The sequence below is a fragment of the Bubalus bubalis genome, chromosome 22 (assembly GCF_019923935.1).
Source record: "Bubalus bubalis isolate 160015118507 breed Murrah chromosome 22, NDDB_SH_1, whole genome shotgun sequence".
In the NCBI taxonomy this organism is placed as follows: domain Eukaryota; kingdom Metazoa; phylum Chordata; class Mammalia; order Artiodactyla; family Bovidae; genus Bubalus; species Bubalus bubalis.
Window position 1 is genome coordinate 35,882,765 of NC_059178.1, and position 121,896 is coordinate 36,004,660.

The 121,896-nt window shown below is 39.2% G+C and overlaps 1 protein-coding gene across 2 annotated transcripts; it reads right to left on the reverse strand.

Annotated features, from left to right (window-relative positions):
- Positions 1–56,536: 56,536 nt before the first annotated feature.
- Positions 56,537–109,980, reverse strand: LOC102414570 (desmocollin-3). Of its 2 annotated transcripts, XM_025273215.3 has the most exons (17): positions 109,710–109,980; positions 101,942–102,026; positions 99,879–100,078; positions 98,382–98,501; positions 93,975–94,130; positions 92,382–92,526; positions 89,183–89,349; positions 85,564–85,698; positions 84,994–85,179; positions 79,395–79,654; positions 79,143–79,285; positions 77,266–77,490; positions 74,464–74,688; positions 68,479–68,600; positions 59,487–59,744; positions 57,547–57,589; positions 57,322–57,463 (listed from the first exon to the last, which is right to left on the reverse strand). In XM_025273215.3, exons 1-16 carry the CDS (start codon positions 109,776–109,778, stop codon positions 57,563–57,565), a joined length of 2,523 nt encoding a protein of 840 aa, XP_025129000.3. In that variant the 5' UTR covers positions 109,779–109,980; the 3' UTR covers positions 57,322–57,463; positions 57,547–57,562. The 2 variants fall into 2 exon arrangements, with proteins under 2 accessions (XP_006080282.4, XP_025129000.3); XM_006080220.4 differs by lacking the exon at positions 57,547–57,589 and having other exon boundaries at positions 56,537–57,463.
- Between the last annotated feature and the right edge of the window lie 11,916 nt (positions 109,981–121,896).

Below are 121,896 nucleotides of genomic sequence, written 5' to 3' on the forward strand. Positions count from 1 at the left end.
AATTTACAGAACAAGTCAAAACATAAGCATAATAAATGTTTTTCTTGAGTCACTGCTGTCAGAGTCCTTTCCCTCGCTGGGAGTCACAGTCCACCTCACCTCCCCAGGATGCCCTCCAACACTGTGCTCGTCTCTGGACCTGCTATGAGGGCAGCTTAGATTCCAATTTGGTCCTTTTCCTGTATGTTCTTTCCTCCAATGTCCACAACTATCAGAACTAGTGTGTTTTCTTTTGTGAGAGCTCTCAATGACCTTTTATGTATTCCATAGACACAGAGTCATCCTAGTTGATCATGTGGATTTAATCTGCAGCTTGTACAGCTGGGGGGAAGGTTTTGAGTCTTCTTCCTTAGCCACACTGCCCCTGTCCTTCAATTATGGTTTTATTTCCACCTCTGTATGTGGGTGGTCCACTGGGGTTTGCTCCTGAGGCTGCCCTGGAGGACTTGGGTTTGCCTCTGTGAGGGCCAGGTGTGGAGCTGGTGCAGCTGCTTGGGTTGCAGGGGTTCTGGCAGCACCAGGTACTCAGGGGAGTTGGCTGCCGGAGTCCAGCTCCAGCAGCCTGGGAATCAGCCTGAAGGGGTGAGGGGTGTCAATGGACAATGATGTAGCCTCTGACTCAAGGTGCGGGGCTACATGTTTATTTCAAGCTTCAGGTTTTCTTTTATACTTTGACAAAAGCATTAGGTCAAAGATTTGACATTTTTAGTTTCCCCCACCCAGATTTATTGTCTCCAGAAATCATTGTTGCCCTACAAACAGAGTTCCTGCTTCAGCAATTCTCTCAGAATCAGCTTTGCTATCTATTATCTACTTCCACTTATGTGTCCTATACTTAACTTGTGATTATATTGTAACTCATGCTACATTCCTCAGTTTATTTCTTATCTTTCTAAATCCTGTTTGCCCCTAGAATCTTAATATCACTAACTCCTAAAAAGGCTTCTAGCTATTAATATCTCTAAAATTCCTAATCTCTATAAGCTATAGTAAAATATGCTAACACTACAACATTCCTTAAACTTTTAGCTTCTAACTATTCTTAATTACTCCTAAACCCTAAACTCAGCAAACTTCTTTTGCGATAAATATTTCCCTCACAAACAGGTCTCAGATAACAATCCTTCCCATGGCCTCAAGCTATGGCCTACGTGCTCATCCTGGAACATTCTTTGTAAAGATCCTTGAACAAATGTCAATGGTTACTTTATAGATTATTTTCTGGGCACAACTGCAGAAGGCTTTGTGCTTTCTCATGCTTCTCTCAAGAACAATAAGCACCTTAACATTCTTTCCAGCCAACTCAACCGAAGAAAGGAAAGAACAAGTCAGAATCACAAGACTTAACTCCCTCATCCCAGGACCGTGCCTGAAGCATGAAGAGAGGTGGCTGGGGCCGTGCCTCCATTTTGTCAGTAATGCCTAATGCGGCTCCCGACAGTTGGCAGCTAGGGCAGCAGGAAATATAGTGTTCTAGAAGGGTACGACAACCAGTACTGGTCAATACACTCTAGTATTCTTGCCTAGGAACCGCCCCCACCTCCCTGACAGAGAAGTCTGGCAGGCCCACAGTCTCAGTTCAGTTCAGTTCAGTTCAGTCACTCAGTCATGTCCAACTCTTTGCAACCCCATGAATCGCAGCATGCCAGGCCTCCCTGTCCATCACCAACTCCCAGAGTTCACTCAAACTCACATCCATTGAGTCAGTGATGCCATCCAGCCATCTTGTCCTCTGTCGTCCCCTTCTCCTCCTGCCCCCAACCCTCCCAGCATCAGAGTCTTTTCCAATAAGTCAACTCTTCGCATGAGGTGGCCAAAGTATTGGAGTTTCAGCTTTAGCATCAGTCCTTCCAATGAACACCCAGGACTGATCTCCTTTAGAATGGACTGGTTGGATCTCCTTGCAGTCCAAGGGACTCTCAAGAGTCTTCTCCAACACCACACTTCAAAAGCATCAATTCTTTGGCACTCAGCTTTCTTCACAGTGCAACTCTCACATCCATACATAAGTGCTGGAAAAACCATAGCCTTGACTAGATGAACCTTTGTTGGCCCACAGTCTACAGAATCGCAAAGAGTCAGACGCTACCAAAGCAACCCTGCGTGCATAGAAGCAAGACTTTTTTTGCCTGTGGCAGCTCTGCTCCAGTGAGAGTTGAGTGTGAAGGTGGCACAGCTTTGTCTTGCGGGGTCCCTGGTGGCGCCAAGTGTTCAGGGACACGGACTGCCTCTGCCACAGGAGTTATGGCCCTATCAGTCTTTTTTCAAGCCTCTTGTAGCTGGCGATCAGAAGCCCTCTTTGGCCAGTCTTTATCCATATCGCCACCTATTCAGGCACTTAGAGGGCACCCTTGCCTGGGGTCCTTCTCTGTTGTTTGGTGCATCAGGCAAACAGAGGGGCCCCCCTGGCTGGGGTCCTACTCTGTAGGTAGGCACTTAAAGGGGCACCCTGGGTGCGGGGTCCCACGCTGCAGTTCAGTGCATCAGGTGTTTGATGGGCCAGCCTCTCTATTGTTCAGCTGCCGATGCTGGCGTGTGGGGAGAGAGAGGCTATGGTGATGGCTCCACCCCCTCCGCATGACTCAGCAGTATCCCCTTGCTTCCATGGCTGCCTGGCTTTCCTCCACAGGTATTTCCTGCCACAGTCTCCTCCATCACATCCCTCTGTCTCTCCTCAGTCAACAGCAGCCCTCGCCCTGGGATTTCTCCACAATCCCTAAACTCCAGCTCCCGGCCGCTGAACTTCCAGGGGAACTGTGTCCCTGTCCTGGGCATGTATGGATGCGGCAAGGACTGTCTGATTCTCATTCCGTTTAGGCTGCCACAGATCAGTTGTTTCACTCTCTCTCAGCCTTAAATGTTTTCTCCTCTGACTCAGACAATTGCCCAGATATGGGGATTGGACCCCTGCTTCAGTTTCCCCACCCGCCGAGGGCAGGTCCAGTCCTATTAATACTCCTGTTTTTCCCCCTAGTTCCTTCATCCCACCAAGTTTTGCATGCTTCTATATATTATTTTCCACTGGCCAGGTACTCCTGTCCACTCTCAGCTGGTGTTCTGCATGCACTTCTGTGTCTGAAGGTGTATTCTGATGTATCCGTGGGGAGAGATATTCTCCATGTACATTCACTCCTCCACCATCTTGTTTTCTCCCAACAAATAATCTTTGAATACTTAGTATGTGTTAACTTTCTTCTGGATAAGGTATCAACATGCTTTTCTCTTTGCCCTCAATAATATAAAATTTTAAAAGAACTTCTCCTAGGTCTGCTGATACTGACATTCTCTGTTTACACAGCAACCTGTGTCAAGTTTATTCCCTATTACTTTCTATAATTCACTCAGCCAACAATCACTTTGGTCCTTCTTTGTCTCAGGTCTTCACATTATCAAACAAAACAGTTTGTATGGGGGAAAAAATCTTATAGATGTTAACTTTAGCTTTATATCATTTCAAGTTCTGTCAATATTCATATATAAATGGTTATATTTATAAATAGTTGAAATATTTTGTATTTCCAAATTTAATCTTTTTTTAAATAGGCATTTCCTATATTGACTTTATTTTTAAAGGCTTTTCAAACAGTTTTATTGAGGTAAAATAGATATATAATAAGTTACATATATTTAAAGTGTACAATATATTTTTACTTATATAGTCAAAATTTTAAATAACGACTTTCCTGAGACACAATTCACATATCATAGGAGTCACCTTTTTAAAGCAAACAATTCAGCGATATTTAGTATATTCAGAATTCTGCAACTATCGCCATTATCTAATGTCACAATTAGATCACCGCAAGAAGAAAGCATATATCCTTAGCTAATCTTCAGCCCTATTCCTCCCAGCCCCTAGCAAACACTAATTTCCTTTCTGTCTCTATAAATTTGCCTATTCTGAGCATTTCATACAAATGAAATCATACAATATATGCCCTTTTGTGTCTGGTTTTTATCACTTAGGACAGTGTTTTCAGAGTTCATTCTCATTGTAGCAGGTATCAGCATTTCATTCATTTTCCTGCTGAATAACATTCCATTGTATGATACACCACATTTTGTTTTGCTATTCAACAGTGATGGATCTCTGTGCTGTTTCCACTTTTTGGCTGTTATGAATAGTGCTATTATGCAAAGTCATGTATGAGATATTTTACATATAGATGTATGTTTCACTTCTCTTAGACCTACCCCTAGGAGTGGAATTGCTGGATCATGTGGTAACTCAGTATTTAACATTTTCAGAAATGCAGCTGCACTATTTTACATTCCCAGCAGCAATGTATGATGGTCTCAATTTTTCCTCATCATATGTATAAGTTTTGTTTTTTCTGACAGAGTGGGTACTGGTTCAAATCTTTCCCACATTATTCCTGGACTATTGAAATAGCCTCACTATTTATTATTCTGTCCTCAGTCTTTCATCTATTTCAATTCATCCCACAATGCCATCAGTATCAGTTTCATCCTAAACAATACTAAGCAAATATCACTGTCCTACGCCACAGAAGTCTCAGCGGTTACTTACCATTTGGAGATAAACTGCTAATGGCTCATTCTGCAAATCCCTAAAGAATTATAGACCAGAAAAATTGGATCTCTGTTTCCCAACAGCTTATAACATTCTGCAACAGAAATTCCCTTGTTCAACCAAAACTATTTATGCCTAGCCTGGTTACCTCTTCTGCAGACAGGGCTGGCTTCATCAACCTGCCACTGTGTAGTCACATAGGGACATACATGTAAGACACCCTTGCACTTAGTTCTGGGTTATCTTGTCACCACCTTGAAATTTTAATAATATTTTAACAAGAGGCTTCACATTTCAATTTGCAGTAGACCCTGCAAATTTTACAACTAGTCCCTGGTGGCTCAGACAGTAAAGAATCTGCCTGCAATACAAGAGATTTGGATTGGATCCCTGGGTTGGAAAGATGCCCTGGAGAAGGGAATGGCAACCCACCCTCGTATTCTGGCCTGGAGAATTCCATGGACAGAGGAGCCTGATGGGCTACAGTCCTTGGGATCACAAAAAATCAGATATGACTGAGGACCAACACTCACTTTGCACTTTCTATCCATGAAAGTTGAGTTTTAGTGTCTAACTCCATCCAATACAGCACACACTCTTTTGCATCTCATCTGCTTTTGTTAAGATCTCAAAGCACTTGCCTTCCATTTTTCAGACTAGCTAGTTTCTTCATGTCCTTTTTATGATATTAATGCTTACCAAGTTTTCATTCTGAGTTCAGTTTCCATCTTTATTCTTCCAGAGAAGTCATGATACCCATCATTATTTTATTTTTAGTTCACAGCTCAAGATGACATATAACCTTAAATAGTTTAGCAACTTTATTTTTGACTTTGAGATACAGACGCTTTGGGCATTTGCTTTTAAAAAGTACTCTAGCTTAGAACAAAGGCTCTCACAGTAGAGGTTTTGATCAAATATATACCTTGATGATGCTAAGGCCCCTCAGGCAAAAAAAGGGAAAAAAGGGGAGGAGGGAAGCATACATTCTCTAAGTGGGAAAAATGTCTTGCCTGTAAGTTTCTTTTCTGTCCTAAAAAGCAGATAATACCTTTTAGCTTTAGCCCTCAATTTTAGCCCAGTTGTAGAGATGTACTTCACTTTCTGAGAAGTGTCACGCTCCAAAGCAAGTGTATGTGAATTGAAGTTTTATAAATTTAGATACATCCTTTCATTGCTATAAATTGAAATATCAGTGCTAAGAGGTAGAACTCCACAAGAAATTGTTTAAAAGAAGGCTTTAGACCTGCATTTTAAGGTCTAATCTATTTCATCTGACTACTACTGACAATGTTACAGCAAACAGTGGAGTAAGCCCATTTTTAAAACTAGTTACATTGTTTGCACTTGGGGAGATTGTAGGTACATGAAAATTAAAATTTTTTTTCTTTATCTAAAACAAAACAGTGTGCGTGCATGCCATGTGTGCATGCTAAGTCACTTTCGTCATGTCCAACTCTTTGCGACAAAATGGATTGTAGCCCCTGCCCAGGCTCCTCTATCTATGGGATTCTCCAGGTAAGGATGCTGGAGTCAGTTGTCATTCTCTTCTGCAGGGGATCTTCCCAGCCAGGGATTGAACCTGGATCTGTTACATCTACCTGCACTGGAAGAGGGTTCTTTACCACTAGTGCCACCTGGAAAGCCCAAAACAAGACAGTTTTTATCAAGAACTTGAAGAAACATCAGGAGTTAGCAGCATTATTTCCTATTCACAATTAGCAAAGTTTTTTAGAGTAGTTTTACATTCACAACCAATTTGAGAGAAAGGTACAGAGATTTCTCATCTACCCATTGCCCCCACACATGCATTATCCGTTATCAACATCATTCACCAGAATGATACATTTGTCACCAAAGAGGTTCAGATGATGGTTCCCTGATGGTTCAGATGGTAAAGAGTCTGCCTGCAATGTAGGAGACCTGGGATCAATCCCTGGGTCAGGAAGATCCTCTGGAGAAGGGAATAGCTACCCACTCCAGTATTTTTGCCTGGAGAATTCTATGAACAGAGCAGCCTGGAAGGCTACAGTCCATGGAGATCACAAAGAGTCAAACATGACTGAGCAATTAATACAACAAAACAATAATAATATAATTATAATATTATACAGAGTATTTCAGTCTTAAAAATCTTCTGTGCTCTACCTAGTCATCCTTTTCCTCCCCTTCCCCTGGCAATCACTGAATTTTTTTTTATTATTATTTCCATAGTTTTGCCTTTTTCAGAATGTCATATGTTTGGAATCATACCGTATACAGCCTTTTCAGATTGGCTTCTTTCAATTATTAATGTGCATTTTAAGTTTCCTTTATATCTTTTCATGGCTTGATAGCTCAATTCCTTTTAGAAGTGAATAATAATCCGTTGTCTGAATGTACCATCACTTATTTGTTCATTCACTTACTAAAGGGCATCTTGATTGCTTTTAAATTTGGGCAATAATGAATAAAGCTGTTATAACACCTGTGCTTGGGTTTTTGTGTGGACATAAGTTTTCATGAGAAATGCTGGGGACTTCCCTGGTGGTCCAGTGGTTAACAATCTACCTGCAAATGCAGGGGACACGAGTTCAATCCCTGGTCTGGGAAGATTCTGCATGCTGCAGTGCAACTAAGCCCATGTGCCACAACTACTGAGCCCAAGCGCTACTGAAGCCTGCAAGCTCAAAAGCCCATGCTCTGCAACAAGAGAAGCCACCACAATGAGAAGCCCTTGCACCACAACTAGAGAGAAGCCCCCACTCGCCATACTGGAGAAGAAGACCCCACTCACCACAGCTGGAAAAAAGCCCTCGTAAAGCAAAGACCTCGCACGAACAAAAATAAATAAATGAATAAAATTTTTTAAAAAAAGAAATGCTGGGCTGGATGAGTTAAGAGCTGGAATCAAGATAGGCAGGAGAAACATCAACAACCTCAGATATGCAGATGATACCACTCTAATGGTAGAAAGTGAAGAGGAAATAAAGAGCCTCTTGATGAGGGTAAAGAAGCGTGAAGGAGCCAGCTTAAACTAAATATTAAAAAACTAGGATCATGGCATCCGGCCCCATTACTTCATGGCAAATAGAAGGGGAATCTGCTGACAGATTTCCTCCTCTTGGGCTCTAAAAGCACTGTGGATGGTGACTGCAGCCATGAAATGAGAAGACAGTTGTTTCTTTGCAGGAAAGCTATGACAAACCTAGGTACAGGCAGGAGAAGAATTTGTGGCCATGTTTAGAATCTACCACAAATGTGTTGCTAATATTAATATTGGCAACAGTGTGTTGAAAAACAGAGACATTACTCTGCTGAAAAAGGTCTGTGTAGTCCAGGCTATGGTCTTCCCAGTGATCACGTATGGTTGTGAGAACTGGACCATAAAGAAGGCAGAACAACAAAGAATTGATACCTTAGAACTGTGGTGCTAGAGAGACTCCTGAAAGTCTCCTGGACAGCAAGGAGATCGAACCAGTCAATCTTAAGAGAAGTCAACCCTGAATGCTCATTGGAAGGACTGATGATGAAGCTGAAGCTCCCATATTTTGGTCATCTGATGCAAACAGTCCACTCATTGGAAAAGACCCTGATGCTGGCAAAGACTGAGGGCAGAAGGAGAAGAGGGCATCAGAGAATGAGATGGTTGGATGGCATCACTGTTGCAATGGACATGAACTTAGGCATACTTCAGGAGATGGTGAGGGACAGGGAAGCCTGGTGTGCTGTAGTCCATGGGTTTGCAGAGTTGGACACAACTGTGTGACTGAACAACAACATGTTTTCAACCGTTCTGTGTTAATACCAAAGAGAACAATTGTTGGATCGTATGATAAAGAGCAAGTTTAGGTTTATAGGAAACCACCAAACTGTCTCCCAATGTGGCTGTACTGTTTTGTGTTCCCACCAGCAATGAATGAGAGTTCCTGTTGCTCCACAGCCTCATCAACATTTGGTGCCCTCAGTGTTCCAGATTTTGGCCATTCTAGTGGGTATGTAGTGATAACGTCACTGTTGATTTTATTTGCATTTTCCTAATGATATATATGAATGAAAGTCACTCAGTCCAACTCTTTGCAACCCCATGGACTATACAGGCCAGAATACTGGAGTAGGTAGCCTTTGCCTTCTCCAGGTGATCTTCCCAACCCAGGAATCAAACCCAGGTCTTCCACATTGCAGGTGGATTATTTACCAGCTGAGCCACAAGGGGAGCCCAAGGATACTAGAGTGGGTAGCCTACCCCTTCTCCAGCAGATCTTCCTGACCCAGGAATCGAACCAGGGTCTCCTGCATTGCAGGCAGATTCTTTACCAACTGAGCTAATGATATGTGAGGTGTTAAATATTTTCATGTGCCTATTTGTCCTCTGTACCTCATCTTTTGTGAGGCAGAAATTTTCTTCAAGATGTGATCTTCCACTCTTCATAACAGTCACTAGCTATATTTAATCAAAATTTAATATAATCATTCTCTGTTTATTAGACAACAAATTTTGGTACAGTTTCTCTGGATCTGAAATAAGTAAGAGAAAATTGGAGTATTAAACATACATTATTATTTGTCATCAAGACTTAAGAAAAAATGGAATTCCTGGTGATTGGCTTCCAAACTGAATCTTTGAGTAGTTGTAAATTACCACCTTCTAATCTATTTGCTAAGTAACTTCTACCGGCTTATTTTAAAGTAGAGTAGACCTGTAGAAATACCACATCAAACACTCTACTAAAAATATGAAAGGAATTTCTCTGTCCAAATACTTCTCTTCAGTCAGAACAATCAAGTACAACTTTCAGGAGTCTCTTGTACCAACACAAATATAAAAAGAAAAAGGATCTGAAATTTCACCTAATAGAGCTTAAATTCTGCAGCTCTAGGTTGTTTAGATCTTGAAATCAACTGGATAGTTTGCCTTCACTAAGTATTCCACACAAGAATGATTGCTAATTAACGATTCATCATCAAAACTATCCCAAATGAGAACATGCACAGAAAATACACAGTTATATTATTACCTCAAATATAGAGACAGTACAACTCAATGGCTTTCAATATGGTAGCATATTTTAGAATCACTTGCATAGATAGCAGAGATGGAGAGGAGAACAGAGATGGAAAAAAAAAAAAATACCCTAAGAATTTCTGATTTATTTGGTTCTGATGGAGCTGAGGAATGGACTTTTAAGTACTCCGGGTATTTCTAATGTGCAGTTGTAGTGGTTAGAATTATTTTTTTTATTTATCAAAATAAAAATGGATCAAAATCAAGCCTGTTTCAAGACAGGCTCAGACTCATGGGTCATGGATTAGTTGTGGTCACAGTAAAGACACGTGAAATCTCAGTATCAGTGTTCCATGCGAAATCAGTTGTTCTGTCTCATGTTAAATGCAGGCACATTCCTTAAAGCAGAGCCCCAGACTGCGGTGGTGTAGTTTCTGTTTGCTTTATCTCACTTTGTGTTTCATCTCTGGGTAGGATAATTACAGCTGAGTCCCAACAGCATATGGTAGTGGGTTGCAGAGAAGAAGCCAAACAAGGACAAAAGCACAAATACAAAAATAAAAACGTAAGTCAAGTTGGTGCTGCTGAGCAGTTTTCTTTCATCTTTCTGTGAGGTTAATTAACTGCATGATATGTCTTTGCCATTCTGATGCATCAGAAGCTTCCCAGAAGACTCCTCCTCCACAATCTAAATTATAATGATGTCTGATGACAGTAGAATTTTCAGTTTAACTAGAGGGAAACGAGTCTGTCTGAGCAGCATAGAGGCACACCTTCACCATTGAAAGTGAAAGTGTTAGTCACTCAGTTGTGTCCAACTCTTTGGGACCCAATGGACTGTTGCCCGCCAGGCTCCTCTATCCATGGGATTCTCCTGGAAAGAATACTGGAGAGGGTAGCCATTCCTTCTCCAGGGGATCTTCCTGACCCAGGGATCAAACCCAGGACTCCTACATTGCAGACAGATTCTTTACCTTCTGAGCCACGAGGGAAGCCCTTCTTCACCATTATCCTTACGATAAACTGAATCCCCACTGCATGGTCTCACTGAAGCCAAGAGATGGCGCTGGTGGGTTTCCCCACATCAGGGTGCACTCTGGCCTCACCCTTTATCATATTGAACCTACCAGATGCCCCTATGACCCACATTAAGTTCTCTTTAAAAGTTTTTACAAAGTGTTAAAATTTTTCTTTCAAAATTGTTTGCCTTAAAAAAAAAAGTGCCTGAGGCCATCATTTATTTATAATTGACTACAATTTTGGGTGCAATTGCCGCCAATAGAGAAAAATATAACCCTCTAATTCTCCTTTTATGGACACTTACACATTATTTTATTTGTTTAGATTCTCTCTTTGTGTTTTGCACCCAACGTTTTCTTTGTAGTCCAAGATATTTTCAGTGGCTCCTGAATTCTCTAGGGCCTAAGACTTGTGCCCAAGTATCTGATGGATAAATGTGTCTTTGTTGTAAGATTCCAGTGAGGAACAATATACAAAAGGACAATGGCAGACCAAATTCTGAGCCACAACTTCTATGGCAACCAGCTCAGAACAGTGAGGACTTGGTCATTGCCAGCTTTTCTATTCCCTTTGCTATCTAATCAGAACATGCCTGAAGCCTTCGTTTATTCCTCTATAAAGCTTTCCCACTTCTCTACCTGCCTTTGAGTTTCCGCCAACCACAGGTGATGCTGGCTGATTCTCTTTCCATAGCAAGCCCTCAATAAATAGCTCTTGCATATTCTCATTCAAGTGGTCTTCACTGGTTTCCAGCCAGCAAAGAAACAGTGGGAAGGGGCTGGTGAGTGAATCTAGATCTGACTTCTCAATGGTGTCTCTCATTTCTGCTTGCATTTATGTATGCAAGAGAATTCTAGAGACTAATATATTCTCTAGATACATAGACAACAGATGAATGAGGAGGGAAGCAGTTGTTTTTATTGTATAGGCTAAAGAATTTAAGTTATGTCACAGTGGTTACTATTTTAACTGATAAAATATTAAATATATTTTAAAATAATAAGGTTCTGAGTAATAACATTTGGGAATAGATTAATCTACCCAGTGGCCCTTATACAAAGTGTCAGATATGCCCTGCCCAATGGTAAAACATCATTTAAGATCATTCAAATGCCTGGTGGCTCAACAGTAAAGAAACTGCCTGCAACACAGGAGACACGGGTTTGATCCCTGGGTCAGGAAGATGCCCTGGAGAAGGAAATGGCAACCCACTCCAGTATTTTGTCTGGAAAATCCCATGGACAGAGGAGTCTGGTGGGCTACAATCCATGGAGTTGCAAAAGAGTTGGACATGACTAAGCAGCTAAACAACAACAGCAACAAAAAAACAATAAATCCAATCAGAAGTATCAACACAACTAGGAGTGGCTATTAGTCCCCTGAATTGCATAAAAAAAAATTTGGTAATAGAAAAAAAAAATCTTTAAGGCTGCTGTTGCTGCTGCTGCTAAGTCGCTTCAGTCGTGTCCAACTCTGTGCAACCCCATAGACAGCAGCCCACAGGTTGTCATTTCCTTCTCCAATGCAGGAAAGTGAAAAGTGAAAGTGAAGTCGCTCAGTCGTGTCCCACTCTTCGCGACCCCCTGGACCACAGCCTACCAGGCTCCTCCGTCCACAGGATTTTCCAGGCAAGAGTACTGGAGTGGGGTGCCATCGCCTTCTCTGATATTCATGGACATAATTAAATGAAACAAAGTCTAATGTTAATCCATTTCTTGCCTTACCTTCATTTACTGCCTTTCTCTGTATTGTTTTCATTTTCTCACTTGCTCCAACAGCATAAGACAGAAAGTCAGCAATTTTAAATAGTCCATTCTATTATAGCTGCAAAAGCAAACCGGTGAAGAGGAAAAACATAGAACTTAGCTTCAAGTTTTGAAAACTGTCTAATTAAAACTCAAGCTTATATTCCCCACTGAGTAAGTGGTGCCCTAAATTTGGGACAGCTTTGTTTCACTGTAGCATCTTTTATTGTTCTCATTTGATGACTGATACAAACAGAAGAAATTAGCCTGTGTGTGTGTGTGTGTGTGTGTGTGTGTGTTTATCTCCCAAAGAGCCTTACTCCCCTTGTTTCTACATACCCTTGAAAATACTTATAATTCTATAAATAGATGGAAGTAAAGCACATATACTTTCATTTATTATAAAATATGCATTTTAACATTTAATCATTGATAAAACATCAAGAGAGAATAAAGTTAAAAACAATACTGAAAGAAGTACATTCTATGAAACATAATGTTCATTATCTTACCATATAATTTTCAGGTGAAGTTTCTATCAGTTATGTTCAGACATTTTGCCAGTTATGGTAGGGTAGCAAGTTTCCCAGACGACCCCTCAAGATTCCCATCTTCCAGTATTCACTTCCTTTTGCAGTCCCCTCACACACTTAACCGGAGTTGTTTGCTGTTTTTGTTCAGTCGTTAAGTCATGTCCAACTCTTTGTGACCCCACGGAATGCAGCAATCCAGGCTTCGCTGTTCTCCACTATCTCCCAGAGTCTGCTCAAACTCATGTCCATTGAATCAGTGATGCCATCCAACCATCTCATCCTCTGTCATCCCTTTCTCCTTCTGCCCCCAATCTTTTCCAGCATCAGGGGCTTTTCCATTGAGTTGGCTCTTCGTATCAGGTGGCAAAAGTATTGGAGCTTCAGCATCAGACTTTCCAGTGAGTATTTAGTCTTGATTTCCTTTAAGACTGACTGGTTTGATCTCTTTGCTGTCTGAAGAATCAATGCTTTCCAACCTGCGTTGGTACATACAACCAATAGAATATGGCAGAAACAATGATAACATCACTTCCAAGATTAAGTTGTGAAAGTCACTGTGGCTTCTGTCTTGGTCCATCTGTGTGTGTGTGTGTGTGTGTGTGTGTGTGTGTTTACCCAACTCTTTCTTTCTCTCTCATGTTACTTGCTCTAGGAAAAGCCAGCTGCCACAACATGGGCAGTACGAAGGACAAGTCGATTTATCAAGGAACGGAGGCCATGTGAGTGAGTGACCTTGAGGCAGATACCTCCAGTCCCAGCCAAGATGACTATAGCCCAGTTGACATTTAACTGCAACCTCAGGAAAGACCCTGAGCTAGAATGACAGTTAAGCCACCCCTAGGCGCTTGACCCTCAGAAATTGTGTGAGATAAAAATTTTTGTTACCTTAAGCTGCTGTTTTGTAGTAATGTTATGCAACCATGCTGCTGCTGCTAAGTCGCTTCAGTCATGTCTGACTCTGTGAGACCCCATAGACGGCAGCCCACGAGGCTCCCCCATCCCTGGGATTCTCCAGGCAAGAACACTGGAGTGGGTCGCCATTTCCTTCTCCAATGCATGAAAGTGAAAAGTGAAAGTGAAGTTGCTCAGTCGTGTCCAACTCCTAGTGACCCATGGAGCCCACCAGGCTCCTCCGTCCATGGGATTTTCCAGGCAAGAGTACTGGAGTGGGGTGCCATTGCCCTCTCCAGTTAGTATACATTAACTGAAAAGATAGCAATAAGCTGCTGTGCAAACTTACTCACTTGTAAAAAAATATATTTTTCTAGGTGTAGTTTCATTTTAAATGACTAACAAATAAATGAATACATATAAAGCATTTACAACAATGGCTGACACAAAGCAAATGCTATGTAAATAGCAAATATGATAATGATGTTGATTTAACACCAAAGGAAAAAAAAAATACTACTTAATGGAAAAATGTTTAAGGGTGTAAAATAGAAATTCTCACAACATGAGTACAAGTAAATTCGTATATTATTTTGTGGCTAGATGTTAACACTCATCCCTTCCAGTTAGAAGAGGGATTTGGAATCAGAAAGCTTCTCACTGGAGCCTAATGCTGTCCATCCTAAATGGCTAAAACAAAAATATTCACTGTTAAGGTGAGTCCTCTGAATGAATGAATAGCTTGGGAAGATCCTCTGGAGAAGGGAAAGGCTTCCCACTCCACTGTTCTGGCCTGGAGATGTTCATGGACTGTAGACTCCATGGGGTCGCAAAGAGTCGGACACGACTGAGTGACTTTCACTTTCACTTTAACCCAACAGTGGCAAGGTTGATGGTTACAAGCCTTAGGTTAACGTCATGTTAACAGGCAAATTATGCTTTTCTTATATGCCACTAAGTGTGCTTCCAGCTATAACAGCGTCCTCAGTAACTAGGGAGAAACCTAAACCTTATTTATCTTCTCATCAACTCAGAGGCTATGTATATCTCATTAGCATTTAGCAGAGGGCCAGAAATTTTTTCTGCTTTTAAAACTAGCCTTTCAATGAACTACTTCCCCTACACTTTGCTGGTGATGTTAAGTAGCTTTTCTTTTAAAATATCTTTTTTTTTTAAATTTTCAGAAAACCTAGAATTTCAGACATAAGAGCTTCAAAAATGGCCATTTCAGAAACAGGAGCTATGAAAATGGGTCGTTTCAAGCTGCAAGAGCTTCAAATGATTCGCCTTTTGAGACAGCAGGTGTTAGATTCAGCAGGGTCCTAATGCCAGGAACACATTTACATTCAAATTAAACTGAATATAATTCGAAGCTATTTCTTCAAAGTAGGAACCCCTTTGTGTAAGAAAATAATTGCACGTATGCAAAATTTGAAACAAATTTTTTATACTTAAAACACCCATCTTGGACATACTAAACAGGAACTGAAAATCGGTTCAGTATTTCCCCTTTTTGATACTAAATGGTGCTGCATGCTTATCCTTCCATTAACTGTCCCATCATTTACTTTGAATTCTAACTTGAAAAATCAAAAGTGTATGCCCATATTCAAAATAAACATGACTGAAAAGCAAATTTCCATTATAATTGCCTAAGTTATTTAAAACACTTTAAATGAAGAGACAGATTTCTATAACTAAAGCAAACCCCCTTTGCCCAACCTACCTCCCTGACATGTGCTGCTCTCAGTATCTCTACTGAAACAGGTAAACGTTCCTTCTTGTAAAGTCTGATTGTGGTTTATCTGATCTGATCCCCTTACAACAATGACACCATGACCATGCCTTAGAAAACATTTTCTCCTTCAGTGAATATCAATGATGCTACAGAAATATCAAGAGGATACCAGGAAAAAAAAGGTTTCTCAGTGACATTATGAGACTTTGAGTGAAAAAATGCACATCTCCCAAGCTCATCTGCAATGACTTCAGGAAGAAGGAAAATATACTGGCTTCTGGTTTTTATTGTGGTTACAGGTAAGCACAGGTTGAGGGATCCCACGTGTAGGTAGGAGCTTGTGTGGTTTGAATATTCCACCAAAAGGGGGAGAATCCAGGCTTTCTTAGCTTGCACAAATGTAGAGAGGAAAAGGGAGGGATGGATCTTAAAAGCTGTCATCAGCCAAGCATCAAAAACATGGAGTCAGATTATTTATTGCAAAGGGATTTGTACGATTTGAGGAAGTTTACCAATGTGTGATGCAAGGAATTTGCATAGATTGTTATAAAGACCTATATCTGAATTATTACATGCATCATATCTAGGTTTGCATTATCCACTCAACTCCCAAGAGCAGCCAGAAACACAAATAACTGTGGATTTAATGTCCCTATTTATTAGCACTAGACTTTGAATAACCTGAGGACAAGAAATATATTTTATAGGCTTGGTATTTCCAGATTCTACTATGGTATCTGGCACATAGTGAATGATCAATAAATGTTTATTGAATAAATGAATCCATTAACTCTACTATACTATAAAATTCATTTTAAAATACTTGAGCATAAATGATGCAATAGCTGGCATAATAGTTTGCCCTAGGGGCAGTTAGATAAAATGTGCAATACTTTCATCAGGATTATACCCTCCAAAGTGGTTGGTTAACATTTTAAAGACTCTTATCAGAAGTTCTCATTCTAGAGGAAGCTTCTACAAAAGCTCTAATTATCTTTATGTATCATAAACATTTATAGGGTATGAATTAGCAAAAAGGATCAGAAAGTGGTATTTAGCTGATAGAATATGTTTTGTCCATCGTATGTGGATTGACTAGAAATACATCATAGGTCCCTCAGCCCTGGAAGGAACATAATCTAAGAATCTAACAAATCTTGTAGCCTGTAATGTTTATAATTTAGGGCTCTGTTCAGCCTCCACCTCGGAAAAGTTCAGAGGAGTCTGAGCATCAGGGCTCCAGTGTATAGCCCTACATAGCAAAATGTGACTTTGATTGACCTCGTTCTTTCCCCATAGTTGTATTAGAGGCTGGTAACATCCTGATACAGAAAAGGCTGGGGACTTCCCTGGTGGTCCAGTAGTTAAGACTATGCCTTCTAATGCAGAAAACATGGGTTCGATTCCTGGTCACGAAACTAAGATGCCACATGGCGTGGGGCAACTAGAGAGACTGTGTGCCACGACTACTGAGACTATGCACTTCACAGCCTGCCCTCTGCAACAAGAGGAGCCCTTGTACCACAACTAGAGAAAGCCTGCACGCCTCAACAAAGAACCCACACAGCCAAAAATAAAACAAAGGAAAAGTCCATAGAAGAAAAGAAAGAAAAGGAAGGAGCTGCTCTAGATTATTGTTACATCTGCCTCAAGTGAACATTTTAGAGATGATGCTAAGTGGAGTGCCTAAAAAGACAGAGGGCTGGGACCGCATGGGGCTTACAAGCACAGCATGAATGATTGTTTTGTGCCTCTTGTCTAGTATCTGCTTTGAAGTATGCAGAATTTGGTTTGCAACTTGCTGTCTTTTAAAATACAGCCATGTGGCTGATTCCTATTATTGTATGGCAAAAACCACTACAATATTGTAAAGTAATTAGCCTCCAATTAAAATAAATAAATTAATTTAAAAAGAAGTATTTGAAAACTATGCACTTTTGAAATAGTTAAATAATATTTCTGGAATTTCAAATCCTGGAAATTTATTTTGCATATTTGAAGCTTCTAGTATTTTTGTTAACTATTAATTTGGGCTTGAATTATAACTAAACTAACTTTCTTTATATTAAAAATTATCCCTTGATGATAAAAAAAAAATAAGTTTAAAAAAAGAAAATACAGCCATGTAGTGAGGTTGTGTGGGAAGCCTAGAGCACTCACCTACTCCCACTAATTAAAAACAACAATACCATCAGAAGAAAATATAATAAGTGAAAGCCACCCAAGTGGCTTAGATAAGTCCACAACATCTCATCTGTAAAATAAACTACTTTAATATAATATAAAGGAACATTCCTTAAGACTTGCAGACTTTTAATTAAGAAATATTTCATGAGGAAGGTCTGAGTTATTTTCCTAGGGCTGTTGTAATAAAGTACAACAACCTGGATGGCTTAAAATAATAGAACTTTATTGTCTCATGGGTCTGGGAGCTAGAAGTCCAAAATCAAGATGTTGACTGTCTTGAACCTGTTGGGAATCCTTCCAGGCCTCTCCCTGCCTTCTAGTGGCTTGTGGGCAATCATTGACTTATAAATGCACCACTCGAGTTCTCTGTCATACCATGACTTCTCCCTGGGTGTCTTTCTCTTCATGTAGCTGTCTTCCTGGAGAAACACCAGTCATATTGAAATAAGAGCTCACCCTCATCCAACATAACCTCATCTAAACTTAGTCAATGACATCTATGATGACCTTATTTCTTTAAAAAAAAAGAAAAGTCACAACCTGAGGTACTGGGACCTAGGATTTCATGTCTTTGTTTGGGGATGGGGGGCAGAGAAGGGAGACAATTCAACCCATAACCAAGTCTATTTTTGATCTTGCCTATGTGAGAATTCCAATCCCAAAAGATGGCTGGTTTTTTTAAGCCTTTTATCGCATTTGTTACAATATTGCTTGTTTTTTATGTTTTGGTTTTTTGGCCATGAGGCATTTGTGATCTTAGCTTCTCCACAGGGATTGAACCTCCACATTGGAAGGTGAAGCCTTACCCACTGGACTGCCAGAGGAGTTCCTGATTTTTAATTTATTGATCAAGGGATAGTTTTTTGAGTTCTTTTAATGTAACAGAACTAAAATCTCAGTCCTTGCTCTCAGTGAGCTGTTAGTCTAATGATAAGGCAAACATATAAACAAGTAAATACTGTGAAGCTGCTGAGCTAAGGGAAGCATGAGCCTCATTATGGTGAAGCATAAAATTTGAGAGATGAAAATAATTATAACAGATTGTGTTACCATTTTATTGAAAATTAAAGATAAAAAAAAATCCCACACATTGCCCTGAATTCTAAAATGCTCTAAGCTCTCATTAAGAACTTTTATATCTCCTGAAGAGAAAGCAAAACTTTTTAATGTCTTATCTCAGAGAAAGTAAGACTAATAGCAGAGTAAATGATTCAGCAATTTTGAAAGTAATTTTGGAAGCAAAAAAGAAAAAGCTAACATCCGTTTTTTTCAGCTCCCACATATCTTGTGTTATAGGAAGTAATCAGTATTGTCAGCCTCACAGAAGAATATATGAGAATAGCATTCTCATTTTCACTGACAGATCAAATCATATCCCAAGCCCATCACCAAGAAAGCATTTTCCTTTGAAATATAATTTCTAATACATTTAATGCTTGTGTAACTCTTTTTTCCTCTGCACTTAACATCAGAAAGTAAGGGCAGCACATACATTTCCTATAAAGAAAAACAAGAAACAAGAGCAATAATAATAATAAAACTAAATGTTGCTCCTAAGCAGCACAGATGAGCAAGGTCCAGAAAGGTTCTCAGAAAAGCTCTTAAATTCAGGCTGGGGCCTTGGGTTTGCAATGTACAGAGCCCTCCACAGACAGGGAATCTTTCCAACTCACTCACTTGCCTTCAATTGGTGAGCTTCCCAATTCTCATCTTTTAGGGAATCCCAGACTCTCCCATATCCTCCGTGCTAAACTCTGAGGCTCTTAGATCATTTATCTCTGCTTCCCACTGCCCCCACCCCCCGGCCCCCACCTAAAGTTCCCTTCTGCTCAGCTTCCAACAGGGATTGGAAGTCAGGGGCCCCATTGCTTCTTTCCAGCAATCTTACCTTCTCTATACTGAAGACTTCAAAACCATGCACCTAGAAGCATTTATTTTTGTGCATTAAGCTAAAAATACCCATCTCTTTCTTTGTCTTAAATTGCATTAAGGTGGGAAAGCAATGGCAGGTGGAAGTCCTCTCATCCCTTGACCTGGGGAGTATCTGGTTCCAAAATTGAAATTGGCCAAGGGTGTGCTCCAGCTACAGGGGAAATTAAAAGATGCTTGCTCCTTGGAAGGGAAGTCATGATAAACCCAGAGAGTATTAAAAAGCAGAGATATCACTTTGCTGACAAAGGTCTGTACAGTCAAAGCTATGGTTTTTCCAGTAGTCATGTACGGATATGAAAGTTTGACCATGAAGAAGGCTGAGCACCAAAGAACTGATGCTTTCAAATTGTAGTGCTAGAGAAGACTCTTGAGAGTCCCTTGGACTGCAAGGAGTTTAAGCCAGTCGATCCTAAAGAAAAATCAACCCTGAATATTCATTGAAAGGGCTAACGTTGAAGCTGAAGTTCCAATACCACCTGATGTAAAGAGCCACCTCATTGGAAAAGATCCTAATGTTGGGAAAGATTGAGGTCAGGAGTAGAAGCAGGTGGCAGAGGAGGCAATGGTAAGATAACATCACCAACTCAATGGACACAAGTTTGAGCAAACTCCCAGAGATTAGTGAAAGACAGAGAAGCCTGGCACACGGCAGTCCATGGGGTCACAGGGTTGGACATGACTTAGTGACTGAACAACAACAAGGACGTGCTCCAGCTACAGAGAGAGAGGGAGAAAAAAAAATTCAGATATTTCATTTTGAGGAAAAATTGAATCTTATATAAAACTTGGACAAGAAGACATGACGTTCTAACCATGTCCTTTTATGGTATAACCATCTCTTATATGTGTCACAGGAAGAAGTACTGTGAAAGAAAGAAGGAAAGGAAGTAAAAGAGAGAAGGGGAAAGAGAGTGAGAAAGAAAGGAACAGAAAGAAAAAAAGGCAGGAGGGAGGGAGAAAAAAGTCCAGAAAAGAAGAGCTATTCTCTCAGAATGTAACAAAAGAGTGTTCCTTTTATGTGTTGATTTTGAAGGCTGAAATGAAGGACAGAAATTTCTACCATGACATTAAGGGTTGTAACTAACACAGATAATTTTTCTTCTTTGAGCCATTCATGGAAAAGTTTATATGTTTCATTTTAATGCTAATATAAGATATATTAGAATTATTTTTAGGTAAGAAAAAACCCTTAAGTTAACAATTTTTTTCAATCTCTTAATATCTTCTAATACCCTAAATGACTTCATAATATCATAAATTGTTGTTGTCGCTAAGTAATGTCCAACTCTTTGCGACCCCATGAACTGCAACACACCAGGCTTCCCTGTGCTTCACTATCTCATAAATAGTTTCTAATTATAAGAAATGCTTTTTAAAAATAGATATTGTCTAAAAAGAATACATTTGAATCAGTTCTAATGAGGTGGATGAAACTGGAGCCTATTATACAGAGTGAAGTAAGCCAGAAAGAAAAACACCAATACAGTATACTAACACATATATATGGAATTTAGAAAGATGGTAACGATAACCCTGTATGAGAGATAGCAAAAGAGACACAGATGTATAGAACAGTCTTTTGGACTCTGTTGGAGAGGGCGAGGGTGGGGTGATTTGGGAGAATGGCATTGAAACATGTATAATATCATATGTGAAAGGAATCGCCAGTCCAGGTTCGATGCATGATACAGGATGCTCAGGCCTGGTGTACTGGGATGACCCAGAGGGATGGTATGGGGATGGAGGTGGGAAGGGGGTTCAGGAGGGGAACATGTGTACACCCGTGGCAGATTCATGTTGATGTATGGCAAAACCAATACAATATTGTAAAGTAATTAGCCTCCAATTAAATAAATTTATATTAAAAAAATAAATTTAAAAAAATAAAAATAGATATTGTCTAAATTCTCTCTTACTCTGTTATCTTAAATATATTTTTTCTGATTCACTGTAATTCCATATAGAAGTAAATGATCTCTACAACAAGTATTTTGTGTAGAAATTTGTAAATAATGTGATATAATTATCACATATGATTATAAAACAAATTCTCCAAGTCAGTTAATATGAATGCTAACTCATAAAGAGTTGCCCTCTGCAGACGGTGCTTGCATTAAAGAATTTATTTCCTAGCAGAAGCCTTAAATAGTAATTTTCAACATTCCCACTGACCAAAATTTGCAACCTATAGATGCAAAATGAGTCTGGTTGATCAAGTTTATTGAATTGTATCACTCTATTAATAAGATGCTTTATGGCAATACATAGAGTTTGCAGCCATTTTCCAAGACATGTTCTAAAAAGTATTTTTTATTTCAATATGAATGTGGCAGATAAGACAATGATCTCCTGATCCTCACAACCTGTGAATATGGTACTTTACATGGTAAAAGGGATTTTGCAGGTGCAATAAAATTAATGGTCTCAAGATGGAGAGATTTACTAGATTATCCAGGAGAGTCCACTGTAACCTTGGGGTCCTTATAAGATGGAGGCAGGAGGGTTAGTTAGAGAAAGAGAAGGGACACGAAAGCAAGAAGCCTCTAGAAGCTGGAAAAGCCAAGAACTGAGCTTGCTCCTCCAGCCCCGAGCAGGAACTCAGCCTTTGATTTTAATCCTGTAGACCCATTTCAGACTTAGGACTTTCAGACCATAAAATAATGAGTTTGTATTGCTTTGATCTACTAAATTTGTAATAGCTTGCTGCTGTAGCAATAGGAGACTAATACAATGGGTTACATTATTTGGTATAAGAGAATAAATCAAGTATAATATTGAGAGCTCAGGCTCTGAATTCAGACAGATGGAGTTAGAATTTGTTTCTCTGCCTTTTGTCATGTAAAAAGAATCTTTCAACAATGCAGGAGACCAGCCTGCTTCTCTGGGTTGGGAAGATCCCCTGGAGAAGGGAATGGCTATCCACTACAATATTCTTGGGCTTCCCAAGTGGCTCAGCAGTAAAGAATCAACTGAGGAGGCTTGCAAGAGCCACAGGAGACATGGGTTCAATTCCTGCGTTGGGCAGATCCCCTGGAGAAGAGCATGGCAACCCACCCCAGTATTTTGGCTGGGAGAATCCCATGGACAGAGGAGCCTGGAGGGCTACAGTCCATAAGGTCGTGAAGAGTTGGACACAACTGAAGCAACTTAGCACACACGTGCACACACCCTGGGCTAGGCAATTAACATCGTCCAGCCTAAATGTTTCTTGTTTATAAAATGGATATTAAAGTAGGGCTTTAGTAAAGATTACAGGAGGTATTTATAAAGCACTTCAAGGAAATGGCAACCCACTCCAGTGTTCTTGCCTGGAGAATCCCAGGGACAGGGGAGCCTGGTGGGCTGCCGTCTATGGGGTCGCACAGAGTTGGACACGACTGAAGTGACTTACCTACCTACCTTTAAATAGTGTCTAAGTCTTTAGCAACGCCTTGCTTCTAACATTAGCCACTGTGATCACGTATTATAAATACATTAGCACAAAATTTTTGCCAGTCATTCAAGAGAGGTTTGTTTTTTGGGTTTTTTTACTATTTTCAGGTGAGGATTGGAACCACCTTGTCTGGGTAACTACTATTATCTCTTCATTGCTGTGAATGAAATGAGACTTCAGAAGTTGAATTGAACCAAGTTATCCTGAGCCATTCTCACAATTTTATGGTTATATATGAAACAGAAGATAGAAGAGCTGATTCTGAGAAATATGATCCATCTATAACATCACAAAATGGAGGGAAGAACAGATTAAATTGTGACTTGGATCACATTTTTTAAAAATATTCCTTTCCAGAAACAAAAGCATAATCAGGCAATTTGTAGTCAGCTTTCTATTATACATACCAAATCATAGTCTTGGAAAGCTTGAAGGTAATTGACTTTTTATTCATTTTTAAATACCTGAAGTCATAACTTTAACCTACCTTATAAAACAAATGTGGCTTTTTATTTTCACATCAGGATATTTTTAAAAGGTTAGTGTGAAGTGCCTATAAATATGCAAAGATTTCAACAGCTAAGACAAACATCTCAGTAAATAACTTAATTGAGCTGTGAATATTTAGTGATTGAAATCCGATTACTTTGTGGCTTAATTTGTGTACTGCTTGACTGCTCTGCAGTTTCAGGCAATTTAACAATGTAGACAGTATATGAAGATGGAATGTTAAATAGTGAGTGAGACATTCAAGGCAAAAATGTCTTGAGTTGTGTTCATTTTTTAAAGCATCTTGCTGAGTGAGATGCAGGCTCGATGTAAAGACTCCAAGTAGGCAGATTATATAAAAGTCATGGAAGGCACAGGTTCTTTCCCCCCACATCTCTGGATAATTAGTTTTACCCTCTTGTTGAATTTTGGTGCCTATTAGGCTCATAAAGATTAATAACATGGCGCACAAAATCACCTTCCCTCCTGTAAACTGTTTTTCTCTCTATGACTGCAAATAAGAAGAATCAGTGAGTTTTTGTGATGATCTAATGCTATCAGAAGACACATAGAGTACAGGCCCTTCTGAGAGATCCCTTGTTATCCTAAAACCCAACTAAATGGGATTCTGATATTTCATAGAGCTCTATTCCCAGAAACACTGAATTTTAAGAGATTGATAAGTTGGGTCAATAAAGAGAACAAATTTAGATACTGTGTGCCAAACACTGGAGTTTCTCTTCCATGTGTCTTTTAACAAGCACATTCCAGAACACTGCTTTTGTTATCTGCTTATTTTATTCTACCTTCAAAATAAGGCCATCAGTCTGTCGCTCTCCACCCTCTGCACTCACACCTAAACCACTTGGATTAATACAAGAATCCCAGTATTTCCTCGTGGATATCATTCCCCCGCCCCAATTCCATTCTTCTCACAGAAGTTGAATGAGCCCTTCAAAAGCTAGTTGTGTTACTGTCATCTCAAAACCTGTTGATGTCTTCTTGGGCAGTTATGGAAAAAAATGTCCTTACCCTGAGCCTCAGGGTCCTGACGTTCTGACTACTGCTCACGTCTTTATTTACATCAACATATCCACACATAATTGTTTCAATATGTAGCCAATATGACGGTAAGCTATTTCATACATCTTTGGTCATACTAAATTATCAAAATCTGAATCAGCACTTCTCCATCCACATCGGTCCCATGTCTAGCCATCAACAGGCACATGTAATGCTTATGTGGAAGTCACAGTTCTAGAAAACTTATCCATTAATATCGATAAAAGTATCAAATGATGAGAAACATAGGTCACTAAATAAATTATTTCCTTCACAAACTAGAAAATATTATTCCAGAGTCAGAAAAAAAAATCAAGTAAAATCTTTCCTCCAAACTGTTAAGTATTAATTTCTAAGTTAAGTATTTTATGTGAATATAAATTACTCCTAGCAATTTAATAAATTCTAATATCTTAGATTTAATAGTTGCTCCTTTGATGAGTATTGCCTTTTTGCTTTGTAATGATTACATAATAATGTAGCAAATTATGAAGTTTCAATACAAGTATCACATGCTGAATGTCTTTACCAAGAAGTATTTCATGAAAACCATTTTTGGCATTTATAATCAAATTAATGCAACAGTAAACTCAGCAGCAAGTTCATAATTACTGTGATAAATGTGGAATAATTGTAGGAGCTAATAACATCTATTCTTTAAATAGTGTAACTTAGCAATTGAAGGGACTTAAAATGGATTTAAACATTTTCTAATTTTTATTGTCAATAATTTGAAAAGACAGAAAGCTACAAAAATTGATTGCAATGTGAGCAAAACTACACACAATTAATTCTGCCCTAAATTATCTTGTTGTCTGGTTGATTATACCTTTTCGGCTTTTATATTACTGAGAACCAGGCCATTGTTCAGTCATGAAAGACCATTTAAATTCAGTATTTTTAAATGGTCATTTGGACTTACTAAATAAAATCCTGAATGCCAAGGTCTAAATTGCCATAATCATGTAGCAACTGACTGATGGGTCATCTATTCTCATAGCAGAAACATGTCTTCAAATTAATCAGTGGTCACAGGCACAGCCAGACATAGGAATTTAAGTATAATTCCACTTACACTATATCCCAAATGCAGAATTAACACGAATTATTATTTTCCAAAATGAGGAGCTGCTGTTGGCAAGTTACTAGAAAAGAGCCAGGTTATAAAAGTTCAGTAAACCTTGCTTTCTCATTGCTTAACATGTTTTAGCTGCAGCCTGGTTAAGCCGTGTCTTGAGTTCTTGATAAAACAAGGTTACCTTTGTCTGTAATTCAGATGTAACTTCACATTTCAAGTAGAGACTGTTTTCCTAAAAGCCACCTGACACTCCAGGCTGCTAGTGTTCTTTCCCTTCATTATAAATACACAATCTGATGAAGTTATCTTTCCCTGTGGTCTTGTCCTAGGTAAGTTTCATTGTCACTCTTCCAGGTATTTCTGGTTTGATTCTAATATCTTTTCAAGCTTCTGTTGAGCCTTTTAGATCTTCAAACGATATTTCTAGATCCTTCTCCATTTCTGTCTCCTATCTTAATTCCCACTTCCTTTCCAGGAATTATCTCAGTCCTAAATTTCTGCCTATGATCATTCTTTCTCCTTTCAATAGGTTTTTGTGACATTATAAAAATAACATTCCCAAGATCAGTATGTTCATCCAGATACACATGAATATACTTAACTTGTTAAAACAGGTATCTTGGTTTTCTTCACATTGTGAGGAAGAAATAAAAGTTCCAGTGTCTACAAAGCAGTACCTCTCAACCCCGGTTGCACAGAAGAATCACTTGGAGGGACTCGGATCAGACCTCAGAGATTCTGATTTAAATGGCCTGGGAGGAGACCCAAGCATCTGTATTTATAAAAGTAATTCTAATGTACATTCCAGCATAAAAACCCACGCTTAAGTGTCCGAGAAGCCTTGAGTAAGGAAATTACTACCAGCTTAGGCACCATGGAAAGAAGTGCTGAGAAGAGATGTTGTGAAGTGGACTTGCCTAGGAGGAAGGATCGAGAATAGCCAGGGAGTCTGGGAACCAGACAATGGGGAAGGCTGTCTATGTTACAGCTTGAAGGCCCTTTGCAAGCAATTTATACTAAGAATTTAAAAGAGAATTAGAAACATAAAGACACAAAGTGGGTATTTAGTGACAAGCTAGCAGCAGGACTTCCCTGGTGGTGCAGTGGATACGAATCTGCCTGCCAATGCAGGGGATAAGGCTTCCATCCCTGGTCCAGGAAGATTCCACATACCGAAGAGCGACCCATGGGCCACAACTATGGAGGCCTGTGCACCTACAGCCCGTGCTCTGCAACAAGGAAAGCCACCGCAATGAGAAGCCTGAGGGCCGAAACAAGGAGCAGCCCCTGCTCGCCGCAACTAGGGAAAGGCCTCACAGCAACAAAGGCCCAGCACAGCCAAAATAAATGATTGTTTTTTTAAGAAACTACCAGCAAAGTATAAATCAAAATACTGGATCAGGCCAAAATCAGTCAGAATGTACTTTTTATACGTTGAACAGAGATAATAAACCAACTCTTAACAAGACACATGGTCAAAATTAACATGCAAACAAGTTAATGTTTAAAAAGCCCTTCTCTGAATCCGAGGAAGAAGGGATATATGTATATGTATGGCTAATTCACTGTACCATGCAGCAGAAACTAGCACAGTATTGTAGAGCAATTAGTTAGTTAGTTCAGTCGCTCAGTCGTGTCCAACTCTTTGAAGCCCCATGAATCGCAGCACGCCAGGCCTCCCTGTCCATCACCAACTCCCGGAGTTTACCCAAACCCATGTCCATCAAGTCGGAGATGCCATCCAGCCATCTTATCCTCTGTCGTCCCCTTCTCCTCCTGCCCCCAATCCCTCCCAGCATCAGAGTCTTTTCCAATGACTCAGCTCTTCACATGAGGTAGCCAAAGTATTGGAGTTTCAGCTTCAGCATCATTCCTTCCAATGTACACCCAGGACTGATCTCCTTTAGGATGGACTGGTTGGATCTTCTTGCGGTCCAAGGAACTCTCAAGAGTTTTATCCAATACCACAGTTCAAAAGCATCAATTCTTCGGCACTCAGCTTTCTTCACAGTCCAACTCTCACATCCATACAATAAAAATTAATAAGTAAATAACCCCTTCTCTGAACCCTGTGACTACATCTATCTAAATAGGTAGATGTAGTCTCTTCCACTCACTGCCACTCTGAAGCCACCTTCAACCCGATCAGTAGTGACTCTTTATTGGTAAATCCCATGGGCTGCTTTCAGTGATCTTGCAGGGACTCAAGCAGGTTTTGACAGAGGTAACCTTTCTCTGAATAGTCATTGGAAGGACTGATGCTGAAGCTAAAGCTCCAATACTTTGATCACCTGATGCAAAGAGGCAATTCACTGGAAAAGACCATGAGGCTGGAAAAGATTGAAGGCAAGAGGAGAAGGGGACAACAGAGGATGAGATGGCTGGATGGCATCGCTGACTTGATGGACATGAGTTTGAGCAAGCTCCAGGACATGGTGAAGGACAGAGAAGCCTGGCATGCTGCAGTCCATGGGGTCACAAAGAGTCAGACGTGACTGAGCAACTGAACAACAACAGCAAACCATTCTCTCAAATTCCTGTCTTTCCTTGGCTTTTGTGACACTATTTTACATGGACTAGCCTCCCATATCTTAGAAAATCTTACTATTATTTTCCTTTGGTGGTTAACCTGTCCCTCACCATCCCATTCTTATAGCTCTCAGGACTCCATCTTTGGCTATAACCACAAATCACACTTTACCCAGGTATTTCTGTCAACTCATGGTTTCAGCAACTCTCAAGAGGCTGATGATGTAAACATCTTTGTCTCCTGCCCAGATATCTAGTTCAAGCTCTAAAACCTGCATGTTCTTTCATAGTTTTCCCAGGTACATTACATGCAATATGCTCAAAACTGGATTCATGATCTTTATCTCAACTTTTAAACTTTTATTACCAGATTCCTTTAGTCATTGTAGTCTGAAATAAGAACCCATCCTTCACTTTCTTCCTCTTGTGCCCTATAAAATACATCATTTTACTCCACAAAAAATGGTCTGAAGACATCTGAGAGCTTGTTAGAGGTGCAGAATTTCAGTCCTCACCCTACCCCTAGCAAATCAGAATCTGAAGTTTTTGCCAGATCCTTTGTTTATTCTTATGTAAAGTTTTAGTAGCATTGCTCTGCAATTCACACCTTAAAAACTCTCTAACCCAGCTCCCGCTCTTCACCTCTACCCCCACAATCATACTCCAGGACCTAAATAAAATTAGCTGCATATCACAACACTTTGGAAATTTCTTTTTAAGTACCCACACCAGGTTCTATCCCTGGAGATTCTGATATAATTCACTAGAGTGAAATTCAGGAATCAGTAATTTTTAAAAACTCCCCAAATTGTTTTACTGTATAGCCAACACTGACAGCTACTTATTTAAACTATCATCACCCTTCAAACAGACTTTTTAAAGTGAAAGTAGGTTAGTCGCTCAGTTTTGTCCGACTCTTTGTGACCCCATGGACTATAACCCACCAGGCTCCTCTGTCCATGGAATTCTCCAAGCTAGAATACTGGAGTGGATTGCCATTACGCTCCACAGGTTCTTCCCAACCCAGGGATCAAACCCAGGTCTTCTGCACTGCAAATAGATTCTTTACCATCTGAGCTACCAGGGAAGTCCCTTAAACAGATTATTATAACATGATAATCTCCTAAATGGTCTCTCATTCTTCTGATTTTCCAATTCTCCTTATTTACAGTAAAGTGATCTTTCTTAGAAGCTGTGTTTCAACGGTTAATGTTGACTCCAGCGCTGAGCCCATACCCTAAAGCATGACAGACACACCCTGCAGTATCTGTTCCCAACTCATTCAGCCAAAGTCATGTCTCACTATAACCTCTCCTCCCCTTGTGCTCTTCTGCATCACAGTCCGACTGAATTGTTTGCAGTTCACCAAATGGACCTTGGTATTTGTAATTGTTTCTGCTCTTTTAACAGCTATATTGAGGCATAGTTGATATGCAAAGCACTGTAAATATTTAATCTGCACAGTTTGATGAATTGGACATTTTCAAACATTCATGACAGGCTTCCCAGGTGGTGTAGCAGAAAAGAATCCGCCTGCCAATGCAAGAGACACAAGAGATATGGGTTCGATCCCTGGGTCGGGAAGATCCCCTGGAGAAAGAAGTGGCAACACACTCCAGTATTCTTGCCTGGAAAATCTCATAATTATAATGTTAATAATTCTTTACAATCAAAGGATTGAGTGGTTTGATCTCCTTGCTTTCTCATGATCCAACAAATGTTGGCAATTTGATCTCTGGTTCATCTGACTTTGCTAGACCTAGCTTGTACATCTGGAAGTTCTCAGTTCATGTACAGCTGAAGCCTAGCTTGAAGGATTTTGAACATAATCTTACTTGCATGTGAAATGAACACAATCAAATGGCAGTTTGAACATTCTTCGGCATTGCCCGTTTTGGGGATTGGAATGAAAACTGACCTTTTCCAGCCTGCGGCCACAAGCTGAGTTTTTCAAATTTGCTGACATATTGAATACAGCACTTTAACAGCATCCTCTTTTAGGATTTTCAATAGCTCAGCTGGAATTCCATCACCTCCACTAGCTTGGTTTGTAGTGATGTTTCCTAAGGCCCACTTAACTTCACACTCCAGGATGTCTGGCTCTAGGAGAGTGATCACACCATCGTGGTTATCTGGATCAGTAAGACCTTTTCTGCACAGTTCTTCTGTGTATTCTTGCCACCTCTTTAATCTCTTCTGCCTCTGTTAGGTCCTTACTGTTTCTGTCCTTTATCGTGCCCATCCTTGCATGAAATGTTCCCTTGATATCTCCAATTTTCCTGAAGAGATCTCTAGTCTTTCTCATTCTATTGTTTTACTCTATTTCTTTGCATTGTTCACTGAAAAAGGCCTTCTTCTCTGTCCTTGCTATTCTCTGAAACTCTGAGTTCAGTTGGGTATATCTTTCCATTTCTACCCTGCTTTTTGCTTCTCTCCTTTCCTCGCTATTTGTAAAACCTCCTCAGACAAGTACTTTGCCTTCTTGCATTTGTTTTTCTTCAGGCTGGTTTTGGTCACTACCTCATGTACATATGTTACAAACTCCTGTCCATAGTTCTTCAGGCACTCTGTCTACCAGATCTAATCCCTAGAATCTCTTCATCACCTCCACTGAATAATCATAAGGGATTTGATTTAAGTCATACCTGAATGGCCTAGTGGCTTTCCCTACTTTCTTCAATTTAAGCCTGAATTTTGCAGTAAGGAGCTGAGGATCTAAGCCGCAGTCAGCTCCAGGTCTTGTTTTTGTGACTGTATAAAGCTTCTCTATCTTCAGCTGCAAAGAATATAATCAATCTGATTTTGATATTGACCATTTGGTGATGTTCATGTGTAGAGTCATCTCTTGTGTTGGAAAAGGGTGTTTGCTATGACCAGTGCATTTCCTTGGCAAAATTCTGTTAGCTAGCCTATCCTAAAGGAAATCAATCCTAAATGTTCATTGGAAGGACTGATGCTAAAGCTGAAGCTCTAATACTTTAGCCACCTTATGTGAAGAGCCAACTCATTGGAAAAGCCCCTGATGCTGGGAAACACTGAAGGCAAAAGGAAAAAAGGGCAGCAGAGAATGAGATGATTAAACAGCATCACTGACTCAATGGACATGAACTTAAGCAAACTTCAGGAGACAGTGGAGGACAGGGAAGGCTGGCATGCTTCAGCCTGTGGAATCACAAAGAGTCAGACATGACTTAGTGACTAAACAGCAACAACAACAAGGGATACTGGCCAAATGGCATCTGACTGATGCTGTCCACTAGTGGTATTAATAATCTTCCATCTTTCACTCAAGCAAGAACACTAATTATTGTAAGATTAAAAATTCACTCAGTCTTTTGATGCTGAAAATTTAGATACTTGGACACATCTGGTTAATTCACAGAACTTTTACTTTTCATCCAGATGGCCTGTCATTATAAATGTTACAACGTAAACACAACAAAGCGTGAACTACTCGACCTTGCCTAAATGGACCTTGAAACACTCATCACTCCTTCAGAAGTGTAATGATGACTGATACACTACCATCTTTTCTGTGATTTCCTATAATTAAGTGAACATGGTATCATTACAAAGATACGAAACTAGGAAATAGAAAGTTGAGATGAGATATCTAAAGTTGATTGCTTTCTGAAGAATCTAGAAAATGGAGAAATACCACCGGTGTTGCAGTCCCCTCTGGGGACTGAGGAACTGATGGACAATACAAGCACCTGCATGTTTTAATGTTTTAGTGTCTTAGTGTTTCTGTTCAGATATTCCCCCTATTATACAAGGGGTTAGGGTCCAGCTTTCTCCCAGCAGTGAGACCATAGGTCACGATGTCATTATATCAGATAGTAGCCAGTAATTTTTTTTGTTTTCATAGGGACAGCTTGAAATGTAAATAAGATGAGCTTTATTGCTCTTCAGACACATTTAGTATTTATGGGCCACATCTCACATGAAAATGGAATAATAATACCTGCCCATGTCAATACTCTTAAAGAGCTACCATCAGCAGGAAAAAAAAAATCTATCCTCTTACTTCTTTGGGGTAGGAACTTTAATTTTAGCTAATAAACATTTATTTTATACTGATTAAGCTCTGAGCCACATGCATCATCATTGTGCTGTGCTTCGTCACTCAGTCATGTCTGACTCTTTGTGACCCCATGGACTGTAGCTCGCCAGGCCCCTCTGTCCAGGGGATTCTCCAGGCAAGAATACTGGCGTGGGTTGCCATACCCTCCTCCAGGGGATCTTCCCAACCCAGGATCAAACCTGCATCTCTTACATCTCCTGCATAGGCAGCCAGGTTCTTTATCACTAACGCGCCTGGGAAGCCCTCATCATTGGGATGAGATAATAGAGTTCTATGTGAAGCACCGATAGGCTCCTTTAGAAAATCAGATGGATTGCAATTAGGAATTATTGAGATATTTCACAGAACCATGGAGCCTTCTGAGTCACCTTCTGCTTGTTCTTTGGGACGAGCCATTCACATGAAGCAGCTGGAACTCCAAAAGGACATTTGACTGGTAAATTGACTTGATTGATTCAAATTTGATTACATACTGGAAACACATTTAGTTCAAGTTAAGCACATTAATATATATCAGTTAGAATAAAGACCCAAATGCTCCTTTGTTATTCATTAATGAAACTTAATTACTTCAACAAAACATTAATGAAGAAAATATATTGGCTTGCATAATTCACTTGGAAAAATTAATTAATTGTTGTATTAAGGGCAGCCTGTTCCAAAAAGTAATTACTGAGGCTTTGATGGAGAATTGTTTTATGTTATTTATTTAGCAAGCTGTTGTTTACCTTTTTCATTTTACATTGATTTGTTGCGCATATTGTTTTTTTCTCCTACAGAGGGAAATTAATTTGAATGGATGACTGTAAGTATGTACTTATAATTGATAAGGTAGCTACATTTTAATATGATGTTTACTAAATTCAACATGCAATACAAAGATAAAAGGATTATTTAGTGGTAATATCCTACACAATTAGATTTTCAGCACAGTATGTGACAGATAATATTCTTATTTAGTAGGTAACTAGAAGGCAGAAATGGGATAAAATAAACTTCAGCAAGTTAGCATCAAGGCTTTCTTTTTCACTAGGCAAAGTCATGATTTGTAATTGTTTTAACACAGAGGTGCCAGATATAAATATTTAATAAGAAAATTTAATGTTTTTAAAAATGCAGTATCAATGGCTATATGAATGAATAATTCAACATAAACCTGAATCAATAGTTTAGAATTCTCATTTTCTTTCAACTTCTGTTTTCTTCTGTGACTTTGATCTACATACTAAACCTCATCATATCTATTTATGTAAAACAGAAATATTAACAGAAAAATTCTTGATTAGAGTTTACTGGCTAATGACTTTAATTGGTTTGACAATTAATACAGTGGTAAGATGATTATTAAGATGATCCTTAGTAGAATGTTCATTAAATTATCTTTTCATTAGCTGCAACTCTGAAAGAACAAGTAATTTGTTTTAAATTTATAAACACGTGATCAAAAGCTACCCTTCTTTTAGAAGATAACTCATTATCCGCTGTGAATAAATGAAAGTGTTTCTACATTGAATTGCTTCAGACAGACTTTCATTCCATTACTGGGTAGATTATTTTGCAGGTAATGGCCAGGCCACTTGCATAATAGTACCATGTTTCATTAAGATAAAAAAAAAAAAGATAAAACCTGCAGGATTCACGTTCCAAAATAAATCAGCCCAGCTCTCAGCTGATGGGCTTCAGCTTTTTCATTACCATATGGATATGATGGATATTTTTCAAAACCTAGTTTAGACAAACTGCTCAAAAAGAAATGAGTTCTCCTGATCAAACCAAAATTAAGGTGAAAATTGATGTCCCTTTCCCCTCCCCTTCCCCGTAGAAATATTTAAGAAGAAGAGACAATTATTTCTCAGAACTGTTAAGTCCTCTCAGGATTTGTCTCCTTCATACATTATGCAGTGACTATTTCAAACTCAGCCTATCTCTGAGGGGTGAAAGATAGAGAAAATAAATGAAGGAATGCCACCAATATCATTCTTCCTGGAGACAGAAGGCACGTGCGGGCTTGCGTCTCTTATTTCTCTTATTTCTCAGAAGCAGATAGCTCAAATCATTTATTTAAACATTACACTTCTCCACTTTATTCATTTCTCAAGTACCCACCGGATGGCAGCATAGAACGATAAATCAAAATTGATTCCTAATTCAGAAGCACCCACCAGAGGTTATTAATCAGGCGTGACTTCTTTCGTGCCTTACACATGGAACTGCTAACAGATTTATTCGTAGCGAAAACGTGTGTGATATTTAGTCCCACCGCGCGTGGTTGCGGTCACACTTTACCACGTAATTTCTCAATTTAGTCCAGCAGAAACCATAGCTGAATCTTTCATACTATAGTGTTCCCGTTGGTAACATGAATTTGTAGTGAGAAATAGGAGAGCTTCACAAGAAAATGTGAAAAGTCCATAACGGCCTGAGAATTTGCTTTTTAAAAACCCATTCCAGGTTTCACTGTTTCCAGCTCCGTGTCTCTAGCTCATAAAGAGGGAAGTAAAATGTACAAAAATCCTTTTGGAGTGTATCAAGTGATTTGGGCTCGTTAACACAGGCTTTTTAATAGTCCCATTATCTTCTGCAGAACCGGATATAATTTATCTTCAGACTGGATGAACCAGCCAGCGAGTTTTAGGGACTGTTGGTTTCCCCCCACCCACCCCTACCCTGAGTCTCAGGATGCCTCAGAGGGTCCTCCACTAACTGTTTCTCTTCTGTTTGGGAGCCATTTTCCTCATTATCTTGGCTCTTCTCCCTCCATTTGGATGCTTTTGTTTATCAAAGATGCTTGGGTCAGCTCTCCCTCGGGTCTTAGCTCTGAGTGCCACGCCGCCCCACCCCCCACCCCCAGGAGTTGGACCACTTAGACGTTCTTGACTGGCCATATTTTTTCTTGCTGCCAAGCTGTTCTTTGAGAGTTTACACCTTTTTTTTTTTTTTTTAATGAATGGAGATATAACTGACATATAGCATTATAATAGCTTCAGATATACAACAAAATGATTCAAAATTTGTGTTTATAGCAAAATGCTCTCCACAGAAAGTCAACATCCATCAACACAGAGAGTTACATTTTTTTTTTCCTTGTGATGAGAACTTTTAAAGAACTCAGGTAATTCTTTAAAGCTTAAAAATTGCATTATTTTTTAAAATTAAATTTAGAATCCCCATTCTATATTTCCTTGCTTTACATGTATTTCCTATTTACTCACATGCCTACATAACAGCATTTTCATTGGAATATTGTGGAGTACTACTTCCCAAGGAAATGTTTCTCAAGAGGAAGTCTATTTGAGGCCTAATATATTTCTTTTGGAAAGAAAGAATACATATTAACACATGAAGTCTCTGAAAAGTCACACAAAAAATAATTATTTCACTGTTTATAAATCCAGCTTTTTAAACCCTGCTATTAACCTGCATTAAGAAACGCTAACTTAGAACATATGAACCAAATCATTAAGATTACATTTCAAGATCTATAATATCTTTTACATGCAAAATTGGCATTTGACCCCACAAGTACTGAGATTCCAATTCAATTAGTTATCAGTACAGAATATTTGTTAACATTGAAAATACCATCACATTCCTGAAAGAACAGTTTCGGCTTATTTTAAAAGTTTCTCGTGTATCTTAAATGATGTAAATCACTCAGCTTAAAATAAACCTTCTGTATGAAAATTGTGCCCTGTGGAACTCTGACTTGACTTGTGAAAATCATCTAATTTAGCGATATATATTGCCATCTAGTGGCCATGTGTTAAATCACAGTTTGAACTCAAAAAGAAGTGGCCATTTGGCTGGACGCTGTCATACACAATAATTATATTCAGAAATAGATTATCACTAAACTTCTCTGGTTACTCGACGGTGAAAAATCCGCCTGCAGTGAGGGAGACCTGGGTTCGATTCCTGGGTTGGGAAGATCCCCTGGAGGAGGGCATGGCAACCCACAGTCCATGGGGCTGCAAAGAGTCCAACACGACTCCAAATAGAAAAAAAAAAAAGTATATTTAAAAGCCTCAGTGTAGAAAGGAGCTTAACCTCTTAAGAATCACTAGTATCTGTATGTCATCATCCCTTTGCTGTATTTTATAACTTCTTGGACCCAAATGTTTTTAGGATATGTATTTCTTCCAGTTAATGCTGTTAACATGTTATATCTCTTTATGTTAATGAAACTCAGGCTTGGTTATATTCCAGTGATATCTGCTCCTCATTTTCCCCAGACTGAGCACACTAAACTAGCCAGTTCAACCCCAAATGTACATAAATGTAAGTCCACTCTCAGCTACATGCCCACTATACCAGGCGTGCAGGCTTGGAGACTCAGGTGTTGGGGACATTATGGAGCAGAGATTTTCATGAGACAATGATTGTGGTATGGCCTTAAGACATGGATTGGTTGTTGATCCCACTCACATTTGAATGCAGAATGCAAGTTATTTGGGGGCATTTTCATGGGAACAAAATAGTTTTCAGTTTGAGTAAGTGAGTGTTAGTCCACTCACTCATGTCTAACTCTTTGCAACCCCATGGACTGTAGCCCACCAGGCTCTTCTGTCCATGGGATTTTCCCAGGCAAGAATATTGGAGTGGGTTGCCATTTCCTTCTCCAGCGGGTCTTCCCAACACAGGGATTGAACCCCAGATCTCCCTCATTGTAGGCAGATGCTTTACCTTCTGAGCTACCAGGGAAGCCCTGTATTTTATTTTTTCAGTTGAGGGCTCTGGATATAATTGCTCAAACTACTTACAACTAGCCCCTGGGAGTCTCCCCACACAAATACCAAAGGGCTGAGCTCAGCTCTTGAGTGACAGTGGGAACACTCAAAATGATGCTGACCAAGTATGGATGACTTTATTTATTGTATACAAGAGTGTTACTCTCCCTTCAAAGATAGACTGAGTATCTTCCTTCATTGTAGCCAGAGTAGTAGGGAGTGGAGAGAGAAAGAGAAAGTAGAGTTTTTACAGCTGTTTCACTTGGAAAGAAGTTCAAAAGTACCTGGGGAAATAGACGCATCAAACATCAAATGAGAGGGGGGGAAAATGCATGTGTGCTAAGTCCCTTCAGTCGTGTCCAACTATTTGTGACCCTGTGGACTATAGCCTGCCAAGCTCCTCTGTCCATGGGATTCTCCATGCAAGATTACTGGAGTGGGTTGTCACTTCCTCCTCCAGGAAATCTTCCCAACCCAAGGATTGAATCCACATCTCTTGTGTCTCCTGCACTGCAGGCACATTCTTTACTTGCTGAGCTATTGGGGAAACCCAAATATTCTTATTAAAAGCCTTCAATTCTGATATAAGGGGACTGATAATTTGAGTGAGCAGACCTGGAAATTATAAATGAAAAGCCACTGTGAGTAGAAGTCCTTGGGGTTCACCTTGAGACCTCAGCTTTGATAGAAAGATCAAATGCAGCTTTTATCTTTTGGGACATGAAGCTGTGTGGATACGAGACAGCAAAAGAGACACTGATATATAGAACAGTCTTATGGACTCTGTGGGAGAGGGAGAGGATGGGAAGATTTGGGAGAATGGCATTGAAACATGTATAATATCATGTATGAAACGAGTCGCCAGTCCAGGTTCGATGCACGATACTGGATGCTTGGGGCTGGTGCATTGGGACGACCCAGAGGGATGGTATGGGGAGGGAGGAAGGAGGAGGGTTCAGGATGGGGAACACATGTATACCTGTGGCAGATTCATTTCGATATTCGGCAAAACCAATACAATATTGTAAAGTTTAAAAATAAAATAAAATTTAAAAAAAAAAGAACAGAAATGACATCTAACTGTGATAGTTCAGGCTGATAAAATTTGGGGATGATACGTATTTTGTTATTTGTACTTTCATGTCAATGTTTATATTTTTGAATAATGAGTTTGCATCATTTTTATTATGCAATACTTATTTTTTTAAGAAGCCAGAAACATAAAAAGTATAATGGAATAATCAAAAATATTCACAAAACACAAGCACTAGAAGGTTTATCATGATATTAGCAGTTATCATCTCGTGTGGCCTTTACTATTTTGGCATGATTTTTTCTTCATTTTTATTTTATATTGGAGTGTAGTTGATTAACAATGGTGTATTGGTTACAGGTGTATAGCAGAGGGATACTGTTATCCCCATACCAGTATCCATTCTTTTTCAAATTATTTTCTTATTTAGGTTATTGCAGAATATTAAGCCAAGTTCCCTGTGCTATACTGTAGGTCCTTGTTGACTATCTATTTTAAATATAGCTGTTGGCATGTTCTTACAGGCTGTCAAAAACTTAGAACACCTTATCTCTTTAACGTTTACTCTTTCTTCGTTAAAAGTGCTTGGTTGGTCATTCTCTCAAAATGACCCCTTTATTCTCAAAGGTCTTATTTGAACAAATTTTCAGCCGTGAAGCACTTCTTAGTTAATTGAAAAGGTAATTGAAAGTAAAAACCAACTTTGAAACCTACTTGTGAGGATATCTCATAATTACAACATTAATTGGGTTGATTAAATCAACACAATGTTGAAAATTATCTTCACAAAGACAATTCCTATGTCCACATATTACATTTTATCAGAAGAGAAAGATCATTCTTTGACAATGAAAACCATAAGAAATCTCCAAAAAAGGATTTTAAACATGAAGGCAATGATACTAGATATTTTAAATTGTACTTTAAAAAGCAGAAACCACTATTCCTTGTTTTAAACTGATAGCAAACAATTTTATGACTTGAGATCAAATGTGATACTTGAAGTATATAAAAATATAAAGATATTTACCCACTGTACAGGGAAATCAAGCATAGCACCATAAGATATTCTATATAAGCATTACCCAAGTCAGAAAAATTTTATAAATATTTTTATGTGCAAGTTCTCTCATTGAGCCTGAACTATTAGGATTTAGTATGTTACTTATAACACAATGGGGAATAAAACTCAACTTTCAGACAATAAACAATGTGTTTAATTTTTTTTCATTCCTTAGCCTGTCTGGCAAATGAAATGCCAGAAAGTGGGGAGAAACATGGGGAAAATTGGCATCATTTGGGTAGTTACAAACTCTATAGACTCTAACATCAGAGACAGACTAAGAAGATCCAAACTCTCCTTCCTACCTGAAAACATCAAGAAAACAACCAGAAGCTATCTACAACAGCTTTGTAAGAGTTCTGGAAACAATGGTTTGTAATGTGGCAAACAGCCAACCATGAAAAAGCCATCTCCAAAGTGGCAGGAAATTTTTTGGGGATTTTGGGGAGGAGGGGGGGCAGGGGGTGATCATTTTAAATTTTCCATTTTATTTCAAGTGTATTTATAATTATTCAAATAATATACACAGATGGTGTTCTAGTAAAAAAAAAAAGTCAAACCTTCTAAATAAAGTGAAAGTTCTGTCAAATCCTCATATAGTCATATTCTCATTCTCAGAAATTACCACTAATATAGCCTACTTTCTGCATGTCTTGGCTTTAGTGTATTAACTTACAAGCATACACATATCCTCTTTTTTTTAGAGCAGCTTTATAGTAACTATGGAAATCAAGCAGTGTACATCCTCCGAACTTGCTTTCCTTTTTCAAAGTTGCTTGAACTATTAAATTTTCTTTTCACTTCCACATGAATTTTAAAATCAGATATAATTTTTCAAGTGTCCATTGGGATGTGGATTATAATTACATTTAGTTTATAGATCAGTTTGGGGATAATTGACATCTAAACAATATTTAGCCTTCTGACCCATTAACACAATATATCTGTCCTTTTATTTTTCTTTAAAATTTTTGTGCAGTGTTTTTCAGTTATCAGTGTACAGGACATGTACTCTGTCAACTTTATCCTTAATTTTTTTTTTTTTTTTTTTAGTGCTATTGTCAATGACTTTGTCTGGATTTCTACCTGTAACAATTCTGGTAGGAAAGATCTATTGGTAGTGAATTCTTTCAGCTTTTGTATATCTGGGAAAATTTTTATTTTGCCTTGAATTTCAAAATGTATTTTTGCTGAGCACAGAATGAGAATTGACCTTTTTTTTTTTTTTTCCTCCCTTCATCATGGTAATCTTCTCTGTATCATTCCAATTTTTTAGTATATGTGCTGCTGAGGCAAGTAGTGGGGTGTTTTCCATCTACCCTCACCTCCTGCCTGGTGCAGTGGCAGACTTGGTCTTAAGCAGCAGCAATCCAGTTCCCACATCTTTGGACTGGAGGGAGCAGAACAAACTTTATTTGTAAGTTACTATGTACATGCTGCTCAGTCGCTCAGTCATGTCTGACTCTGCAACCCTGTGGACTGTAGCCGGCCAGGCTCCTCTGTCCATGGGATTTTCCTGGCAAGAATACTGGAGTGGACTGTCATTTCCTCCTCCATGGGATCTTCCTGACCCAAGGATCAAACCATGTCTCCTGAAGCTCCTGCATTGGCTGATGGATTCTTTACTGCTGAGCCACCTGGGAAGCCCCAAGTTATTGCATAAGTCTGTTCTAATCTGGTCAGAGGATATTTGAAGGGCAGAGTCCCTAGCCTCTGTGTCACATAACTTGGAATTCAGGCAGGGTCAAGTGCCAGACTCCTCCAAAGAGCTACAAGGGGCTTTCGCTGCTGAGCTACCAGGGAAGCCCCACAAGGGGGCTACAAATTTGCAGACACCTGGAGTTCAAAGGTTACAGATAGACATGCACTAGATCATCGAAGGCCTAGAGGAGAATCTGGAGTGAGGCTCTAGGAAGTCAGGACATCCAGAAGCAGCTGCTTATAGGGGAGATTCCAGCACATCATGTACATGCCAGATGGCAAGATGCAGGCTCAAAAGAGTCATGAGGAGACCTTACACTTTCACTTTGTGCTGATCCATGAAGGACTATCTCAACAAAAAAACTAGTCTGAAAAAAAGGAGAGATAGTTGTTGGGTTTTTTTTCATTTTTTCTTTTTGGTGTATTTTTGTTTGTCATTGAGATATGACTTTACATCTGCTGAAATGGCTACAGTCAAAAAGCCTAAGATAATAAGTATTGGCAAAGACGTAATGAAATAAGAACCTTCATACACCATTTGTGGTCATGTAAAATGGTACAGCTGCTTTGAAAAACACTTTAACCGTTCCTCAAAAATTTAGACACAGAATTACCACATGATCCGGCAATTTCACTCCTAGCTATATAACCAAACAAAATGAAAGCATATGTCCACTCGAAAATGTGTACATGAATGTTCATAGCAGCATTATTCATAATAGCTAAAACGTGAAAGCATCCCAAATGTTCATCAGTGATAAACAAAATGTGTATAGCCATACAGTGGAGTATTTTTCAGCCATAAAAGGAATGAAATAATACACATGCTACAATATTGCTAAACCTTGAAAATATTATCTTAGGTGAAAGAAACCAGTTTCACAAAAGACCACATATTATATGGTTCTATTGAAATAAAACATTCAGAACAGACAAATCTGTAGACACATAAAGTAGTGGTTAAATATGGATGAGGGTACAAGGGGATTGTAGCTAATGAGTATAGGATTTCTTTGGGGGAGTGATGAAAATTGATTGTGGTGGTGGTTGCACAACTTTGACTATAATGAAAACCATTCAATACATTTAAAGTAGACGAATTGTATGGTATGTGAATTACATCTCAATAAAACTGTTAAAATAAGTAAGCTAATTGATGAGCAGATCAATAAATAAGTAAATGCAGAAAACTGATTCAGTTCAGTTCAGTTCAGTTCAGTCACTCAGTTACGTCCAACTCTTTGCAACCACATGGACTGCAGCACGCCAGAATTCCCTGTCCATCGCTAACTCCCAGAGCTTGCCCAAACTCATGTCCATTGAGTCGATGATGCCATCCAACCGTCTCATCCTCTGTCGTCCCCTTCTCCTCCCGCCTTCAATCTTTCCAAGCATTAGGGTCTTTTCCAGTGAGTCAGTTCTTCGCATCAGCTGGCCAAAGTATTAGTTTCAGCTTCAGCATCAGTCCTTCCAATGGATATTCAGGACTGATTTCCTTTAGAATGGACTGGTTGGATCTCCTTGCAGTCCAAGGGACTCTCAAGAGTCTTCTCCAACATCACAGTTCAAAAGCATCAATTCTTCGGCCCTCAGCTTTCTTTACGGTTCAACTCTCACATCCATAGTAGAGATATAATGAAATTTTTTTAACTGAACTGATGTAAATGTAGCAAGAAAGAGGAGTAAAGTAACAAAAAACAGATGATACCAAAAGAAAACCAGGCTCCTCTGTCTAAGGGATTCTCCAGGTAAGAATGTAAGAGTGGGTTGCCATTTCCTTCTCCAGGGAATTTCTTCACCCAGGGACTGAGCCCAGGTCTTCTCCATTGCAGGCAGATCCTTCACCATCTGAGCCACCAGGGAAGCCCAGGGTATACTCTTAGCAAACTATCTAGTAAAAGAAAGCTGGTATAGCTGTAGCACTATTAAACAAATCAGAATTTAAGGCTAAAAATATTATAAGTGATACAAAGAAACACTTCATAATGATAAATCAGTTAAACAGAAAGATTAAATTTTCATAATTCCAAATATGTATAAAATTGTCAAAAAATTTAAAAGACAGGCAAATAATCATAGTTGGAAGTTTTAACATACCTCTCTCAGTACAGATGTGTGATACCATGAGCAAACCAAATTTGAGGTAAAAAAATATATATATATATTTGAAGAGCCTAATCAACCAAATTGACCTAGTTCAGTTCAGTCGCTCAGTCGTGTCCAACTCTTTGTGACCCCATGGACTGCAGCACGCCAGGCTTCCCTGTCCATCACCAACTCTCAGAGCCTGCTCAAACTCATGTCCATCAAACTGGTGATGCCATCCAACCATCTCATCCTCTGTCGTCCCCATCTCCTCCTGCCTTCAATATTTCCCAGCATCAGGGTCTTTTCCAATTTTTTTTTTCCCATTGGAAAAAGGGGAAATGATTGACCTAACCAACATATATAAAACTTTACTTTCAACAACTTCAAAAAACATATTCTTTTACATTTTGAAAAGCAGCTAAGTAGAATACTCCACTTTTTAGACCAATTTCAAAAAACAAAATGTATTGTGCATTGACTTGAGAAGTTTTCTATGTGATTTTCAGCATTATAACTACTTATGAACAAAAAAACATAGTAGAAATTGAATAAACATTCTGAAGGAAACAAATCGATGTATGAATTTAAGCATCTCCATCTCTTTGCTCCCTCATATCTCTATGGCTCTGTGCCAGTTCCTGAATTTCTGGCCTTAGGCTACTTAATCTACAAAATAAAAATAATAACATGTCAGAATAGAATTATAAACCATCCAACATGTATTCAACAATGTTGGTTTTCTTTCTTCCTTTCTTCTTCCCAATTATCTAAAACAATACAGATTCCGGTTATAATCTTAAATTCATCTAGATAGAGTAGTTACAGCAAGAAATGTGATGTGTTTGCCATACAGATGTGAGATGTTACATATGAAAAAGTACATATAGATGAAAAAAGAAAGAGATGTTGTTGTTTAGTCACTGAGTCATGTCTGACTCTTTTGCAATCCTATGGACTATAGCACACAAGGCTCCGCTGTCCATGGGATTCTCCAGGCAAGAAAACTGGAGTGAGTTGCCATTTCCTTCTTCAGGGGTCTTCCAGACCCAGGGATCAAACATGCATCTCCTGCATTGGCAGGTGGATTCTTTACCACTGAGCCACTAGGGAATCCCTGAAAGAAATGTATCCCTCAGTAAATCATTATGTAATTTCCATCACCAGACCTTCAGTATGAACATAGAGGTCTAAGTCAGTGGTTTTCTACTTTTCCTCTTGAACTTCATTAAAAATAGAGCACAATAAGCATGAATCCATGAAGCTCTATTTTGAGCGAAACCAGGAGACACCCTATAGTGTCAGACCCAAGGGTAACCCCCCATGGTTTCCCACTTGCCAGCATCTACATCTTTGTGGCATCCCTCTCTTTGAATGCAAGCTGGACTTGTGATTTGCTTCTAGCAAATGGAACATGGCAAAGGTGATGGTATGTAACTACCATGATGCAGGAGTTACAGTATAAGACTCCAGCTTAGCAGACAAACAAGCAGCTGGGTTGAAGACGCCCACATGGCAAGATACTGGGGGACTTACTTGGCCTGAAAGACCCTATAAAGACAATAGTCAGCAAAATACAGGGATCGGTTCCACAGCCGTGAGGAAATGAAGTCTGCCAACAACACAAAAGAGTGTGGAGGTGATGCTTCCTGATCAAGCCTCCAGATGAGAGCACAGCCCAGCTGACATCTTGAGTGCAACCTTGTGAGACCCCAAGCAGATAACCTCTCTAAGCTGTGCTCACACTCCTGCCCCATGCAGCTGAGATGACAGAGGTGGGTTGTTTTAAGCCTCTAAGTTTGTAGTAACTTGTTACACAACAATAGAAAATGAATCCACAGATCTAATTCTCAGGCAACAAAATATATACCACAGTTACTAAAAAGCAGCAGAAGTCAAGTAGAAACATTCCAAGGAAGAAAGAAGCACTGAACTGAAAGTGTCAGTAAGGGAAAATCTAAGAATATACCAGTTGCATGTTCCTTGAAAGTGAAAGTTCATCCTAAAGTACAAAAGCTTTCGAACTTGTTAAAAAAATTGTATAGGCTCTGACGTCAACAGTTACCTTCGAGGAACCACGTTAGTTCGCAGATGCAAGGAAGACAGGATTATAGAAAGCACAGCATGGCTGCACTGTAGGAAGAAGCTGAAGGGCATCTTCAGCTGCGAAGCTGATTGTTTTCTCCCTCCCATCCTCAGGGACCTCCTCATCTAGCTGACTTAATACATTCCCTTTTGTTTAATGCTAATGGAATTTATTCTTCTCAAAGAACAGAAACATCATTAGCTGCCTGGAAAGAGTCAGGGATATTTTAGGCTAATAAAAGGAAACTAATCATCTATCACTTTAGGGCATAAACAATACATGACATTCCTTAAAACAAAGCCTCTTCACCCAGGTGCTGTGCCACTCAAGTGATTAATCATTAAATAGTTTTTTTGTTTGTTTAGATCCTGGGACAACTAAGGATAAGACGCCAAATTGTCAGGTGGTACAGCAGTAAAGACTCTTCCTGACAATGCAGGAGATACAAGAGACATGGGTTTGACCCCTGGATCAGGAAGATCCCCCGATGTAGGAAAAGGCAACCCACTCCACTGTTCTTGTCTGAAATATTCCATGGTCCGAAGAACCTGGCAGGCTACAATCTATGGGATTGCAAAAGAGTCAGATACAACTGGGCCACTGAGCACACACACACAGTGATAAAAGTTAGGGATCCAAATGGAACGTGCTAATTGATGCCCCTTATGTATTAGTCGGAGTCCAGATACTAAGGTCACTCAACTCACTGTCAGGGCCTCTCCAGTATCGTAAGTTGAGGGATTCTAGAAAGTGATGAAGCTGGGAATTCAAACCGAAATCTCACTCTAGATGTGGTCATATTAAATAATCAGACAAATGCTGACATTCACTGAACACTCTCTCAGTGCCCGGTAAAGTTCTAAGTACTTCACAGGCACTGGCTCAGTTCAAGCTCAGAGCAGTCCAGTAAGGTAGGCACATCTCATAGATCTCCCCTGATTAAAAGCCACCAATGGGTTCTCACTTCGTTCAGAGTAAAATCTCCCACAAGAAATTTACAAGAACTGTATATCACTTCCAAAAGAATACTTTGCAAAATTCATCTGAAAAATTTCCAGGTCAAGAAATCACTCCAGCTTGCCATGTAATGTTATTGTTAAGGAATAGAAAAGAAAGCTTCCCATTAAAATTGCCTCAAATAACATAACATATTTGATATCACTAATAACTGTCCATTATTCCTGCCTCAAATGTTGTAGTGAAATACACTTTACTTGGAAAAAAATCCCCACTGTCCAAAATGCAGGGATTCTGAAACTGCCTAAATTTGAAGGGGAAGGGAAAAAGTCACCTCATCAATGAATGAGGTATGAGGTATGAAATGAATGTGGTCAATATCTACATGTTTAGAAAATCTTATTTTAGGAAGAAGGGCTTCCCCAGTGGCTCAGCAGCAAAGAGTCCACCTGCAATGCAGGAGCTGCAGAAGATATGGATTTGATCCCTGGGTCGTGAAGATCCCCTGGAGGAGGGCATGGCAACCCACTCCAGTATTCTTGCCTGGAGAATCTCGTGGACAGAGAAGCCTGGCAGGCTACAGTCCAGAGGGTCACAAAAAGTAGGACACCACTGAAGTAACTTAGCACTCATGCATGCAAATTTTAAGTAGAAAATAAAGGAACAGGGAAAAGCATCACTTATGTGGGTCTCTATTCTGAAATCTTAACCTTGTTAATTTTAAAATAGAATTTTAGAAATATAGACCAGAGCCCAAAACTGAAATTTTCACCTAATGTTGACAAGGTATGAAAAATAAATTAATTTTCTCATGGAAATCATCTCCAGTACATTTATTTGATTCATGTTTGGTATAAGCAGCAGCAGCAGCAGTAGGAAGAAAGCACTTGTAAATAGCTATCTACCACACATGAACTGCACTGAGTTTTTATGGTGTGTTATATAAAGCATTTGATTTTAAACAGAGAAGAGGAAAGGGGGAAAAAAAGAAAACAGTAAGTTAACTGCGAGTTCAGGTAGAGCTGACATAATTAAGAATAAAGTGGATTAATAATCACTCTATTATACACTAGTCACGTTGGATGCCTTTCTAAAATTATCTAAACATTATTTGGGCACATAAAATAAGCTCAAAGATAAAATTAGCTCTGTAGTAAAGCAATTGGATGAATGCCTGATGTCTTTTTATAGTGAATGTCAGTAAACACAATTAAGGTGATTTTTAATTTATAATAAAAGATAAATTGCCAAATCTAATCTCCTTGAGCTCCTGGCTTTAACCTGCCAAATCATCAAGAAGATGGTTCTGTATGTTTGTTTATCTGCTAGGCTCCTTGGATCATACATATCTACGTCCTTTACCTTTCTTACTACTGTGAAAACTTGTCTGACTGTTGTACAGACAAATCGAAAACCTACTGTGGAATATGGAGAGCCCAAATCATGACATCGGATTAGGAAGGACATGCCGGCTCTGTTTAAGAGGAATATTTTTCAAGCATTGTAGCAAAAATGGATCCACTTGGGGTGCAAACAAAACATTCAAAGATGAGGTAAGCAGGCTGGAGGGCAAACATCAAATCTGAATCAAACCAGGTCGTGTCTGTAAAGACATGTTAGAGGACAAGATTTAGATTTCCAATGTTAGAAGAGAACCAAGATGCCAAATGCTGATATTCGCAACTTCGGCTCCCCGAAACACTTGCTGGGTCACGCCTTTTTATATATTCCTTGTGATATTCCAGAGTCACTCACGTGGGAGCCTCCATGATGACATGTGAGGAGGTCATCTGGCAAAGCTAGGAGGCCACTCAAATCTAACTTGGGGAGGCTTTATAAGACAAGAAAGAGAAAGAGGAGCCAGCGGGAGAGGAGGCGGGCAGGAAGGAGAGGAAGAAAGGAGAAAGAGGGAAAAGCTGGGAAGAGAACTTTAAAAAAGACAAGAAAGTGAAGAAGGAAGAGGAAGAGGAGAAGGAAGAAAAGAGGAAGAAGAAACCCCTTTCTATGAGTCTCCATCTCACCTGCGGAGTAGGAACTGTTGTTCTAATTCACGTCTCTCCTCTTCTGAGAGCCCACCAATGGGCTCTTGCCTTATTCAAAGCAAGACCCCAAACCATCCTCATAGGTTCAGAGCCCAAAGTGACACCCCCTCTTCAACCTTCCCACCCTTCCTCTCTTGCACTCAATTTCAGCAGCACCAGCTGTATGGAGCACATCATCAAGCAAAATCCTGCCTCAGAGCATCTGTGAGTTGTCTCCTTTCCCCAGAACATTCTCTGCCCTCCCCTGCCCACTCAACAGGGCTTTCCTCATTCACTTCCTCCATGTTGTTGCTCAAATATCACCTAACATAAAGACCTTCTCAACCACTGTTTAATAAAATAAAAATCTCCCATATTTCTGTATGCCCTTTTTCTGCTTTTCTTTTTTCTTTACATCATTCATTGCTGTGTGGCATGTATTTCTACACATATTCTTTATCTATCTCCACTCTCTTCTTGGGATTTGTCATGAGAGCACAGACTGGCCGTTTTATTCACTGCTATATCTTTTAGCACCTAGAATTGTGCTTGGCATGTGGTAGTTGATAAAGAAATCATTGTAAGTGATTTAGTGACTGACAAGGAAGGAAGGGAGGGAGGGAAGTGGAGAGTGAAGGAAGGGATTTACTTTAGACAATCAACTGGAGCACAGTGAATTTAAATACTTTGGGTTACATGGCAAGTTAAATAATTTCCTGTAACGAGCCAATAAATCTTTGTAGAAATTTAGAACATGCATTGCATCAAATTTAAACCTGATGTTTTTTTTGTGTATACGTGCACAATATATATTGTGATATATATATATATAGTGAACACAATATATATATATATATATATATATATTGTGTTCCTGTTTTATTTTCTTGTGCTTCCCTTTGGCTCATCTATCAAGACAGTAATCTTATTCTGTCACTACGTCTTTGGTGTAAGTGTTGGTATATAGATTGGAGATAGAAAGTTAGTCTACTGAAAGCCAGAAAGAGGCTTCCCAGGTGGCTCAGACAATAAAGTGTCTGCCTGCAATGTGGGAGACCCTGGTTTGATCCATGGGTCAGGAAGATCCCCTTGAGAAGGGAAAGGCAACCCACTCTAGTATTCTTGCCTGCAGAATCCCATGGACAGAGGAACCAGCAGTCTATGAGATTGCAAAGAATCGGACACAACTGAGCAGCTAACACTTTCATTTTTTCACTTTCACAAATCCGGTCAGAAAACAAGCACTTACAACTTTTTCAAGGATGAGCAAAATAGCTTGAAAAACTTAGAGTGTACCCTGGATATGAAGATCTCAGGGAGAGAAACCCTTCCTTCTGATCCTTAATTGCTTGAAGTACCATAAACTCTCTGAAACTTGGACAGGATCCATGAATAGATGAGTGAAAGAGAACCTTCATTTTAGTCTGAAAAAAAAAATGTTCATTTTTATTTTATTATGGTCAACCAGCTAACTAAGCTGTGTGGGAAGTGTGAAGATAAAGACAAATTATTAATTAGTTATGAAAAAAGTTGACATATTTTCTACATCTGATTTGTGATCATGCATATTAGCTGTATCCTAGGTTTACACAGATACAACAGAATTCCTTCGAAATCATGTAGGATTTTTCTGAATCAAGGGGGTGCGGTGAATAAGGCTTCCTTTTGAAGAGTACAGTGTTTTGAGAATTGGACTGAGGAAAGTATTCAAGTTTAATTCTGAAGACATCAAGTTAAAAGTACAGAATAAAAAAAAGTGACTAAACCAATGTGCTTCTAATAAAATTCAGATCACCTTTTTTTTCTCTCTGCTTTGTTTTTTTTTCTTTCTATGCCTAATAGATTTAAGCAATTTTCCTCTATTTCCCCAAATAAACATATTATTCTCTATCTACTTTACTATGATGATTTTAAAAAAAACACAAAAATTTTAATGTATCAGGAATCTTTGTGAAATTGCACTTTTGCTTGAAACCTGTCACATCACATCAGAGAAACTCTCATAGTCTATAAGCCAGAATGCCAGGGCTGCAACCGGTAATCGATTCACCACCACAGACAATTTATTTCTATACAGGCAGTGCATCTAATAAGGTAACCCGAAAATCTGTCTTTTATTAATAATTTTAAAAATGTGTAGACACTATTTGTGGTAGACATATTCTAGACAGCTTTTTCAGATGAGGTTTTTTAAAAGCAATCTTGAAAAGGAATGCATTAACTAAATGGGCCAAAAGGTTCTTTTTCTTTGATGAGAGCTAAGTCCTTCCTCAAAAAGTTTCTTATGCTCCAGTAAATTAAATGTAGACTATTCTCATCACTCTTGCTGCTAATCAAGACATTAGCCATATAATACAGAATTATGCAGTGCCTTCATAACTAAAACTTTTATACTACACTTTTTAACAGCATTTGAGGAAGGGAAAGGGGCATTTGTCTGAATATGGATTCAAAGTTGTATATATTTCCTGTCATTCTACAAAGTGACTTTGTGAAGCAAAATTTTGCTAAATGTTAAACTTGAAAGTTTAGTATACTAGATTAAAATACTGTCCACTAACTAGTTCATAGACTTTAAAAGTAAAATACGTACAACTGTTAAAACAACATGAAGAAAATTTCATTTTTTTTCTGCTGCTGCTGCTGCTGCTAAGTCGCTTCAGTCGTGCCCGACTCTTTGTGACCCCGTAGACGGCAGCCCACCAGGCTCCCCCGTCCCTGGGATTCTCCAGGCAAGAGCACTGGAGTGGGTTGCCATTTCCTTCTCCAATGCATGAAAGTGAAAAGTGAAAGTGAAGTCGCTCAGTCGTGTCCGACTCTTAGCGACCCCATCGACTGCAGCCTACCAGGCTCCTCAGTCTGTGGGATTTTCCAGGCAAGAGTACTGGAGTGGGGTGCCATCGAGCAGTTAAAAGACAATGCTAAAATATTAAAATGAAAATAAAACAAATACTTTCCAACCAAAAAAAAAATTGTGTAGACACATTTCACACAGCTTGTATTTACTTTATGTGTTTTAAAAAGATAACAAAATCAATTTTAAAATATGTGGGAACTTAGTAACAAATATTCAGGTTTCTTCTAGAATATTACATCCATTAGCTTTCCCTTACATAAATTACTAGCTTATAATATCCCACATGTATATGTTTCCCTCCCATTATGGTTCTGCTGTGCACAGGAGAGAGACAGTTATATAAGCATAGGTTGCATGTATTTCTGCCAATGTTTATCTTGTTTCTAATGGGCTCCAAAGAGCCTTCTGCTTTTGAAGTTACATGTTAGAACAACAGTGTGCTTCTCTGGCACAGCACATGTGTTTGTGTAGCCGCAGGTGTCTTCAGGTTTTGCTCAAACACAGCAGATGTGTGAGTAACTGAAGGGTGTGTCCTCCATTTTACAGATACTTAAAAGCGGCCCCGGATTCTGGGAATCAAAGGCAAGGGCAGAACACCAAGCCTCTCCTACCTTGAAGACTCATGGAAATCACACCTGAAACCAGTTTTTCTTGAAGAGAAGTATGTCGGGTATTTTTTCCAATGTGGTGTTTTCTCAGGTTGACAGGTTGATGTACCGTCAACCTATGTTTGGGTATACGGTGTGGTATGGTTAAGTGTGAGCACAGTGTTGTACAGCAGATCTCTAGAATGTTCATCCCCCATGATGGAAACTCTACATCCATTGAACAGCAGTTGTCCCTTTCTCCCTCCATCCCCAGCCCCCAGCAAACACCATTCTACTCTCTGCTTTTGTGATTGTGGCTCCTCTCCATACATTACATACATACGATCGTGCAGTACTTGTCCTGCCGTGTCTGGCTTATTTCTCTTAGCATAATGTTTTCAAGGTTCGTCTGTGCTGTAGCACACGACATGGTTTCCTTCTTTTTTTAAGGCTGAATGGTGTAGCTGCTTTGAGAAACATATGGTCGTTTCTCAAAAATTAAAAACAGAACTACTGTATAAGCCAAAAAAAACCCTGAAATCATGATCTTGAAGAGATAACCTCAACTCTAACGTTCACCACAGCTCTATTCACAAGCGCCAAGAGGCAGAAATACCCAAAGTCCAGGGACGGATGAATGGATAAAGAAAATATGGTGTATACTTACTTCCCTGGCTTTCAACAATTACCAGTTCCTTGTTCAAATAGTACCAAAAACCTAAAAACGTCTCCAGAAATTCCAGAAAAACATCTGTTACTTTTCTATTTCCAATTTCTTTTTGAAGTCATTATTGAGTCAAGGTGGCAGAAAATAAGCCTCGGTCATTTGGGATTTGACCTTCAGCTATTTTCTGGGGTTAAGCCTCATCACTCCTGCAGAGTACTAAGCGGCACTGAGTAGGAAGAGAGTCTGGTGGTCGGCCATCAACTCACTCAAGCACTCAAGCGGTCACTAAGGAAACTCCTACTCTGATCATGGTCACCTGGGTGCCTTAGACTGGAGTCTCTAGGTGTTAATGTTCTGGCACACTTACAGAGTAGCTAATAAACACAGAAGGACTTAGTTGCTTAAATGAAATGGCAGCTGGGGAATAAAAAATACTATTAGAAAGAAAAAATTCTATAGAATTGTTTGTGTATTATGAGCACAAATTACAGATGGGAAATAAGTGTCTTTCCCCCATTCTCCTTTTCGGCTATATAACCATTAACTTTTGTATTGTATTAAATTCAACTACATAATTTTACCTCCTGTATACCTAACATTCATAAATGTTTTACTAGATACAGTGTTCTGGAGGAGGGCATGGAAACCCATTACAGTATTCTTGCCTGGAGAATCCCGTGGAGAGAAGACCTTGGTGGGCTATAGTCCATACGGTCGCAAAGAGTTGGACACGACTGAAGCGATTTAGCACACACAATGTTCTACATGCTTTAAATATATTAACTCATTTAATCATCCCCATGACTCCATAAAGTTGGTATTGCTTTTTTTTTTTTTTTTTCATTTTAGAGATAAGAAAACTAAGGCTTTGAGAGGAGATAGCTTTTCTAAAGTCACACAGCTAGCAAGTGGCAGAGCCAGGATTCAGATTCAAACAATCTACCTTCTGACTCTAGATTCCATGCTTCTCAGCCACTGTGACCCAAAATCTAACCAAACCAAGTCTGCCGAACACTTGGAATTTATCCAATATTTTGCTGTCACAAACAAAATTCAAGGAACCTTGTCAAAGTTAAATGTTTACTCACAAAAATAATGACCACAATAAAAGCTCTTAAAATTGAAATCTTAGATTAAAATTGAAAGATTTTGCTACAACCCACACATTCTTTAAATGGGCAGTCTTACATTTGTGGGGAAGCATAATGTGTGTGCACGCACACACACACACACACACACATACACACACCAGGGGAAAGATTTGCCGTGAAGTGCACATAACTATATAATCCATTTGTGGTTAAAGCTGGGAGGGCATGCATCCTATAAGTGACAGACCAAGAAAGAAATATCACCTTTTTTTTATAACTCATTTTTTCTTGACTACACTGCTCCTCCAAGCAAGAATACTGTATCACTGTATTAACTCTGGAACACTCTGCAATCACAACCTTATAATACTTCACTCAGTCAAAATCAGCTGATAGACACATAGATGGTGAGCAGACAGCTAGATATTTGGAAAGCTGTTCTCTAAATAGCAATCTCCTCCCAAATAGTATAACAATGCTAACGATTTGGTACTGATCCCTTCTCTTAAGTATTTCCCTGTAACTAAAATGAACCTATTATTGAGGATTTGTTTCCATGCTAGTCTAAAGTACAATTTTGCAACATGACCATCTTGGAATAATTTAATCTCTAAAAACAGCAAAGACAAGAAATAAAATTAACATTGCTTTATTACACACCTCATATCTGTAAATATTGCTTTACACATTAAATGTTTGCTTATTTTAACCTGCTATGCTCCTCTAAAAGCAAAGTAACTTCTTTTAAGAACAAAATTAAAGCTCTGTTAAAAAGGTTGCAAAACCTCACTGCATTTTTAGACAGATAGTTAGCTGCTTCCTTACAAAAATAAGAAAAATGATCTGTACATTGCCATAAAAATTCAAGAACATTCACTGGAAGAAAAGTGAAAGCTTCAAAATGATACATCCTTTCACACTAAAATAGCCTAATTTTCACCTTACATATAAAAGGAAAGAAGAATACTCTTTGTTAAAAATGTTTACATTAAAACTAAGGCTTTCAAAGGAAAACTTCTCTTTAGCATGTCTAAGAAGCTAGATTTCAGGAGCAAATTAGAAAACAGAAAATGGAGCATCAAATTCACAGACACCCGTTTAATGGAAGACCTGCTATCTTAGAGAGACCCACCCAGAGAGGCATAAGAAATCCCACGACTCCCATGGACGCTGTGTTTGTCCTGCACAACCAGTTCGGCCAGTCCTGAAAATGCCTTCAGACTCAGCAGGCAGTCAGCTCTCTTGTTTCCACACTCTATATAAGGTGAGGCTCAGAGAAAGGCTTGATGACGCTTCAGTGATACTTCACCAAAACCAAATGGCAGCTGCCACTGGCCTAAGGAAAAAACGGGGAAGAGAGGGCCTGGCCTAGGACAATTTAAGAAGCAAACAATGCTGCTTTTACTCCCACTTATGTCCTTTTGGTGGCCTCTCTCTTTGCCCTTGAAGGCCTGGGTTTTCATGTTCCTCTATGTGCAAATACCCACTAAGGCATGCTCTCTCCTGGAGTTCCCTGTGTTCCTAAATGACCACATGATCTTTTTCGTTCATGAATTCAAAATTCTTAATTCTTCTATTATTTTAAAAATTTTAATAAAGCAAACTCATAAAAAGTGTAATTCATACTAAAGGGTGATTGACAGCCTGAAGTATTTGCTAGGTAAGTGTTAGTGACAAGTTTGGGAGAGAGATGAAAGAAAGTGGGCCTGATGGCTGATTTCCTTGATTCATGTCTATGTCTCTTTAAAACATGGCAGTGAGGGACTTCCCTGGCAATCCAGTGGTTAAGACTTCGCCTTCCAAAGCAGGGGGTGCAGGTTCAAAGCCTGGTAGGGGAAGTAGGATCTCATATGCCTCGTGGCCAAATAAATCAAAACATAAAACTGAAGCAATATTGTAACAAATTCAATAAAGACTTTAAAAGAGGTCCACATCCAAAAAAAATTTTTAAATAAATAAAACAGGGTAGTGATTAGGAAAATGACATTTTATAGTTTCCAGATTAAAACCCACTGCAGAAGTGATAGATTTGGGATCTTAGGACAGTCACAACTCACTTATGTAAAATTTTCATGCCCTCCCCCAACCCCTAGCTCCCTTTACCTGTTAAAATCTGACTGAGAGAACATGATTATTTGGCTCTAAACTTTTCAAAGTGTTGATCGGTGGGAGACATAAAGAAAATGGTGATAGAAGATTTATTTTTACCAGAATTAGGTTAAAAGAAGTTTTTAATATTAGCACCACAAAAAAAACATTTCATCTCTGGAAACCTGCCACCAGAAGTCAAGGAGCCTTAGCTGGAGGGAAACTTAGCCAGTCACGTTTGCTCCCAGTTCGTGGATAAGAAAAGAGACCAAAAAGCAAATCTACAGTTTCACCTAATTCCCCTCTTTCCACTGAAACCAAAAAAGCTTAATTAGCTGTATATGATTTTAAACATTACACAAATGTACATAACTATCTCCTGATATGCTTAGTTATCATGCAGCACCTAAGAACCAAACATAAGTTCTATTTTTTAGACCCTGTATTCCTATCAGAGGACACACCATACCCCAGCCACACTTAAAAGTAGTATCTTCTCCTTTGCTTTTTTACTTTGTTTTAGATGTTGCATTGATTAATGGTTATACAAATATTAATCAATAAATGATATATATGTGCAGAACCGGAGAAAGCAATGGCACCCCACTCCAGTACTCTTGCCTGGAAAATCCCATGGGCGGAGGAGCCTGGTAGGCTGCAGCCCATGGGGTCACTAAAAGTCGGAGACAACTGAGCAACTTTACTTTCACTTTTCACTTTCCTGCATTGGAGAAGGAAATGGCGACCCACTCCAGCCTGGAGAATCCCAGGGACAGCAGAGCCTGGTGGGCTGCCGTCTATGGGGTTGCACAGAGTTGGACACGACTGAAGCGACTTAGCAGTTAGCAGTATGTGCAGAACAGTGCTCCTATAGAACCTTGCTACCTCCTGGGCTAACTCAACAAATCTGCCTCCAAAGTCAAATAAAGAATTTTTTCTTTTTTTTGACAAGAGTCGGGGTGGGGAGTAGGTCCCAGTTCTTCATAGTTGCAAAATATTTAAATTAATTTAACCTTAAGTATTTTCTTTCAAAATTTTTTTCAACTAGTGATACCTATTATTTGTTGTCTATTTTTTTTATCATTTGAAGTAAGTATACAATAATGTGATATTAGGTTTATCATAAGAACAGATGCTAATTATTTAAAGTTTAAACATCCTTGCCTTGGGGAATTCTACAAGGCTTTCCAGAGGTTCTAGCACATGAACGAATTTGAGAAGCACTAATTTAAGCAGCATCTTGGAAGATGTTAAATTGCACCTAAGGTTTAAGTTTCCTTCCCTATATTTGTTTGATTCTTTCTAGCACTGTGTAGTATTTACCTGCTTTAATAAGGAACAATGTATTTTATTTGAAAATAGTAGTAAATACAAATGCCTGTTAATACTCATTGCTACCATAACAACAAAGGGAGTGTTTTTTCAGATTGACTCTATGGCATAATCACAGTCCATCTAAAAATAAGATACTCTAATTGCAAATGACTACTGTCAGTAGAAAAATAAAGAGCCACATGTGCTAAACATGCAAATGAAAATATGAAAGTACGATTCTCAAGAGGAGAAAAGCAACTTTTTCTCAGTGTAATTTTCATTACTGACAAGTTACCAAGAGTAGTCCTGAATCTCAGGGAAAGGTCTGTGGAGCAAAAATGGAATTTCTAGTCCAGAAAGCTGTTCTACTATATTCAATCAAGTACAAGTTTCTATTGTTGGACTAATATTTAGCCAATGCATTTACTGAAAACATATTTGTAAATGAGAGATGGTCCTTTATAGACCTTAAATCCAATGCTATAGCATGAGATTTCCTGGTTGACTATTTACTCAGTAATAAAAGAGGGAAAATCTGTTCTAACATTTTTAACTTCCTAAAAAAATCAGTGGCAAATTGCTTGAAAGTACAAATCGGTAGATAGCATAATTTTTAAAATTTAGAAAAATTCATAAATATTCATAATATCTATATATTGCTAGATATATAGAAATAAATTGAATTTTATAATATCTCTTTTAGAAAGATGATGTCTGACAAAGATATATCTAATTGTAGCACTGTAACATTATCTCTTTGTGCATGTTTCTGCTAAGGCAGTAAATTTGGCTTCCAAATTATTTAAAAAGTCAAGGCCGTCTTCTTCCTGCTTTTCACTGCAGCAACCCACAGAACCGGCTGGAGACCCTCTTCCTTCATAGTTGTACGTAAGGACATAATCTTGTGATGGCATGTGCTCTTCATCCTGATTACACAGATGCAATTTCTGTAAAAAAAAAAAAAAAAAGGGATTGTATTATTGTTTCAAACACACTGAAACCGATAAACATAAAATTTATTTTTATTTACCTTTTATGTTTAATTTTTAACCAGTGTGTCCTCTAATGGGTTCCTACATACAAAAAATGCACATGGTTGGTCTATATCACAGCCATACCACAAAGTCAGTACATTTTACATTTCTAGTAACCCATACAAATAAAAAAAAAAATGCACATTATATTTAAGTATATTTAAATTACTAGTGTAATATTTAAAATATTAATTAATATTTCATTTAATTGTTAAGCACAATTAAATTATTATTAAATTAAGGCTTAATTTAATAAATTTTAAATCTTAAAAATATAAGATTAAATTCTTATCCCTAAATTTTATATCACCACAAAATGGTGATAATATGCATAGTTATTTGGAATTTGAGCTTGGATAGTTAAACAGTCCTGATCTGGAGTCATAAGCTTAGTTTGTCAACTAGCTATATGAATTTGAGCAAGTTACTGAACATCTTTAAGCCTCAGTTTCCTGATTTCTAAAATAAGAATACGGACAATAACTATCTCACTGGATCATAATTAAATGACAAAATAATAATGCATGAAAAACACTCTTATTAAATGTTCAATCAACATCATCTAAAATTGCTATTATATGCAGAAATAATGTGGGTAAGGATTACCACATTGTCTTCAGAATCAAGTTTCCAAGAGAGCCAAAACACAGCAGGATAGAAAGATGCACAAATTTTCAGTGAAATTTAAAGATAATCAAGATAACCTACACTGTAAAAACTGGGCCAGAATAGAGGCCAGTGATCAGCCATATTTACCCTGGCTGGCTGTCACTGGCCTGTCTGTGAACTTGTCAGACTCATGAACTCCCTCCCTTTCTCACTGGTGTACCTATCCCTTCTCAAAACCAGCACATACTTCCTTGGCTTATGTTAGCAAGTGTCTCTCTTTATGACCATTTTAGCATCACACCCCATTATAGACATATACATTGGAGAACACCCCTAAGAGTGTTTCTTAAGCTTTGCTCCTCCTCAATCAACCTGATCTCATATGGTTACTGGCTGTCTAGAAACAGAAACGAGATTAACTCAGTACCAGAAAGAATACTTAATCCAGTGGCTCTCTACTCAGGTTGCACATTTGAATCATAGAGGAGATTAAAAATAAAAAAGAAAGAAAAGCCAAACCAATTAAATCAGAATCATTCAAGGTGAAGCACAGCATTAGCACTGTTTAAAAGCTCCCCAGTGAATTCTGAGGTGCTGCCATGACTGAAAATCCCTTACTGAACTTCACATCTTTTACATCCTTGCTTTCCTCTGATTAGCAACCACTATACGTTTGCATGGTGCATAGCTCATTATGGGCTTCTCTGATAGCTCAGATGGTAAAGAATCTGCCTGTGATATAGGAGACCAGGGTTCGATCCCTGGGTTGGGAAGATACCCTGGGGAAGGGAATGGCAACCCACTCCAATATTCTTGCCTGGGGAATCCCATGGACAGAGGATCCTGGCTAATTTGCATGGTGCTTTTACATAAAAAAAAAAATAGTTCAGACAGATCATATTATTTCATTTTCATTCTAGAATTCTGTACAGATGCTTTGCTTTCACAGAGAGATGCAGAATTGACTTGGGGATTTTTGTAATTGTGAAGAAAGAGATTTCCCCCTCTATTTTTCTAAATGAAAAGAGTTTGTGAGATAAACATACATCTAAAAGTGAAATGTAACTTCAGTGAGGAAGAGTAGACTCCTCCAATTTTCATGAGATTTTAGAAATTAAGAGAAATGTGACAGATGAAATAAAATCTTTGAACTTAAGTAATGAAACAAAATCAAAGAGCAGGGGCAAAAATAGCCAGAGAGTGAGAGGAAAAGATACATTGGAGAATATGAAAAAGAAGTTTCTGAAAATAGATGTTAATCTCAATTTCCTAAAGTTCTCCACTGGGACATTTAAATTGTAGAGACAGAATGCTCAGGGAAACTCACTTCACCAAGACGGGGTTGAGTGAAATTTTGCCACTCGGAGTAAGTGTATCTGGAGTTCTCCACCTCAACAGCGCCTCCTCTGCAGGAGTCCAGGGTGTGATGATGCCCAGCCCCGCGGCACGACTCCAGCGTATGCTGTCCTCCTTTCACCATTTCAATGCTTTCCTGCCCTCCATTTTTGACTCCAGATCCCATAGTGCCACAAAAGCCCTGGTTAGCATTGTTGACTGTCTGGGTCATAAACCCATTGGCAGAACACTGAAATAAAATAAAAGAGGACAATTCATATCGGTTGGAAATGGATTCGAAGTTAAGTCAAAAGGAGGCAAAGGAGAGAGCTTGTTTACTCCTAAATTTTTTATTCATTCATTCATTCAACAGACATTCATCATTTTCAGTTGTGTGCCCAGTCTAGGATGCAATAATAGAGACGTGGTCCCTCAGTGGCCCCAACGAGCTCTTACTCCAATGAGACAGAAAAACAGACAATCACTCTAGGAATATGATTACCGTGATGTATAGGTGAACACATCAGAGGGCTTCCCTGGTGGCTCGGTTGGTAAAGAATCTTTGTGCAATCAAGAGACTGCCTACAATGCAGGGCACCCAGGTTCAATCCCTCGGCTGAGAATATTTCTTGGAGGAGGAAATGGCAACCCACTACAGTATTCCTGCCTGGGAAATCCCATGGACAGAGGAGCCTGGTGGGCTACAGTCCATGGAGTCGCAAGAGTCGGACATGATTTAGCAACTACACCACCACATACGTGAACACAGAATGCTAGAGGGACAGAGGAAGAGTATGAAAATTCAAGCTCAGAGAAACTAAGTGGGACATACTGGGGAAACTCCAAGCCGAGGGACTCCTACTTGAAATGGGAGAAGAATACATTATTTGCAAGAAGATCTAGATGCAAACACAAATAGACTTCCTCGAGGGTTCTCAATTATAGCCTGTTGAGAATGGTTACCACGGATGTTCAGAGAGACAGAGAGAAGCTGGAGAGGTCACAAAAGGCTATGCTAAAATTTTTTAGAAAATCTTGAAGACTATCAGTTCAGTTCAATCGCTCAGTCGTGTTTGACTCTTTGTGACCCCATAGACTGCAGCACACCAGGCTTCCCTGTCCATCACCAACTCCCAGAGTTTACTCAAACTCATGTCCATTGAGTCGGTGATGCCACCCAACCATCTCATCCTCTGTCATCCCCTTCTCCTCCTGCCCTCAATCTTTCCCAGCATCAGGGTCTTTTCAAATGAGTCAGCTCTTTGCATCAGGTGGCCAAAGTATTGGAGTTTCAGCTTCAACATCAGTTCTTACAATGAATATTCAGGAGTGATTTCTTTTAGGATGGACTGGTTGGCAGTCCAAGGGACACTCAAGAGTCTTCTCCAACACCACAGTTCAAAAGCATCAATTCTTTGGCGCTCAACTTTCCTTATAGTTCAACTCTCACATCCATATATGACTACTGGAAAAACCACAGCTTTGACTAGTCAGATCTTTGTTGGCAAAGTAATGTCTCTGCTTTTTAGTATGCTGTCTAGGTTGGTCATAACTTTTCTGTCAAGGAGCAAGTGTCTTTTAATTTCATGGCTGCAGTCACCATCTGCAGTGATTTTGGAGCCCAAAAAATTAGTCTGTCATTGTTTCCAATGTTTCCCCATCTATTTGCCATAAAGGGATGGAACCAGATGCCATGATCTTAGTTTTCTGAATGTTAAGTTTTAAGCCAGGTTTTTCACTCTCCTCTTTCACTTTCATCAAGAGGCTCTATAGTCCTTCTTTGCTTTCTGCCATAAGGGTGGTGTCATCTGCATATCTGAGGTTATTGATATTTCTCCAGGCAATCTTGATTCCAACTTGGGCTTGATTCAGTCCAGGATTTCTCATGATGTACTATGCATATAAGTTAAATAAGCAGGATGACAATATATAGCCTTGACGTACTCCTTTTTCTATTTGGAACCAGTCTGTTGTTCCATGTCCAGTTCTAACTGTTGCTTCCTGACCTGCATACAGATTTCTCAGGAGGCAGGTCAGGTGTCTGGTATTCCCATCTCTCTCAGAATTTTCCACAGTTTATTGTGATCCACACAGTCAAAGGCTTTGGCATAGTCAATAAAGAGAAGTAGATGTTTTTCTGGAACTCTCTTTCTTTTTCGATGATCCAATGGATGTTTGCAATTTGATTTCTGGTTCCTCTGCCTTTTTTAAATCCAGCTTAAACATCTGGAAGTTCACGGTTCATGTACTATTGAAGCCTGGCTTGGAGAATTTTAAGCATTACTTTACTCGCGTATGAAATGAGTGCAATTGTGTGGTAGTTTGAGCATTCTTTGGCATTGCCTTTCTTTGGGATTGGAATGAAAATTGACCTTTTCCAGTCCTGTGGCCACTGCTGAGTTTTCCAAATTTGCTGGCATATTGAGTGCAGCACTTTCACAGCATCATCTTTCAGGATTTGAAATAGCTCAACTGGAATTCCATCACCTCCACTAGCTTTGTTCGTAGTGATGCTTTCTAAGGCCCACTTGACTTCACAGCCCAGGATGTCTGGCTCTAGGTGAGTGATCACACCATCATGATTATCTGGGTCGTGAAGATCTTTTTTGTACAGTTCTTCTGTGTATTCTTGCCACCTCTTCTTAATATCTTCTGCTTCTGTTAGGTCCATACCATTTCTGTTCTTTATTGTGCCCATGTTTGTATAAAATGTTCCCTCGATATCTCTGATTTTCTTGAAGAGATCTCTAGTCTTTCCCATTCTATTGTTTTCCTCTATTTCTTTGCATTGATCACTAAGGAAGGCTTTCTTATCTCTCCTTCCTATTCTTTGGAACTCTGAATTCAAATGGATATATCTTTCCTTTTCTCCTTAGCCTTTTGCATCTCTTCTTTTCATAGCTGCTTGTAAATCCTCTTCAGACAACCATTTTGTCTTTTTGCATTTCTTTTTCTTGGGGATGGTCTTGATCATTGCCTCCTGTACAATGTCATGAAGCTCCATCCATTGTTCTTCAGGCAGTCTATCAGATCTAATCACTTGAATTTACTTGTTACTTCCACTGTATAGTTGTAAGGGATTTGATTTAGGTCATACCTGAATCGTCTAGTGGTTTTCCCTACTTTCTTCAATTTAAGTCTGAATTTGGCAATAAGGAGTTCATGATCTGAGCCACAGTCAGCTCCTATTCTTGTTTTTGCCGACTGTATATAGCTTCTCCATCTTTGGCTGCAAAGTATATAATCAATCTGACTTCAGTATTGACCATCTGGTGATGTCCATGTGTAGAGTTTTCTCTTGTGTTGTTGGAAGAGGGTGTTTGCTATGAACAGTGCATTCTCTTGGCAAAACTCTGTTATCCTTTGCCCTGCTTCATTCTGGACTTCAAAGCCAACTTTGCCCGTTACTCCAAGTGTTTCGGAGAAGAAAATGGCACCCCACTCCAGTACTCTTGCCTGGAGAATCCCATGGACAGAGGAGCCTGGTGGGCTGCAGTCCATGGGGCCGCTAAGAGTTGGACCCAACTGAGTGACTTCACTTTCACTCTTCACTTTCATGCATTAGAGAAGGAAATGGCAACCCACTCCAGTGTTCTTGCCTGGAGACTCCCAGGGACGGGGGAACCTGGTGGGCTGCTGTCTATAGGATCGCACAGAGTCAGACACGACTGAAGCGACTTAGCAGCAGCAGCAGCCAGGTGTTTCTTGACTTCCTACTTTTGCATTCCAGCCTCCTATAATGGAAAGGACATCTTTTGGGGATGTTAGTTCTAGAAGGTCTTGTAGGTCTTCATAGAACCATTCAGCTTCAGCTTCTTCAGCATTATTGGTCAGGGCAGAGACTTGGATTACCATGATATTGAATGGTTTGCCTTGGAAAGTAACAGAGATCATTCTGTCGTTTTTGAGATTGCATCCAAGTACTGCATTTCAGACTCTTTTGTTGACTATATGGCTACTCTGTTTCTTTTAAGGGATTCCTGCCTGCAGTAGTAGATATAATGGTCATCTGAGTTAAATTCACCCATTCCAGTCCATTTTAGTTCACTGATTCCTAAAATGTCGATGTTCACTGTTGCCATCTCCTGTTTGACCACTTCCAATTTGCCTTGATTCATGGACCTAACACTCCAGGTTCCTATACAATATTGCTCTTTACAGTATTGGACTTTACTTCCATCACCAGTCACATCCACAATTGGGTGTTGTTTTTGCTTTGGCCCTGTCTCTTCATTCTTTCTGGAGGTAGTTCTCCACTGATCTCCAGTAGCATATTGGGTATCTACCGACCTGGGGAGTTCCTCTTTCAGTATCCTATCTTTTTGCCTTTTCATACTGTTCATGGGGTTCTCAAGGCAAGAATACTGAAGTGGTTTTCCATTCCCTTCTCCAGTGGACCACATTTTGTCAGAGTTTGAAGACTGCTGCTACTTCAGTCGTGTCCGACTCTGGAGTGGGTTTCCATTTCCTCCTCCAATGCTTGAAAGTGAAAAATGAAAGTGAAGTCGCTCAGTCGTGTCCGACTCTTCACGACCCCATAGATGGCAGCCCACCAGGCTCCCCCATCCCTGGGATTCTCCAGGCAAGAGTACTGGAGTGGGGTGCCATTGCCTTCTCCGAGTTTGAGACTATGGGGACTCAAAATAGGGATTTAATAACAGGCAGGGGACTTTTTGCTTTTGTTTTTGCAGCACTAGGTCTTAGTTGCGGCAAGAGGAATCTTTGTTTTGGCATGCAGGATCTTTAATTGCAGCATGTGAACTCCTTGCAGCATGCAGGATCTAGTTACCTAACCAGGGATCCAACCTGGACTCCCTGCATTGGGAGTGTGGAGTCTTAGCCACTAGACCACTTGGAAGTCCCAAGTGACATATTTTTTCTAAATAATATTAGACAACAATGTGAAAGACAATATGAAGGAGACAAGTTTAGTGTCATGGATATCAGAGAAGTCAAGAATAATTCTAGGTGAAAAATGACAAGGATCGAAACCAAAGTAGAAACAGTGACAATTAAAAGAAGAGGATGGACTCCATAGAAAGCTTACTGGTGGTTAGATGGATGAGGCAGCACAGGGAAGGTCAGGAGTTATTCCTATGTGTCCTGCTTGTGCAGCTAGACAGACGGCATAATTCACAGAAATGAAGGATGCCCTTGTAGGTGAGAGGAGGGTGAGCAAGTCAGTTTTGGACATGGTAAACTTGAGAAACCTGTGGTTATCCGAGATGAGTATATGAGAATGTAGTCTGGAGCTCAGGTGAGAGACCTGAGCTAAAGTATAATTCTGGGAGTCACTTCCATGTAGCAGGAGCTGAAACCATGGGAGTAAGTGATCTCATCCAGAGAAAACTGCAGACTGAAAGAAAACAAGCTAAGAATAGAACGACAAGAAAAATCATGTTTTAAGGGGTGGATAAAGGAATTAGAGCTGTGACAGAATTAATCTGGAATAACCATTGAGATAATATAGAACTAAACAGGCATGACTCTGCAGCTAACAGAGGATTAGGGTAAGGTCAATGTTGCAGAAAAAATCCAAGTAGGGTAAGAACTGGTTCAAATAAAGTAAGCACCCATGAGAGTCAAGTAAAAAAGTGGCCAGTGGTGATCCTTGTCAGGAAAATTTCCAGAGTGCTCAGTGAACAGGACTATAGTCTTGGAGAAATTAAGTAAAAATCTTTCTCTCAAAAAAATCAGTTTCAAAGAAAAAGAAATATGGAGAGATCTGGGGGAGGACAGAGTCAAGACAATGTTTGAAAATGAAAAAGATTTGATTAAACATTAACTTAATGGTGGAACTGCACATCAACCCTCCAGGTCATTGGGGAGAATTTGAGTTATAGCAAATCATAACCTTGGTGTATCAGTCCACACTGTAAACCTTCACTTTCATGACAACACCCCCAGTATAAATAGGTACCATTATGTCATCTTACTAATTTATTTTTTATATTTAATAGGCTGAGTCTCTATCAAAACAAGAATTTTCAAGTTCAGATGATTTACTGAATCTGAAATATATCCATAAAAGTCATATATACTATTTCACTGCCTGAGGAAAAAAATACAAGTAAAGAGAACTGAAAAGTAGCCATTTGGTGGCACTGTTATCCTACATTTTCCGCTTAGGTTGTTGCTACAGTTAAATTCTATTACCAAAAAAAAATTATTATCAAATCCTCTTGATGGCATGATTTACTCATTATAAGTACATGTTCAGAGATCATATTTTGAAGCTAGTGAAAGGGGAATTGGAAATAAACTAAAATCAAACCTGAACCCACAGTGCCATTTCACATTCTCTCTGATCTTGGTTCCTTCCCACCCACCTCCAAGGACCTCCCTGAAGTTTGTTCTCACGGGGCATCAGCAACTCCTTCTCCATATCAAGGATTTTCAGATTTACTTTTTCAGTTTTGATATTTTACCCAACTCGTAACTCCATGTGAATGCCTTTGACTTAAACTCAGATCTAAAGTTACCACTTTTACTCATTGCATTAAAATAAGTTTACATACAAACTGTGAAATATTGTTGCATTTTGTAAAAATATGCCTAAAATTATACACTGGTATAAAATTAATAATTTCAAGTCCTTTTGAGAAGTGCTAGTAACAGAGAACAGGTAAATAGGTGTGAGTATGTTATACTGAAGCAGCTGATCAACGCCACCGACTCCAGCACCAAATGGCAAAGAAAAAACAGTGAGTGCAACACAGTCATTCCATTCCTAGACATAAAATAAGAAGTTACTATGAGTAAAATAGGGATAAGAAATATTTTAAATGTATAAATAAGATTGTTTACCACCAACCATGGTATAATGGTAAAAGAATCTGTCTGCCAATGCAGGAGATGCAGGAAACATGGGTTTGATCCCTGGGTTAGGAAGATCCCTGGAAGAGGAAATAGCAACCCACTCCAGTATTCTTGCCTGGAAAATCCCACGGACAGAAGAGCATGGCAAGCTAGAGTTGATGGGGTCACAAAGAGTCGGACATGACTGAGCACTCAAGATTGTTTACTTTTAAATAACAAAATAAAAAGTAGAGTCAATGTGACAGAAGCTATAAGCCAGGGACAGTGACTTGATATCAGGCCTTTTCTACATCTCAGGGTGAATATAGATATTTCTTATCAACTGTTTTTCTTTCACTTCCTTTCCACCGTCAGACAAAATCATAACTCATCTATGTTTGACATGCCTGCATGAGATACCCTGTAATATTTCTCCATCCATAAAATAGATTTCGTCCCTAGTCCTTGACTCATACTCTCTGGGCTTCCCTGGTAGCTCAGCTGATAAAGTATCTGCCTGCAATGCAGGAAACACCAGTTCAATTCCTGGGTTGGGAAGATCCCCTGGAGAAGAGATAGCCTACTCACTCCAGTATTCTTGGGTTTCCTTGGTGGCTCAGTTGGTAAAGAATCTGCCTGCAATGTGGGAGACCTGGGTTCAATCCCTGGGTCGGGAAGATCCCCTGGAGAAGGGAAAGGCTACCCATTCCAATATCCTGACCTGGAGAATTCCAAGGACTGTAAAGTCCATGGGGTTACAAGAGTCGGACACGACTAAACGACTGCAACCCCATCGACTCAGGCCTGCCAGGCTCCTCTGTCCATAGGATTTTCCAGGCAAGAGTACTGGAGTGGATTACTATTTCTTCTTCTAGGGATCTTCCTGACCCAGGGATCAAACCCACATCTCCTGCATCTCCTGCTTTGGCAGGCGGATTCTTTACCACTGCACCATGGTTGGTGGTCAACAATCTTATTTATACATTTAAAATATTTCTTATTCATCCATATTTCAATTTTCCCATAATCATTATTCTAGAAGAGTTATCTAGCTCATGCTGAAACTACCAAAAGATCCCAATTATTTATCCTCCCCAGTCCTATGTTTTCCCAGTCTTGTTGGTCAGCATACCAGTTCAGCATCACACTACTTACATTATGCCACTTTCATGCAGAAAAGCCATGACTAGCTCTCCCGTATCAAGAGAATATAAAAGTCTCATCTCCCACTGCTTTTTTATTACATTCTCTTCCTCCAGAACCTAATTCAAGTGTCAAATCTCTATTCCAGAACATCATTTCTTCCATTTTAAATCAATTTGTGTACTATTTGTTGAATAATCCCTAAACGTTGCCATCTCCTTTTTTCATTCATTAGGCTGTTGTTCATATCTTCACTTTCAAACCCTCCCTATTCTTTAAGTTACAGACTAATCTCTGAATCTTCCACCAGGCCTAGAAAGGCGATCTCTGGTTTGATCCAGAAATCATGAATATACTTATGCAGCACCAGTATCTTTAAACTCCACCTGTACCCTACCAAACTGGTGCTGTTTACTGTCATGCTCCTATTTAGTTTTCCCACAAGAGTAGATTCAATTTTTCATAAAGTGAAATCTTTTTGAGGGAAGAATATGCCTTATAGGAACTCTTATATATTTCCCCAAAAAGAGAAGCTTAGGCCCAAGCACTGCAGAGATATGTAAGAAAAAATAGTGGCAGTCATCTTCCAATCTAAACCTGTCCCCCACACACATACATTTTTTAAAACACATATATCTTTTTTATATTTTCTTAGTTTATCTTGAGAGTTCTCAGCAAGTTTTTCCTATTATAAATGGTCAAAGAGTGAGATAAATAATATCTGAAAATACACATTGTAGAGGGCAGTCAAAAAGATTGCTCTTATAGTAAATTCACAACATCAAAGCAGTACTAGTAAATCATAACACGAGAGGATGGAAAAAAGATAACTAAAACAATATAACTGGTGTAAGATGTTTAATAAATGCCACTACATAAGTCTTTGAATATTGGCAGATAAAATATGTATGCCTACAAAATCTGACCAAATTAAGAATATAAATTAACTCCTAAATTTTATAGTAACTTCATAAAGATGAGTTAAAGAAATTATGGAAAATACTCAGAGATAAATATCCATTTTTAAAAAAAAAATCACTTACCACCTTATCATCTCCAGGTGCTTCTGTGTTTGATATAATTAGATTTTGCTGGGCCAAATCATCTGGAAAAGCTTTTTTATTTCTGGCACTAACAATTCCACATACTAAAGTTAGCAATATAGCTGAGTTAAAAACAAAAACAAAAGTTTAACATGAGCAGAATAAAATACTCATCTTTTATTTCTTATTACCTAAGATACACAAGAAGAAAATAAGACACTGAACATGGTGTCCCACAGATGACCTTGGCCTTTCTAAAGTAATAGGCCATGATTTGGCTTACTTTTAAAATTTAAAGTAATTATATTTATATTTTGATTACAGCCCTCTTTAAGAGTTTGAATTCCACCCACCATTTAAGTATTTCAAATCATGAATTTTTAAAAAATTAATTATATTTATTTAAACAAAGACTTTAAAGAGATTTACTGACTTACAAAAGAATGGTTTGCCAATGTGAAAATATAACAAAACAGACTTCTCCCCCCACCACTGCCCACCCCAGAATAGAATTATCTCCCCAGGTATCTTAATTAAATTTACTTTGTAATTTGCATATCAGAATTCTCATTCTACCTAATAACTGTACGAAGCTGGACTATGTGATAATATAACTAATAGCAACAGCAACCACAATTCTTCACAAGGTTCAATAAGCCCTCATACCAAGGACTGGCAACCTATAGCCCTGAATCCAGCCCACCGTGCTGTGTATCACTCATGAGCTGTGGTTTTTGTATTTTTAAATGACTGAAAAAATTCAAAAGAATAATAGTTAAGATTTTCTATTTCTTCCTGATCGAGTTTTGGAAAGTTGTACTTTTCTAAGAATTTGTCCATTTCTTCCTCGTTGTCCATTTTATTGGCATATAATTGTTGATAGTAGTCTCTTATGATCCTTTGTATTTCTGTGTTGTCTGTTGTGATCTCTCCATTTTCATTTCTAATTTTATTGATTTGATTTTTCTCCCTTTGTTTCTTGATGAGTCTGGCTAATGGTTTGTCAATTTTATTTATCCTTTCAAAGAACCAGCTTTTGGTTTTGTTGATTTTTGCTATGGTCTCTTTTGTTTCTTTTGCATTTATTTCTGCTCTAATTTTTAAGATTTCTTTCCTTCTACTAACCCTGGGGTTCTTCATTTCTTCCTTTTCTAGTTGCTTTAGGTGTAGAGTTAGGTTATTTATTTGACTTTTTTCTTGTTTCTTGAGGTGTGCCTGTATTGCTATGAACTTTCCCCTTAGGACTGCTTTTACCGTGTCCCACAGGTTTTGGGTTGTTGTGTTTTCATTTTCATTCGTTTCTATGCAAATTTTGATTTCTTTTTTGATTTCTTCTGTGATTTGTTGGTTATTCAGCAGTGTGTTGTTCAGCCTCCATATGTTGGATTTTTTAATAGTTTTTCTCCTGTAATTGAGATCTAATCTTACTACCTCAACATAATCAAAGCTATATATGACAAACCCACAGCAAACATTATCCTCAATGGTGAAAAATTGAAAGCATTTCCTCTAAAGTCAGGAACAAGACAAGGGTGCCCACTTTCACCATTACTATTCAACATAGTTTTGGAAGTTTTGGCCACAGCAATCAGAGCAGAAAAAGAAATAAAAGGAATCCAAATTGGAAAAGAAGAAGTAAAGCTCTCACTGTTTGCAGATGACATGATCCTCTACATAGAAAACCCTAAAGACTCCACCAGAAAATTACTAGAACTAATCAATGACTATAGTAAAGTTGCAGGATATAAAATCAACACACAGAAATCCCTTGCATTCCTATACACTAATAATGAGAAAACAGAAAGAGAAATTAAGGAAACAATTCCATTCACCATTGCAACGGAAAGAATAAAATACTTAGGAATATATCTACCTAAAGAATCTAAAGACCTATATATAGAAAACTATAAAACACTGGTGAAAGAAATCAAAGAGGACACTAACAGATGGAGAAATATACCATGTTCATGGATTGGAAGAATCAATATAGTGAAAATGAGTATACTACCCAAAGCAATCTATAGATTCAATGCAATCCCTATCAAGCTACCAACAGCATTCTTCACAGAGCTAGAACAAATAATTTCACAATTTGTATGGAAATACAAAAAACCTCGAATAGCCAAAGCGATCTTGAGAAAGAAGAATGGAACTGGAGGAATCAACCTACCTGACTTCAGGCTCTACTACAAAGCCACAGTTATCAAGACAGTATGGTACTGGCACAAAGACAGAAATATAGATCAATGGAACAAAATAGAAAGCCCAGAGATAAATCCACGCACATATGGACACCTTATCTTCGACAAAGGAGGCAAGAATATACAATGGATTAAAGACAATCTCTTTAACAAGTGGTGCTGGGAACTCTGGTCAACCACTTGTAAAAGAATGAAACTAGAACACTTTCTAACACCATACACAAAAATAAACTCAAAATGGATTAAAGATCTAAACGTAAGACCAGAAACTATAAAACTCCTAGAGGAGAACATAGGCAAAACACTCTCTGACATACATCACAGCAGGATCCTCTATGACCCACCGCCCAGAATATTGGAAATAAAAGCAAAAATAAACAAATGGGACCTAATTAACCTTAAAAGCTTCTGCACATCAAAGGAAACTATTAACAAGGTGAAAAGACAGCCTTCAGAATGGGAGAAGATAATAGCAAATGAAGCAACTGACAAACAACTAATCTCGAGAATATACAAGCAACTCCTACAGCTCAACTCCAGAAAAATAAATGACCCAATCAAAAAATGGGCCAAAGAACTAAATAGACATTTCTCCAAAGAAGACATACAGATGGCTAACAAACACATGAAAAGATGCTCAACATCACTCATTATCAGAGAAATGCAAATCAAAACCACTATGAGGTACCATTTCACACCAGTCAGAATGGCTGCGATCCAAAAGTCTACAAGTAATAAATGCTGGAGAGGGTGTGGAGAAAAGGGAACCCTCTTACACTGTTGGTGGGAATGCAAACTAGTACAGCCACTATGGAGAACAGTGTGGAGATTCCTTAAAAAACTGGAAATAGACATGCCTTATGATCCAGCAATCCCACTGCTGGGCATACACACTGAGAAAACCAGAAGGGAAAGAGACACGAGTACCCCAATGTTCATCGCAGCACTGTTTATAATAGCCAGGACATGGAAGCAACCTAGATGTCCATCAGCAGATGAATGGATAAGCAAGCTGTGGTACATATACACAATGGAGTATTATTCAGCCATTAAAAAGAATACATTTGAATCAGTTCTAATGAGGTGGATGAAACTGGAGCCTATTATACAGAGTGAAGTAAGCCAGAAAGAAAAACACCAATACAGTATACTAACGCATATATATGGAATTTAGAAAGATGGTAACAATAACCCTGTGTACGAGACAGCAAAAGAGACACTGATGTATAGAACAGTCTTATGGACTCTGTGGGAGAGGGAGAGGGTGGGAAGATTTGGGAGAATGGCATTGAAACATGTAAAATATCATGTATGAAATGAGATGCCAGTCCAGGTTCGATGCACGATACTGGATGCTTGGGGCTGGTGCACTGGGACGACCCAGAGGGATGGAATGGGGAGGGAGGAGGGAGGAGGGTTCAGGATGGGGAACACATGTATACCTGTGGCGGATTCATTTTGATATTTGGCAAATCTAATACAGTTATGTAAAGTTTAAAAATAAAATAAAATTTAAAAAAAAAAAAAAAAAAAAAAAAAAGAATAATAGTTTATTACATGTGAACACTATATGAAATTCAAATTTTAATGTCCATAAATCGAGTTCTAATGGAACACAGTCATGCCAGTGGTTTAAATATTTTCTATGGCTGCTCTCTCGCTACAAGAGCAGATGTGATTGGTTACAACTGAAACCAGATGGCCGGGAAAGTTTAAAATATATACTGTCTGGCCCTTTACAGGGGCTTCCCCTGGTAGCTTAGATGGAAAAGAATCCACCTGCAACGTAGGAGACCCAGGTTTAATTCTTGGGGCCGGAAGATCCCCTGGAGGAGGAAATGGAAAGTGGACCAACCCGTCACATCGTGGCCCCTTGTTACTTTTCTGGCTCCATTTCTTACTCCTTTTCCCTCACCCCCTACTCTCAAGCCACTTCAAGCTCCTTGCCTTCCTTGATTTCTCCAAGCATTCCCTCAGCTTAGGGCCTCTGAACTGACTTTACCCTCTGACGCAAAAACTCTTGGCTGATTCTTTCACCTCTTTCAAAAATCATCAAGGATAACCTTCTCACTTAGGCTGGCCCAACCATCTATTGAAAATGACCATCACTAACATCCAACCTCACCCTCACCCAGACACACTCTACCCCACTATAGACCCTAATTATTTGGCTCTATTTTTCCCTCCAGGGTGTTTATTTATCACTTTACTGTCACAAGGAAGACTTTGTTTTGGTTTGTTAATTTTCATCTGCTCTGTCCATTGATGAAACCCAAGCACCTAGACACTTCCAGTATATAGTAGGTGCTCAGCATATATTGGGCTTCCCTGATAGCTCAGTTGGTAAAGAATCTGCCTCCAATGCAGGCAACCCCAGGTCAGGAAGATCCCCTGGAGAAGGGATAGGCTACCCACTCCAGTATTCTTGGGCTTCCCTTGTGGCTCAGCTAGCAAGGCAATGGGAAAGGCTATCCACTCCAGTATTCTGGCCTGGAGAATTCCATGGACTGTATATGGGGTCGCAAAGAGTCAGACACAACTGAGTGACTTTCACTTTCTCTTTTTCAACATATATTAGTATTTATTTTGTTGAGTTGACGAAAAACAATGAACACATTAAAAATGTACCATGCACTGTTTTAAGCTCTTCATGTGCATTAACTCAGTGAATCTTCAGTGTTACCCCATAAAATAGCTATTATAGGGCTTTCCTGGTGGCTCAGTGGTAAAGAATCCACCTGCCCATGCAGGAGACATGGGTTCAAACCCTGGTCCAGGAAGATCCCACATGCTGTGGGACAACTAGGCCCATGAGCCACAATTACTGAGCCCATGTTCCAGAGCCTGTGAGTGCCAACTACTGAACCCACACACCACAACTACCGAAGCCCATGCCCTAGAGCCCATGCTCCACAACAAGAGAATACACGCAATGAGAAAGCTGGGCTGTGAACTAGAGAGCAGCCCTCACTCACTGCAACTTGAGAAAAATCCCCAGGCACGCAGCAACGAATGCCCAGCACAGCCATAAATAAATAGATAAATAAAACTTTTTTAAAAATAAATAAGAAAATAAGCTACTACAGTCATCCCCTTTTCAGTGAAGGAAACTGAAGCACAGTAAAAAGTAACTTGCCCCATATAACACGGCTTAAAAATAATACAGCCAAAGTCCAAAACCAGACAGTCTGGTTCCAGAGTCTTACTCTTAACCACTAGTCCTATCACAGAATAAAGGAGCAACAGCTAAAATAGGCTGAAGGATTGGATGGACATAAAAAGACAAGAAAAAAACATGGCACCATTGGGAACTACACAACTGGTGAGAAGGAAGTTAACAGAATTTAATAAAGCTGGCAGGGTACACCTAAGAAGAAATACTGCTGTGATTTGAACATCTCCCACAAATCTGTAACTGAAACGAAATGATGTAAAATGCAAGTGGCTTTTGGTGGACTTGCATGTGGCAGAAGTTTTTAGATTGTTTGATTTGAGCCTTAAAAGGGGTAATACGAGGACCAAGAAATAAAAGCTACACCGTGACGGGTTTGGCACGATCTAAGGAATTTTCAACAGTTCTGTCCCAGTATGAAGTCTCTGATCTCCAAAAGGATCTTGCTACCTCTCACAGAAAGAGGCAATCAGAACTCAGAAAATAACACAAAAAGAATTTGTAAAGGGGACTCATGTCTGATGGATGGTTGGTCAAGATTTGTTTTTAAAGACCTTTTCTTGCACTCATACTTGTCTTTTATGTTAACACTGGGTAAGTAAAGGGACTTACAGAAAAGTAGTGCTATGCCCAGAAGTATGGCAAGGATCGCCCATTTGCCAAGTATCACGTCCGCCCTCCGTGCAGCGGCCCGGCATTGAACAGGGTTAGTACAATCACAGAGGTTCACTCTCAAGATTTTTGTTGCAGATAGCCCTGCTCTGTCTTTTACAGCAACAGGAATGAAATATTCTTGAAATTGGGCATTTTTCTGATATGCAAGACGGGCAGCTGTATCTGAAAGAAAATAAAGGAATTATATTTTTAATGAACATGAATTCCTCTTTAAAATTTGTTTTACCACCTCTATTTTTTTAAAGATACCATTCTCGGAGAACCACCTGCACGTGAAAATGGATGAAAAAAGATGACGATCTTCAACCTTTTCAAGCATTAATATCACCATATAAATGTCACCCACTGTAACTTTTTCGAAGAGAGGCTTAAAGAAATAACTTGGCATTGCAGTGACCCAGTAGCATATCAGCAACATTTAATATCCCCTTATCTCTTCCCTTATCAACAAGCTAATGATGCTAGATTGGCTCTTGACATACACTCTAAGCATTTCTCTAAAGTAGCAGCTTACGATACTCATAAAAAATTAACACCAATAGTTACACGTAACAGATGTCCTATGTTGATATTCTCTTATTTATTTACCTCCTGGTACCTGTCCACTGTCTTTAGGTATAAGACAATGTTTCAAAACACAACAGACCCTTGGTTAATAACGCCTTCCCTCTGTAAGTCATCTCAATACCAGAAAGCTAATGAACATCCCCCAGGCTAGGTAGGCTCACATCAACATGGATATAGTTATATCCTAACAACACAAATTTATACAAACTGTGATATTTCCCCCATGATCTTGTCACCTTATTTCAATGATCCATATTATCAACTGGCCAAAAGCTCCACACACTTTCAATGGCAACGACAATATTTTGGGTTTTGTAATAAATGAAATGACAAAATACCGCAATGTACATCCTGGAAGTGATTTGTAATGTTTAAGCATTTCTTAAATGCACTGTTAGAGCTAGTAAGAACTTCAAAGATTTCTGGCTGTACCTCAGACCCAAAGCTCCCCAGAGGAATGTGAATTACCACTGAGGGTTATTTGGAACTTTTGCAGGATTATATTGTGCCGTAAGTAAAACCTTTCAAATCCCTCTCGTCCCTCAAGACCACAAGCTGAGCCATATCCATGTCTCATTCATTCATATTAGTACAGCAGCCTCTGACTTTCCTTGCCATTCAACTCTGTCCTCTTCAGATTACCCTCCTAATTGTTATCCCTGTCACTTCTTTAAAGACATAAATCCAATACAGCATTGTCTTGCATGCACACTCTTAAAGGTCAGTCTGGCTGGTACAGAAGGCCCTTCACCACCAGATTCCATCCTTCCTCCTGCCAAGCTCTCGGCATTCCTACTAAAACCTTCTAAACACCAGTGCTTACTTATTGTCCTGGTATTTTCCTTCTTTTATGCATATTTGTTTATCAAACATTTTTTAAGGAGTTAGTGTCTATTAAGCACTGGACTAGGTGCTGGAAATACACAGATGGGTTAGAAAAGTTCTGAGGAAGTCATGTAATAGAGTAGAAATGTAAACAGATAATAATACAACATGAAGATTATATGTAGACAAAATAGGTCAATAGTAGGTTCTCCATAAATATTATGAATTAATACCAAGCTAGAAGTGGGCAGGCTTCCCTGATGGCTCAGTGGTAAAGAATCCACCTGCCAAAGCAGCAGATGCAGATTCAATCCTTCCTTCTCAGGAGGATCCTCTGGAGAAGGAAATGGCAACCCACACCAGTTTTCTTGCTTGGGAAATTCCATGGACAGAGGATCCTGGCGAACTGCAGTCCATGGGGTCACAAAAGAATCACATATGACTCAGCTACTAATCAACAACAACAAAGAAGTGAGAAGGAGGTATTCTAGGCAGAAGGAACAGCATATGCAACAGTTGAATTACATGAAAGAGCATAGCATAGTAACAAAACAGTAGTGATCTATGCTGTAACATAGAAAATTGCAGCCTCTAGAAACTACCATTGTATGAGGTTGCGCTGCAGGCTTCAGTGGCTGGCCTCTGTCCATAGCCTACCATGTTTCCTTCCAGAACATTACAGAGTGTTTATCCCATATACCCAGATAGCTCATTTCCAGAGTTTTTTTTCACTAAAATTTAAGGTGCCCATCTTCTGTTTTTTCTTCATCTTACTGTAGTTACTTCAAAAACACAGCAAAAGCAATTTGTTTTAATAATAAGTTGCCCCTGCTAAGCTAAGTCATTTCAGTCATGGCCAACTCTGTGCAACCCCACAGACGGCAGCCCACCAGGCTCTGCCGTCCCTGGGATTCTCCAGGCAAGAATGCTGGAATGGGTTGCCATTTCCTTCTCCAATGCATGAAAGTGAAATTGCTCAGTCATGTCCAACTCTTAGTGACCCCATGGACTGTAGCCTACCAGGCTCCTCCGTCCATGGGATTCTCCAGGCAAAAGTACTGGAGTGGGTTGCCATTGCCTTCTCCAAAGTTGCCCCATAGTTTAACAAAGATTTTTGTCTTTGTTGTAAATGCAAATATTGCCTTCATAAAAATTATGAGTTTTTTTAAATTTTATGTATTAATACAATATATAACACAGGCCCCACACAATATTTGCAAAAGTTAAAGTTAGCTTTCTAAAATCTGTTCATGAGAACCCATTTTACATTATGCTTCATGTGAATAAAGCAGTAAATCCATCCTCAGTTATTTCAGAGCATACAAATCATTATTTTTCATAAAATACCATTAACTCTGGTGATCGTCCATAGTCTGTTGATTTCTGGAGAAGTGTTTGCCAAGCTGAAGTAAAATGGAGCACCGTTGATGGAACTGTCACGATCGATAGCCGAAATGTCAACATAGTCCATGTTTGCTTTGCAAATAACTAGATAATCTTGAGATATTTCTGGTGGATTATCATTCACATCTTCAATGCTAACTGCGAGGGTTCCAGTACATGATCTACCATCTAGGAAGAAAGAAAAAAAGTTGAGCATAGTTCACAGTTTTTTAAGGAAAAAAAAAATCAGCTAGATTCTAAATATGCATGGGCTTTTTAATTTTTTTTAATTTTATTTATTTATTTATGGCTGTGCCAGGTCTTCATTGCTCGCACGTGGGCTTTCACTAGCTGTGGCAAGCCGAGGCCACCCTCTAATTGCAGTGCGTGGGCTTCTCATTGCAGTGGATTCTCTGGCTGCAGAGCACAGACTCTGGGGTACATGGGCTCAATAGCTGTGGGGCACAGACTTAGTTGTCCCACAGCATGTGGGATCTTCCCAGACCAGTCCCCTGCATTGGCAGGCAGACTTTTTTTTTTTTTTTTTAACCACTGAGCCACCAGGGAAGCTCCTGGGTTTGTTTTTTTTTAATAAATAAACTGATAATTAGAGAAAATGGCAAATAAGAAGGTAGATGGATAAATGAAACCTGTAGAGCATCTAAAATGACTACTGTGCTGTTGCTAGTATCAGATATAACTGCCCATAAACTTTAACCAGAATTTTTACCAAAAAATAAAAATAAACGTCTGAATTTCAAACTCTCTAGTTCCTTGGGTTCCTTTTGGTACAGATGTTAGAAAGAGTAAAGTGACCATGGAAAAACTTTTCTAATCCTGGTACATATTTTAACCATCTAGGCAGATTTTTTTTAAAACAATATATGATGTCCAGGCTCCCAGACCAGGGATTCTAATTCAGTTGGCCTCAGATAGTATCTATACCTTGAAATTACTTTTAAACATCACCAATTATTTTCATAGTTAGCCAGGGTTGAGAAATTCTGGGTTTCCTTAAGGAACAGAATGTAAAGAAAAAATCATTTTAACTCTATAGTCCACTGAACTATTTAATGATTTAATTTAAAAAGACATAAAGAGATCTAGAAGAGTCTGGTGAGACCATTTCATCTAGTCCTAGACTTGAGTTTCATCTTGCCCTCTGACACAGAGATCTATAAGCTTGTAAGATGTTGCCATGCTAGGGACATAAAGATAAAGAAGGTATGGTTTCATGACACCAAGCAGTTTCACCTTGTTTTATGGTTAAGATAAATAGAAACAATCTTTAAAGTAATTTCTAAGAACTCTATCTACTTGGTGGCTCTGATGGTGAAGAATCTGCCTGCAATGCAAGAGACCTGGGTTTGATACCTGGCTTGAGAAGATCCCCTGGAGAAGGGAATGGCTACCCTCTCCAGTATTCTTGCCTGGAGAATCCCATGGATGGCGGAGTCTGGCAGGCTACAGTCCATGGGGTCACAAAGAGTAGGACACGACTGAACGACTAAGACTTCACTTTCAGCACAAGAATATGGGTTTCCCAGGTGGCGCAGAAGTAAAGAACCCACCTGCCAATGCAGGAGACACAAGAGACTCGGGTTCGATCCCTGGGTCAGGAAGATCCCTGGAGAAGGAAATGGCAACCCACTCCAGTATTCTTGCCTGGAAAATCCCAAGGACAGAGGAGCCTGGCGAGTTATAGTCCATAGCGTCTCAAGAGTAGGATAAGACTGAGCACACACACACACACACACATATAGCACAAGAGTAATTCTGCCCAGAAATAACTGCAGTTTATTCTCTAACTCTTCTATCCCAGATGAAAACTCGTGTTTTACCTTGATCTATTGCCAGGACTGTAATATTATACAACTCATTTTTGGGAGTCATAACCTCCCTGTCCAAAGTTTTGGAAGTCTCTACTGAGACTGAACCTTCATTAATGGTGATCCACTCTTTAGTATCATGCAATATTTTGTACCTGTTAAAAAAAAATAAAAACGATTTTAGCACTATAAAATGTATTGATATATTAGTGTCTCAGTCATTACAAATACATTGTAAGTATGTGGTTATAGATTTCTTGGTACCTTAAACCACTGGAACTTTTAGTTTCAGGGTCATATGCCTTATAGCCACTGATCTTTGAACCCACTGCGGAGTTTTCTTTAATCCGTATATATTGGACTTGAGGGCTGCATTCAGGCCCTTCATCCTGATCCTTCACATGAACTGTGACCACAGCTCTGTTCATGGTTGTCATCCTGAGTGCAACATCTCTAGTAAATGGAGCTTCATTGGCCACTCCAATTTCCAGGACCACTTGATGGCTTTCTTCATAATTCAGTGGCTTTCAAAAAAAAAAAAAAAAAAAAGGACAAGTATATCAACATCAGTGTAAAATACATTAGGTATTTCAAATAACAAGTGAACTTTTGTCACTATGAACAGTGCTGCATAAATTCTGTGCTCCCATTTAGCCAATATTGACTTTCATCCTTCACTAAAGAGAGAGGTAATTTTTCACTATGATTTTAGCAAAAGAGGCCTGAAAATTGTGTAATCCAATTCCTAAAATATTTCTATAGCTCATTCTTACAAAGGGAAAATATTCTGAACCTGAAGATAATACAAAAACAGGACAGAATTCTGGTCTTGTTTAGAAGACGAACTTAAGGGTCATCTGACTCGTGGAGAATGTTCAACTTACTATTAATATTTTCCACTGACAAGGGCTCTTATAAAATTAGATGTTGACTTGAAACTGAGATGGTGCAGTGATTTTATCTCTGATAGAAACCACATTTCAAATGCATGTTTGAATTGTCCTGTAAGGCATGCAACTGAACAATTTTTATTTAAGCTTTTCCTTCTATCAAAATCCACACAGGTTCTCATTTCTTCTTAGAAATCTGCTTTGGCTTTTTGCCAATTCCTTCTTTGTTGAATAAAATTTTTACCCCTGCTCATCATCTACTTGCATGAAAATTTTATCTTTGACAATTCGAGAATTATACTTTGGTATCACTTGTAGTTTATCCAAAGAAACTCTCACAGTGAAAATGCAGAAGAGGTGGTGCTTGCAGTAAAGAACTCGCCTGCCAATGCAGGAGATGTAAGAGACACAGGTTCAATCTCTGTATTGGAAAGATCCCATAGAAGAGGGCATGGCAACCCACTCTAGTATTCTTGCATGGAGAATTGCATGGACAGAGGAGCGTGGCAGGCTATGTTCCATAGGGTGGCAAAGAGTCAGATGCAACTGAAGCAACTTAGCATGCACACACCCAAGAAAAATACATGTGCTAATTGGTACTATTATTATCATCATCCCCATTTTACAAAGCAGGAAAAAGAGAACAGGAGATTAATTGGTTTTCCCATGGCCAAAAGAAACCCATTTGCGCTAGAGTTTGAAGCCATGTAGTCTGGTTTGAGTCCGTATTCCTAACCACATCACTATAATTCTGCTTAATTGATTCACCAGCCTGTGAAATCTTTTGAGCCAATTCTTTACTTACAGCTGATTTTTATACAGCAAATCAAGTTAAATCTAGAAAACACTATTTTACTGTACTGAAAAACTAAAGCATTTTTCTTTTTTATTGAAGTATAGCTGATTTATATTGTTGTATTAATTTCTGCTATACAGCAAAGTGATTCAGTTACACATATACATTGTTTTTTATATTCTTTTCCATAATGGTTTATCTCAGAATGTTGAATATTATTCCCTGTTTTATACAGTAAGATCTTTTTGTTTATCCATTCTATATAATAATTTGCATCTACTAACCTCAAACTCCCAGTCCATCTTTCCTCTTCTCCTCCCCCTTGGCAATTATGTTTGTTCTCTACGTTAGAACAATTTTTCTTTGATTCTTTTTCTGCTTATTAAATAATAACTGGCTAAATATTAAACAAAATCAAAACTGAAGAGCTAAATTTTTCATTTAAACCTTTCTCCACATCTGAGTATTATCAAGTTGAAATACTAATGTGCTGTGCTTTGTTGCTTCAGTCATGTCCGACTCTTGTGACGCTATGGACCATAGCCCACCAGGCTTCTCTGTCTTTTACATCTCCTGGATTGGCAGGCGGGTTCTTTACCACTAGCACTACCTGGGAAGCATACTAATACTAGTCCAATAAGAAGTCAAAAAATTTCTGAATCTTAGAATCTGCAAAATGCATGTGAAACTCTTTTTGACTCTTTTATTAAAAGCCCAGAAAATGTATCACCAAGAGAGAAAAAGGATTGATATCTGTTTATTTGTTGCTAATGAACACTATCTCACAAATTACATGTATTGCTATGGTCATGCTGAGAGTTAGAGCATCTGCTGATGATAAGAAATGGATAGAAAACAGCTGCTGCCCTGGAGAAAGTGCAGTTTGTTTGATCTAGAGTCACTTGCTATAAGCCCTAAAATTTGTTTATGTAATTTTTAAGGCTCAAGATAGATATTGCCTTAGTGGATTAAACTCTCCAAAATTAGAAATCTGGTGAGATGAAATAATGATTATTGAAGAATTATGAATTCTCCTCAACCACAGGGTATCTTTTTGTTTCATCAATTGAAAAAAAAAGTCCAAAAATATTCCATAATATCCCTTACCTGCACTAAGATGCTAACAACTCCCTAGAAAATGTAATGTGAAGATGGAACTAAAGATGCTCTATGTTAAAATGACCAAGGGAAAAAAGTCACAAAATTGAAAGAATAACAGTGAATATTAGTATTAAATATATTATTAAAACAACTATAATTCATCTGGGAAAAAATATGACCAAGCAGTAGAAGGGGGCAACAGAGGATGAGATGGTTGGATGGCATCACTGACTCAATGGACATGAGTTTGAGTTAACTCCAGGAGACAGTGAAGGACAGGGAAGCCTGGCATGTAGTTCATGGTGTCACAAAGAGTCAGACATGACTTAGCCAATGAACAATAACAAGTTGGAGTCAAAGAAACATAGACTCAGATTTTGTCTCTACTACATCCAAGCTGTGTCACTTTGTGTAAGTTTCTTAATGTATATGAGACTAAGTTTTCTTTTCTATACAATTCTTAGAATGACATTTAACATTAGCACACACGGTAAGTGCTTTAAACTACAAGACAATTTTCTTTCTTGTTCTGGGTTAAGAACACAAAACCAAGGGTCTTTCCCTAAAGACCTTTTTCTGCCCTCATAACATGGATCCTAGAACATAATAGTGGAACCAACAATACAATATATAGAACAAAGAATATGTTTATTCAGTGCTGTTTGAGGTAATACTATATCTCATCCTCAATATCACCTTTTAAAAAGATCAACTATACCCAGGCTTATATTCAAAAGAGAAAGAGTGAGAACAATATGAGTTAATAAATTATATCATTTAACTATTGTTAAAGGAATTGGAAATATTTATCCTAGACAAGGTAAGTCTCAAAGGACATAAAAGCCTTTTCAAAGCATTACACCTGTTCTGTAAAGCATTAGATATAAAACCTGCTCCAAGACATGGGTTACAGAGAGAATAATTTAGACACAGTATAAATAAGACCTTCTGAGGATCAGAGATCTCTAGACATGGAGTAAGCTGCCAGTGGAGATGTGGAGATTCTTAATAATTGAGAATGTTTAAGCATAAGTAGGTGCCTAATAACTGATAACAAAATTATAGAAGAAAGATAGCATGAAAGCAGAACAGCTGGACTAAATAGATTAAATTCTCTTACAACTTATAAAGTGTATAATCTGAAACCATTTATTTGATTAAACCACTAATTGATTAAAACTTAACTTGCCTCTTCAATATTTGAAAATCAATGTGATATACCACATTAACAAATTGAAAGATGAAAACCATATAATTATCTCAATATATGCAGAGAAAGCTTTTGACAAAAAACTATAAAACATTGATGAAAGAAATCAGAGATGACACAAATAGATGGAAAAATATACCATGTTCATGGATTGGAAGAATCAATATAGTGAAAATGAGTATACTACCCAAAGCAATCTATAGATTCAATGCAATCCCTATCAAGCTACCAATGGGATTTTTCACAGAGCTAGAACAAATAATTTCACAATTTGTATGGAAATACAAAAAAAACCCCTCAAATAGCCAAAGCAATCTTGAGAAAGAAGAATGGAACTGGAGAAATCAACTGCCTGACTTCAGGCTCTACTACAAAATTACAGTCAACAAGACAGTATGGTACTGGCACAAAGACAGAAATATAGATCAATAGAACAAAATAGAAAGCCCAGAGATAAATCCATGTACCTATGGACACCTTATCTTTGACAAAGGAGGCAAGAATACACAATGGAAAAAAGACAATCTCTTTAACAAGTGGTGCTGGGAAAACTGGTCAACCACTTGTAAAAGAATGAAACTAGAACACTTTCTAACACCATACACAAAAATAAACTCAAAATGGATCGAAGATCTAAATGTAAGACCAGAAACTAAAACTCCTAGAGGAAAACATAGGCAAAACACTCTCTGATGTAAATCACAGCAGGATCCTCTATGACCCACCTCCCAGAGTAATGGAAATAAAAGCAAAAATAAACAAATGGGACATAATTAAAAGCTTTTGCACAATGAAGGAAACTATAAACAAGGTGAAAAGACAGCCTTCAGAATGGGAGAAAATAGCAAATGAAGCAACTGACAAAGAATTAATCTCAAAAATGTACAAGCAACTCCTGCAGCTCAATTCCAGAAAAATAAGCAACCCAATCAAAAAATGAGCCAAAGAAGAAGACATACAGATGGCTAACAAACACATGAAAAGATGCTCAACATCACTCATTATCAGAAAAATGCAAATTAAAACCACAATGAAGTACCATCTCACGCTGGTCAGAATGGCTGCTATCAAAAGTCTACAAACAATAAATGCTGGAGAGGGTGTGGAGAAAAAGGAACCCTCTTACACTGTTGGTGGGAATGCAAACTAGTACAGCCACTATGGAGAACAGTGTGGAGATTCCTTAAAACACTGAAAATAGAACTGCCATATGATCCAGCAATCCCACTGCTGGGCATACACACCAAGGAAACCAGAATTAAAAGAGACACGTGTACCCCAATGTTCATCGCAGCACTGTTTACAATAGCCAGGACATGGAAGCAACCTAGATGTCCATCGGCAGATGAATGGATAAGAATGCTGTGGTACATATACACAATGAAACATTACTCAACTATTAAAAAGAATGCATTTGAATCAGTTCTAATGAGGTGGATGGAACTGGAGCCTAATATACAGAGCAAAGTAAGTCATAAAGAAAAACACCAATACAGTATATTAATGAATATATATATGGAATTTAGAAAGATAGTAACGATGACCCTATATGTGAGACAGCAAAAGAGACACAGATGTAAAGAATAGACTTTTGGACTCTGTGGGAGAAGGCGAGGGTGGGATGATTTGAGAGAATAGCATTGAAACATGTATATTATCATATGTGAAATAGATCGCCATCTAGGTTTGATGCATAAGACAGGGCACTCAAGGGCTGGTGCAATGGGATGACCCTGAGGGATGGGATGGGGAGGGAGGTGGCAGGGGGGCTCAGGATGGGGAACACATATACACCCATGGCTGATTCATGTGAATGTATGGCAAAAACCACTTGCCAAATTGTCGATTACTCATTATTTACTGTACCTTTACAACAGACAAAACACCTTCATTAGTTGCTTTGTCTGTACTGATTTTGAAATGTCCATTTTCATTGCCCTTTAAAATAGTAAAATTGGCTCTCCAATTGGCAGTGTTAATCAAATCCTTATCTTCTACAGGTATTCTTAGAATTTCCACGTTGACCGTGTTTTCCTCGACTGATGCTTCATACTGAAACAGAGAGAACTCATTAAAACCTTATCTTATAAGGGAAACTTCTACAAAGAAAGTAAAACATGTCTTTCACTCCAAAAGTACTTGTTCTTAAAGCTTTTTCCTAGATTATTTCAAAACATGAATCATGAAAGCATTGTTTTATTAAGAGTTACTTTTACATGAACGTAGAACTTTGATACAAATGAAGACTAATATCATAGCCTTTAACAAAAGAAAGATAATATAAATACCAATATGAATAAATAAGAGATTTATATGCCATATGTTTCATTTTATTGATAAAACAAGCATAGATACTTTGAAGAATGATAAATACTTTATTAATTCCAATTAAATTAAAAACAGCAACAGAGATCAATTTTGATATTATCTACTTACAGCATTCTGTCTGAAAGTGGGCAAATTGTCATTTGAATCTTTTACTGTTATGATGCAAGTTGCTGTACTCATCAATCCAAAAAACTGGCCATCCATATCTTGTACTTTCATTATCAATGAGTATTTGTCTGCAACCTGAAAACAAAGGAAGTACGTAATTAGTTTTGAAAACCTTTGTTTAGATGTATAAAGGAAACCACAGTGGCACACACTTCTATTAATATGTATCCATGCTTTTATTTGATTTCCCTATTTGTATATACCCAAAAGCATGGTAGACAGGAAGAAAGCTGAAAGTAGGCAGAGCTTCAGTGACAAAGATCCATAGTAAGAAAGTAGATTTACATTTTAGGTTGCAGGTAATAGAAGGTTTTATGGGAGTCATATGGGGAGTACAAAATGGGAACATTTGAGTTTTAGAATGTTTTTAAAGACGGTTGAGCATAATTAGAAGTGAACTGAGCTGGGATTCAAAGGAACCTGTTGAAGCCTCCTGAAACAGTCCAAAGCTGGGGCCTTGGCAATAAGGACATAAAGCAAGGGTGATAGGAAAGTTATTTATAAGTCAAAATGCAGTTTGACTTGAGAACAGACTGTATGCATAGTTACGAAAGAAAGGGGTTGAGGATGCTGCTCTGGGGTCCTACTTAGATAGATGGGCAGACAGAGGTATTACAGGAAGACAGTGGTTCCTTGAGGAGAAAAGTACTGGCAAGGTTGGCAAGGAGGAGTGAAAAAAAATGAGTTTTTCCTGGTGTATATTGAATTCTATATTCCTGTGGGAAATCTAGTGGAAGCAGAGTGGCTTCCCACTCTGATGGCTCAGTGGTAAAGAATACACCTGTAATGCAAGAGACTCAGGATATGCAGGTTCAATCCCTGGGTCAGGAAGATCCCCTAGAGGAAATGGCAACCCACTCCAGTATTCTTGCCTGGAGAATCCCACAGACAGAGGAGGCTGGTGGGCTACAATCCAAAGGGTCACAAAGAGTCTGACATGACTGAGCACACACATATACACACACACACGGGAAGTCTAAGGAGAAATGTCCAGAAGATAGCTGAATAGATAGACCTATACTTAAGGGCAGCTCAAGGACTGAAATACCAATCTTGGGGTCAGCAGTAGCTGGACAGTGATTGAAATTATGGCAAGAATCAAATTTCCAGTGAGAGAGTGAGTGAAAGTCGCTCAGTCGTATCGGACTCATTGCAACCCCATGGGCTGTACAGTCTATGGAATTCTCCAGGCCAGAATACTGGAGTGGGTAGCCTTTCCCTTCTTCAGGGGATCTTCATAATCCAGGGATCGAACCCAGGTCTCCCAAATTGCAGGTGGATTATTTACCAGCTGAGCCACAAGGGAAGCCCAAGACTACTGAAGTGGGTAACTTATCCCTTCTTCAGAGGATCTTCCTGCCCCAGGAATCGAACCAGGGTCTCCTGCATTGCAGGTGGATTCTTTACCAACTGAGTTATCAGGGGAGAGAATAAAGGATGAGAAAAGCAGAGGATGTAAGGAACACTAGTATTTCATGTTTAGGAGAAGTAAGAAGAGTAAGCAAAGGACAGATGCTCAAAACAAAAGATCAGGAAAGCAGGAGGAGAACCAGAAATCCAAGAGAAGAGAGAGTTTTCATAATTGCCAGCAATAGAGCTTTAATAACTAACCACTGGATTAGGCAGTTAGGTGATCGCTGTGGACCTCTGAGAATGGGGTTTGCAGATAGTGTGCTGATGCTGCGATGGACTCACTGGTTTGTGACACAATCGCCTCTGTTGCCTTCTCTTCGTTTTACTCTTCTTTAGCCACTCCTTTTGTTCTTTTATTTTTCATCATTTTCAATTTCCCTCTATTCCTTCCTTGGTCTTTATTTTACTCATCCTTTTTTACAGTGGAAACTAACATTCCCATCCCAAACTGTTCCTTCCAAAGGCTCTGGAACTCTCTGAGACCCTCCTCTAAATGAAGTTTCTTCATCTCCCTTTTTCATTTCTTTACTTCCTGCATTGTCCCCTACAACACATTTCATGGTTGTTACCCACAAAATCCCATTCGATTTTTTTTGATCAAGCAAGTAAATCTGGGGTTTGATCCCAAATCTGTATCTTACAAGCTGTGTAACCCTAATTTATTTATTTACTCTAAGTCTCATTTGTTGATATTGAAAAACTAGGAAAAATCCTTGTTTTCACTTGATTACCACATCCCACAGATACAAAAATATAATCATATAATTCCCTTCAAACATTCCCATTTGTTATGACCATTGTGTGTTTTATTACATGGAATGTCACGATCTCACAAAAATAAAAATAATAATAAATAAAAGCTTTGTAATTTTTTTATTCTTTTTGCTATGTTCTCACCATCCCTCCCTTTTGCTCTGGGATCAAATACCATTGATTTCTGTTCTAATATCTCTCCCAGCCATATCGATCCTTCTGTTTACGTTATTCTAGTTTTAGTAGGTACCACTGAAGTGTTCTAATAAAGCTACTTTGTACATGTGAAACTGATTGATCTGCTTTGGTCAATAATGCAAGACTCTGGATTAAATATGGGCTGATGAAATGTATAAGAGCAACAATGAATGATCAGAGAATACAGTGCAGTAATTTGACCAGGGCAAGTCAATCTATCCTTCTGACTGTCACCTTTCTTCTCCATAGAGTGGATGTAATCCCTACCTAATCCAACAAGGAAATTATCAAGATGAATTAAAATTATGCATAAAGAATTTGAGCATCAAGTGCTATACACATAACAATATGCTATTAATATCATCCAAATAGTGCCGCAAATTTTTAACAATCCATCTACTTTATCTTAACTAATCTTTTTCTGATTAAAAGCTGTTTTTTTTTCTGTTGTTGTTTAGTCATTAAGTCGTGTCTGACTCTTTGCAACCCCATGGACTGTAGCTTGCCAGGTTACTGTGTCCAGGAAGAACATTGGAATGGGTTGCCATTTCCTTCTCCAAGTACATATCTATAATAACAGGATAGGGATCAGGGTATAATCTACACTCATGGAACAAGCAAAACTAATTGTCCTACATGAGAACTGAGCTGGAACACTGAGCTAGAACCAACTAGTCATACACAAGAACTAAAACAATATTCAATAATATCAACTTTCATAAGTAATATCTTTTTTCTCACTCCTTCTGAATACTAATTGATTTTTACTTCTATCTTTCATGGTTTCTCTTATATAAGGAAATAGAAATCATATTATAACAAGTCTTAATAATATAGCCAGGAATTCTTATTGTCTTATGCCTAAGTAAAATAAAATGAGAAACTCTTAATCCACCAGCTTCTCAGGTAGCTCAGTGGTAAAGAATCCACCTGCCAATGCAGGAGACACGGGGGATGTAGGTTCAATCCCTGAGTCAGGAAGATCCCCTGGAGTAGGAAATGGCTACCCACTCCAGTATTCTTGCCTAGAAAATCCCATGGACTGAGGAGCCTGGTGGGCTACAGTCCATGGGTCACATCAGACATGACTGAGCATGTACACATGCCTAATCCATAGGATAGCAAATTATAGTAAATTGGAGGTGGTGCATTCAACCCCCAGTAAAATAATAAACCTGTAGATTGTGAAAGTTACCTCTCTGTCCAAATAATGAGAGACTGTGGTGATCACACCCGTGCTGGGATGCACAGAAAACAGCCCAGGTGATCTTGGTGTCTGCTCCAAAATGCTGTACTTCAGGCGCGTGTGCATCGTGTCTGGTTCATCTCTGTCCGTGGCACAAACCACTCCCACTGTAGTACCTACATGTTTGTTTGTTTTAAGAAAAAAGGAGTCTTTACTTTCCAAAACTGCAAAATATGTTTAGGCGTAACTACACTTCTCAAAGTCTAACATTGATAGTGGAAACCTTATTTAAGTTGTATTTCTTACCAGCAATATTCCATCTTTACATAGTACTGGTGAAGATGACTTCAAATTTATAACATGAAATACTTTAATGCTAAGAATCAAGATTTACTTTGTCCACAGTTTAAACTATTTGAAAGTAAATTTACTAAAAAACATACAAATAGCATCCAAGAATAATTTCAACATGTATTCCCACATATTGAAATATGGAGAGATAACCATATCTCTAAAGTATATCAGATTTTTAAAAATCAAAGTTTTGGTTAATAATTAATCAAGGCTGACTTGGAATATAATTGGATAGATGATCATGTTGACCTTTCACATCTCAGTCTCTCCTTTCTATGATTTTCTTTTTGCTAATTCTTGAATTGCCTCATTCTTTCACCAGATTAGTATCCAAACCCCATTGCTGCCAGCCTTACTTAATCTTATTTCATACTATTTACTATTTAGGGAGAATTTAAGTCAACTGTTGCTTCAGTTGGAGCTACTGGTATTTTTCATCAGTATGGAAAGTAAGAATATTGCTCTGGTAAAGGATTTCAGGTATCAAAGAGGACATACATGTGGCATTTTAAAGTGTAAGAAGAGTGTTCCCATGAAATTATAATACATAGATCCACTTTGCCTAGCTGGCCTGTATGTGAGGCTGGCCTGAGGAATAATATATAGACACATACAATAATATACATATATACATATATTCATTGAAATTTTATATTTGAGGAAATAAAAGCAAATAAAAGTATCAGTGCAAGGAAGTATTGATTTTAAATAATTTTGTCATTATATTTTTAAACGTTATATATGTGTATGTATTTGTGCTTAAACATACATATGTGTGTGTGTGTGTGTGTATATATATATATATATATACATACATATATATATACGTAGCCTGCCAGGCTCCTCTGTCCATAGAATTCTCCAGGCAAGAATACTGGAATGGGTTGCCATTTCCTTCTCCAGTATGTATATAAATATAGATATAAATTTGTAGAGAATGTCCAAATACATATTTATAACAAAAAGATTTTTGCAGTGGATCAATATGAAGACATGAAGTAATAATCTTATTATAAGAAAATAAATGATCTTCTCATAAAAAACTATTTATAAGCTTTATAAGATATAAATTTTCTTTCTGCAATTTCACTTACAGGCAGACATAAACACTATTTTAATTCTCTGGATATAGAACACCTTTACTTATTACATAAAATTGTCCTAAAATCTTGACTTGGAAATTCTTTTCCACAAGTGCTATACTTCACTATTAGCTGAGCATCCTTTGCCCAAAGCATCTGTGTGTAAAATAAATTCAAGGAACACCGTTAGACTAATACAGTTTTAACTGGTCTGAACCTACTGGTGTGAGATGCTTAAAGCATCCTGGGTTAATCTGGGCATCAAAGTGTTTGTCCTCAATTTTTCTCTGTTACTATTAAAGAGAGAGAATGTTAGAGAAAGAATCTAAAACCAATCATCCCTCTTTGAAAATAGAAAAATGTAACAAAATCATAGACTTGAGAGGTTAAAAACATTTTAAATCATCTAACATAATTAAACTCATTCTATAGATCAGACAACTCAAAGGAACTTCAGTGAGTTCTCACAGTGAAATAATAACAGACCCTGAATCAAAAACTAGGCTTCCTAAACTCCAAACCAACTATTTTCATTTTTTTAATTGTACCATGTGAGTACTAAGGAGGTTAACATCTATGACACCAAATTACCAAAGCAAAACATAAAAAGAAAGAGCAGCTGTAAGAATCCAATGAAAATGTAAATAACTATACTAGAAACATTAATAAGCAAGTTAGTAAAGTCCCCTTTATGGTTCAGCTCACTTCCTTTCAACTTTATTGCAAGAGGTAATTCTCTGCTGGCTCTACAATAAGGAATCTGCCTGCAGTGCAGGAGACACAGGAGACGTGGGTTCGATCCCTGAGTCAGGAAGATCCCCAAGGAGAAAATGGCAACCCCTTCCAGTATTTTTGCCTGCGGAATCCCATGAACAGAGGAGCCTGGCGGGCTACAGTCCAAAGAATCACAGAGTTGAACACAACCAAGCAACAACAAATACGTGAACAATTTTTCACATTTCAAGTCTAGAAGACATCAAGAATGCCACATTTAAGGGCGAACTAAAGTGAAACACTATGGTTTTTCCTCATGTGAGAGCAAGCGTTTAGGATGGAGAACATGCGATGCAAGTTTCTTTAAAGTTATTTCAGTATTCATTCTAAATTGGGAGTAGTAAAACAGTACTTTAAAGAGAAAAGATAAATAAGATTTATTTATTAAATAAATTGTATACTCAGTGGATGCCATTCAACACCTTCCTACATAAAACCTAATTAAAATATCTACACTGATTTTAGTTTTATTAGAGTCTACACTGCATATCCTCCCTTGGAGCTGGGGATAATGATAAACCCACATAATAATAAAATGAAATGAAGTACAAAAGCAAAATATGGTACAAAGCTTGAATAACTGTTATCTGCCTTTATAACTCATTGGTATACTGGCAACACCACAAACTCCTATGTTGCTGTTGTTTAGTCGCTGTCATTTCCAACTCTTTTGCAATCCCGTGGCTCTCTGTCTATGAGACTTTCCTGGTAAGAATCCTGGAATGGGGTGCCATTTCCTTCTCCAGGGCATCTTCCTGACCCAGGGATCAAACTCACATCTTCTGCTTGGCAGGTGGATCCAGTACCACTGAGCAACCTAGGAAGCCTATAATATCAAACTCCTATAATACCTTGTAAACTACACATTGATTGAATCTGATGGCATTATATGTATCCAATGAGCCCAATGTCATCTGGCATTGAGTAAAAACTCAATCTCTCAAACAATGCATATAAACATTTAATACAGCATATTTTGCTCTTCAGTGTTGTCTCACCAACTCTACTGCTTTCCAGAACTTCAAAATTATAAACTGCTTCTGTGAAAATAGGATGGTTGTCATTTTCGTCCTCCACTCTGATGGGCAGTGGGAGAGGGAAGTCTGCTGAATATCCGTCTGCAGTTGACGCGTAGGCAATCAGCTGTAAAACAGTGAAAGCCAAACTGAACAGTCCATTTTGAAAGATTCCAGCAAGAAAGAATTCTATGCTTTATCTAATACCTTCTCTGCAAATCTTTTCAGTAATAAATCTTTCCAAAAATTTAATACTTCTTTAGTTATCAGAGCATTGAAGGTAGAAAGACTATAACTATTAATATTATAGTTCAAAGTATTCAGTGTTTGGTAGAAGTGGCTACACTTCAAATAAAACCTAGGTCAGAATACAGAGTGTCAGAGAATACTCAGGCCATTAGACTAAGGAATTAAATGTGAATATAGCAGGGTGGATTATAGTCTTTATTCTCCCCCTAATCATAAAATCATAAATAGGGAGAAACAAGTCATTTCACTGCAGTGGGAAAAAACCGAACTACATCATCTAAATAAAGCAAAGATTACCAAATTTTGTCACTACTAAGCCCCTTTATTATTTTACCTCATAGATCACATATTTGTAAGAGGTTTCCTCATAAAACTGCTGCATTTACTTCTGCGTTACTGGTTAACCAAAAGCAGTGTAAAGTCAAATAGAACATATTTCTCTTCAGCATGTGATTATAACACTGAGTTGAAAATTTTCCAGCCAAAAGCAAAGTGTCACGTGGTGACCATCAGTCATGTTTTACTTACCCAGCATCTCTTCCTTTTTCTTTTAGGAAGAGAAGCCCTCTTTTTTATGGAGAATCAGCTCCCCTGAACCACAGGAATAATTACATAACCCCAGAGCATTTATTATATCATGCTGAAAATTGTCTGAATTATTACACTGAAAATTAAGTGACTTATTCCCCATTGATGTAAGGAAATGGCATCCCACTCCAGTGCTCTTGCCTGGAGAATCCCAGGGACGGGGGAGCCTGGTGGGCTTCTGTCTATGGGGTCGCACACAGTCGGACAAGACTGAAGCAACTTAGCTGCAGCAGCAGCAGCATCCTTACCAGTATACTGACTTATCGTGCCTTGTTTGGGCTTGATCTCCCACTTTTGCTACATTATGTAGTTCTCAGATATCATCAGATAGTCATACATGCTGAAGAAAGACCAAGAAAGAAAGGGGGAAAAAAAAAAGGAGCAAAAGAGGGACATTGGAAGACAACTCTTCCAATCAACTGTGGCCATGTCCTAGAGAGAGGAGAAAGGACCATGACCAGAGAGAGAAGGAAAACCTCAGAAACAAAACCAACTTTTGGAAATTTGCTGGAATTTACATCCAAATGCAATTAAATTTCTTGGCTTCACTTTAGGCTTACCTAACAGAAGTTGAGATAAAGAGCAGACCAAGCATTCCAAAATATTATACAATCTATTTCCTTCGTCTTTAAGATGCCCTCAGAAAAGACAGTGCAGAAGACAGGAAAGAGTAGATGGAGTATCAGAAGAAACATAGTTTAATCACTTAAAAGTCATGTGTATTGATAAAGCTCCTACATCAAAAACGTCATATTCTTCACGATCCACAGGCTGGGTACAATACAGATTTCCAGTGTCTCTTTCTATGAAAAACAAATTTAAAGGTTCCTTGTCAACTCCACGCCCACTTATTGAATAGAAGATGGTATAGTTCTGTGCAGCATCAGATTGAACCTAAAAGGAAAAAGCACATGTAAAAAATTTTTCATTAAAATGCTGTTTTTTAAATACAACTTATATGTTTACATTGTTTATTAAAGAGATTATTTTAAGAATAATCACCTTTGTCACTTCATCAACCTGCAAAATGGTAACAAACTATGATAATTTGGCAAAAGATTTTTTAAAAGCTCCCAAATTTAATGAAGACAATGTTCAACATAAATAGTAACCAAAGAAAACCTAATTGAAAGCAAAAAGGCATAGGTTCCCATCTAGTGATTTGGCAAAGGTAGAAAAAAACAATACTACCCATTGTGGGCAGGGATGAGGCAAACAGGGACTCTCATATCCTGATGAAAGGAACGTCAATTGGAATGTTTCTTAGGGAGATGAATTAACAAAACTGAAAAGAATGACAATAAACAGAGAAGACTCTTCTTGGCAGAGGCAACAGGAAGTGCAAAGTGATCAGACCAGAGCTATGTCTGGAGTGTTCAAGGAAGGCATTGTGTTTGGAGTAGAGAGGACTAAGGGAAAAGAAAGTCGTAGATGACGATGAATGCAGTAACAGGGCAATGGCTTATAAGAGATTCCAAGGATGTTGGCTTCTTCTTGGAGTCAGACTGAGAGCCATTGGAGAATTTAAATAATAGTAATATCCAATTTCTGGAGTTCTGGTAGCTCAGTGGTAAAGAATCCCCTGCCAATGCAGGAGATGTGAGTTCCATCCCTGGGTCAGGAAGATTCCCTGGAGAAGAAAATGGCAACCCACTCCAGTATTCTTGCCTGGGAAATCTCATCTCATGGGCAGAGAAAGCTGCAAGGTGACAGTCCATGGCATCTCACAGAGTCGGACATGACTAAGCGACTAAACAACAATATCCAATTTATATTTTATTTTTTTATTTTATTTTATTTAACTTTACAATATTGTATTGGTTTTGTCACCAATTTATATTTTAATTCTTGCTGTTCTGTTAAGATTAGACTTGGGTGAGAAGTAAGGGAAGAAACAGGAAGGCCATTTAAAAGTTACTGCTTAAAAAAAAGTTACTGTAAGAATTCAGGAGAGAGAATTGTTTGTTAGACTAGCATGGCAGCAGCAGCAGTTGTGAAAAGCAGTTAGATTCTGGATCGAATTTGACGATGCAGCCAACAGGATTTGACAATGGATTGGCTGTGTGGTGTGAAGACTGAAGTCAGGGATGTCACTAAGTCAGAGGAAGCTAGTATTCCCCGATGTCTATTCTGCCCATCTTCCTTAATGTTAGAACTTACAGCTGAACATAAGATGGTCCAGAAGAAAGATTTTTCTATCTCCCTTGCAATTAGGTATGATCATGCAAAAAGGGATCAATGGGATTTAGCAAAAAAAAAAATAATATTGGGCTAGCCAAAAATGTTTGTTAGGGTTTTCCGTAACATCTCATGGAAAACCTCAAATGAACTTTTGGCCAACCCAACACAGGTGAGATTCAGACTGTGCTCTAGAAAAGTGGAGGTGTGTGTTCCGTCATTTGGACACAAGGATGAGCCATCTTGAACCTGAGAAGATGGCCAAGCTTAAAAAGGAAGAAGCCTGGGTCCCCGGCAATTTCTCAAATTAGAATCTCTGTACTGGATCACACTTTGACATGAAATGACTAAATCTCTGTCATACTTTATCCCCTATAATTTAAGATTGTAGTAAAACACAGCTAGATTCTTATCCTATAATAATAAAGGAATTACAATTTTAATTGTAAAGAATGGTTGGATATGGTAAATAGGGGCTCAACATCTATTTCATCTGGAGAAGGATATGGCAACCCACTCCAGTATTCTTGCCTGGAAAATCCCATGGACAGAGGAGCCTACCTGGCTACAGTCCATGGGTCGCACAGAGTGGGACACAACTGAAGCGACTTGGCACAAACGCAGCAAATTCCTATTGATTCCTTAAAGAGAAGTATGCTCTCCACAATAAAACCTTACCAAACAGACTCTTCTGTGGTAACAACTGAAAGGATGGAGCCGCCATTGAGATGGGAGGACATTTTTTATAAGAAAATCCAAATGTTTGATTTTTATATGCAAGGTTTGATGTGTCTACTTAACTTCCAGGTGGATATCTTAATTAGGCATTTTGGGCTAGAGATAATGAAGTTTTAAGTTTCCAGTGTATAAAAAGTACTTAAAGCAATGAAGCTGGATGAGATCACCAAGAACATGAATATAAATAAACACAAGACAAGGTTCATAGATGAGCTCTCCAAAGTTTAAGACTGAGGGGTTGGGCTGGTGGGGAATAGGGGGAAGTGGGAGTGAGGATGAACCAGCAAGATATACTAAGAAGGAGTGGCCAGCGAAGAAGGTGGAAAACTGGGTGAATGTTGTCCTGGATGAAGAAAAGGAGAGGTCGGCTAAGTCAAATGGACACACACATCAGGGAAATGAGGACTGAGAGGTGGTGACCAGTTTAACAGTACTAAGGCCGTATTTACCTCTCATCAGTACAACTTTGGTAATCAGAAATCAATTTCTTAATAGGCCTCATCAGTGCTTAAAGTACAATTACCTAAAAGAAGAAACAAAGGGACAGCACTGGGTAGAATTTCCCATAAGTGAGAAAGACACGGGAAGCATAGTTAAAATCGTAAATAAGTAGGACCCAGGGGGGCACCATTAGCATTAAACATTGACCGGAGTAATGGAAATTTAAAGGAAAAACACAAGCTCCATGCCATAGCTCGGCCTCAGTCATTATTTTCATTGCATACTTATTATTTTCATTTATGAAAAGTAAATCTGACCCTGCTTTAAAAAGACTTGTTTTTCGGAAGAAGTTAAACTACCCAGCAGAGCACAAATGGCCCATTCCATTTGGACCCTATCTGTCTTTCTGCCCTGTCTCCCTGTTCCACTCCCATCATATACAAGAAGACTAAGCTCTTGAGAGCTCCTATGAGGAACCATGCTTGGTTTCACCTCTGTCCCTCTTTCTCCTTCTGCAACAATTTACCTGCATGACACTCTCCCATCCTTCAGCACTGAGCTTAGTTGCCTCCCCCTCTAAGTCTTCTTTTTGTTTTTTACCACCTGTCATCTCAGGACATGGTACTCACCCCATGAATTCTCCAATCCATTCCCATCTCAGCGCTTATCACTTAATGTTACAATCATTTGCCTACTTCTATCTTCCTCACTAGATTAATAAACTACATGAGAGCAAGTTTTAGTCACTCAGTCATATACAACTCTTTGCGACCCCATGAACTGTAGCCCTCCAGGCTCCTCTGTCCATGGGATTCTCCACGCAAGGATACTGGAGTAGGTAGCCATTCCCTTCTCCAAGGGATCTCCCTGACCCATGGATCAAACCCACGTCTCCTACACTGCAGACTGATTCTTTACTGTCTGAGCCACCAGGGAAGGTCATGAGGGCAAAGGCCATGCCATGCTAAGTCACTTCAGTTGTGTCCAATTCTGTGTGACCCTATGGACTGTAGCCCACCAGGCTCCTCTGTCCATGGGATTCTCCAGGCAAGAATACTAGAATGGGTTGTCAAGCCCTTCTCCAAGGGATCTTCCCAACCCAAGGATCAAACCCATATCTCTTAACTCTCCTGCATTGGCAGGCAGTTTCTTTACTTCTAGCACCACCTGGGAAGCCCAAATGACTAAATGTATTTCTAGCTTAAGTACTTAGAGCAGTTCTTTCAACAGGACAGAATAGGTGCTCAATAGCCAGCTGCTAAATGAATGAATTAACTAATAAAGATCATTTAATGGAATGGCTATAGGGGAGAAGGCAATGGCACCCCACTCCAGTACTCTTGCCTGGAAAATCCCATGGACGGAGGAGCCTGGTAGGCTGCAGTCCATGGGGTCGCGAAGAGTCGGACACGACTGAGCGACTTCACTTTCCCTTTTCACTTTCCTGCATTGGAGAAGGAAATGGCAACCCACTCCAGTGTTCTTGCCTGGAGAATCCCAGGGACGGGGGAGCCTGGTGGGCTGCCGTCTATGGGGTCGCACAGAGTCGGACACGACTGAAGCGACTTAGCAGCAGCAGCAGCAATGGCTATAGAGTCTGTACTATATTATAATTATTAGTTTTTAGCAATGTTCTAGTTTTTCTCATTATTAATTTTTTAGTGATTTTACTCTTCATGAATATCTTCAAATCTGTTGATTTTTAAATGTTTAAAGAATTATTAAAACCTGAACAAAACAGACTCTTGGAACTAAAGCAATCCCAGTCAGAAGGAATGGAAAACCTACCTGTTGAAGGAACAAGGGGAAAGGTCCCAGGGAATTCTCCTGCATCGAGCAGGGAATAGGCGCCCATCTCCTTTTGGAACGCCTGAGAACAGTTTCTTTAGTGTGTCTTTTCCTCAATACCTGAATCGAGAGAAAGACAAATAACAATTTTAAACAAAAAGCATCACAGCCTACTTCATTGTAAAACAGTAGATGGACCAGTCTCCAGTATGTCAATGCTGAACCTAAAGACCAGATAATACGGTCTTCTCTGAATTAGGTTAAAAAAATGTAACCAGACTTTAAAGACTTCATGAACCAAAGAATTTCACTTTGTATACATTTCTATATTAATCCTGACCAAACTTTCAGATTAGGAAAATCATCACTGTACTTTCAGTTCTTTCTGTTCTGTCCCAAAATGAAACAAAGAATACATCCTCTTTCTAACAAGCTATAGACAGCTCTTGTTCTTTCTGCTAAAACCTCATACTCCCAGGTGAACCAGAGTGAGATCATGCATTTTCTTCATTGCCTGAACACTCTAACTCCACTGTCCAATAAGGAAGCCACAAGCCACATGTGACCATTTAAGTTAATTAGAATTAAGTAAAACATATATTCCATCCTTCAGTTACACTAGTCACATGATAATTGTCAGGAGTCATTAATTAATTAATGTTGGGTGACCATATCACACAGTGCAGATTATAGAACATTCCCATCATTGTTGAAAGTTCTATTGGAGTTTTTAGTGATTTCCATTTCATTTCATGGTATAGTAAGGAAGATGTGGTATTTCCTGAGAATTACTTAATGATACATTAAGCAATTATTAAAGTGCTAAGCAGAAATTTATTCATTTAAGTGACTTTTTCATTAATATAATACACTTCACACTGATTAGTTGTAATTCACTACGGCCTTCCTCTTGATGTAGAATCTAGAACTACAGTGAATAATCACTGGTTGATGGCTAATACGGTTCAGACACATACATACTACAGGATCTCCATCCTATTTTAACATCAGAATGACTGTGGCACTTGAAATCAGCCCCTTATTCACTGGGAACTACTGCATTTGATTTAAAATGCACCTATTGACTCTGGGTGAGGGGTAACTGAGCAGTAGTAACAGAGGTAACAAAAGGGATTGACTCATGTCCTTAAGCAACTGTGGATAGATTGTTTACACTAATAAAAAATTACCAATGCTACAACAGAGGGATTACCACACTGACACAGGCAGGCAAAAGCAAGTAGACTTTGGAGGTGGAAGAAGCCTTCACAGAGAGGTGCCATTAGATCTAATAAAGCCAGATCCAAAGTCAATGTCTAACCAATGTCGAGAGGGGAAGAGGAGGGAGAAAAGAAGACAGGGAGGAAGGAAAAGCAAACAGAAAGGGGAAAAAGAAGAGGAAAATAAATCTTATTTATCCTTTTCTTTGCAATTTTTAATGAGAGCATTTAAATGAGAAGAAAAACACGCCTGAAAGTATCAATGGACTTTGAATACCTTCTTCTGATATTCCAGGAGCACAAGAATCTCTTTCTGTGTCTGTTTCTTTGTGTCAGAGAGCCGTATGGTGAAAGATCTTTTCTCATCAGGCAACACAACAGCGTGGGCTGTGTATACTGATCCATCTTCTAGAACTCTGAAATCAGGATCACTGGACTGGATGTGGTCTACAGATCCAAGGCACTCTTTCAAATTAACTGCAAGTAAGAATTTTCAAAAGTAAGAAACACATGCAAAAAAGGGGGGAAAAATGTTCTAATAATGTATACAATCTTCTTCAAAACCCTGAAGTGGAATGAAATGAACCAATCAGTCTGCATTTAGCAAATATCTTAGCCAGCCTCTTTACATGTATTTTTTAAAAGTGATCATTCTTCTTCTATTAAAAATGATAATTCTGGATTGCAAATTTGTTTAAAAAAGGTACTTAAAACTTTTATATTCTTCTAAAAGGCTTATGAAAATGATCTTCCTATTGAAGACAGATGCATGTTGCAATCAGGACAAAGCTGAACTACACACCCACACACACACACACACCTGGATAAACAAACAGAAGAGTTTTTCTTAACAATATAGTAAGTCTTCTAAAATACACCTGTCTTCAGCCAGAAATTATACACATGAACCCAAAGAGTGACAGAGTATATGAGTTTGGCAAATAGTCAAATAAGAAAAATCTTTAAATTCTTCTTGCCCCACCCCAACCTCACTAACTCCCCTGGGGACCACAGTTCTCTTTGCGTTGCTGTTCCTTTCTTTCTGGGGCTTCCTATTGCAATTCTGAAATTCTTCTTTCGCTGGGAATCTTCCCAAGTGCAAAGTTATAAAATACAAGTCTCATACCAGTGTTTCAATATTATATCTAAAAGTGTCAAATGCATCCCATTCTTCCACTTATCTGCCTTTACAGAAACCAAACTGATAGCCTAATACCCACCTAAGTAATATCCTCTCAAAGAATTCATATGTTACCCATGTGTAGTGTTTTTACTTTAATTCAAATCTGTCACAGAGGGAAACGTTAAGTCAAAAAAAAAAAAAAAAGAAAACTAAACATCTTTAAAAGTGATGATATATTTCCCTTCTGTTCACATTTTTACCAGAGTGATAACCTCTGGTCCATTTCCCTAGAAAAACATCCCCAACCTTTCTTTACATCCTTGCTTTTCTTCCTTCCCAGGAATGGGACACTTTTTGAAAAAGTAAATTTGGTATCTCTGGGACAAGCTGTATCTCTCAACAAAATCATGATATTTTCCTCCAATATTTCCTGTACCATGGAGAAATTCCATTTGAACAGAGCTGCCTGGGTGTTGGGAAAGTTTGAGGTTCCCCAACTTCTCATTGGGCAAATGACTGATTAAACCCAATTTTGAAAGGAACAGCATACCGTGTGATATATCCCACTGCAGCCATAGCATTGATAAAAATTCTGCTCCGACTCTCTGAGCTCCTTACCTATGTCTCTCAAATGCTTGGAATCCTGGAGTAATGATAGGGCTACATTCTACATATAATTATTTACATAATTTTTACCGTTAAAACATAAATGACCACAAAAGCATGGATTAGAACATTTGCCTTAGAATCGATGACAGAATTCTATAGAGTTATAAAGAACAGAACATATATTTTAACATATCTTGAATTATATCTAATTATATATACGTTCGGAGAAGGCAATGGCACCCAACTCCAGCACTCTTGCCTGGAAAATCCCATGGATGGAGGAGCCTGGTGGGCCACAGTCCATGGGGTCACTAAGAGTCGGACATGACTGAGCGACTTCCCTTTCACTTTTCACTTTCATGCATTGGAGAAGGAAATGGCAACCCACTCCAGTGTTCTTGCCTAGAAAATCCCAGGGACAGGGGAGCCTGGTGGGCTGCAGTCTATGGGGTCGCACAGAGTCGGACACAACTGAAGCGACTTAGCAGCAGCAGCAGCAGCATATATATATTCAGGCTAATTCCAAAAGCAAGCATTGGATAATATGCTCTTTCCAGCATAAGTAAATTACATTTCTGTTTTAAAAACATTGTTTTGAAAGTGCTCACCTCTGCCAATCATTTTGCCTGCCTCTAGTTTGGAAGGTATATTAAATATCTCCTTTTTGCAGGCTTCACAAGCAAAACTGAAGACCTAAGGGAAAAAATGGTCACATTAATACAGTATAGAATAGAGAACAAAGTTTTAGATATGCAAAATAAATAAGTCCTAGAGATCCACTGTATAGCATAGTGCCTACAGTTAACAATACTGTATTGTATACTAAAAGTTTTGCTAAGAGGATAAAACCTAAGTGTTCTTACCGAAATAAAACAATAACAATAAGTGAAGAAGGCAAGAGAAAACTTGGAGGTAATGGATATGCTTATGGCATAGAGCCTGATGATCTTGCAGCTACATACTTATCACCAAGCTCATCAAGTGGTGTGCTTTGATATGCATGGCTTTTTCTGTGTCCATTTCACCTCAGTAAAGTAGGGGTTTTTTTTTTAAAGAATTAAGAACAAAGCATATGATCATCTCAATAGGTGCAAGCAATTGACAAAATCCAACACTGATTTACAATTAAAATTTTCCAACAAACTAGGAATAGAAGAGAAGTTGCTCAACATGATAAAGAGCATCTAAGAAAAACATCATGATTAACAGAGAAAGACTGAATGCTTTCCTCTGACAGAAGGAACAAGACAATGATGCCTGCTCTCACCACTTCTATTCAACCTTGTACTGGCGCTTCTAGCTTCTAGCCAGGGCAGTTACACACACACACACACACACACACACACACACACCCAATAAAAGGCATCCAGATTGGGAAAGAAGAAGCAAAATAGTTTCTATTTTCAAATAATATGATTTGTATTACACATAGAAAATCCTAAGGAATCCACTAAATGACTATCAAAAATAATAAATGGTTTCAGCAAGGTTGCAGAATACAAGGTTAACATACAAAAACTGATTGCATTCCTGTCCACTAGCAATGAAAAGAATCTGAAACCGAAAGCAAGCAAAGAATTTCATTTACAATGGAAAACCCATCTTCATAGGTCAAAACACATATTCCCAAAAGTCATCTGGCAGATTCAAGGCACTCCCTATCAAAATCCCAAATAGTTTTTTGTTTTTTTTTTTTTTTTGCAGAAATTGAAAATCAATCCTTGAGAAAATGCAGGGCACTGAAAGACCCAAATTAACTTGAAAAAGAACAAAGTTGAAAATTTTCCCAATTTCAAAACTTACTACAAAAATACAATAATCAAAGCAGAGCGGTACTAGCATAAGGATAAACATATAGATGAATGGAATAGAACTGAAATTCCATAAACAGGCCTTTATGTTGTAAAAAATACATTATTGGTCTGGTTTGCTTTTATTTATTTTAATATTTAAAATACATGATCATAAGAGAGATCAGACTTCTACTTTTTCTTCATACCATCTTAATAAAATGAGTTAGGGAGACTTCCAGTTTTTTTTCCTATTCTTTGAAGCAATTTATAAAAGGTAAAGGTTATCTGTTCCATATATTTATGGAAGAATTCACCTATCACACAGGTCTAGGCTTGATATGAGGGTGTGTGTAAGTGGAGACATTTGGCTTCTAATTCAGTGTCTTAGAAAGACACTTCAAAGTCTACTTAGAATTTGTACACCTCCTCAAATGTTGGCAATTTGTACCTTGTAGAAAATTGCCTATTTTGTCTCTTTTCAGATTAACTAGAATAATATATAAATATTATTATCTATTTTTTAAAACTTCTCTCCTCTCCATAAATGTGTCTGTTTTCATTCCTAATATTGTTTTACTATGCCTTTTCTATTTTTCTCTTGTGCAATTGTAGCAGGTTTGTCTGTACTTTCAAATAATAGTGTTTGGTTTTGTTAATCCTCTATATTGTTCATTTCATTTTTTTAAAAACTGTCCCTCTTAAGATATATTCTAACTACACTTGTATTTTAATAAAAAATAAAAGGAATGCTAGGGCACTTGCCTTAAAGTTATAGTTTACCTTAAAGTTACAAAGTCTTAGAAATAAAACATTACTATTATTTTCAAAGTTCCTATTTAACTCTCCCCAGTTGCATTTTCCTCCCTGATGGAGAGAACTCTCCAAATTCAAGTAAGCTCTAACGGATGATTTTTTTTTCTTGGTAAATCATTTACTTCCCCATTTCCACTTAATTGTATCCCATGTGTATGTACCCCTAAAGAAGACTGGTTCATTTTATCAATTTTAAGCTTTTACATATATATAGTCATATGCTAATTGTAAGCAACTTGATTTCTTTGCATGAATTATGTTGTGTAATTTATCCATGCTGAATATATAGCAGCAGGTCATTCATCTTTGTCTCTGTATAATAAACATCACTGAAATGATATACAATTAATTCAAGGTGAAAAGTATGCTATAAAGGAAAATGCTATTTTAATTCCTTTCGACGAGCCCTTTTAGCAAATGATATATTAACCACATCCAAGTACATACCATTTATAATATAGAATAGATAAAGTAGATGAGCAGACAGAAGTATCACCAACCAATACAGAAAGAGAATAGTTCCTTGAGGAGCAGAATACCGGCAAGGTTGGCAAAAATGGTGAAAAAAAATGAGTTCTGCCTGGCGTATATTAAATTTTATATTCCTGTGGGAAATCTAGTGGAAGCAGAATGGCTTCCCTGATGGCTCAGTGGTAAAGAATTCACCTTTAGTGCTGGAGACTCAGGAGATGCAGGTTCGATCCCTGGGTCAGGAAAATTCCCCCTAGAGGAAATGACAATCCACTCCAGTATTCTTGCCTAGAGAATCCCATGGACAGAGGAGCCTGGTGGGCTATAGCCCAAAGGATCACAAAGAGTCTGACATGACTGAGCACACACACACACACATGGGAAATCTAAGGAGAAAGGTCCAGAAGACAGCTGGATAGATAGACCTATACTTAAGGGCAGCTCAAGGCCAGATATACAAATTGGGGAGTCAGCAGTAGCTGGAGAGTGGTTGAAATTATGGCACAAATTGGATTTCTGGGGAGAGAGTGAGTGAAAGTTGCTCAGTCATGTCTGACTCTGCAACGCCATGGACTATACAGTCCATGGAATTCTCCAGGCCAGAATACTGGAGTGGTTAGCCTTTCCCTTCTCCAGGGTATCTTCCCAACCCAGGGATCAAACACAGGTCTCCTGCATTGCAGGCAGATTCTTTACCAACTGAGCCACAAGGGAAACCCAAGAATACTGGAGTGGGTAGCCTATCCCCTCTCCAGGGGATCTTCCCAACCCAGGAATCCAACTGGGGTTTCCTGTATTGCAGGCTGATTTTTTTTTACCATCTGAGCTATCAGGGATGCCCTAATATAAGGGATGGATATTGCAAAGGATGATATTCACATATAAATTTCAGTTATGCTAAGTTTCCTGAAATATAAAGTCCAGGTTTGATGCAGGATACAGGATGCTTAGGGCTGGTGCACTGGGATGACCCAGAGGGATGGTATGGGGAGGGAGGTGGGAGGGGGGTTCAGGATTGGGAACACGTGTACACCCGTGGCAGATTCATGTTGATATATGGCAAAACCAATATAACATTGTAAAGTAATTAGCCTCTAATTAAAATAAATAAAAATTAAAAAATAAAGAAAGAAAGAAATGTAATGCTATGTTAGTGAGACTTGGATATATTACTGAAAATAAAGTAGAAAAAAAAATAATAAAACCACCATTAGATGACAAACTTTTAAAGGTATTTTAAGAATAACTGGTGACTGCCCAATGAAAAATACAAGATACAAAAAAAAATTTGTTCATATTAATGAATTCTGGGTTGACTGAGTTATAAAAAGAATTCTTTTTAATGAGGAACCCTCTAGAACAACTTTAAATATCTAGTTGATAGAACCTGGAGTTGTAAGCAACTTTAAATTAAAATGTAACAAATTAAGTTTTTTAAAAAAAATGATAATATAAAGTATTGTCTATGCTAGTTTGGGAAAAACAAATTGCTTAGTTTCATTCCACAGTACTGTCCAAATTTAATTAATCGTATCATAGAAAGCTTATCATACAAATCATCAAATCCTCAAGGAACTGTCTAAGGCCAAGAGAGAATGAAAACTAACGGTGTACCTCCCAGTATTTCATTTTTATACTATTGCTCAATTTTAGAGTGAATGCACGAGGTACGCTTTCTAAAATGACACCATTCTCAACAGAGGAAAAAGAAGCCAAAGAATAAGAGTTTATAGAATATCTGAAAATAAAGGATATCTCCTTGAGCATAAAGATCACAGAATTTTCAATTCATTATTTCTCCTGTGGACACTGGCTGTCTCCAAGAGAGAAATCTTACCTTTCAAACTCTTACCACCTTGAATTGTTAAGATTTACCTTTATATATTCTCAATGCTTTGATGAGTCTACTAAATTTCTTTCTATCCAAACTCCATAAGATGGGACCCTAAATGGGAAGTATAATTAGCCACAGGTCACCAGAGATACCATATATGGCATAGCAACTATCACAGGGATTGCAAGAGGACCAAAAAATGTGCATGGCTTACACATATTTAGTGACTCAGAAAGTGCAGTAGAATATAGCTGTATCTCAGTATGAACACCAATAACAATAACCTTCTTTGAAGAAGGTAAATAAAGATGCACTGATATAAATAAATATAACTCTGACTTCCTAAGTACACAGTTTAGAAATAAGCTAGTTCTCCTCCTTTATTTGTCCTAAGCTTTTTTTTCCCACCAATGCAGAAGATAATAGAAAGTATTATACTCACTTTTATCTTAAAAAGGTGAATATGTCAACTGTTATCAAGAACAGCAATAACCAAAAAGTCTGGGAAAGGAGTCATATTATTCTCATTATTTAATGCTATAAATTCTGGGAAAAGACACAACACACATAGGTTGTCAACACAGGTTGCAGGTAGAATTCCACATACTTCAAGGGGGGAAGTATGTTATAAAAGAAAATGCTATTTTAATTCCTTTTGAAGAGCCCTTTTAGCAAATGATAGATTAACCATGTCCAAGTACATACCATTTATAATACAGAATAGAAAATGTAATTCCCAAAGTGGATTTGATATGGCAAACAATATTAAATACACATGTAAAAGGATCTCATTACTTATAATAGAGGACAAGACATCTGAGCAACTGAGCTAATGCAAATTAGTTTTCACCATTCCCATCAATTTGTGTTGCATTAAAAAGAAACATTTTAAGAGACACTCAGTTCTTTCAGTAGTAATAGGAAGATCTGACATGGTTCTTTTCTAAATTCTCCCTCTCCTTTCTTCCCTCCCCCCTCCCTTTCTTTGTATATGTGTAAGGAAACATGATTAGGATTTGCAGTTAATTGTAGCAGTTTAGGGCCTTCCATGGTGGCTCAGAAGGCAAAGAATCTATCTGCAATGCAGAGGACCTGGGTTCGATCCCTGGGTTGGGAAGATCCCCCGGAGAAGGGCAAGGCAACCCACTCCAGTATTCTTGCCTGGAGAATCCCCATGGACAGAGAAGCCTGGTGGGCTCCAGTTCCTGGGATCGAAGAGTCAGACACGACTGAGCCACTAAGCGCATTAAGTAGTGGTTTAGAGTACACACAAAGTATACTGAGGCTAGTAGGGTGGGACAGGGATGCAGATTCAGAAGAGAAAAGTGAAAAAGGGTAGATCCCACAAGCTATGGGGCGGTTGCATGGGAAAGTGAACACGTCAAAAGTTTCAGTTCGTGTGTTAAAGACCTGCTTTGAAGGGTTCTCACTTTAAACAAGGGATTGTCTTTGCGAGCGCCATTAAGGGTTCCATAAAATGAAAATTGCGTTTCCAAAATGCTATGCCCTTAAATATTAAACTGAAAAGTGGAAAGGTCTTAGGAGTCAAAGGAAATACAGACATAAGATGGTTAACAAGAATTCTCAGGACTTCCCTAGTGGTCCAGTGGTTAAGACTCCTCTTCCAATGCAGCCGGTGTGGGCTTCATCCCTGGTCAGGGGAGCCAAGATACCATTTAATCTAATCTTTAGGAAATTATCTTAAAAAATAATCCTAAACAAGAAAATCGTATACTAAAGCTGATGTTATCTGTATTTAGGTATACAGGCACCTTCTTGTCTTGCCACACCCCAACACCCGATCCACCACCCCCTGCCACCCAGACAGTTCCTCCAATTCCACGCCCTCCCCTCCAGCGAATACATGGGAAATCTTGGGAACTCGGCACCTCCACAGTTTCTTCTCTCTGTTTCCAAATTCCTTTCTCAGAGAAACCACAGAACACTAAATTCATGCTTTTAAACAGATTAGCTGGAAATGCTTTGAAATATATCAGAAAAGAACACACTCTGAGAGCAGTTCTCATGGGTAAAGTCATGTCATCAGCTCCTTTTTTTGGGAATAGCTGCCAGGCAGATCGACGTGCCCATTTATGCGATGCTTTGTCCATAAATATATCTTAGATCATAGCTACCAATCCTTTATTCATAACTCGATGATTCAAACAGAGGACAAAGCTTGCACCCACTCGCCCTGCTTGGGGGCAGAAGAGCACTAAGAATTCAACTAATCTGAGTCGACCGGCTCTCGAGCCAGGCTGGTCCCTCACCACCCGACCGCAAGCGCGAGGAAGGCGAGGGTCCTAGGCTCCTTTCCAGAGCACGCCTAGAACGCAGCTCAGCGAGATCACACCATCAGGGTTCCCCACTTTCTGCTTTGTGTCTCCCGAGTTCGAGAATCGTCCCAAACTTCCTCTCTGGGTGAATCTCATCTTGGGTCTCAGGTATCCCAAGCACAAAAGACCCCAGGCTGGGCTCTAGGCTTGTGCAATCCTCCTTGGACCCGGACAAAGTACCACCCAACCCCACACTCCTACTCCAACATTCCTCTCAGTCTGATTCTATATGCTCTGCCCCACCCCACCCCACTCCCCCATCACACCACCGAACCCCAACCTCCAACCCTAATTCAGCCGTCCACCCTCTGACGCCCCAGGTACACTCTGCCCCCGGCCGGGTGGCTCACGGGGGTGGACCACTCCAGTGAGCTACTGAATAGCCATCAAACGAGGCAAAACCTGGAAGCCGCTTTTCAGAGGTAACTCAATCCCGGGACCCAAGGACATCGCTCCAACCCCTTCACCCACCAATGTCCCCATCCCAAGGGACCCCGGAGTAACTCACTCCGTGTCCGATTCTTTGCAACAAACACCATGGACTGTAGCCCACAAGGCTCCTCTGTCCATGGAATTCTCCGGGCAAGAATGCTGGAGTGGGTTGCCATTGCCTTCTCCAGGGGATTTTCCCGACCCCGGGATAGATTCCCGGGTCTCCTGCATTGCAGGCAGATTCTTTATCCGTCTGAGCCACCAGTAACGCCCTGTAACTCACTCAGGGATCCTCAGAAACCTAACCAAACACTCTTCTTCCCTCTTTACCCAAACCCACCCCCACCACCATCACTAGGAGCCAAGAAAGGAGCGCGAACCCCAACCCGGGACCACTCGCGGCGGCGCAAAAGGGAGCTCAGCGAAGCCAGAGCCCAACCCCTGTTAAAACAATCGAATAAGTCCCAAATAAAAACCTCGGTCCGGGTGCGTCTCGCTAGGACGCTTTTCCTTTCCTCATCCCACCCAGCCCGAATTTGGCTCGTCAGTGCCCCGCAAGATTGAGCAGACGCGCGGACGTCCCCTTTCGGTCGTCTTCGCCCGCATCGGTCCCCCAGCAGGACCACAGCCCATCCACCATCACCCCCTGCTCCATCCCGACTCTGGGTAGGTCCCACCTCACCCGGGCTCCACTCACCACGAGGGTCAGGAGCAGCTGCCTGCAGAGGGCTCCGCGCAGGGAGCTCCGGAGCCGGGGCGCAGCCATCGGGGCGCGGGCCCGGGAGGGGAGGATGCGGACACCGGGCGGGATGCAGGAGACCAGAGGCCGCCGAGGTGTAGGGGCGCCGCGGGTGCGCTGCTCTCGGCTGCTCGTTAAGTCGCCCGGGCCTCTTTCAGGCTTGTCTTGCCAGAGAGCGTGTTCGCTCCTGAGACGAGATTGGACTCTGGAGACGCCGAGCCGCCCCTCCTTGTTATTTCTCAAGTTTTATCACCGCGAGAGCCGCCGGGGGAGCTGCCCGAGCCTGCCCCTCGGCTTCTCGGCGGCCTGGCGGGGTGCTCGCTCTCGGGAAAGCGGTCCAGGCCACCCCCTCTCTGCCTGCTCTCCCACGCCCCGCACCCCGCGGCTGCCCCGCCTTCCGCCCAGACTCCTGGGGCGTCCTCCTTGCAGACGCCGCTCGGCTCATTCCCACTGCAGAACCCCAAACCGCCTTCAGGGATCCCTGCCCCAACACGGGCGCTCCTGGGTGCCAGGAACACTGTTGTCACTGAACCGGCGAATCCTCCCTCCAGCTTCTGATCAAACGCTGAGCGAAGTCTCCTAGTTAATGCAAAATATATGTATTCTTCCCAAACTTGACTCCCTCGATAGGATAAAGGACGGAGGAGAAATTATCGCCAGTGGCACGAATAATCTGACACTGGTTACATCAGAAATTGAAAGCAAATAAAGGAAATGCTGACATCTCACCATTTTCACGCACCCCAAATGTGAGGGATTAAGCTCAGAGCTTTCATGTACTGCCGATGGTGTGGCCTTATTTGAACCTTGTAAGAAAGAATTTGTTCTTCTTATATGAAACTATTGATTTGAGGAATTACCTGGTAATTGTACTAAGATGCAGTTTGTCGATTGGTGGTCAAAGAAAAATTCACCACACAAAAGCTTCTAGTCTAAAATGAGGCTTCCAGATTCAATATCATTTAACAAACGGTTCATCAGGGCCAAGAGTTGCACAGGCACTGGAGGAAAGGCAACAACCCAGATCCCGCCCAAAGCAATGCAAAGTCTAGAAGGGATTAAAGGTAATGATCATTGCCCAGTATGCTAAACCTTTTAATAAAGAGGTAGCTTATAACATTAGAGTATGCATGCCAAGTCGCTTCAGTCATGTCCAATTCTTTGCAACCCTATGGACTGTAGTCTGCCAAACTTCTCAACCCATGGAATTCTCCAGGCAAGAATACTGGAGTGGGTAGCCATTCCCTTCTCCTTTCTTGGGGATCTTCCCAACCCAGGGGTTGAACTGAGTCTCATGTCTCCTGCATTGGCAATCAAGTTCTTTACCACTAACACCACCTGAGAAGCACCCTAACATTAGGGCACATTCCTTTATTTCTCTCTAGACTGAGTATTATGTTCTCTAAGCCTCTACCTACTAGACTCAGGATGAACTCCCTCTTGGATATGTGTTGTTGCTTCTCAAAGTCTGTACACAAATTCCAAGGTCAGGATTCTCAGGCAGTGCAGATTATTCAGAGAAGGCACTGTGACCTTCATTCACCCCATGGTCACCCCCAATAGGCTATTTGTCTAAGTCGTGGGTTTTCCTAAAGTCCTGGGCTTTCCTGAACTACTAGGCCTAAGCTCTCAGGATGCAGACACTAAGCTCAGTTTCCTAGTCCTGTCTCTGAGGCATCCAAGGCTCCCATGCACTCAACAGAGACTTTGTCTCACCTCTGGAGGCCTCTGTATGGAGGAGCTCTTCCAGTCTCAGAGAAAGTTCTCCACACTTCACTCCAACTATTTTCATCTCCCATCCTCCAGACCTTCACCCTGACCATGACCTCAAGAGCGAGCCTCTCAAAGTGTTTTCTGGCCTCAGATAGACTTTAAAACATAAGCCTGGACCATAGCTCTCATCAGAAAGGAAATCTGCTAGCCCCTTGATTTTTAACCCTCAGCCTCCAGGGCTGAATAATGCTTGAGATAAGAACCAACAGAGAAAAGGGGAAGGGTAGGAGCATGTTTGGGGTTAAGGCTGTATAAATAACCCTAGCGGAACTCTGGAGAATCTTGTGAGGGCTTCCCACATCAAGGAAACAGAAAGAAGTTTCTTCAGAACCATGGATGGAAGAACTCCTGAGCTGGGAATTAGGTTAGAAAGATAGTCTCCTAACAAACCAGGCTGAGGAGTTGAATTTCATCCTGGATGAGATGGAGAGCCAGCCACTCAGTCTGTAAAATGATCACTTTGGGTGAGTTAAATGGGCTCACTAACTTCATTAATGAACCTCTTTCTGCCATTATATGGGTTTTCCTTGTTCAGTTGCTAAGTCATGTCCAACTCTGTAACCCCATGGACCGTAGCGCCCCAGGCTTCCTTGTCCTTCACTATCTCCTGCAGTTTGCTCAAACTCATGTCCATTGAGTCAGTGATGCCACCCAACCATCTCATCCTCTTACCTACTTCTCCTCCTGCCCTCAATCTTTCCCAGCATCAGTCTTTCAGTACTTCCAGCTTTGTCCACTAGAGTCTGACCTGATTCCTACTCTCTTCTATGTGACTAAAACCACAAGATAACTATCATATACTGTATAATTAAGCCGATTGTTAAACCTACTGATTATATGACAGCTACTCTGAGCTTCCACGGCTAGCTTCTACAAAATAAATGTTCTAGGGATTTATCCTAGAAATGCTCAAAGAAAGCATATGGGTGATATTTTCTATTTGTATTATAAAATTCTAGGTGCAATATGAACACCAAATAATTTCTATATGGAGTATTAGTAACTATCTTGGAATTTCCTGTTTTGCTAAGGCATATATCTGTCCATCATGTGTATATTAGCCTAGTCCCAATAAAAAGCAATGCATTTTTATAATTTAGAAGTGAGTCTTCATGGACAGTTATGATTATAACATAACTATGACTTGAAGATAAATTGAAACTGCTTTTATTTTTCCTATGAAAATTATAATTGTAAATGAGATTATTGAAAATGTATTTAAAATATGAGCTTTGGTTTGAGTATGGTTAGAATCAGATGCCTTCTATAACAGCATTAATTTAAAATCATCATGAGACATTGCAAACCATAAAAAGTTATTCTGAAATATCTTTATTGCAATACTCTACCCCAAATTGCAAAGTCAGTTGGAAGTCACTACTAAAAGAATAATGTGCAAAAAATGGAAAAGAAATATTAGTTTTCCTTGTTATCTTCTTAATTTGAGGAGTGAGAGCAATAATTAAATAGATCAAAAATGGAAGGTGAGCTTATGCTAACGTATAAAATGTCAGAGATCTAGGTGAACTGTCAAATTTTTCAGTAGAAAGCAAATTTAAGATCATTAGGAAGAGTTCTCCATAGCTAAGAGAACTCTCTAGCCACAGAAAGGATAATGACCCTAGGAGCTGGGAGCTGACACCTGGCCCACTGAGAAGGCTGCCTTGCACAACTCCATGCCCACAGGTGCTGGTTTCTCACACCCACTCTTCTCAGTGGTTTAAATAGGCGTGACACCCCAAATGTGGATCTCCTCACATATCCCTGTAAAACACGACCAGAACAACTGTATGATAGTTGGCACAAATTTGCTGGTAAGGGAAGAAATATTTATGAAAAGCAGACAATACAACTGAGTGAAAGTTTCACACTGAATAGTTCTGCTAGTGCCACAAATGAGCTCTGCCCTGAAACATTAGCTCTGAGGCATTTGTAGAATATTGTTTAGGATAAATAGTCCCCGTGATAAACAGTATCCAAACAAATTGCTTATTGGAGCAACAATGAGGAATACTGAACAAATATGTTTTCAAATGCCAGGAGCCTTCCCAGACTTTATTTTTAGAAATTAGCTCCCCAGGATTATCTCCCCTTAATGTGAGCTTCCCACGTGGTTCAGTGGTAAAGAACCCATCTGCTAGTATAGGACACACTGGAGACGTGGGTTCGATCCCTGTGTTGGAAAGATCCTCTGGAGGAGGGCATGGCAACCCACTCCAGTATTCTTGCCTGGAGAATCCCATGGACGGAGGAGCCTGGCAGGCTATGGTCCATGGGGTTGGAAAGAGTCGGACATGACTGAGCACACAGGAATGCACCCCTTAATGTGTACACTTGCTGTTTTGGAAAAGCTCCTCCCTGGTGCTTGGGAGCTGGACAGTAGGATTCTCTCATCCTTGCTGCCCCTTTCCTCCAAGAGTAATTAACTCTGTTACTGCCATGCCAACCTCCAGGAGAGGACTCTGCTTTCCTGTTACCACATTTCCCTAAGTGTGACTGAAGTTCCTCAGCTAAATTCCCAGAGCATCACTAAGAAGAGCTTGATTTGGGCGGTCTTTTAAAAAGACTACTGGAGACAGTTGAAGTCAAGAGTAAGCTATAATATTTCACTGCTGCTCAGGACATGAGCCATCCCAGGGTCTTCGTCTGCCTCCCTCCCCTCCCGTCTTCCCCAAGGCAAGCCACCCATCCAAGCTCTCCTTTCACCCCTACGGAAATGCTCCAGGAAGCAATGAAAACCTCAAAACTAGACCACAATGAGCCCTGGCCTTCCAGGGAACAGCAGTTTACCCTTTCTCATCTTTCATGCTCGGTTCTTAATCTTGAGGATTAATCTCTACAGAGAGTGATTGACAGTAGGACTATCCATTTCTTCTCAGAGAAAACATTGCCCTCCACAGAGCTGTGGCCTTTTGCTCAAACTCTGCATCAAATATACACAGTTTGAGCATTGGTACATCTTTCAAATTCAGAAATATTCCATTTAAGCAACAACCTTGTCAGTAGTTCAATCCAGATAGGGTGTGCCAGGTTCAGAAATGCTCCCTTTCAGTCTCTCCTTACTTAAGAAATGATTCAAGCCACTGTGACAATGGTTTTACTCTTCCTCCAGGAAAATCTTCAGAGGCCTTGACCAACAGCCTGTCTTCTGCAAACAGGCCTTTCAAGGAGAGAGGAGGAGCGGTCTCCTGATGACTTCACACCAGGCTGGAAGGAATAGGAATTTCCACACAGACAGCAACTCCATTGTGTGAGTGATGACTTCTTACAGTAACTGGAGGAACCCAGTGTAACAAAGCCCTGTTACAGGGTGAACTTGGTTCCTCTCATCTTAGAACCTTCCCATAATCCTTTGCTTCATTCAGCGTGAAGATGTCCTCCCACTGGGTGAGGCTGTAGTTTCTCCTGTATGCTCTCATGATGCCAGGAGCTCACTGTGTGTGTGCTTCTGTTGTTCAGAGGGCGTTACTTGAGCTCCAAAGCTACAGGTGTGAACAGGCCACCTTCCAGATCCCATGTGTCATTCACCTGATTCATTGCCCCGTCAGCCTTCTTTCTTCCCAGAAGTTTAGGAGGACCATCCCTCAAAATCAGCTGGGGGAAGGGGCGGACCCTCAGCTCAGGAAGCTCACTCAGGAAGAAAGAAGCAGCTTTTCCCACCAATTTTCTATGGGCAGTCAATGATTTACTTCAGCAATTATTATTTATTGCTATTAATCATTTATTTTATTGATTATTCATTACCTACTCTTGAACGGCATTTACTCAAGATTTATTCTTCTTAATTTTTTCTTTCTCTTTTCAGTCTGCTCAGTTTCCCAAGCCCTTCTGTATCCAGATGAACAGTAGCTTTCACCAATTAGCTACTTAGTGTTCACTGAACAGGTTAAAGCCAAGGTTCTTTTCTTGCTTTGCTTTCAAGGATCATAATTGCATTTGCCTTTCAGTGTTATAATAAGCTACATATTTTCCTAATTGACAAGTTCTAGTTTTAACTTGCAGGGCTTCCCAGATGGCTTAGTGGTAAAGAATTTGACTGCCAAGCAGGAGACACAGGTTTGATCCTTGGGCCAGGAAGATCTCCTGGAGAAGGAAATGGCTACCCACTCCCATATTCTTGCCTGAGAAATCCCATGAACAGAGGAGCCCGGCAGGCTACAGTCCATGAGGTCAAAAAAGAGCTGAACACAACTTATTGACTAAACAACAATATTCCCAAGATATCTGACACTAATGTCACCCGATATCCACTTTTCCTTTTCATTCGGCACACTGGGAATAAGGTTTTCTCTCTCCAGAGAGATATTGAAAAGTGATAAGCACACACATGTTCTTAGGACATAATGTAAGATAAAGACATCTTATTTTCAGCCACATTCCTTTACCATAATATACAAAGTATTCCCTGAGAACAGATGGTCTGAGCCTTGCTCTGCTAGTCTCTCTCAGCAATAGTTTTCCAAACTTTTCTATTCAAAGAAGCAGGAGATCCTGTGTAATGGCAATTGGCCAGGAATATGCCAGGTTTTTTTTTTTTCCCCAAGTTTGTCCATGGCCCTCTAGCTTATTCTTCCCCTAATCCTTTCTTTTAATTTTGAACAAGTGGACGCAATGTTCTTTAGTTCACAGTAAACCTTTGTACTTGGCCATTGTTGAGGCAAAATCAAAGAGACCTTTTTGGCAACAACATAGTATTAGCAAAATAAAGAAATTCCCTCTAAAAATAACAGGGATCCAAGTCAGCCTGATCTGGGTACTCTAACCCCACCTATTTAGAGATTGTAACTGAAGTTTTAAATTGCCTGTTAACTTATTTGACATAATTGTCCTGGGGTAAGTAGGTATTAAGTCTCTAGCCTCTGCATCTTGTGATGTGTAAATTTTTAGAAAAGATTTTTCCTTTTACATCTGAATTACACAGGATAAAATTCATAGACGTTAAGCATTCACTTCGGTAAGTTTTGACAAATGTAAGTGTACAAGTTTTGACCAGGTATGCTGTGCCTAGTCACTCAGTCGTGTTGACTCTGCGACCCCAAGGACTATAGCCTGCCAGGCTCCTCTATCCATGGGGATTCTCCAAGGCAAGAAACTGGAGTGGGTTGCCATGCCCTCCTCTAGAGGATCTTCCCAAACCAGGGACAGAAACTTGACCATGTATATATGTATGTAAATGTGTTATTAATACCATCATTTATGAATAAAGCTGCTGTGAACATGTGTAAGTCCTTTTGTAGGCATAGAGTTTCATTTCTTTCCCGTATGTCCCCAGTAGTAGATTACCTAGGACAAAAGGCATCATGATGTTACTAAATTTGTACATGCCAAAAGTTGTGTACATGAACTTAAAAACAAATCCAGGGGAACCTCAAGTAGACTACCTTCAAATTTAGGAACATCATCACCAGGATCAGTAGTTTTTGCAGTGGCTTCTCTTGTTTCTGAGCACAGGCTCGCGAGTACAAGGATTTCAGCAGTGGCAGCACGTGGGCGCAGTATTGTGGCATGTGGGATCTTCTCCGACCAGGTATCAAACCCATGTCCCCTGCATTAGCAGGCAGATTCTTTACCGCTGGACCACTGCGGAAGTCGGGAATGTAGACGCTCTTGACTCACTCTGAAATATGATGACAGATAAAAAACCTAGGAAATGATGAGACTGATGTTGCAAGAATTCAGGTCTCTTGGTTTTCCTAAGATGCAAATTCCTAACCTCTTTTCATCTACAAGTAAATCATTTCCCCATTTTTTAGCCCTCTTTTTAGCACTTAAACACTCTATTTAATCAATACTTTACAAGAAAGACTCAGGTCTGCTTTTGTATACTTCATCAAGTTTTTTCATGGTGAGCATGGTGAAATATATTCTGGTTTCTGGTTCATTTATTACCTGGACTGTTGTTACCTATATTTTTTTATTCTTATTTTCAAAGTCTTTCCCTGGATTGCAGTCAATTATGGAAGAAATCTATATCAAGGAAGTATTTCCTCCACAGACTCATTTAGGTCCAGATGTTTCCTATCTTTGGTGAAATATTCATGGCTAGCAAGATTCTAATGGTTCCATTTTCCTATTTCAAGGCAAGAGTATTTATTCTAACTCTTGGGGCTTGGAGTTTTAAGTGATTTCCAGTTTTTTCAATTGATTAAGACTTTGCTTACAATTGACACAATTCTCACCATTTACTTAGATGCACGCAGCCATGGGGAAAAAGAAGAAAAAGATCAGGTATTGTTTTGGTATTCATTCCACTTAGACAACCAAAGCTATCATGTGAGGCTTTTTAACATCATAACACAGAACACACAGGACAAAGATCGGTGTTTCCATGGCCTTCACACTAAGTACTGCAAGGCAGTATCAGGATATAACTTTCAAATCTGTGGTTTCAAAAAAACCACAGGTCCCTTTGAGATACGTCTGCTCATTTCTACTTGGATGTTAGGGGTTTTGTTTTTTTGTTTAATATTTATGTGTTTATTTATTTATATTTGGCTACATTAAGTCTCAGTTGTGACGAGCAGGCTCAGCAGTTGTGGCATGTGGACTTAGTTGCCCTGTGGCATATGGGATCTTAACTCCCTGATGCCAGGGACCAAACTGGCATCCCATGCATTGGGAGGCTGATTCATAACCACTGAACCACCAGTAAAGTCCTTTTGGTTTGGGGTTTTTTTTTACATTTTGGGATTATTTTTCTTTTTTATTAATTATATTTATTTTTAATTGATTGATAATTGTTTTATGATATTGGCTTGATTTCTATCATACATCAACATGAATTAGCCATAGGTGTATATAGCCATAGATGTACAAAACCCTCCCCTTGGGTTTTGTATTTTAAAAAATCTCTTACTTTGGCTCATGGCTTGCCTACTTTTTTGCTTTTCCATTCCACATTTCCGAGTCTTAAGTGGGACAATAAAAATAGAAGTGTTCTCTAAGCACATGTAATTGACAGTGACGAAGGCATGCTTCCTGAAACCATAAGCTTTCTGCCACTCCTTTTTTAGGAAGACCAAACAGCCTTAATACCTAAGCTAGTTTAAATATCCTGGGAAATGGGTATTTTATACAGGTCATCTAGACAGATTCATGTATGGATGTGAGAGTTGGACTACGAAGAAAGCTGAGTGCTGAAGAATTGATGCTTTGAACTGCGGTGTGGGAGAAGACTCTTGAGAGTCCCTTGGACTGCAAGGAGATCCAACCAGTCCATTCTAAAGATCAGTCCTGGGTGTTCTTTGGAAGGAATGATGCTAAAGCTGAAACTCCAGTACTTTGGCCACCTCATTGGAAAAGACTCTGATTCTGGGAGGGATTGGGGGCAGGAGGAGAAGGGGATGACAGAGGATGAGATGGCTGGATGGCATCACCGACTCGATGGACATGAGTTTGAGTGAATTCCGGGAGATGGCGATGGACAGGGAGGCCTGGTGTGCTGCGATTCATGGGATCGCAAAGAGTCGGACATGACTGAGTGACTGAACTGAGACAGATTTACCGAGATGTGAGCTTGGAGATCTGAATGATAGAGGGGAGCAGTAATCTGGAAGAAAAGCATCCCAGTCTGAGAGAATATAGAGTGCAAAAACCCTGGATATCAAGAACAAGTTTGTCTGTTCCAAGAATACAGAGACACCAACAGGTGCTGGAGAGGAATGAAGTCTGCTAGCACATAACGTAGTAAAAAAGAAGCAAAAAAGGAAAAAAAAAACTCATAAGCCCTGTTAAAGAGTTTAGGTTTTATTTTAAATTTCATCTGCTCATAAAAATGTATAGAAACCTCTTGAAGGAAAAAAAAGGTATAGAAAGATTTTTGGGTAATGGTGCGAGAGGCAGCCATGGTCTGATTTATGCATTTTATAAATCAATTATGGCTGCTGTAAGAAACTAGTGATGAAATTTAGATTTGTGATATAACTGAAATTAGACTTTGTAGGAGTCATCAATAGATTGGAGATGGGATGTGAGAGAAAGAAAAGATTCAAAAGTGTCAGACAAGGGCTTTGGACTAAGCAGCAGTATGAACACAATGAATAAATGAATGAAGGAAATGGGACAGAATTTGGCTTAAGATACGAAGGGTTTTATTTGGATGTGTAAAGTTTGGACACATTTGGATGTGTAAAGTTTGGACGCATTTGGATGTGTAAAGTTTGGACGCATTTGGATGTGTAAAGTTTGAGGCAGGTACGTGGAGCTGTCAGCCTAAGCAATTTGAAATTGGGTTCTAAAATGTTCTGTGGGACTCAAAGTCTTCTGCAACAACATCATTCAGGTCTCTGTTATGTAGGTTTTTCTATGAAGGGGCACAGAAAAAAAATAAGGCAATAGCTGAAGAACAACTTGAGGTAAATAAGTTGTATTCACATGAAAGAAGCAAATTGCAGAGTGGTTAAGAACGTAGATTCTGGAGTCAGATTGCTTAGTCTGGTTCTATCACATCCTAGTACCACTACCCTGAGTAGTCATTTAACATTTCTGTCTCACTTTTCTCATCCATAAAATGGGAATAATAATAGTTCCTAATTTGAATGAGTGTAAAAATAATTAACATATGTAAAGTCTTTACAGTAGAGCACATAAAAACTACTATATCCATGCTAACCATTACTTCCATTAAGCATTTTTATTTACCATCCAGCAAAGAAAATGATTCAGGCCAGAACAGATTATAGATAATGCAGGAGCGGTTTGGGCTTCCCCCGTGACTCAACAGGTAAAGAATCTGCTTGCAATGCAGGAGACATAGAAGACTCAGGTTCTGTCCTTGGGTCAGGAAGATCCCCTGGAGGAGGAACTAGCAAGCCACTCCAGTATTCTTGCTGGGAAATCCCATGGATAGAGGAGCCTGGCAGGCTACAGTCTGTGGGGTCCCAAGGAGTCAGAAATGACTTAGCAACTAAGCACATACACACTGGAGAGGCTTAATTTCTTAAACAAAGATCTTGAGGAAGCAAAAGGGCATGGGAACCAGTGTATTATTGGAGAGGTTGATTTAAAGGGAAGGAGAGAAATTCAACCGTTATAAAGGATGGAGGTCAAATTACATGGTATAGTTGGAGTCTGGTAGAGTTGGTGGTGGAAAGATAAGGGAGTTCTCTTATGTTTTTATTTTGCCATTACAAGCAGATGCAAAGTTATCTGCCAAGTGAGGAAGGTCAGTTGAGACTTATGCAGAGACTAGGTGTAAAACAGCAAATTGACCAGACCAGTCTTTTGAATTTTGACTCTACTAAACAAGAAGTATTTTTAATGTTGTGAAAATGGTACACATTTCATACTTGTAATCTGGAACTTAAATTTCATGAACAATACCTACTATGCCCATGTGTAACACACAGTGACCATTTCTGTTCATCGCCTTCTAATTCATTAATAATGCAGGTGATCATTCTTCAGGTTAATTGGCTGTGTTCAACCAGTTGTCTGTGTCTCACTGTTTGAAAAACCCTGAACTTGGGTAACAGGGCAGAATTGTGAGAGTCAGCATGGTTAACTGTTTTTTTTCTTCTTGAGCCGTGTTCAAGTAAGATTCATGAAATAGTTGGCAAATGGGGTTTATCCAGTGATAGGGTTTTACTGAGTAATTACAGACGGAAAGGGAAAGTTGAGGTTATAATGGAACATAGTAATGAATAAGTAAACTGAAGTCGAGAAAGGAAGGAAATGGTGAGAACAAAAAAAGAACGAAAAAGTAGAAGGGTTTTGCAAGAGACTGAAAATTGCCAAAATGTTATTGGAAGAATTCCTAAAGGAATTCAGGCCCCAAAAAAGGCAAAAGAGAACTTAAGTAAATGAGTTTTAGGCACATATCCAGGCAACTATATAAATCAAAGCGTCAGTAGAGTTCTTGGATAGACTTGTGCATTTTGTCTGTTAAAGACATTTTATCAGGGACACTAACCAGCTTCATGTTATCCTGGAACCAACACCAGACTATTCCAACTACCCTTCCCAGTCCTTGACGTACATTCCCCCACACCACAGATACTGCAATGCAATCTCTTTGACTTGGAGGACGTTTGGAGATCAGTGATAAACCAAGACTGAATTACCACTTCACTTATTTAATTAACGGGATCATAGAAAATTATACCAAAGTGACTAGATATTTAATCTGGTCTAGTGTGTTAACCACTCAGACATGTTCGACTCTTTGCAAGCCCATGGACTGTAGCCTGCCAGTCTCCTTTGTCCATGGGATTTCCCAGGCAAGAATATTGGAGTGGGTAAGCCATTCCTTTCTCCAGAGGATCTTCCTGACCCAGGGATAGAACCCGGGTCTCCTGCATTGCAGGCAGATTCTTTAAAGCATCTGAGCTACCAAGGAAGTTAATCTAGTCTAACTTCTAATTTTACTGAGGAA

Coding starts and splice junctions, on each gene's coding strand:
- LOC102414570 (XM_006080220.4), bottom strand. CDS start 109,778: ATGGCTGCGCCCCGGCTCCGGAGCTCCCTGCGCGGAGCCCTCTGCAGG. Junction 79,286..79,394: donor AAAAGTTCCAGTGGTTTAAG/GTACCAAGAAAT, acceptor TTTTTTTAACAG/GTACAAAATATTGCATGATA. Junction 74,689..77,265: donor GACGATCACCAGAGTTAATG/GTATTTTATGAA, acceptor ATTTTCTTTCAG/ATACAGCTGCCCGTCTTGCA.